Source organism: Syngnathus typhle, linkage group LG1 (assembly GCF_033458585.1).
Source record: "Syngnathus typhle isolate RoL2023-S1 ecotype Sweden linkage group LG1, RoL_Styp_1.0, whole genome shotgun sequence".
In the NCBI taxonomy this organism is placed as follows: domain Eukaryota; kingdom Metazoa; phylum Chordata; class Actinopteri; order Syngnathiformes; family Syngnathidae; genus Syngnathus; species Syngnathus typhle.
The window spans coordinates 13,630,645-13,762,081 of NC_083738.1; the positions used below are offsets into that span (position 1 = coordinate 13,630,645).

A 131,437-nucleotide genomic window follows, 5' to 3' on the forward strand; every position below is an offset into this window, starting at 1 on the left:
CTTCCGGTCTACTAGGGGTCACTTCCGGTTTATTTGGGTCACTTCCGGTTTAATTTGGGTCACTTCCGGTTCGTCTAAGATCACTTCCGGTTTATTTGGGGTCATTTCCGGTCTAAAAAGGTAACTTCTGGTACATTTGGGGTCACTTCCGGTTTGATTTGGGGTCACTTTCGGTTGACCAGAGGTAACTTCCGGTCTATTTGGGGTCACTTCCGGTCTATTTGGGGTCACTTCCGGTTTATTTGGGTCACTTCCGGTTTAATTTGGGTCACTTCCGGTTCGTCTGAGTTCACTTCCGGTTTATTAGGGGTCATTTCCGGTCTAAAAAGGTCACTTCCGGTACATTTGGGGTCACTTCCGGTTTGATTTGGGGTCACTTCCGGTTTACCTGAGGTCACTTCCGGTCTATTTGGGGTCACTTTCGGTTTGATTTGGGGCACTTCCGGTTCATTCTGGGTTCATTGGTGGCACTTCAGGGTCATCCAAGATGGCCGCCACACTGGAATTGGGGGTCAAGGGTTGAATTGTGTAAGCATAGTGGAAGTGGGGGTGAATGGGAGTGAATGTGGGAATCATAGTGGAAGTGGGGGTGAATGGGAGTGAATGTGGTAAGCATAAGGTGAATAAGGGGAATAAATGTGGAATGGGTTGAATCGGTCGAAAAATGTAGAAATTAGAGTAGAAAAAGAAGAATTTTGGTTGAATTTCAAATTTGAGAATTTGGAATTTTTGGTAAGTGGGAAGTTGTGGAATAGGTAAGCAAAAGATGAACAGTTGAAAGTTGGAACGGGTTGAATCGGTTGAAAAATGTAGAAATTAGAGTGGAATAACGGAATTTGAGAGAATTTTGGTTGAATTTCAAATTTGAAAATTTGGAATTTTTGGTAAGTGGGAAGTTGTGGAATAGGTAGGCAAAAGATGAACAGTTGAAAGTTGGAATGGGTTGAATCGGTTGAAAAATGTAGAAGTTAGAGGTGAAAAACGAAATTTTGTGAAATGTCGAATGTGCCATTAAGAATGGATGGGGAAAAATTTGTCGGAATTTTGGGAATTTTGCGGAATCGGAAAATTTTCGGAATGAGAAAAATACAAGCACCCCTTTCCTGAATATTTGGAATACGTGAAAAGTGGAATGGAGTGAATCGGATGAATTATGTGAAAGATGAAACGGGACAAAAAAGTGAGGAGAATAAAATAGAAGAATAATAATAACTAGAATTTTGCAATTTCTGGAGAAATTGCGTGTGAAGGCGAAATGTATGAATAACTTTTTCGGGGAATGCTGCCGAACGATGTTGAAACGTGTTGAATTACTTGAGAAATGTAGAATATTTGGAGAATTTGTGGTGAATTTCAAAATTGAAAGTTTGGAATATTTGGTAAGTGGGAAGTTGTGGAATAGGTAGGCAAAAGATGAACAGTTGAAAGTTGGAATGGGTTGAATCGGTAGAAAAATGTAGAAGTTAGAGTAGAAAAACGAAATTTTGGAGAATTTGGTTGAATTTTAAATTTGGAATTGTTGGTAAGTGGGAAGTTGTGGAATAGGTAGGCAAAAGATGAACAGTTTAAAGTTGGAACGGGTTGAATCAGTTAAAAAATGTAGAAGTTAGAGCAAATGTTGAATCCCCATAGAGAATGAATGGGAAAATAAAAAAAAGCAATTGCGCCAAAATCTTTCTAAATTTGGAACAAAACCAAAAAAAACGGCCTCAGGAGGTTCACTTTTGGGGTAAAAATGTTGAAACGGGTTAAATCGGACAAAAAACGAAGACGTTAGCGCAAATGTAGCCATTTGGGGCACTTAGTGTTGAAATAAGGTCACTTCCGGCTTGATTCGGGTCATTTCCGGTGTAATTTGGGTCACTTCCGGTTTATTTGGGTCACTTCCGGTTTAAAATAGGTCACTTCCGGTTTAGCTGAGGTCACTTCCGGTTTATTTGGGGTCATTTCCGGTCTAAAAAGGTCACTTCCGGTTCATTTTGGGTCACTTCCGGTTTGATTTGGGGTGACTTCCGGTTTACCAGAGGTCACTTCCGGTCTATTTGGGGTCACTTCCGGTCTATTTGGGGTCACTTCCGGTTTATTTGGGTCACTTCCGGTTTAAAACAGGTCACTTCCGGTCTAGCTGAGGTCACTTCCGGTTTATTTGGGGTCATTTCCGGTCTAAAAAGGTAACTTCCGGTTCATTTTGGGTCACTTCCGGTTTGATTTGGGGTCACTTCCGGTTTACCAGAGGTCACTTCCGGTCTATTTGGGGTCACTTCCGGTCTATTTGGGGTCACTTCCGGTTTATTTGGGTCACTTCCGGTTTAATTTGGGTCACTTCCGGTTCGTCTGAGGTCACTTCCGGTTTATTAGGGGTCATTTCCGGTCTAAAAAGGCCACTTCCGGTACATTTGGGGTCACTTCCGGTTTGATTTGGGGTCACTTCCGGTTTACCTGAGGTCACTTCCGGTCTATTTGGGGTCACTTTCGGTTTGATCTGGGGCACTTCCGGTTCATTTTGGGTTCATTGGGGGCACTTGAGGGTCAATCCAAGATGGCCGCCACACTGGAATTGGGGGTCAAGGGTTGAATGTGTAGGCGTAGTGGAAGTGGGGGTGAATGGGAGTGAATGTGGGAAGCATAAGGTGAATGCATTTGGAATGGGTTGAATCGGTTGAAAAATGTAGAAATTAGAGTGGAATAACGGAATTTGAGAGAATTTTGGTTGAATTTCAAATTTGAGAATTTGGAATTTTTGGTAAGTGGGAAGTTGTGGAATAGGTAGGCAAAAGATGAACAGTTGAAAGTTGGAATGGGTTGAATCGGTTGAAAAATGTAGAAGTTAGAGGTGAAACACGAAATTTTGTGAAATGTGGAATGTGCCATTAAGAATGGATGGGGAAAAATTTGTCGGAATTTTGGGAATCTTGCGGAATCGGAAAATTTTCGGAATGAGAAAAATACAAGCGCTCATGTCGTGAATATTTGGAATACGTGAAAAGTGGAATGGAGTGAATCGGATGAATTTTGTGGAAGAAGAAGCGGGACAAAAAAGTGGCGGGAATAAAATAGAATAATAATAATAATAAAGTAAATGGAGTAGAATAACATATGTGTGAAGGCCTTCGCCTTCACACAATAAAGTAAATGGAGTAGAATAACATATGTGTGAAGGCCTTCGCCTTCACACAATAACTAGAATTTTGCAATTTCTGGAGAAATTGCGTGTGAAGGCGAAATGTATGAATAACTTTTTCGGGGAATGCTGCCGAACGATGTTGAAACGTGTTGAATTACTTGAGAAATGTAGAATATTTGGAGAATTTGTGGTGAATTTCAAAATAAAAGATGTGAAGTTTTTGGTAAGTTGTGGAATAGGTAGAAAAATGATGAACAGTTGAAAGTTGGAATGGGTTGAATCGGTTGAAAAATGTAGAAATGAGAAGGGAAAAAGGAATTGGGTGTGAATTTCAAAATAAAAGATGTGAAGGTTTTGGGAAGTTGTGGAATAGGTCGAAAAATGATGAACAGTTGAAAGTTGGAATGGGTTGAATCGGTTGAAAAATGTAGAAATGAGAAGGGAAAAGGGAATTGGGTGTGAATTTCAAAATAAAAGATGTGAAGTTTTTGGTAAGTGGGAAGTTGTGGAATAGGTAGAAAAATGATGAACAGTTGAAAGTTGGAATGGGTTGAATCGGTTGAAAAATGTAGAAATGAGAAGGGAAAAGGGAATTGGGTGTGAATTTCAAAATAAAAGATGTGAAGTTTTTGGTAAGTGGGAAGTTGTGGAATAGGTAGAAAAATGATGAACAGTTGAAAGTTGGAATGGGTTGAATCGGTTGAAAAATGTAGAAATGAGAAGGGAAAAGGGAATTGAGTGTGAATTTCAAAATAAAAGATGTGAAGTTTTTGGTAAGTGGGAAGTTGTGGAATAGGTAGAAAAATGATGAACAGTTGAAAGTTGGAATGGGTTGAATCGGTTGAAAAATGTAGAAATGAGAAGGGAAAAGGGAATTGGGTGTGAATTTCAAAATAAAAGATGTGAAAATTTTTGGTAAGTGGGAAGTTGTGGAATAGGTAGAAAAATGATGAACAGTTGAAAGTTGGAATGGGTTGAATCGGTTGAAAAATGTAGAAATGAGAAGGGAAAAGGGAATTGGGTGTGAATTTCAAAATAAAAGATGTGAAGTTTTTGGTAAGTGGGAAGTTGTGGAATAGGTAGAAAAATGATGAACAGTTGAAAGTTGGAATGGGTTGAATCGGTTGAAAAATGTAGAAATGAGAAGGGAAAAGGGAATTGAGTGTGAATTTCAAAATAAAAGATGTGAAGTTTTTGGTAAGTGGGAAGTTGTGGAATAGGTAGAAAAATGATGAACAGTTGAAAGTTGGAATGGGTTGAATCGGTTGAAAAATGTAGAAATGAGAAGGGAAAAGGGAATTGGGTGTGAATTTCAAAATAAAAGATGTGAAGTTTTTGGTAAGTGGGAAGTTGTGGAATAGGTAGAAAAATGATGAACAGTTGAAAGTTGGAATGGGTTGAATCGGTTGAAAAATGTAGAAATGAGAAGGGAAAAAGGAATTGGGTGTGAATTTCAAAATAAAAGATGTGAAGTATTTGGGAAGTTGTGGAATAGGTAGAAAAATGATGAACAGTAGAAAGTTGGAATGGGTTGAATCGGTTGAAAAATGTAGAAATTAGAGTACAAAAACGGAATTTGAGAGAATTTTGGTTGAATTTCAAAATAAAAGATGTGAAGTTTTTGGTAAGTGGGAAGTTGTGGAATAGGTAGAAAAATGATGAACAGTTGAAAGTTGGAATGGGTTGAATCGGTTGAAAAATGTAGAAATGAGAAGGGAAAAGGAAATTGGGTGTGAATTTCAAAATAAAAGATGTGAAGTTTTTGGTTAGTGGGAAGTTGTGGAATAGGTAGAAAAATGATGAACAGTTGAAAGTTAGAATGGGTTGAATCGGTTGAAAAATGTAGAAATGAGAAGGGAAAAGGAATTGGGTGTGAATTTCAAAATAAAAGATGTGAAGCTTTTGGTAAGTGGGAAGTTGTGGAATCGGTAGAAAAGTAATGAACAGTTGAAAGTTGGAATGGGTTGAATCGGTTGAAAAATGTAGAAATTAGAGTGGAAAAACGAAATTTTAGAGAATTTTGGTTGAATTTCAAAATAAAAGATGTGAAGTTTTTGGGAAGTGGGACGTTGTGGAATAGGTAGGCAAAAGATGAACAGTTGAAAGTTGGAACGAGTTGAATCGGTTGAAAAATGTAGAAGTTAGAGCTGAAAAACGAAATTTTGTGAAAATTTGTCGGAATTTTTAACGTGAAAACGTGAAATTTTTGAATTTGGGAATTTTGGGAATGTCGAGAATCCTTCCGAATGTGATTAGAATGTGCTGAATGATGTGAATTTCAAATTGGAACGACGTAAACGTGAAATGTCGAATGTGCCATTAAGAATGAATGGGGAAAAATTTGTCGGAATTTGGGGAATTTTGCGGAATCGGAAAATGTTCGGAATGAGAAAAATACAAGCCACCCTTTCCTGAATATTTGGAATACGTGAAAAGTGGAATGGAGTGAATCGGGTGAATTTTGTGAAAGAAGAAGCGGGACAAAAAAGTGAGGAGAATAAAATATAATAATAACTAGAATTTTGCAATTTCTGGAGAAATTGCGTGTGAAGGCGAAATGTATGAATAACTTTTTCGGGGAATGCTGCCGAACGATGTTGAAACGTGTTGAATTACTTGAGAAATGTAGAATATTTGGAGAATTTGTGGTGAATTTCAAAATTGAAAGTTTGGAATATTTGGTAAGTGGGAAGTTGTGGAATAGGTAGGCAAAAGATGAACAGTTGAAAGTTGGAATGGGTTGAATCGGTAGAAAAATGTAGAAGTTAGAGTAGAAAAACGAAATTTTGGAGAATTTGGTTGAATTTTAAATTTGGAATTGTTGGTAAGTGGGAAGTTGTGGAATAGGTAGGCAAAAGATGAACAGTTGAAAGTTGGAACGGGTTGAATCAGTTAAAAAATGTAGAAGTTAGAGCAAACGTTGAATCCCCATAGAGAATGAATGGGAAAATAAAAAAAAGCAATTGCGCCAAAATCTTTCTAAATTTGGAACAAAACCAAAAAAAACGGCCTCAGGAGGTTCACTTTTGGGGTACAAATGTTGAAACGGGTTAAATCGGACAAAAAACGAAGACGTTAGCGCAAATGTAGCTATTTGGGGCACTTAGTGTTGAAATAAGGTCACTTCCGGCTTGATTCGGGTCATTTCCGGTCTAATTTGGGTCACTTCCGGTTTATTTGGGTCACTTCCGGTTTAAAACAGGTCACTTCCGGTTTAGCTGAGGTCACTTCCGGTTTATTTGGGGTCATTTCCGGTCTAAAAAGGTCACTTCCGGTTCATTTGGGGTCACTTCCGGTTTGATTTGGGGTCACTTCCGGTTTACCAGAGTACACTTCCGGTCTATTTGGGGCCACTTCCGGTCTATTTGGGGTCACTTCCGGTTTATTTTTGTCACTTCCGGTTTAATTTGGGTCACTTCCGGTTCGTCTGTGGTCACTTCCGGTTTATTAGGGGTCATTTCCGGTCTAAAAAGGTCACTTCCGGTACATTTGGGGTCACTTCCGGTTTGATTATGGGTCACTTCCGGTTTACCAGAGGTAACTTCCGGTCTATTTGGGGTCACTTCCGGTCTATTTGGGGTCACTTCGGGTTTATTTGGGTCACTTCCGGTTTAATTTGGGTCACTTCCGGTTCGTCTGAGGTCACTTCCGGTTTATTAGGGGTCGTTTCCGGTCTAAAAAGGTCACTTCCGGTACATTTGGGGTCACTTCCGGTTTGATTTGGGGTCACTTCCGGTTTACCTGAGGTCACTTCCGGTCTATTTGGGGTCACTTTCGGTTTGATTTGGGGCACTTCCGGTTCATTCTGGGTTCATTGGTGGCACTTCAGGGTCATCCAAGATGGCCGCCACACTGGAATTGGGGGTCAAGGGTTGAATTGTGTAAGCATAGTGGAAGTGGGGGTGAATGGGAGTGAATGTGGGAAGCATAGTGGAAGTGGGGGTGAATGGGAGTGAATGTGGGAAGCATAAGGTGAATAAGGGGAATAAATGTGGAATGGGTTGAATCGGTCGAAAAATGTAGAAATTAGAGTAGAAAAACGAAATTTTAGAGAATTTTGGTTGAATTTCAAATTTGAGAATTTGGAATTTTTGGTAAGTGGGAAGTTGTGGAATAGGTAGGCAAAAGATGAACAGTTGAAAGTTGGAATGGGTTGAATCGGTTGAAAAATGTAGAAAGTAGAGTGGAATAACGGAATTTTAGAGAATTTTGGTTGAATTTCAAATTTGAAAATTTGGAATTTTTGGTAAGTGGGAAGTTGTGGAATAGGTAGGCAAAAAATGAACAGTTGAAAGTTGGAATGGGTTGAATCGGTTGAAAAATGTAGAAGTTAGAGGTGAAAAACGAAATTTTGTGAAATGTCGAATGTGCCATTAAGAATGGATGGGGAAAAATTTGTCGGAATTTTGGGAATTTTGCGGAATCGGAAAATTTTCGGAATGAGAAAAATACAAGCCACCCTTTCCTGAATATTTGGAATACGTGAAAAGTGGAATGGAGTGAATCGGATGAATTTTGTGAAAGAAGAAGCGGGACAGAAAAGTGAGGAGAATAAAATAGAATAATAATAATAATAATAATAATAATAACTAGAATTTTGCAATTTCTGGAGAAATTGCGTGTGAAGGCGAAATGTATGAATAACTTTTTCGGGGAATGCTGCCGAACGATGTTGAAACGTGTTGAATTACTTGAGAAATGTAGAATATTTGGAGAATTTGTGGTGAATTTCAAAATAAAAGATGTGAAGTTTTTGGTAAGTTGTGGAATAGGTAGAAAAATGATGAACAGTTGAAAGTTGGAATGGGTTGAATCGGTTGAAAAATGTAGAAATGAGAAGGGAAAAAGGAATTGGGTGTGAATTTCAAAATAAAAGATGTGAAGGTTTTGGGAAGTTGTGGAATAGGTCGAAAAATGATGAACAGTTGAAAGTTGGAATGGGTTGAATCGGTTGAAAAATGTAGAAATGAGAAGGGAAAAGGGAATTGGGTGTGAATTTCAAAATAAAAGATGTGAAGTTTTTGGTAAGTGGGAAGTTGTGGAATAGGTAGAAAAATGATGAACAGTTGAAAGTTGGAATGGGTTGAATCGGTTGAAAAATGTAGAAATGAGAAGGGAAAAGGGAATTGGGTGTGAATTTCAAAATAAAAGATGTGAAGTTTTTGGTAAGTGGGAAGTTGTGGAATAGGTAGAAAAATGATGAACAGTTGAAAGTTGGAATGGGTTGAATCGGTTGAAAAATGTAGAAATGAGAAGGGAAAAGGGAATTGAGTGTGAATTTCAAAATAAAAGATGTGAAGTTTTTGGTAAGTGGGAAGTTGTGGAATAGGTAGAAAAATGATGAACAGTTGAAAGTTGGAATGGGTTGAATCGGTTGAAAAATGTAGAAATGAGAAGGGAAAAGGGAATTGGGTGTGAATTTCAAAATAAAAGATGTGAAAATTTTTGGTAAGTGGGAAGTTGTGGAATAGGTAGAAAAATGATGAACAGTTGAAAGTTGGAATGGGTTGAATCGGTTGAAAAATGTAGAAATGAGAAGGGAAAAGGGAATTGGGTGTGAATTTCAAAATAAAAGATGTGAAGTTTTTGGTAAGTGGGAAGTTGTGGAATAGGTAGAAAAATGATGAACAGTTGAAAGTTGGAATGGGTTGAATCGGTTGAAAAATGTAGAAATGAGAAGGGAAAAGGGAATTGAGTGTGAATTTCAAAATAAAAGATGTGAAGTTTTTGGTAAGTGGGAAGTTGTGGAATAGGTAGAAAAATGATGAACAGTTGAAAGTTGGAATGGGTTGAATCGGTTGAAAAATGTAGAAATGAGAAGGGAAAAGGGAATTGGGTGTGAATTTCAAAATAAAAGATGTGAAGTTTTTGGTAAGTGGGAAGTTGTGGAATAGGTAGAAAAATGATGAACAGTTGAAAGTTGGAATGGGTTGAATCGGTTGAAAAATGTAGAAATGAGAAGGGAAAAAGGAATTGGGTGTGAATTTCAAAATAAAAGATGTGAAGTATTTGGGAAGTTGTGGAATAGGTAGAAAAATGATGAACAGTAGAAAGTTGGAATGGGTTGAATCGGTTGAAAAATGTAGAAATTAGAGTACAAAAACGGAATTTGAGAGAATTTTGGTTGAATTTCAAAATAAAAGATGTGAAGTTTTTGGTAAGTGGGAAGTTGTGGAATAGGTAGAAAAATGATGAACAGTTGAAAGTTGGAATGGGTTGAATCGGTTGAAAAATGTAGAAATGAGAAGGGAAAAGGAAATTGGGTGTGAATTTCAAAATAAAAGATGTGAAGTTTTTGGTTAGTGGGAAGTTGTGGAATAGGTAGAAAAATGATGAACAGTTGAAAGTTAGAATGGGTTGAATCGGTTGAAAAATGTAGAAATGAGAAGGGAAAAGGAATTGGGTGTGAATTTCAAAATAAAAGATGTGAAGCTTTTGGTAAGTGGGAAGTTGTGGAATCGGTAGAAAAGTAATGAACAGTTGAAAGTTGGAATGGGTTGAATCGGTTGAAAAATGTAGAAATTAGAGTGGAAAAATGAAATTTTAGAGAATTTTGGTTGAATTTCAAAATAAAAGATGTGAAGTTTTTGGGAAGTGGGACGTTGTGGAATAGGTAGGCAAAAGATGAACAGTTGAAAGTTGGAACGAGTTGAATCGGTTGAAAAATGTAGAAGTTAGAGCTGAAAAACGAAATTTTGTGAAAATTTGTCGGAATTTTTAACGTGAAAACGTGAAATTTTTGAATTTGGGAATTTTGGGAATGTCGAGAATCCTTCCGAATGTGATTAGAATGTGCTGAATGATGTGAATTTCAAATTGGAACGACGTAAACGTGAAATGTCGAATGTGCCATTAAGAATGAATGGGGAAAAATTTGTCGGAATTTGGGGAATTTTGCGGAATCGGAAAATGTTCGGAATGAGAAAAATACAAGCCACCCTTTCCTGAATATTTGGAATACGTGAAAAGTGGAATGGAGTGAATCGGGTGAATTTTGTGAAAGAAGAAGCGGGACAAAAAAGTGAGGAGAATAAAATATAATAATAATAATAACTAGAATTTTGCAATTTCTGGAGAAATTGCGTGTGAAGGCGAAATGTATGAATAACTTCTTCAGGGAATGCTGCCGAACGATGTTGAAACGTGTTGAATTACTTGAGAAATGTAGAATATTTGGAGAATTTGTGGCGAATTTCAAAATAAAAGATGTCAAGTTTTTGGTAAGTGGGAAGTTGTGGAATAGGTCGAAAAATGATGAACAGTTGAAAGTTGGAATGGGTTGAATCGGTTGAAAAATGTAGAAATGAGAAGGGAAAAAGGAATTGGGTGTGAATTTCAAAATAAAAGATGTGAAGGTTTTGGGAAGTTGTGGAATAGGTCGAAAAATGATGAACAGTTGAAAGTTGGAATGGGTTGAATCGGTTGAAAAATGTAGAAATGAGAAGGGAAAAGGGAATTGGGTGTGAATTTCAAAATAAAAGATGTGAAGTTTTCTGTAAGTGGGAAGTTGTGGAATAGGTAGAAAAATGATGAACAGTTGAAAGTTGGAATGGGTTGAATCGGTTGAAAAATGTAGAAATGAGAAGGGAAAAGGGAATTGAGTGTGAATTTCAAAATAAAAGATGTGAAGTTTTTGGTAAGTGGGAAGTTGTGGAATAGGTAGAAAAATGATGAACAGTTGAAAGTTGGAATGGATTGAATCGGTTGAAAAATGTAGAAATGAGAAGGGAAAAGGGAATTGGGTGTGAATTTCAAAATAAAAGATGTGAAGTTTTTGGTAAGTGGGAAGTTGTGGAATAGGTAGAAAAATGATGAACAGTTGAAAGTTGGAATGGGTTGAATCGGTTGAAAAATGTAGAAATGAGAAGGGAAAAAGGAATTGGGTGTGAATTTCAAAATAAAAGATGTGATGTTTTTGGGAAGTTGTGGAATAGGTAGAAAAATGATGAACAGTTGAAAGTTGGAATGGGTTGAATCGGTTGAAAAATGTAGAAATTAGAGTACAAAAACGGAATTTGAAAGAATTTTGGTTGAATTTCAAAATAAAAGATGTGAAGTTTTTGGTAAGTGGGAAGTTGTGGAATAGGTAGAAAAATGATGAACAGTTGAAAGTTGGAATGGGTTGAATCGGTTGAAAAATGTAGAAATGAGAAGGGAAAAGGAAATTGGGTGTGAATTTCAAAATAAAAGATGTGAAGTTTTTGGTAAGTGGGAAGTTGTGGAATAGGTAGAAAAATTATGAACAGTTGAAAGTTGGAATGGGTTGAATCGGTTGAAAAATGTAGAAATGAGAAGGGAAAAGGAATTGGGTGTGAATTTCAAAATAAAAGATGTGAAGCTTTTGGTAAGTGGGAAGTTGTGGAATCGGTAGAAAAATAATGAACAGTTGAAAGTTGGAATGGGTTGAATCGGTTGAAAAATGTAGAAATTAGAGTAGAAAAACGAAATTTTAGAGAATTTTGGTTGAATTTCAAAATAAAAGATGTGAAGTTTTTGGTAAGTGGGACGTTGTGGAATAGGTAGGCAAAAGATGAACAGTTGAAAGTTGGAACGAGTTGAATCGGTTGAAAAATGTAGAAGTTAGAGCTGAAAAACGAAATTTTGTGGAAATTTGTCGGAATTTTTAACGTGAAAACGTGAAATTTTCGAATTTGGGAATTTTGGGAATGTCGAGAATCCTTCCGAATGTGATTAGAATGTGCTGAATGATGTGAATTTCAAATTGGAACGACGTAAATGTGAAATGTCGAATGTGCCATTAAGAATGAATGGGGAAAAATTTGTCGGAATTTGGGGAATTTTGCGGAAACGGAAAATTTTCGGAACGAGAAAAATGGAAGCGCTCGTCGCGTGAATATTTGGAATACGTGAAAAGTGGAATGGAGTGAATCGGATGAATTATGTGGAAGCTGAAACGTGTCAAAAAAGTGTGGAGAATAAAATAGAAGAATAATAATAACTAGAATTTTGCAATTTCTGGAGAAATTGCGTGTGAAGGCGAAATGTATGAATAACTTCTTCGGGGAATGCTGCCGAACGATGTTGAAACGTGTTGAATTACTTGAGAAATGTAGAATATTTGGAGAATTTGTGGTGAATTTCAAAATTGAAAGTTTGGAATATTTGGTAAGTGGGAAGTTGCGGAATAGGTAGGCAAAAGATGAACAGTTGAAAGTTGGAATGGGTTGAATCGGTAGAAAAATGTAGAAGTTAGAGTAGAAAAACGAAATTTTGGAGAATTTGGTTGAATTTTAAATTTGGAATTGTTGGTAAGTGGGAAGTTGTGGAATAGGTAGGCAAAAGATGAACAGTTGAAAGTTGGAACGGGTTGAATCAGTTAAAAAATGTAGAAGTTAGAGCAAATGTTGAATCCCCATAGAGAATGAATGGGAAAATAAAAAAAAGCAATTGCGCCAAAATCTTTCTAGATTTGGGACAAAACCAAAAAAAACGGCCTCAGGAGGTTCACTTTTGGGGTAAAAATGTTGAAACGGGTTAAATCGGACAAAAAACGAAGACGTTAGCGCAAATGTAGCTATTTGGGGCACTTAGTGTTGAAATAAGGTCACTTCCGGCTTGATTCGGGTCATTTCCGGTCTAATTTGGGTCACTTCCGGTTTATTTGGGTCACTTCCGGTTTAAAACAGGTCACTTCCGGTTTAGCTGAGGTCACTTCCGGTTTATTTGGGGTCATTTCCGGTCTAAAAAGGTCAATTCCGGTTCATTTGGGGTCACTTCCGGTTTGATTTGGGGTCACTTCCGGTTTACCAGAGGTCACTTCCGGTCTATTTGGGGTCACTTCCGGTCTATCTGGGGTCACTTCCGGTTTATTTGGGTCACTTCCGGTTTAATTTGGGTCACTTCCGGTTCGTCTGAGGTCACTTCCGGTTTATTAGGGGTCATTTCCGGTCTAAAAAGGTCACTTCCGGTACATTTGGGGTCACTTCCGGTTTGATTTGGGGTCACTTCCGGTTTACCTGAGGTCACTTCCGGTCTATTTGGGGTCACTTTCGGTTTGATTTTGGGCACTTCCGGTTCATTCTGGGTTCATTGGTGGCACTTCAGGGTCATCCAAGATGGCCGCCACACTGGAATTGGGGGTCAAGGGTTGAATTGTGTAAGCATAGTGGAAGTGGGGGTGAATGGGAGTGAATGTGGGAAGAATAAGGTGAATTAAGTGAATAAATTTGGAATGGGTTGAATCGGTTGAAAAATGTAGAAATGAGAAGGGAAAAAGGAATTGGGTGTGAATTTCAAAATAAAAGATGTGAAGTTTTTGGTAAGTGGGAAGTTGTGGAATAGGTAGAAAAATGATGAACAGTTGAAAGTTGGAATGGGTTGAATCGGTTGAAAAATGTAGAAATGAGAAGGGAAAAAGGAATTGGGTGGGAATTTCAAAATAAAAGATGTGAAGTTTTTGGGACGTGGGAAGTTGTGGAATAGGTAGAAAAATGATGAACAGTTGAAAGTTGGAATGGGTTGAATCGGTTGAAAAATGTAGAAATGAGAAGGAGAAAAGGAAATATTGGAGAATTGGGTGTGAATTTCAAAATAAAAGATGTGAAGTTTTTGGTAAGTGGGAAGTTGTGGAATAGGTAGAAAAATGATGAACAATTGAAAGTTGGAATGGGTTGAATCGGTTGAAAAATGTAGAAATGAGAAGGGAAAAGGAATTGGGTGTGAATTTCAAAATAAAAGATGTGAAGCTTTTGGTAAGTGGGAAGTTGTGGAATCAGTAGAAAAATAATGAACAGTTGAAAGTTGGAATGGGTTGAATCGGTTGAAAAATGTAGAAATTAGAGTAGAAAAACGAAATTTTAGAGAATTTTGGTTGAATTTCAAAATAAAAGAGGTGAAGTTTTTGGTAAGTGGGACGTTGTGGAATAGGTAGGCAAAAGATGAACAGTTGAAAGTTGGAACGAGTTGAATCGGTTGAAAAATGTAGAAGTTAGAGGTGAAAAACGAAATTTCGTGAAAATTTGTCGGAATTTTTAACGTGAAAACGTGAAATTTTCGAATTTGGGAATTTTGGGAATGTCGAGAATCCTTCCGAATGTGATTAGAATGTGCTGAATGATGTGAATTTCAAATTGGAACGACGTAAATGTGAAATGTCGAATGTGCCATTAAGAATGAATGGGGAAAAATCTGTCGGAATTTTGGGAATTTTGCGGAATCGGAAAATTTTCGGAACGAGAAAAATACAAGCGCTCGTCGCGTGAATATTTGGAATACGTGAAAAGTGGAATGGAGTGAATCGGATGAATTATGTGGAAGATGAAACGTGTCAAAAAAGTGTGGAGAAACGTAGAGAATAATAATAATAATAATAATAGAGAATGGTGTAGAATAACATATGTGTGAAGGCCTTCGCCTTCACACAATAACTAGAATTTTGCAATTTCTGGAGAAATTGCGTGTGAAGGCGAAATGTATGAATAACTTCTTCGGGGAATGCTGCCGAACGATGTTGAAACGTGTTGAATTACTTGAGAAATGTAGAATATTTGGAGAATTTGTGGCGAATTTCAAAATAAAAGATGTGAAGTTTTTGGTAAGTGGGAAGTTGTGGAATAGGTCGAAAAATGATGAACAGTTGAAAGTTGGAATGGGTTGAATTGGTTGAAAAATGTAGAAATGAGAAGGGAAAAAGGAATTGGGTGTGAATTTCAAAATAAAAGATGTGAAGGTTTTGGGAAGTTGTGGAATAGGTCGAAAAATGATGAACAGTTGAAAGTTGGAATGGGTTGAATCGGTTGAAAAATGTAGAAATGAGAAGGGAAAAGGGAATTGGGTGTGAATTTCAAAATAAAAGATGTGAAGTTTTTGGTAAGTGGGAAGTTGTGGAATAGGTCGAAAAATGATGAACAGTTGAAAGTTGGAATGGGTTGAATCGGTTGAAAAATGTAGAAATGAGAAGGGAAAAGGGAATTGGGTGTGAATTTCAAAATAAAAGATGTGAAGTTTTTGGTAAGTGGGAAGTTGTGGAATAGGTAGAAAAATGATGAACAGTTGAAAGTTGGAATGGGTTGAATCGGTTGAAAAATGTAGAAATGAGAAGGGAAAAGGGAATTAGGTGTGAATTTCAAAATAAAAGAATTGAAGTTTTTGGTAAGTGGGAAGTTGTGGAATAGGTAGAAAAATGATGAACAGTTGAAAGTTGGAATGGGTTGAATCGGTTGAAAAATGTAGAAATGAGAAGGGAAAAAGGAATTGGGTGTGAATTTCAAAATAAAAGATGTGAAGTTTTTGGGAAGTTGTGGAATAGGTAGAAACATGATGAACAGTTGAAAGTTGGAATGGGTTGAATCGGTTGAAAAATGTAGAAATTAGAGTACAAAAACGGAATTTGAGAGAATCTTGGTTGAATTTCAAAATAAAAGATGTGAAATTTTTGGTAAGTGGGAAGTTGTGGAATAGGTAGAAAAATGATGAACAGTTGAAAGTTGGAATGGGTTGAATCGGTTGAAAAATGTAGAAATGAGAAGGGAAAAGGGAATTGGGTGTGAATTTCAAAATAAAAGATGTGAAGTTTTTGGTAAATGGGAAGTTGTGGAATAGGTCGAAAAATGATGAACAGTTGAAAGTTGGAATGGGTTGAATCGGTTGAAAAATGTAGAAATGAGAAGGGAAAGGGAATTGGGTGTGAATTTCAAAATAAAAGATGTGAAGCTTTTGGTAAGTGGGAAGTTGTGGAATCGGTAGAAAAATAATGAACAGTTGAAAGTTGGAATGGGTTGAATCGGTTGAAAAATGTAGAAATTAGAGTAGAAAAACGAAATTTTAGAGAATTTTGGTTGAATTTCAAAATAAAAGATGTGAAGTTTTTGGTAAGTGGGACGTTGTGGAATAGGTAGGCAAAGGATGAACAGTTGAAAGTTTGAACGAGTTGAATCGGTTGAAAAATGTAGAAGTTAGAGGTGAAAAACGAAATTTTGTGAAAATTTGTCGGAATTTTTAACGTGAAAACGTGAAATTTTCGAATTTGGGAATTTTGGGAATGTCGAGAATCCTTCCGAATGTGATTAGAATGTGTTGAATGATGTGAATTTGAAATTGGAACGACGTAAATGTGAAATGTAGAATGTGCCATTAAGAATGAATGGGGAAAAATTTGTCGGAATTTTGGGAATTTTGCGGAATCGGTAAATTTTCGGAACGAGAAAAATGGAAGCGCTCGTCGCGTGAATATTTGGAATACGTGAAAAGTGGAATGGAGTGAATCGGATGAATTATGTGGAAGATGAAACGTGTCGAAAAAGTGTGGAGAATAAAATAGAAGAATAATAATAACTAGAATTGCAATTTCGGAAGAAATTGCGTGTGAAGGCGAAGGCAGATGTTAAGTTACAAACGTTAAGCGTTAAAAATGATGAGCGGGAAGAATACAAAGGGAAAATAGATAATTGTGAAATAAATGGGAAAATGTTACAAATACATGTTACAAAAAGGTACAAATGATAAGCGTTAAAAATGAAACGTTACAAATGTTACAAAAAAGGTACAAATGATAAGCGTTGAAAATGATAAGGGGGAAGAATAAAGAGTAAAATAATTTATGACTCCCAATGTGGGAATCGAACCCACTACAGGAAACTGGCTCGGGTTGACATTTCCATTGTGTTTCCGACTGAGCTAACGAGGATCCTTCCTTCTTGCTGGTTGAATTTGGTTAATGTAATGAATGTGTTTGTTGAATGCGAATGCGTAATCAAAGTGGTGGAAATTGCTTAATGTAATGAATGTTGAATGCGAATGACAAAAGTTACAAATGATAACCGTTGAAAATGATAACCGGGAAGGATAAAGAGTAAAATAAATAATGACGCCCAATGTGGGAATCGAACTGACGCGGGTTTTGATACCACTCGGGAATGATGCTCGTGTACTGGAATCACTTGTGTTTCCCACGAGCTAATTGAGTCCCTTACTATGTCGTGGTTGCAATTGGTTAATGTAATGAATGTGTTTGTTGAATGCGAATACGTAATCAAAGTGGTGGAAATTGCTTAATGTAATGAATGTTGAATGCGAATGTTAGTTACAAATGATAAGCGTTGAAAATGATAAGCGGGAAGAATAAAGAGTAAAATAATTAATGACGCCCAATGTGGGAATCGAACCCACTACAGGAAACTGGCTCGGGTTGACATTGCCATTAAGAATGAATGGGGAAATAAAAGGCACAAATTTGCTAATTACTTAAAAACGGTAAATGTTATGAACGCGAAAAATACTGGCAAGCGTGCCATGAATTTTTGGAACGTGTGAAAGGTTGAACGAGGTGAATCGGTTGAAGCATGTGGGAGTAGTTAGATGTCAAAAAAGTGGGAGGAATAAGTTGTTTAATAATAAAGTACAATATCAATGTGTGAAGGCCTTCGCCTTCACACAATAATAATAATAGAGAATGGTGTAGAATAACATATGTGTGAAGGCCTTCGCCTTCACACAATAATAATAGAGAATGGTGTAGAATAACATATGTGTGAAGGCCTTCGCCTTCACACAATAAAGTGAATGGAGTAGAATAACATAAGTGTGAAGGCCTTCGCCTTCACACAATAATAATAAAGTGAATGGAGTAGAATAACATAAGTGTGAAGGCCTTCGCCTTCACACAATAACTAGAATTGCAATTTCGGAAGAAATTGCGTGTGAAGGCGAAGGCAGATGTTAAGTTACAAACGTTAAGCGTTAAAAATGATGAGCGGGAAGAATACAAAGGGAAAATAGATAATTGTGAAATAAATGGGAAAATGTTACAAATACATGTTACAAAAAGGTACAAATGATAAGCGTTAAAAATGAAACGTTACAAATGTTACAAAAAAGGTACAAATGATAAGGGGGAAGAATAAAGAGTAAAATACTTTATGACGCCCAAAGTGGGAATCGAACCCACTACAGGAAACTGGCGCAGGTTGACATTGCCATTGTGTTTCCAACTGAGCTAATCAGGTTCCTACCTCAGTAACTGTTGAATTTGGTTAATGTAATGAATGTGTTTGTTGAATGCGAATGCGTAATCAAAGTGGTGGAAATTGCTTAATGTAATGAATGTTGAATGCGAATGACAAAAGTTACAAATGATAACCGTTGAAAATGATAACCGGGAAGGATAAAGAGTAAAATAAATAATGACGCCCAATGTGGGAATCGAACTGACGCGGGTTTTGATACCACTCGGGAAAGATGCTCGTGTACTGGAATCACTTGTGTTTCCCACGAGCTAATTGAGTCCCTTTCTTTTATTGGTTGAATTTGGTTAATGTAATGAATGTGTTTGTTGAATGCGAATACGTAATCAAAGTGGTGGAAATTGCTTAATGTAATGAATGTTGAATGCGAATGTTAGTTACAAATGATAAGCGTTGAAAATGATAAGCGGGAAGAATAAAGAGTAGAATAATTAATGACGCCCAATGTGGGAATCGAACCCACTACAGGAAACTGGCTCGGGTTGACATTGCCATTAAGAATGAATGGGGAAATAAAAGGCACAAATTTGCTAATTACTTAAAAACGGTAAATGTTATGAACGCGAAAAATACTGGCAAGCGTGCCATGAATTTTTGGAACGTGTGAAAGTTTGAACGAGGTGAATGGGTTGAAGCATGTGGGAGTAGTTAGATGTCAAAAAAGTGGGAGGAATAAGTTGTTTAATAATAAAGTACAATATCAATGTGTGAAGGCCTTCGCCTTCACACAATAATAATAATAAAGTAAATGGAGTAGAATAACATATGTGTGAAGGCCTTCGCCTTCACACAATAAAGTAAATGGAGTAGAATAACATATGTGTGAAGGCCTTCGCCTTCACACAATAATAATAAAGTAAATGGAGTAGAATAACATATGTGTGAAGGCCTTCGCCTTCACACAATAATAAAGTAAATGGAGTAGAATAACATATGTGTGAAGGCCTCCGCCTTCACACAATAATAATAATAATAATAATAATAATAATAATAATAATAATAATAATAATAATAATAATAATAATAATAATAATAATAATAATAATAATTTATTTTAAAAGATACAAATCTTCATTCAATGTACAAACAGAATGCAGTACGCCATAGGCAAACCTAAACAGTCAACAACACATGCAAAAGATGTGTCATATAGTCTGACTGGTGGGGAGTTTGTTTGTTTGTTATTGTTTTCCAATATTTTCTGAGTAGTTAATCAAGGTAACCCAAGTATTACAACAACAACAACAACAACAACAACAACAACAACAACAACAACAACAACAACAACAACAACAACACTCATGGCTTATATATGTTCCGTATACTTATGGATTTTTTTTCTTCTTCTTCTTCTTCTTCTTCTTCTTCTTCTTCTTCTTCTTCTTCTTCTTCTTCTTCTTCTTCTTCTTCTTCTTCTTCTTCTTCACATGGAGCACTAAACGGGCAAATACAAATGGGGCCTACGTTTGTTGCAAATAATTCCCCAGTTCAAGCTCATATAGTCCAGTTCACATGGGGCATAGGTGGTTCAGACACAAAATTGCCCATTTGTAATCCGCTTAAGGTTGGAAACCCATATAAAACTATGTGGGTGGGCCAAAACAGGTGTGCCCCTGGTGGACCCCAGGAGTAAAACCAGATGAAACCCATGCCCATATGCCCATGTGAAAACTCACATGGGGCCCAGATGGAAATGTTGGCTGGGAACTAACTATACATACTATCAATGAAAAGAGCTGATTAGTTCCGCCAGGGGGCGACATTATCGCATCTTGATACATATAAACAAACATCTGATACTGTTCAGCGGCACTAGTGGCATAGCTAGCTATCATTTTCAAGGATCAAATGAGTTTGGTGATGTATGGCTTAGTCGGTTCTTTCTTTTCGACAACATCTATACAAACATGCAGTGTGGATCCAGATGTTCTGAAGCCCAGGTACACTTGGCTGGGCTTTCCCAGACCGGGACGACCTGTCAATTCAAGTGCGACTATCTAGCTTGAGGCCTACTGACTGCCTGACAACTAGTACGGCTTATGAGCTAATGGACACGGGGCCACCAGGCATCATATAGGGTACGAAACTAAACTATACCAACATATAACAAAGCTTTAGTGATTTCTAGAGCAACTGACTGACGCCCTAGCGGAGATAAACAGCAGTGATGTCACCAGTGTGCCCCATTGGATTCATAAGCTAAAATCGTGTAGGCCACCGGGCATAAACTCATGTTTCATAGTTATGAAGATTTTATGACTTCAAGTTCATGGTAGCGACCTTGGATGCCATCTGGATGCCATCTTGATCTTTGAATTTTACATTAATTATACTGAAAAAAACAACAGGTTTTGGAAAATAAATAACATTTTGCTATTAGCAAATTCACAAAATAACATTGATCAATGATACTTGATTTGAGTTTTCAAAACTGTCTATGCTAGTATAGCTCAGGAACTGTAATTATATACAGACATACACTCTGATGAAGGCGGAAGATTCCGCCGAAACATGTCAGGTAAATGAACCTAAAACAAATTTGTTTGATATAGAAGAACCAGAGAAGTAATTGAAAAAGAAAAAACAAGATGAACCTAGTACAACTATATACAGACATACACTGGGTAACAAAATATTCACAATATCAAACTTCACATTCAACTTTTGTACATGTACCTTAAAATCAATGTATTCTGAGTTATAAACAGGGGAATACATTTTGAAATAGACATCTTGGGTTTCAGAGCCACCATCCTAGAATTTTGAGTGGCCAGCGGTATTTTTATCTTTATTACAATATGCAGAATATATTTCATTATTTGAACAAACACTTGAAATATATTTAGAATAATTTGCTCTATTAACTGTATGTACACAAATTCAGGAGTTCTCAACTTTTGGGGGTCCAGGTACCCCTGAAAACAGTCAATTGTAAATTTTAAAACACCTACACCAAAATGAGTCTGTCCTGTGTTTAACATTGACAGCAGGCTTCCACGAGCACATCACTGAATCCTTCGTCTTCTCCTGCTCATCATGCTCACTGCACTCCTCCGCCCCTTTATGTACTTTCTTCTGGTGATAACAGTGGAGATGACCAGTGCAATGAAGATGACAGCTGTGATTATGAAGCAGCAGCCAAAGACCGTCAGCGCCTTGTTCTTGGACAGCCACACGCATAAGTTACACACTGGCTGGACCTTAATAGAGCGGCATTTGTGCAACGTGACGTCTTTGGGGAACCCGCTCCGGGTGATGATTTGTCTGTAGAAGTCAACGGAGGCCTTTTCTTTGGATTGTTGGTGGGGTGAGCTGAAAAGACCATACTGAGGTACATGATCATCCTGCAGTTTCCACACATAGAAGCCCCGCAGGTTGACTCCATCCAACTGGCGTGCTGAAGAAACATGAAGAGAAGCAGAGATATTAATTTATCGCCAATTAACCATCGGTTTGTCTTTTAGATGTAAATCTACTCATGTTTGCTAGTGCAGTGTAGGTGAGCAAATGGCCACAAGGGCAAGGTATAAAACCTAATCTAATTCATCGCTCCATTGTTTCTCTGCCCTCCCACTTTTTTTTTATTATCATCTTTATGGTTCCTTGGGAGTTTATAGGAGGCGGCAATATAGTCATAAAATCTATATTGCTTGTCGAGCTTTGCCTGGGCGTCAACATCATTGTAATCCATGCTGATAGTACCTTACACAGGAGTGAAAATGAACATTACTTCTGGCAGAGGAAAACACACTTCATCGAGAAGTGGTTCTCAAACTACTACACGACACCTAAATATAGAAAATACAACTCTACATATGTAAGTATTTAGTTAAACGGATAGTGCAAATAAAAAAGTAATGAAATAAAAAATGTCTATACCCAAATAATTAAAAACAAAACATTTCTAAAAAGGTTTTGAACTTAAAATTTTAAACACAATGCAGGTATACATGAACAGTGATTTTTTTTGCAGACCACTAGAAGGAGCTCGGTGCCATACTTTAAGAATCAATGGGTGAACATAATACTGTATGGCTCTGAGTGATGTATAGTATGTTGACATTTCCCTTTTTTTATGTGATGGTTTTACAGTAACCTTCAACTGTGAGTAGCAAATAAAATGTTTTCTTTGGAGAGAATCAGCATTAAGAAATGCTTAAAAAGTCAACGCGTATTGTACTCATCCTAATAAAAACAAAAGGCTGACCTTTAAGAGCCTCCTGCAGGTAACTTTTTAGATAGTGCTGCCTCATGGTATCCTGTACAGGAGCCTGGTCATCAATCCCACTTGCTGTGATAATGATAGGCCGAGCCCTTCCGTATCGCTCAGTCACCCAGTTCAGGATCTTTCGCAGTCCCCAAGGGACAAGCGCTTGGCCCAGTCTGGAGGAGGGCCAGGTGGGATCAGACAGGATAAGAAAGTCATGGTTGCCAGGGTGGTTCTTCTGTCCATTATTTGGAAAAGGAGAGACCAAGCGTGTGGTGAAATGATTCAACGCAATGAAACTCAATGCACCTTTGAGTTCTTCCCTTTCAGTTTTGGTAAAAGTAGGAAGAGGAGATGTCTGTTGGCTCCGTGGCCAGGCTCTCTCCTTCAAGTAAGCCTTTATTTCTAGTGGGTAGTCCTCTTTGCCCTGCTTCTCCTCATCTCCAGTCCCCAGCAACGGGTCCAGAAAGTAAGCAAGTTCAAAAAGAAGGAATCTCTTCACTGCCGCTCCATGTGACTGTAGGAGGAAGGGGTTTGCGGGCTCAGCCCAGTCAGCGTGAAGCGCCAGTGACACCATAGCTCCCTGCTGACGAGAGTACTTTAGCTCATGGAGCCGCCAGGCTTTCGCGTGAGCCAGAAGGAGGTTATGGGCAGCCTGGTGTCGCTCATTCGCATTGGAATAAATATCTGTGAGTCTGTTAGGCTCATTCACTGTGATCCAGTAACGGACCCAGGAACCCAGCTCCCGGTAGCACAGTGATGCATATTCTTGAAAGGCCTCCACTGTGCTGTAGTTGAGCCAACCCCCAGAGGCGTGCAGGGCACCGGGCAAGCCCAGATGTGGAGCTTTGTGGGTCGGGTAATAGAGGATAACCAAAGCCTCCAGGTCCAGTTTCTTCAGCTCGGTGAGGACGCAGCGATAGTACCTTTTAAACAGTGTTAAAATAAAGAGCAGGTTAATTTCGATTTGGCTTGAAAGAACAACATAGAACAAGGAACAACAAAGAACTTTCTACTCACAAAAAGCGAGAGATCTTTGTTCAACGTTTGGGTGAAACTTCTGGATGAACTATACACTTTTCAGCTACACCTAATTTGACCTCTAAGATTTAGTACACACATGTCCAATTGTTGAATTGTTTAATACTTTTTAAACAAATTGCTGCTCACTAAGAAGAAGCTGAACAGCAAAATTCATAAAGGTTACAGTGCAAGCTCTAGTCTGAACCAACAGATTCCAGATTTAACAGACAGAAAATAGAGTGCAGTTCTCTAAAAAGCCCCTTCAAACAATGGTTGTCAAAGTCTGCCAGTTCCAGAAGAGGTTGTTTTTTTTACTGGTGCTTGATTATGTTTTTGTTGTCACAGATATAATAGAGAGCACGCTTACGTGGTGCCTATACAGCAGTCAATGGAAATGCATGGACATGCATGGCAACCATGTTAGCAGGTGCAATGGTTTCATTACATGTAATTGAAAGCATTAACATCAACTTGCAGGTATCCAGCGGAAAAGGAGCATGTCATGCCTACCTATTCATATCTTTGGTTATTGTTTAGTAGAGCATGTAAACGCAACAAAAAAAGTCAAAGCACCCATGATTTGCACCACTGGTCTCAGATTGGTGATGTGGGTTATGGTTTTAAAATGAGTATTTTCAAATAGGGAGGTTTTTTTTACCTTAGTGCTTCCACATTAACACTAGAAAGGTCTCCATGTGGTAGAATCAGAGACCAGTTTAGAGCAAAGCGGTAGTGTGTTGCCCCAGTAGATACAAACAGGTAGAGATGACTGCGGATGGCCAGATAGTCTGTGCACTGGGAACGATTAGTATGAAGCTTTACTCCTGGGATTGCACGGAATGATCCATCGCCTGTCCAGTTCCAGCTGTACACATTGGGATCTTTGAATTGGGGGGAGAAGGGGTAAAAGCGGGCCTAACAAAGGAGAGAGAGAGAAAAATGGATGGTTGCATTTGTTTAGATCCATTTTGCCTGAATGCATTTACCTGCAAGGTGGAGTCAGCAATACCCCAGTGAAAATCACAGGGGAAACTGCCTTCAACTTCTCTGGAGGGTTCCACTTGGGGGAATCCATTGTCAGCAATAACCCGCCTGTAGTACTGAGCACTGGTTTTGGGCGTCTTGGTTCGATTAGGATGAGTGAAGTCAACATAGAAAAGGCCCCGGCGGACTGAGTAGTTGTAGTTCCATTCAAAGCTGTCTACCAGTGACCACGCAGTGTAGCCTAGCAACCGAACCCTATCCAACCGGCCAGCTGGAACACAAAACATAGCACTACTACTACTAATAATAATAATAACAATAATAATGATAATATTGATAACATTAATAATGATAATAATAAATAGGTTTATATTGAGCTTTTGTTGATATTCAGATACAATGACATTTTTACAATTAAAACAGTAAAATCTATTTTCATAACACCTTTATGAAATGAGATAATTTTGTTTCAATCATATATAGTATTTCAACACTGTACCTTGTAATACATGGTTGATAAATCTCTTCATCAAGTAAATGGCCACTGTGTCCTCTCTTCCCACACTAGCTTCAGAGAACCATCCACCCTCAGCCACCAGAACTTGCAAGTCCCCGTACTCCAGCTTTATCCAACCCAGAACGCGCCTAAGATCTGGTGACACAACCTGGCCAAAGTGGGGCAGGGTGCGGCCCAGACGGAGGTTGTTTGGCCCGAAGGACAGGGCAAAAAAGTCGGCTGTGTTGTTCACCCACAGCTTCTCCTTGGTAGTGAATGTGGGCAGGAGGCCCCTGTGCTTGTTTTTCAAAGAAGGCGGGTAATCTCCATCACCTAAAATGGGATTGGCGAACCAACCAAGAACAGCATCCATTGACTGTTGACAAAGATCGACACCGGTGGCTACGGGTTGGCCTTTTTGAGGTTCAACCCAGTGGGAGCCCAAAACAATGGACAGTTTACCCTTCTGCTCTGGGCGGTAGTGGGTATCGTAGATGTGCCAGGCTTTGGCGTGTGCCTGGTAATCCCAGAAAAAAACAACATTACTAATTCATCAATCATTTTCAGTAGTAAGAAGTGATGAAGTACAAAAACCGTAGTGCCCCGGGATATGAGATTATTTCGTTCCGTCACAACACTAAAACACTTACACTTCAAATCATCTTTGACCATTGAAATTAAGGGAGTGTGGAAAATAGGTCAGAGTCCCTGTTAGCTAGAAAAAGGAAACTATTTTCCACAGGAGAAAAGTCATTAGTCCATTCCAGCATCTCTTTCACCCCTCCCAAAAAAAAAAGACAAAACGCGCACAATTCATCTCACTAAGGATGTTTACTTTACCATAGAAGGGCAATTAGTTTCTTTTATTAAGTGTGAAATGCTCCAAAACTTTTTGACATTTCTTTTTGCACTCTTTCCTCCTGGCTTTTGTGTGGAAAATGTGTTACTGTAAAATAGTGAACAATTGCTGATGCACTGAATCTGCAAAAAGATAACCGTGAGATATTGAGGGACGGCTGTATGAGCGGAGCAACAGACATGGTAATCATACACTTGACCTAACACTATAATGATCTCGTTCTCATATGAGTGTCAACACACACCATCTGTCCAGCGCTTTAAATGACAAAAACATGAGTGATTATCATCGAGGCATATCTCCATGACTTCCTGTCACACACTGTACGGACATGGCGGACTTTAGACCTCCATATCTCATAAAATGATCTGTTTATTGACCAAAAAAATATATGACAAATAAATAGACGTCAACAAGTTGGTGCTTTTTTTTTTTACTGACTAATTAAGGGAACAAAAGATGAAAATAACTCATTTGCAGCAAAGTACACATGATGAAAGACTTACTTACCCTGATCAAATTGTGGGCCACAATAAAAGAGGCAGCAAGTCCTCCAGTTTCTCCAGGGGCATGCAGCCCCACGCCGTACCCCTGCACAGCTACCAAGTACGGGTTATGCATCGTAAGCCAGTACCTGACACGATCCCCAAATGTCCGGAAGCAAAAGGCAGCATAGTTCCCAAACAATTCAATAAGTGTGTCATTTTTCCATCCTCCATACGCCTCCTGCAGGACCAGCGGCAGATCCCAATGATGGATGGTGACAATGGGCTCAATTTTCTTTTCCACCAGCCTGTTTATGAGACGGTTGTAGTGCTCCACAGCAGGTTGACAGGGAGGACCTGTTGCATTCCCATCAGGGAACAGTCTGGGCCACGAGAGGGAGAAAGAGTACGATGTCACCCCCAGATACTCAAGTGCCTGCACATCATCTTCCCAGTGGACATAGCTGTCACTGGCCACATTGTCCGTCTTGGATTGGGTGAAATGGTCCCAGATGGATTCCCCCTTTCCATCCTTGTCCCATGATCCTTCGGTCTGGAAAGCGGATGTCCCAGACCCCCAGAGGAACCCTGCGGGGAACGTATCATGAAGAAATGATTGTTCTAGACTGATTGCGACCGGCTTGGGCATTTGCCACATCTGTCTGCCATCGCCAATAGAGCCAGTCGCTCGGTGCCAAGTGTTCACCAACCACAAGGACAGTAAGAGGCGCTGAATTATGAGATGGGGTGAAAAGTCCAGCATGCTGAAGGAGTCTATCTTGTTCCAGAAAATCCCATGATGGTCTGCGTAGTCTGAGTAGGAAATATTGTTCTTTTTTAAGACAGCAGATCCATGTTGGAGGAGAAACACCCACAGTCCAGATATTGCAATATGTGAAGCGGTGTGAGCCTTGTAAACCTGGTAAGACTTTCCTACCGTCTCTCTCTGTGCACTTGTCCTACCACTCAGCCCCGCCCTCCCACCTCATGTTAACACATACAAAGGTTGACTGATAATCAGCCACCTTGCTTGCGTCACTCCGAGGTGTGTTTACATCTCACCTATCAATCCCCGCTAAAAAATGTATATAAGGGCAGATCATTACTTTGAGGTACAGTACATCATTTAATAACAGCGATGAGCTTAATTCGTTCGTGACCATGCTCGTAACACTCCCATCATCTTTTCCCATTGAAATGAGTAAAATCCTCCCATTAACTCCCATCCCCCAAAACACACATTTTGTTTGTAATACTGTAGGTTTTAAATGGGAAACAGTAGGCTATGTTCGATAACAATATAGCAATGACCTAATCAAACATAATGTAATCCACATCAATAATTTTTTTGCAACATTTTTGAAGATTTAATCCAATGGATATTGTGCAAAATTGCAGAAATGGCGGAATCTGTAAAAACAAATTATTTAAGTGTGCAATGTGTGAAACTCATTCCAAATATTTTTGAGAGGCTGGAAGATATTTATGGCATTTTCATTCATTTAAATGAGGAAAGATAATTTGAAATAGAATGGATTTGAGTTACAAGCATGTTCACGGAACAAATTAAACTTTCTCAGGGCATCACTGTATGCTGTGAAGGGGGGTTTGTGGCATTGTCTATATCTTTTCTGTACTGTTCGAGGATCTCCAAAATGTCTTGAGTCAAATTGCAAATATGAGCTTCAATCAATTGACATTAGTTGTGATGCCTTCAGGGACATTTATTAAGGAAGGGAAGGAGCATAAATACAATTTACACGTTGACTAGATGAAAAACTATATTTCTTCTGACAATCTTATGACCAAAAGGCACTGAAAACCCCTTGCAGTGTTCTCTCTAAATTCAATAAAAGCATGACGGGTGACAACAAGGTTACCGGCTCATATAACTTTATTTAATTTTGTTCTATTTTTCAGTCAGTAACCCAGGCTCAATTTGCTGGAAAGTGCGTATGTGTTTTAATGCCCATCTGTCTATGTGTCACTGTCTTTAATTAGGCCTTCAGGTCAGGGCAGCGTTGTCATTAAGGCAGTGTGTGTAGGTGTAGAGAGCAAACAGTGGAGTTGCTCGGGAAACACTGTGCCATGAGGCAAGAAGCAGATTCACTGAGTTGGACAGCTGCTATTATTATACATATTTATATCGATAACTATATTTATAACTATATAAACACATACATACTACATATGTACTAAAATACTAAATTCTGATTGAATTTTTTTATATCTAGTATCTACCTATCTACCTACCTATCTATCTATCTTCCATATCTATTAAAATTCAATAAATGAGTATTTTCAGTACTTTGCAACCTTTAAGTAGAAGATATCTGGAAATACTGCTGTGCATAATCTGGAATTTGTACTTTAATTTAAAAAAACAACAACTTTTGATTTTGATGAAACTATATGGTTGATTGATAGTAATACTGTTATCAATATAGTTTGTTTGAAAACATTAAAATTATTCTCTAATAGTTGATATTTTTAAATTTGAAAAAGTTTAGAACTGCAATGCAAGATACTGAGAGGTGTTTCCAACGCTTCCCCTCTTTTCTGGCAGCTACTGCCATCCTGTGCCAATAAGTGGTAGTGCTTATGCATGCACCAAATTAAAGAAGCAATATTTATAGTTAATATTTAGAGCACTGTATATATACTGGCGGCATGGTGAACACTTGTTAACACATCCGCCTCACAGTTCTGAGGATGCGGGTTCGATTCTTTCCTGTGTGGAATTTGCATGTTCTCGCCGTGCTTGCGTGGGTTTCCTCCCACATCCCGTAACCATGGATGGTAGGACAAATCACTCCAAATTGCCCGTCAATGTGAGAGTTTGTCTCTGTGTGCTCTGCGATTAGTTCTGGGTATCCTTCGCCTACTGCCCGAAGTCAGCTGGGATACGCTTCAGCACACCCACCATCCTCGTTGTGAGGACAAGCAGCTCAGAAGATGGATGGATGTAAATAAACTAGCAAATCCGTTTTTCATGAAGTTACCAAAATACAAATTATTTCATTGATATTTGTTTCATATAATTCATGTTTTTAATAGTGTGGGAACTGGAAGTATTGTCTCCGTATCTTAACCCTTATAGTGTTTCGGTCCATATTTTCAACTTTCAAGCCCTAAAATATTCCTTTATTTGTCCTTAATTATTCTTCTCCATTTCATGTATTTTGAGGAGGTTGGATAACAGCTTATCAACTGAGCAGTCTGGCAATCTTTCATTTTCAATCACATGATCTCAGGCCACAAAAGAAAAAAAAAAAACATACAACAGTACTACAAAGCAAGAAACAAAGTTTCATTTATTTAATACGTCCCCCTAGCTCCACCACACACACTTGTTAAGACAAGGTCATAATCATCATCACATAACTTTGTTGTCAAGCAAAGCAACTGAATGGTGGCTAACGGAAAGGCACAAAACTGTGTGGTGGAAGGTTCGTGATCAACTACATTGCAATGCAGTGTCTGTAATTGAAGAATAGATGCATTAAATTAAGAAAATATTTATGTTGAGATTTAAGCACAAAATAAGTATTCATTCTTTGTCACATCTTTTGTTCAAAATGTGATTGCAGGGCTGGTAAAATGTTTAGTCTGCCTTCTCTTTCAAGAGTTCATTTTAATTTGGTGTGCATTTAGAAAAAAATAATTATCTGGCATACAAGTCATGGGGCTATAGTTTGCTTGTACATTCAAGTCATTCGACAGCGAAAATGATTTCATTCTGGACAAGCGATTAATCATTCACGTGTATAATATTGAAAGGGCAGAGAGGGTACTGACCCTCTCAGTTTGGGAGTGGAAGTAGACATGCAGTCTTGAGTCAAACAAAGCATTTTGAAATGGTTTGGCTGTGTCAGTCATTGGCAAAGGAGGAAGAGACAACCAGTGTGGAGGTAGCTGGGATACACAAGGGCTAAAGCTAAATGTTACTTTTGAAGGGGAAGGCTAGAAAAAGAACTTTGGGGATTGATTGAGGGGGTGAGCTTTACACAGACTGGTAGCCAGTACGACTCTTCCTCCGGCCAATCAGGTAAGAGAGAAGGACAAGGACGATTAGGAAGCTGAGGGCCACGCCCACCGCGATAGGCACCAAAAAGCTCAAATCAGAGTCCAGGAAGCACTCCTCGGCTAAGTGGCATACAAGGAAGCACAGACACACACACACACACACAAGAGAGAGTAAGGTTAGCACTGGTGATTAATTGGGGGGGGGAAAGCTTTGTGGGAAAGAAAAAGAGAAAAGTAGGAATGATAAAAAATCCTCAGCATGGTTAGAAGTTTCACACAGTAGAACCTGACCAAATTTCCACAAAGAATCGACAATGTGATAAGTGAAAATCAAGACCATAAAAATGGCATCATTCTGTACACACATGCATGAGTGGACTTATTTGACATGTTTGGGAATGTTTTCCCAATGAAGTGCCTAAATTTTCACGAGCGAAGGCGTATTTATGACAATTGTGACTAAGATATAGTCCTTCGCTAGTTTCTTTTTGTTTTTATAGACAAGATAAATCGGTCAAATTTCAGGAGCAATCAAATTAATTTATGGAATCAAGGGGACGACAAATATTCCCTCAATAACAAAGCCACAAAATGACTGTTCTATGACAAGATTCAACACAAAAATCTGCTAATGTAGTTGGTTTTGTTCGCCACAAGTGGTATAATTCCCCTAATGTCAAATGGTCCTTTAGCAAGAAGGAAAAGTGCGTTTTAAGAAAAGCTTGCACCAAACAGTGGTGCTAATTCAGGCGCGGAGGTACGCGGGTGATTCTCTTGATTACAAAACACCCACCTCCCTCTCAATCATAATTAAAAAAAAGAAAAAGACGATTCTAGAAGGACTCGTAACCACTGGCCATGTTTCTCTTTCTTCCGATGAAGTAGGCCAGCAGAACAATAAGAATGAGAACAAGCAGGGCAACACCAACAGCTATGGGAACAATGAAGCTCTCCGAGTCAGTCTGGCATTCCTCAGCTAGATGAAAGTGAAGAGAGAAGAGGTTAATGTCTTCATAGAATAGTGGGGATTAAGGGAGTGAAGAATGGGTTAGTATAAAAAGGTGGGGTCTCTGGTACCCCCACCCCCCCACCCCCTCCCAAAAAACATTTACTCAGAAGGGCTAGAACAGCAGCACACTTTTATTTCCATAAACCTCCAGAATACTAAAACGATCAAGTTTGACACTGCATAACTCAGGATGTGAGCGCAAAACAAAGACAGTTATACAGACAGATTCCCTTTTGATGAACTTGCGAGATGGTGGGGAGAAAAAATAAACCTGATGTCGGCTTAAGTCATGGAAGCCAATGCTTGCACTGAGCAAGGCACTATTCTCTATGGCATAAAGCTGAGAGTAACAACACTGCAACTGTTTAAACACTCACACACAACCCTGGGAGAAGCAAAGTTACGGTGCAAATTAAACAAAACAAAAAACAAACAAACAATTGCTCCTTTAGTCGGAACATACAAAGCCGTATTTGGGCCATGCTGAAAAGATTTAAATCCAATTAGAATATAGTTAACGAATTACGGCGAAATCTGTAACTATTTATAATATACGTGTGTGTGTGTGGGGGGGGGGGGGTAGTAGTATCACTATGAGGGGGAAACTGCAATTTAACAACAAATGGCAAAAAGACGTAATACTAGGAGACAGCAATGAATGAGTGTTCGTGATACTATGAGGAGAAGTTTTAGCTTTGACCCAAAGTTAACTTAAGATGAAAGTTGGAATAAGAGTGAATAATTTTTGAGAAGTCATAATTCTCTGAGGAGAAACATGTAATTATATGAACATTAAGTTATAATGCAGGGGCAAAAGTAATGTGATACCACAAACTAATGAAAATAATTGCGATCTGACCCCCCCCAAAAAATGATGTTTGTTTTCCATACTATACGGCTTAAGGCTTTATGACTTTTAAAATATGGACTATTAAAACTTTCTCAAAATATTTTAACTTTTTGTTCAACCGGAACCCAACTTTTCAGTTGTAGTCATCACTTTACGACTCTGCTTTAAAAAAAAAAACTGTCACTGTTACAGCTTTTTTGGCGACTTTATTCTTGTATTTTCTTTTCAGCAAGGCCCTAATTCTCCTCCGCATAAATGAGTCACACTACACTGGCTTGTTATCGTCACAATAGAAAAAGAACTAAAACACAGTACTGTTATCCTGAGGCTCTGAGCTGGCTGCGGTGCAAGTTGGGGGAAAAACTAAACATCACACAAAGTCAAGGTGAGGGTGGCGCTGAGCACCTTTCACACCATTATGGCCCAACAAGGCGGCCATGGAAAGCTTCTGTCTATCTGTACCTCCTGCTCAGATTATTCCGAGACCACCAATAACACATGACTGTGTTACACATTCATTTTGGGGCCCCTGCAGCCTTCAGAGCCTGGATCACAATACATAATAATCAGGTAACGATTTCCAAACACAAATAGACGTAAAAGAGCATTTTAGTGCATTCAAACATCCTCAAATGAAACAATACCATCCCTTTTCACCTAATGTCACAAACAATTACGGCAGAAAAGACTCTTTCGATTGATTTCTCTGACTCGTGCCAAGTGTGACAAACCCTTTGAGCAGAAAACGCTTGACACATTCTAACCTCTTTCTTGGTCTGAGAATATAAAGGTCTCTCACAATTGTGTAATCTAATGTTTTTTCCCGCTCTGCGGGGGCAAACATTGGCTAAAGCTTCTTTTCTATGCGATCCAAGTGGAGCGCGCCTTCACTAAACTAACTTCATTTTCTGCACTTAGGTGAAGGGTTTGCATCTGACTCCTGAGAAAATATTCTGCATCAATGAAATAAATCAAAGTAGGGGTGGGGAACCTTTCTGAAATTAATTACTTATGATTTGAAGCTTTTTTTCTCCAACAGTTCCTCTGAGGATTTGTTTGTGGAATTTCATGGCAGGCAATATACAGACCACATGGCATAGGTTCCCCACCCCTGGATGATTGGAATGAAAAATACAAATGAAAATAAATCAAAGTAAAAGTAAGAAATGTGCAAGCGATGAAATCAAGAAAACATGGAGTGTCGGCAGAGCAAATGCAAAATTGTCACGGTGAGCTGAATATAGTCCCGCAGCATTGCTAAATTGCATTACACAGGTGCATCTCAATAAAGTTCAATATTGGGGAAAACCTTTTCAGAATGTCACCCCCAAATTGACCAAAGGAAACAAAATGACTTCTAATATAGAAATTGAAAAGGCAGTGGAAGGCTATTTTTATTGATTTTATATAATATACATAGAGTTGTATGTTTTGTATTGAACGGGGCTAAACAACTTTGCATTTGCTCATTCACAAAAACAAAAAAATGGAAAACAGAAAAACAAAACACAGGGAACAGACAAGTTTGGTCCTTGAAGAAAAACTACCACATTATTGTCTCAGCAAACTCTCAGAAATGCTCAGTGTGCATGTTTAACCCTCAAAACAACTTTGCACATTTCTGATTTCAATGAAAAGGGTTTGAATTGTCAAGAGCCAATCAAGTTTGTTGCACATGAATACAAGGACCAGGCTTGGGGGGACCCTCTGTCATATTTTGTGACTGATTTGCAAAGTGGCTTCTCAAAGCGTCTGATATCCAACATAGGTCTTTCTCCGACCAATCACGTATGCGATCACTACAATGAGAATCAAGCCAGCCAGAGCAGCGCCGACAATGATTGGGATTAAGATGCTGGTGTCGTCCAATGGACACTCATGGGCTGCAGATGAAAAGAAAGGCAGTCAACCACACATTTCTGCCCTGTTTCTACTTAACTCATCATGCTCTCTACAAGCTATAAATGCTTTCCCAAGAAGCAGAAGGTACAATTTTTGTTTTGATCCTCATTTCTGCTTGTATCGTTAATGAAAGTGAACAGACTTCCCCTTGGTCACAGAACACCAAGGCTGGAATTACATTGCAACGATCAAGTAACAATTCCAATTTTTGCCCCCAAGTGACAGCCGCAATGTGTCATGGCACTATAATGGAGGAGGAGGCGGAGGTGTCTTGAGATGGTCTTTTGGGTTATCTTTAGTGTGAATATCTGGATCTATGCTTACTCTAGCTCTTTGTATATGTTCACTTTTTTTTTTCTTTAAGCTTGACTGTTCAATATATGGCGTAAAGTGGATCGGCTACTGCTGCTGTTTTTGTTTTCACTTCACGCAAGCAGCAATGTGTCAAAAAAGGTTGTTCGAAAAAAGAATTTTCTCACTAAAAAACAAAACAAAAAACAAACCCATACATTTAGAAGTGGTTATGTTTTCTAGCAGAATGGGGAGCTTCTCATGTTAAAGATTAACGGCAGACTTGAACAATAATCAACTTGTAAATGCTGCTTTAACGAGTGTTAGGTGAGAGAGAGTACCTGTACTGAAGACACCCTTCTTCACAGCAAAAGGCTGCACTTGTAGGTTGAAGGTGAAGATGGTGAGCTTGGTGGTGATGGTGTAGTTCTGCTCCTTGTTGCACATGTACGAGCTGCCCACCGCTGCTTCCCACAGACTCAAGCTACTGTTTGCCTCAGAGAAAACCACACCTTAAAGCAGACAACACGATATTAACCTCCTCCTGCTTGGAGAATGTGTTCAATGCGTTTGAGGAAAACAAAACGACTTGGCTTACCAGAACTCAGGTTAGCGGTGACATTCACAGCCTGTAGGTGGAATTTTCTGGTGTCCTGTCAGAAAAAAATAGTCGGATCAAAGACAAGAACGCACATATACCCCATAAAAATACATCCTACTGACACAGAGTGCTCAGACACTCCATTAGGTACACCAACACTAATAACTAAAACCAGAGCTGAAGATGCATTTAGAGAATAACATCATCAATAACATGAAAACGAATAAACTACAATTATCAAAAATTAAAAGTCTTTACAAAAATCTTTTTGGACTCAAACATTGAAATACAAACCCAATGGAAATCGCCTTATTACAGCAAGACCACGTTCGCCGAACAATAAAACAGAGTAAAAAAAAACAGAACTACTACACGTGTACATAAGAAACGGTATTTGAAATGAAACTATATTTTTTTTTTATCTCTGTAACGGACACCGTCCATAAACTGTAACTTGTAATGTCGAGTTGTTAAATTACCTGAAAACATTGCACACGTTCATGATTGTAAAGTAATTCCAAAGGTCGTTCTTAATTTCCATGTTAAAAATAGTCCATAAGGCTCTTTTGCTTTACAGCTTTAGTCCGTTGCTTCCTTGTGAATCTAGGATGCCTCAAAGAGGCACAAAACCAGACAATGCCGCAAGAGAACTTACATTGGTGAAAGTGAGCATGATAGTCAAGGTGTTAGATACCAACACCAGCTCACTAGTGTTGACGCCACACGATCCAGACGCGGTGGTCCCGTTGGGATCCAAGTTCATCTCTTGATACTTCTAAAGCAGAAAGGACAAAAAGAAAATCAGAGTGGCTACATTCTATCTCAAAAATTAAGTGTTGGGGGGGGGGGGGGGCTCACACACCTCGCCGAGCTCAACGCCAATCCGCAAGGCGAAGTTTGCCATCAGACACGCTGTGCTGTTCTCATCAGGTTTGATGTTGAACCTCCCAGTGGTGGGTGTGGGGAGGGTTGGGGCAGGGGTTGTTGGCGGAGTGGGCATACTGGTGGTGGTGTTCGTCACTGGAGCCACTGTGGTGGGAGAGGCAGTGGGTGTGGTGGGCAGGTCGGCCGAACAGGTGGTCACTGCGAAGAGAGGGAGGTGCAGTCCGTAAGAGGATGTCTTTTGACATTAGGTTGAGCCCACCCTTACGGTTTTTGCTTTGTGTGCCGTTGCTGATGAACGCCTGGATGAGCACGTTCCACAGGGTCTGGTTGACTGAGTCGGACCTGATGGTCTCTTCACTCATGCAGGAGTAGCAGGTGTCCATGCTTACGTCGGTGATTTGAGGCCTTACATCCACAGAGAGGGTGTCTGAAGGCAGAAGGAGGAGATGTATGATGAAAAATCGACTTTTTAATTGCTTGCATACAAACAAAAGGGGAGCCTCGGTTGACAAAGAGTCTACGGTCACAGAGTATCCCCAATATGTGCAAACAGTAAGCCGGAACGTGTCGCAGTCCATCACTACGAGCCATTTTCTCTGGGAGATTTGGTCTGTCAGGTGGACAGGGCCAAGGGCCACCTGTAGTGGCCAGGTGAAGCCTTATGCAGCCATGAGGCTTTTGTTCCAGTTGTTTTATTTAAATCTCTGAAGTTTCATGTGCACCCAAAAACATTTCTGTCATTTAAACCATTTGTCATAGCCTTTTCGCCATCTTGTTGCAAGTGTCCACAAGGAAATAATAACCATCATTATCTTTCACGTGGTTCATTCATCTAATCTGATTAGGATTACATGACACCCATCCATTTTCTATTTGATATACGTGGGTCTACTGCAGCCCAGTTATGTTTGGGCAAGGGTCGTCAGTAAACCCATCCATCATGCGTGTTTCTAGATGTGTGAAGACACCCAAATAATTGGCGAGAACCCAAGCAACCATGAGGAGACCATGTACAAAAGAAGATCAAAACCCAGATTGAAACTCCAGAACCCTGAGGCAAATGTGCTAACCCTGTTTGAAACTGTCTCCTGCTGATGGGCTCTGACAAAGACCAAGAGGGAATTTGATTTCGGGTGTACAAGAGGAATGGGCATATTGCACATTATTTTATCCTTACTTTTTTAAGTTCTGAAATGCGCCTTTGTCTTTTCACATCAGCTAACCCTGTTATCCGTGTTCACTTTCCAAACGTCACCTGTTTGTTAGATTCTTGTTCCTCCTGTGTGTCAATTGCACTCACCATAGAGCACTTGAGTCATTAACAAGCCAGCACTAAACGCGGCGTGTTGCTAATTTGCTAACACCCAACTGCTCAAGGTGTCCAGCACGCATCTTTGTGTATTGGCGACATTACCGTTCAATGCAGATTTAGGGAAGATGGTGGAGTCGCTGAGGTTGTAGGAAAACGTGATGGAATCCGCCTGGTATGTGTTCCCGTTGAGAGTGAAGTTCACGCTCCAGGAGTGTCCCGCTCCGAAGTTGAGCTTCAGGGTTGAAGTCGTGTTGCTGCATTTGCTTCCGGTAGACGTGACTTCGGAGGGAAGCTCAAACGTGGCTAGCTCACTCTGTGGTGAGAAGTAGCATAAATAGTAAAGCGGGGTACACACTTTCTACAATTTGAGCATTTTTCCTCTTCCTGATCCAAGTCAGCAAAGGCCAGGTCTTTAGACTATTATCCTGAGCAAATGATCCTGGTTTGTGTTAAAATTGCTTTTTGCCCTCCCTGATCTGCTCTGAAAAAATAGTCAGTGCCAATAATCCTAAATGTTAAACATGCATTCATAAATTACAATGACAAATCTTTGCATGTGGTCAACAGAGTTTGGCCGAGCCACTGACTCTGTGACTGCTGTGAAAAGAAACAATAGTGCCAGACATAAAAACGACAATGCGCCAAGTTTGCAACCACTATGTAATTATCAGAAATACAGTTAGTCTATCTTATTTTCTAGCAATTCTTTTGTCTCATTCTCACTGGTATGGGGTGAGGAAACTGGTCATGTACGTTGGTAAATAAGGCCAGGCAGTTTGGCGATTGATTTTTTTTTTTTAACTTGACATTTCACCTTTTCATTTACAAACAGCATTTTGTATTCAGTGTCACAAAACTGATTGAGTTCCAATTTAGAGGTTCAACGGTAACAGCAATCCTACAGTTCTTTCAGCTGCAGCCCAATAATTCACCAGTGCATGTGACAGGATGTGCACCAGGAAAACACAAGTAAACCGCTGACAAGCAAGAATCTTGGGGAGTACACACCTCATCATTTTTGAGAGTTGCTATGCAACAAGAGTAGAAAATGGCATCAAACTTACCTTGTTCTCTGACGTCGCATACAACACAGAGAAGTTGGCCGTGACATTGGCGTAAAGACACAACTTGTCATCCTTGTCCATGACCTTCACCTCAGCCCCAAGTGACAGATGGGACACTGTAAAGAGAAATTGAAACGCATGTCACTAATTTCCCTACATTTACAGTCATGCCTTACCAAACTAACTGCATTTATAATCAATCAGAAAGGTATGCCTTGAGCTCCCTCAGTTGAGTGAATAAAATGCCCCTTGACCATTATTGGACGAAATGTGTGTTGTTTTTTTAAATGTTTTGCTTTGCAGTAACACAACTTTGAACAGAATCCGCCAGTAGCGAGCCCAAGGTTACGCTTAACCCTAAACCTAACTCCAAAGCAAAAATATTAGCGTAGAAATCAATGCTCAGGTAGACATTTATTTTCATAAAAAGTTCATTTTCATCACTTCTGGGTCAGAAACGGGTGTTTGTGGTGAGACCAACCCATGTTCTACTACTGATTACTAAAGGGAAAGAGTAGGAAAAAAAAGGATTCTGGTGAAAGAAGACTCTAATCTTTTGGATCGGTTTTGTTTGTATTAGCACAGAACAGAGGTGGGTTTTGCAAAATCAGTCAAAACAGATAGCAACACGGGGAATTGTGGCAGAAAGTCCAACACACTTATTTATTGACGTGACTATTCTAAGGATTACGTAAAGATCAATAACGCTAAATGGTAAGAGAATAGGCGTCAGTGAGCGAGGAGAGCCCAAAATGAACATGCTGTTCTAAATTAGCTTCACCGCGACAGAAATACGTTTTATACAACGAAAGCAAACATTTGAACCATTTTTCGAAGCGAAATATTATCTTTTTGGAGTCTGTACTGCAAAAATTAACGTAACTTTCTCGCCTGTTAGCGCTTCATGAGGTCGCTGCCCCATTTAAACACCAACATGCTAACAAACGAGCACTGTTATATTTTACTTCACGCACAGTAATAATAATAAAAAATACTGTTGTGCGGTTTGCATTGTTGCATACGCGAAGTTGAGGGTGGTTAGACAAGCTGGGGTTTAATCATTAACGCAAACTTTAGCTTACAAAACTAGCGTTAGCCAGCCATTACGCTACTGTGACGCTACCGAAGTGACACCAGCAAAGCTAGATTTCACCATTGCAGTCACATTATAGTTTGGCTAGAAAATAGTGTTGCCTTGCCCATACAAAATGAATGTGTTTATACACCAGGGCGTGTAAATTTAGCTTCACGCGTCTTCTGCGATACTCGAGTGGCGATGTTGTTGACGTAATTAGCGCTACAGCTAAATACGTCAGCTGAGTTGACGCAATCGCCATTTGATTGTTACTTGTATTTTAGGTTTTGCAGATAAATGTTTTAAAATGTGTGTGGCTAAATAAATGGTTCATCACGGTTTCAATAAAGCACCAGGCCGACGCTCGCACATTCTATTTGCGATCTACCGCCATTTCATTACTAAATGCACATCAAATTAACAAAACTTACCAAATCCAAATACGAAGAAAATCGCAAACGTTCCGTATTGAAACATGATGTCCTGCTGTTTGGCGGTGAATAAAACAAGAGCCGAGCAGTCGGTGCCGAACTTGGGACTTGGCGAACGCACTGCCGTCAGTATGAGGAAATGCACGATTGTACGTCACATATAAAGTCATATGACGAGGTCACAGGTCACAAGGGCAGGAGGTGTGGACTCCCTCCCATAATTGCCTCTGTCAGGGATTTTTCACTGCACTTTTGTCATTTTAAAACAAGGCCGGGGAACTTTCATCAGATTCCAAAAACAAAACCTCCAAAAGACTGTTATGAAAAGCATCCCCCAAAACAAACAAATCCAACTTCTTCCGTCTCTGCACAATCAATTCAAACCATGCAATCGAATGAAGTACTGCAAACCTCTACATGAAAGTAACTTTAATCTTAAGCAAAGAATCTAACATGTTTGTACAAAGATGTTTATTCTTTCATGTTGTACGCCAAAACACTCATCACTTCCCGCAAGCCGAACAGAACTCTTTAGTGCGTAACATGGCGAAGAGGGAAAAATGTGAGAGGCTGAAAATGACGATGAAATGTGCTTTTGGCATTTAAACTGGGGGTAGGGGAGTCTGTGGATTGTAAGCAGGTTAAAATGTCGTGTCGCCTAGCCAAAGCGAAACAAAAATACAAAATATAGCATGAAAATCGAAGTGCTCCTTTTTTTCTGTCTTGTGTCAGTTTTGACAACTTGAATTTGACACAGTCACCGAGTAAAGTAGCCCAATAGTCTCATATTTGATAGGGGCTGATCGGCATTTACAAGGTGCTGAACCCCCAACTGTTCCCCCCAAACTAAAGAAAATAATTGGACAAAGTGACTCTAACAAAGAGCATGTGTGGACAAGGAAACTTAAGTTTGAAAATAAATATTTTCTGTCGCTTGAAAAAAAAAAAAAACGGAAAAGAAAGAAAGAAAAAAAAAAACAGCAACGTGTCTATGTGTGCATCCTTTGTCCAGTGAGCTCAGAGGCACTGAGAAGTATGGACAAAATTCTTGATGCAGGCGCAGTCCACAGAATCTTGGACCCCCTGACGAACATCCTGTGGAGCGGAATCCATTCTGCTCGCCGGTAGCTGGCTTGACAATGACATATTAACATCCACTGGGGCAAAAAGGTTCATAGAGGCGGAGGATCACTCATGACCATCTGTACCTCTTTCTCTCTCACTGTTCAATTTTATTTGTTTGTTCTCTAAGCCACATAGTTGTACTGGTTGGGATTCTCCTTGTCACGCTCCATATAGTCTCTGTCGATGAGAGACTCTATCCTCTTCTTTAGGTCAGCAGGCTGCATGGAGAAGCAAAGAGGAGGAACAGGATTTGAACCACACAGTTAATGTATGCGCAAATATGAAATGTATTACACAACATAAGTACACTGCAGTGGAAGAGCTTGAGGGACTCGTGTAAATGTGTTTACCATTGTCGCTGTAGTGGTGGTCCTAATGTGAAATACCCACTGCCAAATAGACTCTATACTGTTTCATGTGTCAGTCCAAATGAGTTCTGTTAAGTGGGATGGCAAGCGGTGTTTATTTCTGATTGTTGTTTATTGATGGTGTAAGCAAAACATGTCCAGGGCTGGCACATATGTCAAATAAGTTTGATGGAAATCTGGACGAAAACAGGCCAACTTTAACATACGTATTTTACCTGCTTTCTGGAATACCCCCCTGCTCAATGAGTCTGTCATTGATCGAATTGGCGGCCACAGATGACTTGACTATCACTAATATATTTTGGCACAATAGAATGTAACCATTGTATTAACTTGTTTTTGCTGCAAAGTCGCTGCTCTGTTCCTCATGGGGGTCTGCTAATCAAAACCACCGGTTTCTTTTTTGGCCCAATGCTACAAACACAGCGCCCGAAATGACCAAAAGAATCATTATTTAACTTTGAGGATCAATTTCATAGGCATCAACATTTTTGCCAGTACTGATTTCCCCCAGAGGACTAACTGTCCAAAACTATCACAGGAACCGAAAGAATCAAGACCATAGTTAATTTTTTCCCCCTCACACATTGATGTTGCCAAATTTTGGTGTGCTCTAGACATTGCCGGGCATTTTTAACTTAAACTTGTCAGACAATCAGAGAAAGGGGTTCCCCAAGTAGAAGTGAAATTTACTCATAGTCTGAAGTGCATGCCTTGTTGCTTACAAATTTGGATTACGTTGCGTTGTTGTAATGGAACTCAATTATAAAGCAAGATCCCTCTGTGTTGGATCTCAATTGATTGTATCGATGCACCTAAATTAGATGGATTGGCTGTAAATAAAGCACGGTGCAATAGTGGACTGACTGACTGACTGGAGGAATAACAAAAGCTGGAATGTTCAGTATTGACCAACAGCAAGCTACTGATAACTGAACAGTCAGTGAAATCATTTTGTGCATATGAACCACAAAAGCACTACTGTTTGCTTTGCAGCATTCTTCCTCAAATCTAAAAGGCTTCATCACCTTGACGGGGAACTTGAGCTGGTTGTACACCTCTGACATGAGAAGGTTATGGCTCAGAGTTTTTCTCATCTTCATGATGCGCACGATGGCGGCATCAATCTGATACTGTCGATCCTGGAAGACCCTTTCCGTGGTGCTGGCCTGCTCCTCCACCTGAAGCAACACAAACATTTGCAAGTTCACTCTTGACATGCCCGGTGAGGACAGTGAGCGTGAGACCCAAAAGCTGTACCGTCTCTTTCATCTGGATCTGATTGATTTTGATGCGGAAAAGCCTGTGTTTGAATTCGTCATTGCAGGAGAACTTATCCCCATCTTCCACATCTTTGCTTTTTGGGATTTTGGTGAGGACACGCGCTTTGCCACATGCCAGTGACTGCAGAGTGCGACGCAGCTCACCGTCTTCTGTAGACCACATGACACCTGGGATTAGTTGTGCGCAATGACAGCGACGTGGCAATGGGAGGTTGGCTATACCAAGCGTACCTATTCCTGTCGCCAGTTTAATCTCCTCCAGGGTGAATTCCTCCCCTTCATTGAACATCAGCAGCACTAGAGTTTGGAAAAGTGACACCTGCAGCTCTTTTTTGCCCTGGTGTGAGAAACACATTACAGTTGATACAACCATACGAGGAAGTTCATCAGACTAGCGGAGAATTTGGTCTTTTCTATTGCACTAGTTCCACAGCAAAAAGTTCTTGCTCCGCCCTCAGTGGTCACTTTTGACATTTTTTGGGAGCGATGGACTAACAATGGAACGGCTTTGCAGAACCTCCTCTGAGGTGCCTCTAAAACGTAGGCCAAGCAGAGCTATGATGTCACTGTTACCTGAATGACTGACAGATGTTGGTGTTTTTAAAAAGATGTGGCAAGAAACTCTTCTGCATATTCCCATTTCCTTGTTTAAGCACACAAGACAGACATCTGCTCATTTGATGGGATGAAATTCTGACGTTTGTTTTTGGTTTAAAATGAATTACCCTAACTAGAATCATACGTCGCATTGCGGCCAAAGCTAAAATCCTGGTCAGTTATTGTGACTTTTTGTGTTTCAAATAGTAAATCCTTGCTGTGGCGGCTAGCTAAACTCAACTAATGAGCCAACTTGTTACATAGTCGCATCCACTCTATTTCATTATCTCGTAGTAATGCAGCAAAGGTATTTACCCCTTCAAAAAAAAAAATAGAAGATGAATGGACTTTGAATGACAAATTCTTGTATAGGCGGCAGGGGTTGAAGTTGAGGGAAAAAAGGCAGTGGCTCATTGTTGTATTCTAAAAAGTAAGTACCCACCTCTTTAAATTCAGCTTTTAAGACACAGTGGCCAAGCGTCGACTGCCACTGCAGTTTTCTGCCGCTGTGTTTGCCCAGGTAGAAGGTCTTGAAGATTTCTTGCAGGCGCACCATCTGGACGCATTTAATAGCAGCATTTCAGGACAACGCATTTATTACATACGCGCCAAGTTATGTAACAGCTATTATATAAATATTTGCTAACCTCCGCAGGAAGATGCACTTCCATGGGGATGTAAGTGGGCCAGTAGCCCATCGTGAGGATGTTCACAGTCAGTTCGATGTTACCGGGGATGTTTTGGCACTGCATATACTGAAAGACATACGACATGGCAGGAGATGAACATGCTTTGGTCAAGTATTCTTCAAATTCAACCAGGGTCTCTTTTGTACGTCGATATGACGTAGTATTTGTGACACATCTGCAGTGTGCAACACTCATCTGAACCCATCTGACCTATTCGTTTCCTGTCACTTTTCTCTGAAAATGGGAACGGCAGCTAATTAGCTACAGGAAACAACGGATTTTTTGTGCCTTCATACCTGTTTGAACTGCACCATAATGTCTTTCGAAAGCTCCATATCTTTGAACATCCCCTCCAGTTTGCTGGTGAATGCTGCCCCACACTCTAAAATGAAAACATCGAGTCAATCAAACCATACAAACCTCCTCTTTTTTCAATACTTCATTTAACATTTGCTTTATTTGTATTTTTTTTACCATGTTTTAATTTGGACAACATTGACTTCTCAGCATCCACAGAAGCACTTTTTCCGACAAGTAACCTCTTGGCCAGATCCTTCTTGTAAAAGGCCTCAAAAACGTCTTTACCTAAAAGAGAGCAAAAGCAAAATATATACTCAGCCATGACCACAAAGTACAACACCACTGTTATAAACCTCGTTAATTATTACCATAGATAAATCTAAATATAATCATTATCTTATCCAACATCTTTTCCAATTCTTCATCTGTTGCCTCTTTGTTTCCAGCTCGCAGTTTAGAATCCACATGTTTGGCTGGAAATATAAATGACATTTAGACACAAGAAGAAGACATTTAAGACTTCAGCTATGCAGATTATCTCACCTATGAGCTCTGCAGGCTTATTTGGCCGCTTGTTGATGAATGTTTCGAAAGCCTCCTTCATGGCGTTCACAAACTTCTCATTTTTCATAAAGCACACATCGATGATATGGTCCACCTTGTCTTTGAAGTCTAGCAACTCTTGCACCATTGTTTTGTCTTTTTCAGGGTTAATCACGATTGTGCTCCCAAACGCCTGCAGGATGTGTTTGGAGCACATTGTGAGATTCAAACTTTCAAAACAAAGAAGATAGCGTCTCCCACTACATGTACCTTTATGTACTCTATCCAGTGTTGCAGGAGGACTTGAACGCCACTTCGCACTCTGCTGAAGAGCTGATAGAGGAGAGACAGATCCTGAATCCTATTTTCATCCAGCAGGTGTGTCAGCCCTGGAGCAAAAATCCACATTCAGTCAAAATGAAGGTGGGTGGTGTGATGGAAAATGTCACAATAATAGTAGATAGTAAATAGTAGAGCTGGGAGATATGACCTTAAAATAAAATCAATTAATCACCCAACTCAATACAGGGTTTGGTGAGGCATTTATGTTTGGGACCGCCCTCTGTGCCAAACATCATGACCTTGGGTTGTCTAACCTCTTCAATGATAAACTGAATAAGGTCTTATTTTAAATTATTTGTTTCTGGTGTACTCTATTGGGGCATGTAATTGTTTTCCCATTCCAGCGACTGCTTACCTTTCTGCAGAGTTGCTGTGAGATGTTCGCCTAGCAGCTGCTTCTCCACTGTGGCAATAAGAGGTTTTCTACAATGTAAAGAAGCAATATTTAGACATATTTTTTATTTTGATTTATTTAATCAGAATGAACAGACAAAGTGAAGTGGAACGCTCACTGTGTGCTCTGGTCTAAATAGGTAATGACTCGGTCTGCCTCCTCCTCCAAGCGTTTGTTGACATGGTGCAAATACTCGGGTACCTGTAAGCATATGGTGGCAAGGCAGGCAGTGAGATTTACTGAATAGCTGTCAACAAGGCAGGGAACCATCTTTGTTGACTCGAGTCAAAATGACCATCAGTTAGGTTTGCTGCGATGTGATTTTAAGTGATTTTTCTTCAACAAATGAGGAAAGAAAATTAAAAATGACAACGATGTGGTCAAATCTAAAATAACAATTGAACCATTAAAAAAATGATTAGTTTTAACAAAATTGTCTATTGATGTACTACAATAATTTTTTTGAAAACTGTAAATTTAAAAGAGTATTCTATGAATGTTTAACACACCACATAAAGCAGGGGGGGTTATGAAGGAAATGCTTGCAATTTCTTTCAACTAACTAGAAAAGACAATTGATGATGATCATGCCAAGCTATGAGCTACGATGAATCTCATATTACAAAATAATCACTACAACTTTTAATAGAATACTCTTGTGGTCTACTAGAGCGATTTTTTGTGGTAAAAGACTGAATGAAGTATTTTGAAGAGTATTCCTTCATATTTTGATGCATTTTCTCTTGACATAATTTGAAATGTACTGGTAACGTGTATTACTATTCAACAATAATTTTTATATAAGGTAATCCTGCCCCAGTAGAAGCCCCCCCTCAACCCATTTGCGCCACGGTAAATAAACATCCTGGCCACAAATTTAAAAAAGACAGTTTAGTGTCATATTTGAATAGTTCTTCATACTGACAACACTATAATCGCATAGCTAACCTCTCGCTCCTGCATCAGCCTCTGGCCTTCTGCAGCATACAGGCGATTTGTCTCCTCCAGAAAACGCTGCTCAAAGGAGTCTTGATAAATCTGTTGGAATTAGAGCATTTTCAATTAAGTCATTCGTCAACAGGTGGAAAGAGGGGAGCCATCAGTATAATATTGCTATACAGTTGAGTTACCTGCAAGTCCGAGAGCATGCTCAATAGGCTTCTCAGCAGACTGCGGTCTATCGCCTCGCCGTTACGCTCCCTTTCGATGAGGAGCAGAATACCATCGATAGTTTTACTCTGGACCTTCAGGTCGCTGATAATGTAGAACCTAAAGAGCTCCAGACCCATGTCCCTGTGCAAGATGAGCAGGCTTATGAGCAAGAAATTCATTGGAAGTTTATAGAAAAGAATAGGTTGGAGACAACTCACCAAATCGATGGCAGCATAGAGTTTTGTAAAACATAGGTACGGTCCAAAAATAAAAATATACCCCTGATCATTATCTGTGGAGAAAAGAAAATTCAGATTAAAATACATCAAGCAATTTTGCATCCCGCCATTCCACAAAATAAACCAAATTCTTTTATATACACACTCATTAAAAAAACTTCTGGAAATGATGGTGTCACATTATTTTTGTCGCCTAAAATTTACGATAAGGTATTAGTATCAGTACTTGGTGCAACACAACACTAGTGATATTTCTGATCGGAAAACAGTTGTGTTCTACCTACTGCAATTGAATTCAATGTTATGACAATACCCACCTATTGTAAGAAAGCAAGTACAAAACACCCAAAAGCATTAAAACCTACCATTTGTCTGCAGTGATCCTGCCAGCACTTGTCTATTTTCTTCAGGAAGAGGACACTGTCCAGGGCACCCGTGAGAACGATGTTAAGGCAAACGTAATGTTACTGACAGGTTAGTATATTTATGATAGAATTTAACAGACCTGCCTCACGGAAAATATAATAATAAAAAAAGGATATTCTCTGAATTGGTCAATCTGGGCCTTGATGTGATCTTCACACACGGCCCTCAGCTGTTTGTAAAGCTTGGCAGAGATTTTGTGGGAGCACAGATTCTCAACAGCCTGCAGAAGGGTTAAGAGGAGCATGTGAAGTTTAGGCAGAGGGAAAAGACGAGAAAGCGATGCGTGGTAAGGCAGGACACGCTACCTGGTACAGCTCCTCCAGGTTGTACTTGATGGATGTGCTGTTCTGAATGGCCTCCACTGCCTCTTTCAGCTTCTGCCATGTTTCCTGTGTGTAGTTCTCTGGCAACTTGGGCTTTTCTGGGTGCAGAACAACACAGGATTGTAATGCCAACATTTTCTGAACCGCTTATCCTCAAGATGGTCGCAGGTCCAATGAGACATATATTACCAAATTTGACACTAAACTAAAAATAACTACTGTGTACAAACAACCAGTATTGTTTGACCATGTGTGATGTCACACCCGTTTAACTTGGTGCTTGTATGTGATTTAGGCTAATACTGATGTGCCTCAGATGTAGGTGGCTTGTTTGAGCTGAATAATTTAAAGACTGAATAGTCATTTAGACCTGTATGATATAACAGTATATGTTGTAGTGCAAAATAAAAACGTCTTCCGTATGACGTAACCCTCTATTGGCTATATTATTTTGATTTGTGGGGTATTGGGTTAGCTCGCCTGACACATTCATGTAGTGTCCAAAACGTGAACTTGTGTGTCACCTTTCAATTACGTCACCTTTGTGTCTCACTCTCCCGGCATGACTACCGTATTTTCCGCGCTATAGGGAGCACTTAAAAGCTTATAATTTACTTAAAAAAAAAAACACAGTGCGCCTTATAATGCAGAGCGCCTTATGTATGGATCAATTGATGAATTTGTTGATTCCGTACTAGTTGTACACAGCGCTCTGCCAAAATGTTTCAGTACGTTTCAGTACGACTAGTAAATTACAAGGTTTCAGCATTACAGCAACCGTGGTCAGGGGCGTCACCAAAGTAAGCTACTACTAGTCGACCGCATGACATTTATAAAAAAAAAAATAGCCTATAGCCTAGAATCCATCCCATCGCTTCATTGACATCCAGGTAAGGAATTTATATATAAAAAAAAGAAATGTCACTGAGTGGGGAATTTCAAAATTCCCTTGTGACAAGTGAGTAAAAGGCAAATGTCGGCCGACGGTGTGGTGAACATTTGCAACCTTGAAGGAACCTGACAAGAATACAACATTCGCAATTATTCGCTGCTAAATGGGATTGCGGCTTAATTCTTCAATGCGCCTCACCCAGAGGTATCACTGTAACCAATTATGACAACAACATACTCTCCTCGTCCAGAGTGCAAGTTCAAAACATTACAGGTTTTGAAACATTAGTGTCACAAGTTCCAAAGCTGTGCAAGACACTTTTTAAATGGTGTGGGGAATTATGATTGCTGACTTCAAACAATTTGATCCATGCAACGAAAGCTACTGTAAAACAAATGGCTCTCTCCTATTTCCAGTGTCTTATGGAACGTCACACATATATTTGCTTCCATAACACAGCCTTGGGGAATAAGGTGGATGAAGGTTAATGGAATTGCAGAACTGCTCTTACACAGCTGTAGTGTTTCTATTTCATCTGCAAATGCTGGCAATGATAGGGGAGCATCGCTGGGTGGAAGTTCGAGTATTCAGACAGGGACACGGTGTTGATGCTTTATGATCATCTCTTGTTTTGTCGCCATCTTGTGGCATATGTAAGTATTTTTTAAATCCTTTCCAAGAAGGCGTTAGTCTTGTGTTTTATTTTTGCGCAAATGGTGTGCAGTGTGGCATTATAATGTCTATTATTTAGGAGTACCTTTGAAATTCTTGATGACTAGCTTCTTGGCGGCGCCGGGCTTGCTGTTGGAGAAGGTCCCGGAGCTCGCCACGCTCTTGGTCAGTCCGTTGGCATGGTGGCCCCCCACGCCGGCGGCCAGGAGCACAGCTTTGCTTTTGTTGTTGGAGCACGAAGCAGCAGCAGCCTCCTCGGCCATTTTCACATCCAGCCCAATGAAGTCCACGGAGTCCTCGAAGCGCAACTTCTTCTGGATGTGCACCGGCGACGAGGAGGAAGTGAGGGTCTTGGGAGGCGAAGGGGAGATGGTGTCGCTGGTCTCTTCCCTCTCGGAGCCGTTTATTTTCCTCTTCTTCGAAGATATAATGTTGCCACTGTCGTTTTTGACATTAGTAGCCGCTGCTCTTGCCTCTTGGGTTGGCGGTGGTGGGGGGTTAGGGGAAGATAAACCTGTTGGAAACATGAAAGAACGGGGAATACTAAATCTTAGCAGCCAGTCTTCTGATCAGAAACTTCCCAAAGCAAGCGAGAAGGACGAGCTCAACGTTGACGACCGTATCTAGAGCTCCACGCGAATCCGTCCTCAGCTTGCTTTCCTTATCCCGCGGAGGAGAAAGATGGGAGAGTGTAAATTGTCCCGGTACAAGATCCACTAGCAGCTAGCCTGCTCTCTTTCTTGTTATTGCTGCTGGCATCCGAAAGAAAGATGGTGGCCTATTGCTTCCTCTTCTCGTCTTGAAACGCGTTGTCGAGTCCTCCGACGAACAACACCTGACAAAAGGAGCCCGTCAAAAAGAACACCTATGAAAGGACTAAAGTTGGGAGACGAGTGGTTTCACGCAGGAGGAAAGAAGCCACTGGTAACAATGAGAAAAACGGCTCAGAAAAACTACTCAGTGACCCGACCGGAAGTACTTTGTACAAAAGTACTTTTTGCACCAACGTGTTCCACCCCCTTTTGGCTGTTTACCCACAAGGTGGCGCCATTTGACACGTACTGTTTACGATGGAGTGCTCTTAACTCAGGGGTCCCCAAACTTTTTCCTGTGAGGGCCACATAACTTTTCCCTTCTCTGATGGGGGGCCGGCGTCAGTTTGTAACAGAAAAAGTGTGACGATCGTAGGGGAGCTTAATTTTTTTTATTGTTTTCCAGAAAGCCAGACATAACCAAATAACGGTTATTTAATAACCCTTTCCAGGTTCTTTACAGAAAAAAAAGCCAGTAAACAAATAATAACACTATTAATGAAATAAATAATACCTAAATAACCCTCTCTGAGTTCTTCACAGAAAAAACAGGAAATAAATAATAACTAAATAACTCTCTCTGGGTTCTTCATAGAAAAGAAAGCCATGGAGCATTAACTTTCTGTTGTGCCATGCACAATCTTAACAGATAAAAGTTCAGCTCAGTTGTCAGAGCAGAATCTCTCTGACACATATGAGCAGTCTCTTAAAGTTCTTGTGTTCCTTCCTTATAATCCTTTTGTAGGTTCCAGTAGGCTTGTAGACACCGCTGTCTTTTTTGTTAAAGTTTGCTAGTGCGTCATAGTCTGGAGTAAAATTTGTTGTGGCAATTCTTAGGCGAGATCCGAGGTGTTGGTCCGTTTAGCTCGATCTGTATCCGGCCGGCGGGCCGTAGTTTGGTGACCCCTGTTTTAACTAATCCTAACCCCACTACAAGCGCTTATCATCACAAGGGTCGCAACTCAACGTTTTTAAGTTGATTGGATGGATGGATGGATGGATGGATGGATGGATGGATGGATGGATGGATGGATGGATGGATGGATGGATGGATGGATGGATGGATGGATGGATGGACGGATGGATGGATGGACGGATGGATGGACGGACGGATGGATGGATGGTAGAAACCAGGAATAACAGTCCAAAGGTAAAATATTTTTTTATTTTTTTAAATATACTTTTTGCCAAATGTTCTGTACTACAGTTGACACGCAAGTGAAGGTCCTAAAAATTGGTTGAGAAATTTGCAAGTTACGACCTTTTGACAGTGTTCATTCATTTCCTTTCATGGGAAATTCGCCCCTGCTAACATGGCCGTCATAAAGGCATGGTATGGTGGTGACCCGAGCTGCTCCACCGCGTTGGTTTATGTGGGGTAACTGTCGTAAAAATAACGCAAGTCGTTGCACTGCTTTTCGGTCGTCGCAAAAATAAGCGTGCAAGTTGCTTAAACTTGACATTATTTTTTAATTATAGTGTTCCCTACTTGCGTTTCAAATACCATATCTGTTTCAGTGAGTGGAAAATAAGGCTTTGACCCACTCAGGGAACGCAAGGAAAGACGACCACCAACGATGTTCAAAAAGTACGTGCCTATTTTGATAAGAGGGCTAACGCTAGCAGACCTAGCAAACTAGGCTTGGGTGGCAGGTGTTTTCTTGTCGTTTTTCATAGCCGTTCCTTACATATTATATTTATAAATATATGTATATATTTGGACGACGCGACAAAGGTCTTGTAAGCTAACGGATATTGTTTGCCGTTGTCCACGATTGCTGTATTGTCTTGTGCTCGTTTAGAACAAAAACTCTTGTGATCCCCGCTTCAGATTCGACGAGAAGGAGAATGTGTCAAACTGTATACAGTTAAAAACATCCGTCATCAAAGGGATAAAGAACCAGCTAGTGGATCAGTTTCCTGACATCGAGATATGGCTTAATCACATCATGCCAAAGAAGGACCCTGTCAAAATAGTGCGATGGTACGATTTTTCTCATTTACATCCTTTGGATTTCTGAGCACTGAATCTGTCAACTCATCTGTGTTATTCACCTTTCAGTCATGAACACATTGAAATCTTGACCGTGAACGGAGAGTTGCTCTTCTTCAGACAGCGAGAAGGCCCCTTTTATCCCACCCTGAGACTGTTGCATAAATGTAAGACGTTTAGACTCCATAATATTTGTAAAAAGAAAAGAAAAACACCCGTAAGCACAGATGGAAAGTTTTGGTTCTTTTGAAACCGTGCCTTTTTAAAACCATGCTAACAAGATAACCAAAAGTGGTTGACCACATCCTTTATCTACACAAGTAATTGCTTCTGGCCAGGCAACATTTAAGCCTATAGAAAATAATAAATGTTAAAGGGAATGTCTTCCTCACAAATCCTGTAGAAATACATTTGTGGGGGAAAAACACGTTTTCAATAATGTCATTGTTACTTGCATTTTCTGAAAGCACTGGCGAAAAGCATGATTGTTTTGATGGGAAAAAAAAACATTTTATTGTTAAGGACACATTTTCCAGTCCTAGATGATGTATTAAATTCATTTCTGGTAACAAGCCTTCTTATCTCCTCACAGATCCCTTTATTCTTCCTCACCAGCAAGTAGACAAAGGTGCCATCAAATATGTCCTAAGTGGCGCCAACATCATGTGTCCTGGACTGACGTCACCGGGCGCCAAACTCTACCCGGCTGAATCAGACACAGTAGTTGTATCCTTATCTATTTTAGGTTTGCATGGCCTAAAGTAGCTAAACCTTACATAAATACTTTGCCATATCTGCTCATGCAGTGGGTGGGAGCATTTCTTTACTCAACTGTAAGAGGTGTGTATTAGGGGAGGAGGTCTCTATTTGTACATAGTGTTGTCAACTTGTGACAATATCTAAATTAGGACTTTGCCTATATGCCTGCGTTACATACTTTGGTATCAATACTGCAACAAAATTCCAATCCATCAGTAAACAATCATGTTGTATAGCCTATATAGTGGGTAAATGGTGAACTAGACAAATATTTTAGACTGTGCTGTTAGATGGAAATGCCAATCAGAGCGTCACCATCGTTTTGTCAAGTGTTCTGCCAGTAGACATATCATACAATGCTTGCCTTGCTGATCATTTCCGCATTTCATCTGACAAACTTCGCACAAGTACCTGTACTGAGAATATTGTTTCGTTATTGTCAGACTTTAATTTTAACTTAACATAAATTATAATAATGTTTATTCCAAAGAAGTGCAAAAAGGTCTCCTCTCCTAAAATAAGACCAAACATTGAAAACAAAATTTACCCTCAAAGTGACTTTTTTTGCAGCGCATGTTGTCCTTAACAAGAATTTGTAGGCCATTATGGCAGAAGGCAAACAACACGCACTGTGCGTTGGCGTCATGAAGTTGTCTGCAGAGAGCATGTAAGCATCAAAGTGCATTCATCAAAGCTGTAGACAGTCATGACACTGATGACAACTATCATTTGTCTTTTCTAACAGAGAAAAAGTCAACAAGGGCATTGGCATCGAGAATGTTCACTATCTGAACGACGGACTGTGGCACATGAAAACGTATAAATAATTCACCACTCAAGCTTCCTGCCAAAATGAATACATTGTGCACCAATTAAAAGAAATCTCTCCATTTGAACTCGTCTCTTCTCACTGCATCTGTTAGATGTGAAGCAGGATGTTTGCACAATGACTGAGACGTCATCCAAATCATCCAACCCTTATGGTTTGCCAACTCTACTCTAAAATGCACAAACATCTTATTTCAAAGACCCTGTCAAGTGAATTCAAAGCTTTATTTCTAAATGATGTTTGAACTCAAGATTAATTGGTAAAAACAAGCCAAGACGAATGAACTATGTACTGTAGTACTAAATTCTGGAGGTACGGTTTTAGCATTTTCGACCATTACAGTTTTCCTGTGTTATTTTATGTGACTAAAAGGGGGCCCAGTAACAATATACTTTGGCCTTGGCATGAGACAACCTCCCTCACTATATAAGAACTTGATCGCCTTTTGGATCAGCAGTTCAATGATGCAATTGCAACATGCAGTTAGCTATCCCTGCGCCACAAAAAAATTCCCATTGGCTTGTTTGTGAAAATTGCCACTTTAGGGCACACGCATATAGACAGTTGGATGTGCAACTTGACTACCTGAGTGCGGACTGCATGTTCAAGATGATCTTATTGCTGCACGGAGGAGCCCAGTGATATCCCGGTGGGACAATGTCTGGCCACAGGAGGCCGTAGGTGTACGGTAGACATAAGAAAGATGTATGATCCAGATTCGATAATATAGTTGAGTGAAATGGAGATTTAGCTAACACACATAACTCAGGAGAACATTTCTAAGGCCTTCTTTTATCGTTCAAATTTGGCAATGTTAACACTGTTCTGTCAAATTTACCTCATTTATTTGATCATAAAGCTTAATTTGAGCAAGAGCAGTAAAATACAAAACAAGCACTACAGAGATGGGGAATTGGCCACAATGATTACAACGCAGCCACTGAAGATTGGTAATGGTTTTGAATGTAATTTTCTTAATCATTGACAGCACATGGAACCCACTTCCATTTTATTTTATTCACATTTCTTGTCAGTGTCAAGTGCAAGATTATTCATATATTGTATATCATCATTTGACTTCCACACAGCCAAATTCAGTCTGTAATTGGTACAGTGAATCTTCAAGCTTTTAACAATTACATATTTTTTCATAAAACCCCATTAACATAAAAAAAAAGGATTTTTTTTTAACTTTTTTTTTTTCAAAATTGCATGGCAGGTTGGATTAAGTGCAAGTGATTTTTTTTCCCAGCGTACCCTTCCCTTACATTGTAAATCTAGAGCAGACTTTAAAATCGGTTTCGTATCTCAAGTTGGTGTGTCTGTGTAATGCAGCTAAAGGACCTCACAAAGACAATCTGATTTATAAAAAAAAAAAAGAACCGCTATTGACCGACATGATGACATTTCCAGGTCAACCGTGTCACATTAACAGTTCCCAGCTTTGCTTTCAAACGACAGTGACCACTGCCCATTTTTATCTCCGCCACAGGATGCAAAAGGTACAAAACTGGCAAAAACAAGATGTCCACCAGTGAAGATCCAGTTGAAAGCCATCTTCCCACTCAAGCGGCTAGTATAAAAAAAGCCAGGTGCACCCAGTGGATGTTAGTCATTGTCCGAACCTTCTGGCGGGTCAAACATGAGCAAGTCGTGGAAATCATGGCCATATGGACGAAGCCGGTAGACACCATACATCATCACCTGCATCTGGTTTGGGGTCATGCCGTTGAATGTTACAGCCAAGTCGGGGCAGCAGCTTTCCACCACGTTTTGGGGGTTGTTCTTCATGCTGTCCTTTATCAGTGCATCCACACTCTTACCGTTGAACAGGCCCATGCCTTGGGCATCCTCGCCGTGTTCGGCAAACACGCCCATGTATTTGAGGCAGACGGCCAGCTGCTTGTCTTCGCTCAGCTTCCACAGCCGGTTCACCTGGATGGGACACTTGTCGCTGTCATCCAGCACGCGTACAAACCTTTTCAGAGCCTCATAGCTGAGGACGATCCCGCTTTCGTACGCGACGTACTCCAATTCCCCGGACCTCATGGCGTTGCCCATGTAGAAGGGCTCGTTGGGGTCCTTGGTGAGCAGCAGGTACTTGAGGTTCTCGATGATGGCGAAGGTTGTGGGCTGCGCCACAAAGAACCAGCGCAGGTTCCCGGCATTCTCGTAAGCATGCTTCAGAGCTTTACAGAACCTCGCCCAACCATCTGTTTCGTGCAGGTCGACCGCCTCGAGGGCCTTGGATGACTCAGAGGTGTAAAAGACGGCTTCGTCGCAGTGTTTGCTCCAGGTGCCCACGGCAGCAGCCCAATGGACCAGAATCTTCGGCTGGACCATGATGACACAATAGACACGGACTTGATCTTTCAACTCCTGCATCTGGGACTCAGAGAGTTGCTTCAGTTTATCGTTACTCTGCGCCTGGACGTGATGGTGGTGATGGTACTCTGAGACAGGCTCAGAACTTAGGCTGAAGTCACCCAAGAGCGAGAGCAACAGGTAGAAGACGCCTCCTAGAGCCACCCCTTTGACAAATGAGCCTCCTTCGGACCACATCTCGAAAGGACTGCGGAAGAAGAACAAGAAGACTGAGTGGGTACTTTCACAGATGTTTAATTATAAGACATGTATCAAACTCTGGTCTTCGAGGGTTGCGATCCTGCAGATTTCCCTTCTCTATCACCAAATAAAACATGCTACCTTGCTGTAATGGGTGGAGCTCACTGAAAGCTTGGTGTATAGTAATCCTCCTGCATATTTGTGGTTCACGATTAGTGAATTTGCCCATTTATTTTTCTTTCACCAGCTAGTCACTGAAAAAACTGAACTCCCACTATGATTGAACTAGTGATTGAATGTGTCATAAGTTCCTTAGTTCTTATTGACACATTTTAACCAGTTTTAGTTAGTTTATTCCAACTCTCTCCAGTGACACGTGTCATATTGGAAGAGAGAAAAAAAGGTTCATGTCCCTAGTGTAAAAAGGGATCTGTCACGTCGTCCTCTTAGCGTGGACAAATTAGATAAAGCAGCTTTAAATATCTTAAGGTGCTACACAACGACTGTTACAAAACGCATTTAAGTATTGACGTAGATTTGCACAGCTCAGTCAGGGTCGGATATTTACTATAAACGTCTAAATGAGCCATTGTTTGTTTGAAAAAGTAAATGCACAATTTAGAAACGCCAAATCCCCGTAGCCCAGAAGCTAACAGTTAGCAGACTGTCAACGTAAACAACTTACAATGCCTTACTATACGTCCAGCAAAAGCGACAACACGGCTACACCTGACGTTTCTCAGACTAGTCTATCAAGTCTGACCTCTCCAGATTGCCGAGACTGGCAACAATGGCCAGGTATGTTGCAGCCACTTGTAGATTTAATATGTGCACCACCCCATTTTACCCACTTCCGCCTCTCGGGTCACGTGTGATTGCTGAAGGTCTGGCTTGACACGTGATTAATGATGTCATAGCGCACGCACGGCATTCAAATCTATAATTTTATCCAACATATTAAAAAAATTATTGATAGGTGTGTGAAAATAAAATTACGACTTTTTCTAAAATTTCAGCACCCTTCAATACCGAAGTCACTATTTATTCCCAGTGGCACATTCAACATTCACATTTTCCAATTTGAAATTCAAAAAATTTTGATCATCCAATCAACATTCCAAAAAAATCACATTTTTTCCACATTTATCTCAGTATATTCCTGAATTAAGGCATTTTACAAACTCATATTTTATGTATATATATATATATAAATGTATTAGAGGGAATATAGATCCATAAAACAAAAAACAAACAAACGAAAAGAAAACAAAACAAAAAAGGAGCATGTCAATTATAAATAAATCAAGTCTGATGATTATATATATATATACACACACATAAATCCCAAACCGGATTCAAAACCCTAACTTTATTTTCATTTCAAACCTTTTTTCCAACCTTAACCCTGGTTTGAAACCCTGATGTAAAATCCTACTGTAACAACAAATCCTAGCTGGCCTGATTGAAATCCTAGCCGTGCCTTAATTGACTTATTTGCTGAAGTAGACAATTGTTGGTTGGGTCATTTAACAGAAAATGACGTCTGATCTTGCGATGACGTCAGTTTGGAAACATCTGACTTGAGTGAGCGATGATGCTTTTGAGGACACTCGATGTGGACTTGGGGCACATAAAGCATGGCGGGTTTGCCTGACAGCCATGCGTTATTAGTGAGGAAGGGCAAACATTTGTTAGGCTCCCCTGAACAAGCACAGATAGTCCGCAGCTGACTTGACAGGCTTCCCCTAAATGGTGTCTATGACGCCAAAATCCATTAAGGTGCAATGCTGGCTCTGATGATAATGTATTGATCACTTGTGATGGATGTCTGGCGTGCGGATATATAAGTGAAGTCCTTTGCCAAGCTGGTAGCAACTTGGCCAACTGCAGACAAAGTCACCATGCTGCTTCTAGCTGTACTTTACCTCCTTGTTACAAGATGGACACATGCACTACCTCTCTATCCTGACTCCAACCTGGACACACAGTCAGGTAAGATCAATTTCTCATTGTTCATTTTTATTTTTTTTTAACCTGGTAAAATCTCGAAAATAATCTGTCCTTTATTTTCTTGTTGACCTCTCCATGTAAAAGCTACTTTTTGCCTTTTTATGCTATAATAAGTGAATGCATCACTATTAAAAAGGAGAAATAAAAAACGTATTCCCCTTTATTTTATCGAAAAAAATAAAACTATTGTCTTTTTGACACTTTGAAACTTTATTTTGTTTGCTCACTTTTTGTCTTCATTTTTCTATTCGTTTTCAATTGAATGGTATTTAATTTTATTTTAGCTTGAAAAAAATATTGTGCACTTTTTGTTAGAGCTACTTCGGTTTCTTTTTCCGTTTAAGGCTTTGGTATTTTATCTTTTTTACATCTTTTTCCACAAATCAATGCTACAGGTCGATCTAAATGTGGGCTTAAATATTCTTTTCTACAGTATTGGCGGTGGCTTGATCCAATTATAATGGCTGAACAAGCATGCCACATTTTTGATTTCCTGTATAAGATATGTGATATGAATCGTGTTTCTGTCTAATATGAATTGTATTTCTGCTCAGATTTTCTTCAGAAGCTTGTGTCAGACAATGCCTCTTACAATACAGAAGGGGAACAAATGGAATTGAATAATCTGTATCCTTTATTGATGCAGCACAATGAGCAAAGACAATCCTGGAACAAAGGTACTAGTTGAATGTATACTGTATTTGTGTGCACCATTTTAATTGCATTTAATTGCAAACATCAGCAGTTGAGGCAATGAAACATTAATGTGTAATATCCTGTTTTCAGTTGAAGGCCCAGAGGATTCAACACTGCAGGATAACTATGCAGACATGGTAAATCTGTGTATATGTTAAATAAATAAAACTTTCCTTGCATGTGTCCATCATATTTGTATGTGTTCGTTCATGAAGATTGAAGGTCTTAGGGCAGTGGTTTTGAAGCTGGCCGCATCCGACAAGCTTCGCTCTCAAGCTTTTGCGAGGTCAGCGCAAGGCTTGCCCAAAACCAAAAAAAGAGGTGAGCCAAACGATTCCATTTTATTTAGGTGTAGTACTTTACCATATTTGGTTACTTGGATCAAAAGGAAGAATAGTGGTGTAGCGATAAATATATCTGTCTATACAATGTATGGGGTTTGCTGTTCCAACTCTTAACCTATCTCTTAATTCATAAATATTACTACTAAATATAGTATTATATTACATTTTATATATTTGTTCGTATATTATTATTATGTTGTGAAAACCTGCTGTGCTAAAGGAAAAAAAACATCTAGAAGTTTTCTTGCATCTTTGGTTAAAAGAAATGCCTCAAAGAAATGTTGACCGGTGTAAATATAGTTAAATATTATTGTATAAAAATTAATGGGTGACTGGAAATACATGCTGTTGTTAGGTATGCACACTCAGGGTGGAGAAACCTTTTGTTTTCTTTCATAATTTTGATACAAACTGTTTTCCTCTCACCTCTGTTCACCCCTCCTCTTGGATAATTCTGCCATGATTTTTTTTTGGGCCGCCCTCTTCCTTTCTTTCAGCCATCCATCCATTTTCTTCCGCTTATCTGAGGTCAAGTCACGAGGCAGCATCCTAAGATGGATGGAAAGGAAAACAATTTTTCAAATATCTCACAACCATGACTGATGCAATAAATAATAATGAGCTGACTCAGCAATGCAGATGTTCATCTGCATGCAAATTGTCTTTTCTGACACGCTTCATCCTGCAACAGTATTTTTTTTTTAGCAGACAGTACCGCAGAACATCCTTAATTTCAATAAACTGCATACTTTTAGTTCAAAATCGGTCAAATACAACAGTATCATCACGGACAAAATTCTTAAGATAAGGACAATTCTGTAGTGATGATCAGGGCATTAAGTACCATTGTTTGTTCAAATACAAGCAACATTTCCTTGTTCCAATTGCCTTGACTAATTCTGTGTGTCTTTAACAGCATGTTTCTGGAAGTACTGCGTGACCAATTAAATATCAGCGATGACACCACCACAAGACACCTTCCACAAGTGAATGAAGAAAATCTATTTTTTAAAGTTATAACATTTTCTTTTCTGTGACTGAATAAAGTATTAGACAAGTGTTGTCTGTATTATTTGTGATATCTCTACTAAAGCTGCAGCTATCAGTTTATTCATTTATATTTATTTGTTAGAATCGGTCAATCACCCATCGATTATCCTAGGGATTAATTGAGCAATCAGATTACAATTGATTTTTCATTGGTAAACAACAGAAAATAAATGTGAGATGCTATTGATGTTGTCCTACAATATTTGTGACTTTGATCGCATGGGGCTTTCAAATGTGTGGCCAGGCAGAGTCAATGAAGATAAGTGTTCATGGTAAATTGTTGTATACTTAGGTTAGCGATTGGCTGTTCACTGGCTTACCTTTTAAGAAGTGAGGAACACGTCTTTATTCTATGACTCACTGCCAAAAAGTGAAAATAAAGAACCGCTGGTTCAACACATTGGTCAAAGGGTAAGTCTAAGGCAGAAAGCTCTCCACAATGAGGATGTGTCTCTTCTTTCTGGTCGGACTTGGGGAACCGGAGCACCCGGAGGAAACCCACGCAGGCACGGGAGGGCACAAAAGGTGAAAAGTCTTTAGCAAGTGTCAACAGTGTAAAAATTGTCTAATGGAAAAAAAAAGGCAAGGTGTGAGCACTTCACAATAGTCGAACAATATAAGATTTAAGATAACAATCACGCTTTGATTGTTTTATTTTTTTATGAATGTGGTACATTTCCATCATGTCCATTATGTTAGTACAGAATAAAACAGACAGGAGTAGAAGATTTTCTGCATAAAAAAAGAACAGTTTTGAAGGGGGCTGCTGTTACTAATAATCATTGAAAATATACTGTCCGTATGTACACTATAAACACAAACTATAGTAAACAGTCAATTGCACAATTAGTCTCGTAGGTGACTAAAACAGTCAGAAGCAATAAAAGAAGCATGTATGTACTGTGATTTGAGATCTTAAGACAGTGGTGAAAAATTAGCGGCACATGAGCCAAACACGGTGATTCTAGAAACTGTTTTACAAAGCCCCAAAACAAAAAAAACAAAACAAAAGGTTCCCCATCCCTGTCTTAAGATAACTGATGGCTGTAATATCTTTGGCACCACATAGCACCCTCTACAGATGATGCATGACCATTTTATTTCCTCTTACTGGCCACTCCAAAGTAAGCCTTCTCAATTTCGATTTCAGCCGGGCACGTCTGTTTGAACTCCTCCCGCTCGTAGGCGTTGTGCAGGTATCGCCACACACCCGTGAAATGGGCCGGGATGTCAAAGCTGCAGTACTTCTTGGAGGCAACCTGGATTAAAACAAAAGATCATTCAGAAAAATACAACACGCTCAACCCACATACTGAGACGTAATACACATTTTAATTTCCATTTCCCATGCACATCATTTTGACCAAGGCCATGATAATCCCATTGATAATTGTAAATTATACGGTCTTCTCTCGCCATATCACTTGTTCACAATATTGCCGATTTCTAAATCTCCCATTTAATTTTCTATCATGGATTCTTCACTATTTTGCAGGGATTTCATGGCGGTCATCTTTCCCACACAGAGCCGTTATTACAGCATCGTGGAGCAATAGGAGCTGGGGTATAGAAGACAGAACAACTTTAAAAAAGTTGAAGTGCAATGTATAGTATTTTGTATACGTTACACAACTGCATGTCTACAGTAAATTAAACATTGTTAGCCCTTTTAACAAAACTGTTCACATTCAAAGTCACAGATACTACAGTGTAGAACGTGAGGATCCCACTGGACAAAAACATTAACTGCTATTCACATGCATAATTTGTACTGATATTATGAATAGAGTGTGTGTGGTATGGGAGGTTGCTGCTTTGCAGATTTTTGTCTTTGATGGGGAGTTTTGAAACGCAATTCTACTAAACTAGGGACTAATACAATATATATCAGATTATAAACCGCATAGCTTGCCAAAAATATTTTTCATATTTCAGATATAAAGCAACATTTTTCCAACTGACTGTCTCACCCTGATGACGTGCAGTTTGGGGAGGAGGTTGCAGTCGGCTAAAGTGAGGCGATCCCCGTCCAGAAATGTCCTCTTGGATACACTGACGGTCTCTCTTGAGTTGTGGTCGATTTCCTCGGGTAGGGGAGAGTTTAGGTAATCGTCCAGACGCTTAAACTCCCGCAGGAGGTTTTTCTCCTGAACTGTAAGTTCAAACATAGAGTTTTGTTTGGATTTTTTTCATCTCTATCTGATAAAACTTCAACTCAACTTCGACTCACAGGCATTGTTTGGTGTGTTCTTGATGAAGGCGGAAAACTTTGCAAAAATGTCAGCACCCACGTTAAAGGACTCTTTATTTAGAGGGCTGAGGTGAGGATACCTGCAAAGGGAGGACATTTGTCTTTCAACACGTTTCTCATTTATTGTTTCATGCACTCATTCTGGGACACTTCATTAGGAACAATGTAATTGAGAAATATACCATAAGAGATATCTTTCCAACGATAACAATGGTATGAACACTACTTGTTGAATCCAGCGCACTAATCAACTTTCCTATTCAACGTTTTCTCTTCCTGGTGATTTGAGATCGCCTTGTTTTTCAAACCAGAAAATAACAACATAACATAACAAGCTCTCAAAAAAAAACATTTACACCATAGTACCATCCAAAAAAAATACTGAGTGCTCCAAGTTCCACCATAATGAACAACATTAAACTAAAGTAGCGTACTAGGTCGAATGTATATAAAAACACTTTGAACATTAATGCTGTTCTTCAATATAGGCCCCTTCAAAGTTTGTAAACAACTTGACATCGGTGCAGCTTAGCTGGAGGCAAAAAGGTCCACAGCGCTCGCTTGAAAATGCCGTTGAGCACATTTCAGCAAGTTGTTTACGTAGGAATGGACGCCATCCAAAAGCGTCCATTTGAGTGAATATGTGAGTAAACTTATTCTCCACGACTGTCAATGTTACTTTATTGACTCTGATTGATGTGACGTTATATACTGACTCCTACGCCCTCACTCACAGGACTGCCCATCGTGCAATGGCCAGACATTTACACCTACCTCCAAAGATAAACTGAAGGCCTATAAATCATTAGAAGCCTATAAAGTATATAAAACTAGGGTGCACTATCGCAGATACAAATAACCATTCACACTCATATTCCCTCCGACAGCCTTTCTAGAGAAGCCTGAAATGAGTGTACTTGGAATTGCCACAGAAGCAGGCGGAGAATGTACTAACTTAGCACAAGAAGGATGTATCTGACATTTGAACCCTGAATCTCAGAACTGTAAGGCAGACATGCTAACCACTGGTACATTATGCTGCCCAGAACTCATCTATTGGACATCATGAAATGGTCGAGTATATTACCTGGGAGGGGCCAGCGTTTGCTCGAGAAATTCCTCGATTTTGATAAAGTCTGTTTTGAGGGTGCCGTTGAAGAGCAGGAAAGGTGGGTTGGTGCCGGGGGCCAGGTCTTTCAGCTCCTCGGGCTTCCTAAAGTAAAGACACCAACATTTGCCAAAACAACTTATTGGTCTTTGGTGTATTAAAAAATAATAACAAAAAGACAAAATATCCCTGTCTCTGAATTTGGAGTAGCCTCCTTATTACTAGGACCTGTTATGTGTTCTGAAACCCTCAATTATCAGCATCCATTACAGGCTTCCTGATCCTGTTTTTCCACCACCAATAATAAAACTTGCACAATGTTAGTAAGACCTCTTATACGTACATGCTGATGGTGTGAAGTGTTCTGAGGGTGTAAAACAAACAACATCCCATTTCCTCTTTCTTGATACATAGAGGGTCTTTGAGGACATAACGCTGACAGGAAGAGAAGTGCTTACTTTCTCATATCAACAGTGGTCACGGTGAACTTGACTCCTTTCAGCCATAACACCATGAAGAGCCTCTGGCAGAAGGGGCAGTTGCCCACGTTTTCACCGTCATGGCCGGCCTGCCGTACACACAAAGAAAAACGAAACTAATTTCTTTCCTGCTTGTGAACTTTCCAAGGCACATGTAGGGTGGGGTGTTTGCTGGAAGGTGGGACGCAGGCATTGTGTTGCGGCGGAAGATGTGAACATGTGCTCACAATGTGACAACACAGGCTATTTAAAGCAGGGACCAGGCACCAAACCTACTGGGGGGCTCAGTCGGGTTTGCAGAATTAATTAGAAAGTGAGAAAATACTGTTGTAGACCTGATGTGTTCTATGATTTGGGGAGTTGATTAAAGTTTTCAAAGTTATTACGAGTGTGAAAACGCAGTGAAATAATTTCAGAGAGTAGAGCGTGTCATACATTGATTTAATACACATTGTTTTTCAATTTCAAATACCTGGCTGTGTATGTATGTATGTATGTATGTACGTATGTATGTATGTACGTATGTATGTACGTATGTATGTACGTATGTATGTATGTATGTATGTACGTATGTATGTACGTATGTATGTACGTATGTATGTACGTATGTATGTATGTATGTATGTATGTATGTATGTAGTATGTATGGTTGTATGGTTGTATGGTTGTATGGTTGTATGGTTGTATGGTTGTATGGTTGTATGTATGTACGTATGTATGTACGTATGTATGTACGTATGTATGTATTTATAAACCCTTCATAAACCTGGACCCAATTTTACTATCTGGAGGGGTGTGTGCCTGTGTCGTGTTTTAAAAAGCCGAGACTCTCAAGACACGCCATAACTCTGCTATTGGCAAATAAAGCCAGAAAACATCAGTTCCTCCCTTTCCTCTCACATAGCCAAGAAAGCACATTTCACAACTCCTGGGCATTTTTTAGCTGTTTTTTGTGGGGAGGAACAACCTACTGGGGATGTACCCCACCCAAGCCCAGGCATCCCGTGACTGTAGAATGACTAGGTGGTATAGAAAATGGATGTTTGTTAAGAAACAAGGACCCGTTTTCTTGACTACATGTGCATGGTTGGGTGGGTGTGCCTGCATAAGGCTTTGGGGGCCATGCATCACACAGCATGTTCTCTGAACACTTGGGTCATGATAAGACTGTGCCTGTTCTCTGATAAAAAAAAAAAAAAAAAGCCACCGCTCAGCTGATGAATACAAACATGAAAACATCAAGTGTGAATGCAAACAAATCAAAAGGAGTTGTCCTTTGATTGATTATTTTGATTCTGTTCCTGGCCATTTTCGTTTTTAAAGTAATAGTATCTCCTTATTGGCAGACAGCTTTTCTCCCAAACAAAAACAAAACACGTGAAACCTAAAAATATTTTTTTTCAAATGTTGGAATTGTAATCAAAAATGAAAATACTGACCTTAACAAATAACTCAATGCTCGGCTCCTTCTCTGAATGTTGTCGCAATGCCATCCTGTCCCCAGAAGCAAGGTTTTTGATCACGTCAAAGTTGAATCAGCCTTAAAAATGAATCAAAAGAGCAGAGCAAAAAGAGGAGGAAGCAAATATGTCAAAGGAGTGTGAGCCACCTCAGGGCTGCTGGTTGTTTGGAGGATATATCTCCCTTAACACAGTTGACAAGTCAGTGGAGGGGGAGGACCCAGAGAAGGGGCGGGGTACGCGCTCATATAAAATCTTTGAGGACGGCTTAAAATAGCCACTTATGCACATATTGCAATACTGAGGAGTTGATAAAGCCGTGACTCAAAACACACATTTTATTGTGGTCAACTCACATTCCAATACGATGAGACATGTAAGGGCGGGATGGGGTAGAATAATTTCACCATTTAATACAAATCATTGGACATGAGGAGGAGACAAGAAATATTGTGTGTCAAGCAGAGGTTTGCCAATGTTTTCAAATACCACCTAAAAAATATGTGTCATTTTAACCTTCCAAGTGTCACTATATTGACCAATATTAAAATACAGCGTAGTATGCTCAGGCCTTCATCAAAAAGGAGGAGGACGTTTTATTCCCAAAAAGCATGTGTATTATCATTATGCACAGATGGAGTATGTATAGAAAAATAAAGAACTACTGGAATAATATTCCCATTAAAATGTATTGAAACTTCAATAAAAACTTTACTTGAATTATTATTTGAATACAGTTCTAAAAGGTTACAACGGGGTACCTCAAGTCACTTAGTATGTAATTATTTGTGCCAAAGAAGAATAATCTAACTAAAGGCTGTAGTCATTTGACTGCATTGAACACACTTCGTATTTATTCTCATTTATCTCACTGTTATTTATTTATTTATTTATTTATTTATTTATTTATTTATTTATTTATTTATTTATTTATTTATTTATTTATTTATTTATTTATTTATTTATTTATTTATTTATTTATTTATTTATTTATTTATTTATTTATTTATTTATTTATTTATTTATTTATTTATTTATTTCAACATAAAGTAACATAACACATTTCTATTTTGGGAATTTACCAACCTAAAGAGAGTTAGATTGGGCTAAAATAGTAATCTAAATTTAACCACAAAAAAGCATAATGATATAAACTCGTTATTATTTTCTTTTTAAAAATTCTGACAAAATTAGTAAATGTCATTCTGCAATGATTGAATCGCCTGGCAGTGCCTTTACAATAGAACTACGTACATAAATGGAAACCGATACTCATTTTGGGGATTTACTGTAAGTGGGTATCCCTTTGTAGAAATGGAGGAAATGGGATTCAAAACTCCCTTCTTCAACACTTCCTCCCATTACAAGGAAATTGAAGAAAAAAAACACACTAAATAATACCCAGTGCTAACTAAGTTATGCTTATCTGCCTCACTAATGATTTGAGGAGTTTTTATCACGTTGTGGGAGCGTGACAAATATGGATATATCACATTGAAATTCGTAAGAAATCCTTTAAATTAATGAATGATCCACTGCCAGAACTCGAAGGGAGAATTTCCGCTATCTGGATTATGCCGCTCTAGGATAGCTAGACGAATAGAATTTGACCCTTCGTAACAGAGTTATGAGTTACGTAACAGAGAATGGAATTCACTTGTCCAATAATGAGGGCCTGCCGCAAATATTGAATGAAAAGATAAGCCATCAATATGATGCCTACTCTGCTGCCATGCAGGGAGTGTTTATTAGCGACTGTGTGACAAATGATTCCATTCAAATGTATAGCATGCCAAGTGTTTGGTTATGATGGCAACAATGTGCTTGAGGAAGAAAAGCAAAACAAATGGTAAACGAAAAGTGCTGATTTTGGCATTGCTGTAAGGATATTCAGCCAGTCGGAATTTCCAGAGTCTTCCTGGAAACAGTGGAGAAACGGGAAATACGGGAGCTCGCCAAATGACCTTTCACTCCCGCCCCTTTCTCTCTCATAGACCAAATGATAGGAAGGTGCTCTCTGGTTCAGAGGCACACACATATCTCTGCTGCGCACACACAGCAACTGGAAGTAACATCCTGAAAAAAATACCTTATCTCGGCGAACAGAACCTTCTAGGTTGGCAACAAGAGAAACTGGATTTTTACCATGAAGAAAAAAATAAATCCTGCACCCAAGATAAAACTAAATTGTCGGACAAATAACAGAATTAGCACCATGACAACGAAAAACAAAAGTGTACGAAGGCAACAGCAGACGAATATCTATATCTATCCCTCAAAGTTAGCTGAGAAAAACTCCAGTTGCCAACACATCCTAAAGAACAATATAGATAATGCTTGGAATAAATTGTGTCTGCATTAGGCACTGAGCTGTTTAGGTATCTTTATCTCATCTTAATTTATTATCTTAACATATCTAAGGTGATTATAGAAGTATAGTATCTCATTACTTCTGTTAATCCATAAAGCACAATCAGGAGTTGTATCTGTATGTGCTGCAAGTTTTCATTCCTAATGCTAAATTCTCAGTGTGAAATGACCTTACGAAAAAAACAATGGCCTCATTGACCCACTGATCTCTCTGCAGGGCCATTAACAGAAAGGCAAGACGAGATTACGACAAAAGAGAGCACAATGACAGCGCGAAGGAGGTTCGGCTGGTTTCTCTGTTTTTTGGCTTTGAGGATCAACACTGCCCATTCAGCCCCTGATTTCTCTTGTAAGTACTCTTATGGCCGTATATTGTTTGACAAGTTGAAAGCAGAAAATGGATGTAATTTATGCAGGGATAAGCAGAATCAGAGTTAACCTTTTTTTTTTGTTATAACATTGCAAAAATTATTGGGGATGGAATTTGTATGACTGGCCCTATTTTTTCTTATCCTTTGATATAAAATGTTGTTATTGTTCAACAATAACAGTTTGTTATTGCTATTTTTAAATTCCATTTTGCAGAAAACTCCCAATGCACCGTACATTATATGTATATTAACCAAGTAGCCACACAACAACCATATGGGGTCAGAAATTCTTAGTTAATATAATATACATTCATTTGACATAAAATCATCATTCTCATTTCACTTAGTCATATTTTCACACACACACCCGCACACCCCAATTTAACACACAAGCATAAAATGTGGATGAAAGTTTAATCAGTAACTTACACCGTGGGATGGAGAAAAACGTAATTTCGGTCTCTTTGTGTGTTGTGACATGTGGAGAGATTGACAATAAAGCTGACTTTGACTTTGACTTTGACTTTTGACAAAGAAGTAGAGTTTAAACAGGAGAGACGAAGGTGGACTTTGCTCTCCCAAAGTAATACAATTGTAGCCTACCTTTGTTTGGTATGACTTTATGTGATTGTATTGTGAGCATTGGTGTGATATGTCTATTTGTGGAAGAAGTTGCATTGTGTGTTTGTGTGTGTGTGCGTGTGTGTGTTTGCATGCTGTGGGACGCCTAATAATAGTTCATTGTGGGCTTGTGCCTGGTACAACCCAAAATACACACACGCACACACACACACGCACACACACATGCACGCACAACTTGTTGCGCATACTTACATGTGTGTTCCAATAAATCTCAGTGCTCCACCCAACGATTCACCTCCACCCATTTGGCGACTGGGTTTTAAAAATGGTGTTTTTGTTTTTCATAGTAAATAACTGATTCATGCAATAAATTCATGTCATAACTGACACAAACCTAAGTAAAACCCGAATATTATTTTTACTGAAGTGAGCTCTAACATTCTGTACTTATGTCATACAACATTCTGTATATAGTATATCTCCACAATGTTCTGAAGAACCACACGGCCCATGCTTGCGAAGGAGACACACTCACCATTGAGTGTCCTGCCAGGACGTCTGTGGCCGTCTTATCAGCCTTCTTTGGACGCCGCGTTCCTCAACACTATTTGTGTCCCAGCCAGAAGACAAATCTAACCGAGGACGTAGAGTGTTCTTCTCCGGTCGCTATCAAGGTGAATGTTGTGGTAATGAGGCACATTTGCTGTTATGGGAAAATGATTGTATTTTGTGTTGTGGTATTTGATGTAGAAAGTGCTGGCAGAGTGTCAGGATGAGCGGTCCTGTCAAATTTCTGTGCTTGGCCCCGTGTTTGGGCATGACCCCTGCCCATTCACCAGCAAGTACCTTTTAGTGTACTACAAGTGCAGACCAGGTAAGAAGAAAATGGAGAGGATGAGTGGAACGTTGTCTGGCGAGTTGGCAAACTCAAATACTCTTAAAAATATTTTCTGCATTAATTCAATTGATAATATGATGCTCCTCATTGTGTGCACACCTTGGCCACCTGGGGGGGGGGTTATAATACCGATACAAATATACAAGTTTGTGGACAAAATCACAGCTATCCAGTAAGCTGCTGCAATATTAGACAATTTTTCACAGAGGATACAGAATATATGCCTGTGAGTATTGTTATGTCTTACTATATGTGTTGCTCCATCATTTGTGTTTAAATATGTTAAAGAATAATAACACCCTGACACTGATGCCGTTGCTTGGCATTTTGCACGATTGTTAGCATTGAGTTAAGCAAACTTAAAGCAATGCGATTGTTTCAAATACACAAGTAATATTACAAATGATTTTACGTGAAATCTCTGTGTCTTTCTGTAATTTCAGTGCACCACCGAACGAGACTGGTGTGTGAGAATGAACGCTTGAGGCTGGCGTGTAAAAATGACACCGTACTGGCCATCTACTCAGCCACCTTTGGACACCTGCTACATGGAAGCCCACTTTGTCCTCAGGGAGGGGGTTCATTGGTGGACATGGGTCAGCAACACTTGCAGTGCAACAAAGCGAGCGGTGTTAATAGTATCGTCGACGAACCAGAGCTCATTGTTTGACTTCTCTTGCGTTGGAAATCTGTGGTGTGCTAACAGAAATGCTACCAAATGAAGAGAATAGAGTCTGGAATAAACATAATACAACTTTCTTGAAACATTTAAGTCGTGAATGTGGATTCATGCTTCTGATATTCGGTTGACTTGACTTAAAGTACGAACTACTGGTGAAAGCGCTACAATTGTGCATTTCAGAGTGTTTGTCGGCATCCGCTCTGAGGAGGGTTTCTCGTCGATGTCACGGTCGAGCAAACTGTTCAGTGCTGGCTGACACTCAAACCTTTGGGGACCCGTGTTTCCCTGACACCAGGAAACACCTGCGAGTGTCCTACACTTGTGGTGAGAAGCCAACTGTCATTTAATACATGCTTTTTGTCACTTATACTTGCACATGATGCTTTACCTCCACCAAGACAAAAAGTGTTTACGGATCAGTGTTTTCCAACCTTTTTCTCACAGCACATGACTAAACAGATTATTTATCTAGTGCCCAGGTATCTTTTGGAAGACGTTGGAAGAGGCACAACAGATCCTTTCATGATTTCAGACTACACACATGGTGAGTGTAAACTGCTATACCACTACTACACACACATTCAAGTTTTTGGAAGCACACACTTTGATTGGCGTCTGAGCCTAGGCCCCTTTACACCTGCAGGTGGATGGTACACTGGCCCCACCTACAGGCCCCAAAATGTGCTACTAACCAACTTTATGGAGATGGTAGAAAAAATGTTGGGTATGTGTGCACTGATTTATCATATCAGGTGGTGTTCTCGGTATCTGATTTAGTATGCTGTTTATGAAAAACCAGGGACTGATTCAACATCACATTTTACTGCATGTGGCTTGCTCACCAAGTTTCTAACAGAGGTAAACAAATGTTTAATTTTTTAGGACTCAGATTTTTGCCGTGTGTCTGTCGGGGAATGGGGGTTACAGTATTATTAAATTGATGATTCATTATCAAGATGTGACCCTCAGAAGGCGCTACTTAAATCTGATATTAACTTGTTAATATAATTAAATAATCCCTGCACACTCACAGTCATACACCATCCCTTGTGATAATTCAACAGCAAATATAAAAGGATGATGTGTTTTTAGTATATTATGTTAAGAAACACTGACCTTTCAATTGTTTATACAAAAATTATTGGATTTCTGGAAAGCCTTGGGAACTGTCTCCCTGGAAGCGTGTGGGCTGAGCAGTGGTTCATTAAGGCATGTCCACCACCAGAGGTCAGGGAATGTGCTCCTTAGGGTATGTTGCAAAAGCATGTCATATGAATGAGATATTAAGACACTTGGGGAAAAAAAACTAATTCAAAATCCCAGTGGTGCAGCAACATCTGCAGGTACTTACGTTCAGACCAAATTGGGTTCAATTTTGGTGGTTTACTTCCTTATTTATTTCATTTGACAGTTGCATGTAGTCAACAGTAATTTGTGATATACCTGCTTTCCTTTTCAGGTGTGCCTGAGCGAGTGGCTCTGTATTTCGTCTCCGGGATCTGTGCCGGTCTGGTTTTCCTGCTCTGTCTCTTTGGAGTACGCTCCACATTGGTGAAAGACGTGAAGGAGCTTGTGTCAGATCTGCACGATGAGCTGAAAGCATCGAGCAGAGAGCACAAGGACCTCACGGAAGACCTCTACGACAATGACGAACTCTCGCTCTCAGATGCTTCGTCGTTTCGTCGCCTCACTCAGTCGTACCACATGAGGGATATGCTCGCTCCCGCTACGCTGACCCTGGAAATGATGGCACAGGGTGCTGAACACACCACAGAGCTGCCCAATGGAGATATTTGGCCACATCCAAACACCAATCCTTATGCCATTCACCAGATTACTAATTACAATTAATCTCATTTTTAACCCGACAGAAGTACCCTAATTTCATTCGTTCATCTTGAAATTTGATTACTTTTGCATAGGAGCCTGCAAAAGACACGATAATTCGTCCAGGTGCTACATGGTTTGTGTGCCCAGAGTTCCTGTAAAAACATACTGTTGTACCTTACGGGTGGGAATGTGGGGATCTTAAAAATGCAAAAGTCTCCTTGTCGTGTGTAATCTTGGACAGTGGTAACAGTTCCATGTTGGGAACTATAAGCAGTCCTGACAATTGTTTTTGCTTCCACCACAATGGCACAGGTTCCAGCAAAAACATTCTCCTATTGCTATTTGGGGGAATTTTGAAAATTCCTAGTCACATATTGTTAATCATTTTCCATCCATTATTAATGTTTTTTTTTATTATGGGCTGAAATCGAGGACAATTTACGGACTACCCACACCTACTTGGTGAAGGCATAGTATTTTGAATTAGTGTAAACTAAATATATCAACATGGTACCTAAATACACATGTGTTCCATGTCCTCAAGCGATTGTTCTCATTCGGGTTGTGTGTGAAGGGATCTATGCCAATTTGGGGAGAGGCGAGGTACACCACGAACTGCCACCACTTTCCGTCACTCCTGTTTGGCTTGATACAACACTTTCTGCTTTATTATTAAGCACAGGACTACTCCATACAAAAGGAGAAACCAAATCAATCACAAATTCCATTGCTTTCTGCAATGTTCCTTTGATTATGATAATATTACTTTGAAATATATGAGACATTGAGTCATTATATGAGTCATTTTAGGTGTTTCTCACAACCTTAAACTATAAAAGACATGACAGCATTGTTTTTTGTGAACGCCTTAGTGACACACTTTCATGTCATGAACATACCGTACCACCCCCAGACAGGAAGGTCTGATCTGACATTTGAACTGTGAGGCAGAACTACGAATCATTCGGCCCACTGTCCTGCCACGTCCACACAGGGAAATTTGAGTTGGCAATGTTTCTTAAAACAAGTACAGGCTGACAAGAATCAAAGTCAATAATACATTTTGCATTTTAGATCTAGTATAATGCTTTGCTACAAAATAGTTACTACTCTTTGTCTTCAGTCTGATTATTTAAAGGTTTTGTAACAGGTTTTAGTGGACCGAATTTACTTTTCTTTTCGTTCACACGAGGAGTGCAATGCGTGGCTGTCTTTCCCCTCCTAGCTTAGTGTTGCCATGGACACGCAACTCATAAGGGGTGTGTTGTATATACCGAGGGTCATATCTATGACATACAGTGACAGCCTGTAATAGTATTTATGTGGTTGTCGTTTGCAGAGTTATATCGTGTTTCTTACATCAATTGTTTGAATGAGGTACACAATTGCACAAACCATGTTATATTTTAACTCCACAACATTACATGAACAAATCAAAAGCCTGAAATGAATACATTTCTCCACATTTTACTGTACATCGGTCAAGTCACATTCATGCTTTACAAATAAGAAGTGGAACTTGTAACCGATTATTTTTTAATTTTCTCGAGCCTCCTCTCTTGTCTCGTGTCCTTGATTGTGTCAATACTCCCCAATTATAGAGTAAACAAATCGCAGGCGCTAGAACATTTTGTGTAGGCCAGAGAGAACCATTCCCTTTCAAAGACAGATAAATAAACATCATCTATAGTGGATGCAGTCACACATCGTAAGATGGCACCGTACGATCTTTTGCAACTCCTCCCTTATCTTTGTCCTTACCAAAGGAGAAAGAAAAAACTCCAATAGTCGGCTCTTCCCCGACTTCTCCTCCCTTAACAGCTGTGATGAGACAACCTTGCTGGCGATCTGTGTTGCTGCCAGGCAGTATGTTGGGAGAGGGAGTTGGAGTCCAGGTGTACAATGCCTCGCCCTCGGGACACGATGGTAGACCCTTGCTGAGGTAGCTGGGGCTCGGGCTGGCCGAGGACGGCAAAGTACGCTGACTGCCGTTCAAGCAGCCGGGGGGTTGATCATTGGAGCCTTTGCGTGAATGTCCGGAGGAGCTGAATGTTGAGGAACGGTAATTATATGAAGTCCACCTGGGACGTTTGCGCTGATGACACTGGCACCGCAGGATGCGAATGAAGGCCACTTTGAACTCACGGCTATAGCAAGGGTAGATGATGGGATTTAGGCAGCTGTTGAAGTAGCCCAACCAGAAGATCACCTTGAAGAGGACGTCAGGTGGGCGCAGGTTCACATTGAAAGAGCCTGCGCAATAAAACACAGAGCAAAAGATGTCATTTCATACAGATGCCACAGCATGTGCCGTAACTCACGCTATCTTTGTAACGTACATCAATGTGAGCGATGTACAGACAGAACAATGAAAAGTTCTTCCAATGGAAAACAGTGTAAAAAAACTGACCTGTGTATTTTATGTGACCTTTTTGCTTGCTAGTTTGCGACATTTAGTTTAGTATGGAAAAAAAAGGGGATAATACTTTGAACATTATATCCTTTTTCTGGAATGTCTTAAGTTAAAGTCAAATTAAAACTAACTCTGTGGCGTGTCAAGAAAAAAAAAAGAGAAAAATGTTACAAGTCCAAATATTGCTGGACCTGCACACAGTGTATAATCTCATGGGCTGCATCCTATTAGAGTGCATGTGTGGCCCATTGCATTTTAATGCCATGGCCTCGTTGTCCATAATTTAATCTTCCTCAGAAATCTGTCCTTATTTAAAGTGTTCATTTCCATCTGCTGGCAATGCTTTACTGAGAGTATCTCACCTGACGGAGACATTCTAAATGTTTTACAACTAGCTTCCATTGCATAAATTCTGTCTTGAGCAATTGGGGCCTGTGTCCAAGTCAAGCTGATGTAACTTTTTTTCCTACTAGCCCATAGATGGCAGCATTGACACAGAGACAGTACATAGTTAACATTACACAGATTACATCCGGAGTCTTGTTTGGACCAAACACTAGAGCACTGAATCAGAACAACAATGTGACATGAGAAACAGGAAGGCCACAGGAAATGTTTCCTTAATTGGCCTGAAAATTTATTTACCACATGTAAAGCATGCAGAACAATGCTCTTCCACTAGATAGCAGAAGGTGCAAATATACAGTTCAGTGAACCACCGCATAGTCAAGATTTGGCATTCAAGAATTTGGCTATTCTTGGATATTTTTTTGGGGGTAACCTAGCCTCAGTTATTTGCTGAAAAACTCACTCATTTGCTGTATTATGCTCCATCCTGTAGTATTTTAAACAACAACAATTTGATTTGAGCTGAGGAGCTCATCCATTTTGACAAAAGTGGTCTGTTGCTAACTGTAAAGGCAAAGTACAAATAAAACAATCACAGCTTTGTCATCAAAACCTAATTTGGACCACAACATACATCCAGAGGATACTATGATGAGGACATGACTAAGCATTTTGACTCAGTTATCCAAACACAATGACTTCTCACTCTGATAGCACTGACATGTTTATTTATTTTTGAGAAGGATTTGTAAGGATTTTGAGAACAAAAATGGGTTTTGCAGGGTACCCATGATATTTTTTCCATTTGTACAAATTGTTTTGAGAAACACCTGCTGTTCTGCAAATGTCAAATTTTATCTGAGAAATGTACCAAAGCAACTGTGTTCTGGCTTCATAGTGCTCTACATTTACGATGAGTAAATGCAGACCTCTGCCAAAATGTTTGTTGGATTTACTGTGTCGTGAATGAAAATGTCTGGCTCAGGCCCCAAATGTAATGAGTTCTTTCATTTAAGCTGTTACAGTCTTCATAAAATAACTGTCTGGGTAATTGCATTGCAATTTTACTATCAAATTAAATGAATGCTTGACCTCAGTAGAGGAGTTGCTAATGCAGTGATTATTTGAACCTAAGTCAAATTAATTGGGGCCTACACATAAAGTGTTTGTTGTTAATTTTTTTGTATAAAGCTCTTTGGTGCACCTCTCTCGAGTCAAGCATTTACTGTAATGTTATTGTGCAATAGCAAATATTATTACTATGTTTATGGTGGTGCCAGTTATCACTTATGTCAGCTTACGCAACATGAATTCCTTTGTGTAAAGTTGCTCTCGCTTATAGTTCTTCTTGTTGATGCTTGTCCATCTTTTGGAAATCAACAAATGATCGAGCAAACAGACAAATGAACAAAACAGACAAATAAATTCTCCATGTGCAAAGTCTAGGAAAATATATAAAAAAAGCCAAATCCACTCATGCAACACAGTTCGATTAGACTTTGCACCCGACTTGCGCTGTGCATGGAAATAGGGCCGATGGGTTATTCCTTTGACGGATTTAAAGTTTGTGACTTTACAAATTGCTCAACTTTAGGAGTATTGCACTGTGTTGGCTCTTGTGCCCCATCAGATTTCACTGATGTCATTATTGTGATGCCCACTCTTCCAAATGGAGTGAGTCTCAAATTCAGACTCGGGGTATTCGAGATAGCTTGAGGGTCAATGAAATGTCGTTTAAAAAAACAACAAAACAATTATTCTTCAGACCTTCAAATAGCTACCTATCCACTACCATAACGAATACAAACTCAGCCTTCTTACACGGCGATACCCCCTTAAACCTTAGCGAGCCTCCAGACGGCGTTCCAGCAAGCGTAAAGTTTGAACGATTTTCTGGAAAGAACTTTCTTAACAGCTGGAACGAACATTAGGACGCGTCATCTTGAGTCTAGTTAGTCTTCTTGTAGCACAATTGATCTATATTTTTTCTTTTCACAATACATCATGACAGAACTGGTTGACCCAGTGAGAATGGCCATTATACAGTGCACTTTACTTTTCCTATATTTTGATGTGGCAAAGCCATATACCAACATTGATTAAATAATAAATAAGGGCACAAAAAGCATACAGCTGTAAGAGAAGAAATTTGAAAAAGTTTAAAGAAGGATGAATAGTTTTAATGGGCACTGTACATCCAAAGCTGCTTGTACTGAATTTGGAAGCTGTTTCATAAGCATGCCCTAATTACAAATAATCCATCCTAATCTAAAGGGACAGAACTTGATTTGCTCTTCTAGGCTGCTCTCCAAAAACATCAACATGATGACATTTATGGAAAATTGGTTTTAACCTGTTTTATCAAGCGTGCAGCCCCATGACCCGTGGCCAATTTTACTCTCCACTGCTTTGTAACACAGCTTTTCGCTTTGCTCTTATACACACTTCTGATAATCCTTGGTGCACACAGCAACGCACGAACACACATGCAAATAATATTTCTTCTAAAAATGCTTTCGCACAGATAAAATTGATTCACACGTTCAACTGTTTCTGTCACATTCGGAAGCGCGCTGCTTGCACCATTGAATGCAAGCCTTTCACAGGACATTAGTGCCTGTTTGGGGTGTTAAAGAGCTTGCGGGCATAATGTGCCGTGAAGTAACACATGTATCCCCTGAGGACTAATGATTCCTCTACCACTAATGAGTATGACACAGCTCATTGAAAGAAAATAAAGAAATATGCTTCTTGTGTAGCATGTTCAAAACAATTTGTTAGCAGAGTTTTTTTTCCAGTTGGGGCAGACTTAACTGAACTGTTTATGCATTTGTCTTCCAGTGATAACGCGCGGATTATTGCGCCATGCAGTGTTTGATGTAAATTTTATGAATTTTGATGAGAGTCATATGTGGTTGAATTCTTGTGAATTAGAACAAAGTCAGCTTTTCTAGATTTTCACGTGTTCTCATTTTGTAGCATTAATTGCCTTTGTTACAGCAATGATGTCATCGTTTTATTAGTGTGAAAGGCCTTCACACTTATGTTATTATGTGTATATGTTTGCCATGGTTTCTGTTGGCGTCGCCCCTCCCCTCCTGTGTGCCCATGATTGGTGTGATCATTCTCACCTACCTCTCTTTACCTGTCGTGTATTTAAGTCCTGTCTGCCTCTCACGCCCCTTTTGGATTGTTCTTGTCTGTAGTCTCGGCTGTCGTCTTGTTTCTCGTCGTTTTGCCTCGTCTTTCTGTTTGGTTAGTTTCTCTGCAATTTGGTCTGTCGGTTACCCCTGTTTCTCTGCTTCTGTTATGTTAGTTTGCCGGTTCTGTTGGTTTGTTCCCCTGATCCTCCCTTCCAACTACCTTTTCCCTCATTAAACCCTGGTCAAGCTGCATTTGGTCGCCCAGCTCCACTCATTCCGTGACGAATGACTGCTTTGTGAGTATTCATTACAAAATTTGAGGCTAAATGGGTGTATCTAGTTTCAGGAAACCTGCCTTGAATAGCACTCCCTTAAATTTTTTTTTTTTTAGATATTAACATTTGCAGAACAAATTTTGCCACAGCTTATAGTAGGTGTAAAAAAAATTGCACTGATTCAAAATCTGATAATGGGCTACTTTTAACTTCTAGTGTCTAAAAGTTCAAGATTTATATTAACAGGTAAGTCAAATAGAAAAAGGAAACTGAGTTGTCTGCAGTACATTAAATCTATCTACCTACATACCTACCTTGTGGATATAGTACCATAATTTTCGGACTATAAGTCACTATTTTGGGCATTTTATGGCTGGTGCGATTTATAGTCCAAAAATTACGCTATACACATTTGAGCCATTTTTCTTTCTAGTTTTAATTGAAATGGAACATTTCTGTATCACTAACATCACAACAGCTGAATGAGCTGCATTTCTTTTTTTTTTTTTTTGTAAAGCTCAATTTCATGCAAGTTAAAAGTGGTCAGGAAGTCAGGTCGTGTGATGTCCCATCACACTGAATCAGTATGCTCCCCCAGAGATGGTGGCCAGAAATGCCCTCAGACGTTATTTGGCAGTTGGTCTGTCAGCTTGTTACACAAAGAGCACCCACTACTGTGTGCTCCGCGAAGTCTCTTCCCTCTTTAAATAACAACTCGAGTAATTGTTTCTTGCTTTTTACTTCTGACAGTGAATAACGGCGAAGCAATCCCTGCTGTGGGATACTGTTTTCTCAAACTTGAGGAAGACACACTGTCCACAGACACTGATGTGGTTTGCACATTTACCAATATAATACACTGCGACATTAGGTCATGACCTGATCTTACATAAGCTTCAGCCTTGGAATGCTTTTTACTCTGATTTTGTGGAGTGCACGATTCATCTCCTGGCAAACATTTACATCGACTTGTACTTGTTGAATGGGTGAATATAGCTAGAACTGACACAAGTGGCAATAAGCTATAAGATGACGCGTTAAGAAATTTTGTAAATGTCTTACTTGTGCACGTACTTACTCTCAAAGCAGGCATATGTCAATCTCAGAACGAAGGGCGTTTGGTGTTCTCGTTACAAGTAACCAAACATTTGCTCAAGCCAGTGCATTAAAACTCTCATAGTTTACGTTATATTAGGAGGTTGTCGATCTTAACATGTCCACTTGGTCGAAGTGAAATATCAATTGAAATAATTGAATTGAAATAAACTGTGAAGGTGCATATGAGCTGACATTGGCTTTAAATGTCCTATGTCCACCATATCAGTGCTCTCATAATTTACTGTTTGCCTGGTTGCAGTGTGGGAACTTGTCTAATGTATATTTCTAGCCAAATAAAGTCGGTTAAGCTTAATAATAGTAAATATAAAGTTTATTGGGAAATCTCAGGTTTTGGGATGTGAAATTAGAAAGTTTCAAAATAACATGATATTTATTTTGGAGGCGGGGCTCGAAGGCGAGCGTCTGGTGGCCGGGCCTCCGCCCATGGGGCCCGGTCGGGCAAAGCCCGAAAAGGAGATGTGGGTCCCCCTTCCCATGGGCTCACCACCTGTGGGAGGGGCCAAAGGGGTCGGGTGCAGTGTGAGCTGGGCGGCGGCCAAAGGCAGGGACCTTGGCGGTCTGATCCCCGGCTGCAGAAGCTGGCTCTTGGGACATGGAATGTCACCTCTCTGGCTGGAAAGGAGCCCGAGCTGGTGTGCGAGGCAGAAAAGTTCCGACTAGATATAGTCGGACTTGCCTCCACGCACAGTTTGGGTTCCGGTTCAAGCCCTCTCGAGAGGGGCTGGACTCTCTTCCACTCTGGAGTTGCCCACGGTGAGAGGCGTCGAGCAGGTGTGGGTATACTTATTGCCCCCCGGCTGGGCGCCTGCACATTGGGGTTCACCCCGGTGAACGAGAGGGTAGCCTCCCTCCGCCTTCGGGTGGGGGGACGGGTCCTGACTGTTGTTTGTGTCTATGCACCAAACGGCAGTTCAGAGTACCCACCCTTTTTGGAGTCCCTGGAGGAGGTGCTGGAGAGCGCTCCTTCTGGGGACTCCATCGTTCTACTGGGTGACTTCAATGCTCACGTGGGCAATGACAGTGAGACCTGGAAGGGCGTGATTGGGAGGAACGGCCCCCCCGATCTGAACCCGAGCGGTGTTCTATTGTTGGACTTCTGTGCTCGACACGGATTTTCTATAATGAACACCATGTTCAAACATAAGGGTGTCCATGTGTGCACTTGGCACCAGGACACCCTAGGCCGCAGTTCGATGATCGACTTTGTAGTCGTGTCATCGGATTTGCGGCCGCATGTTTTGGACACTCGGGCGAAGAGAGGGGCGGAGCTGTCAACTGATCACCACCTGGTGGTGGGTTGGCTCCGATGGTGGGGGAAGATGCCGGTCCGACCTGGCAGACCCAAACGTTCTGTGAGGGTCTGCTGGGAACGTCTGGCGGAATCCCCTGTCAGGAAGAGCTTCAACTCCCACCTCCGGCAGAACTTTTCCCAGGTCCCGGGGGAGGCGGGGGACATTGAGTCCGAGTGGACCTTGTTCCGCGCCTCCATTGTTGAGGCGGCCGACCGGAGCTGCGGCCGTAAGGTCATTGGTGCCTGTCGTGGCGGCAATCCCCGAACCCGCTGGTGGACACCGGCGGTAAGGGATGCCGTCAAGCTGAAGAAGGAGTCCTATCGGGCCGTTTTGGCCTGCGGGACTCCCGAGGCAGCTGACAGGTACCGGATGGCCAAGCGGAACGCGGCTTCGGCGGTTGCTGAGGCAAAAACCCGGGCGTGGGAGGTGTTTGGCGAGGCCATGGAGAATGACTTCCGGACGGCTTCGAGGAAATTCTGGTCCACCATCCGGCGTCTCAGGAGGGGGAAGCAGTGCAACGTCAACACTGTTTACAGTGGAGATGGCGTGCTGCTGACCTCGACTAGGGACGTCGTGTGTCGGTGGGGAGAATACTTCGAAAACCTCCTCAATTCCACCGACACGCCTTCCATTGTGGAGGCAGGGCCTGGGGACTCTGAGGCGGACTCTCCAATCTCTGGGGTTGAAGTCACTGAGGTAGTTAAAAAACTCCTCGGTGGCAAGGCCCCGGGGGTGGATGAGATCCGCCCGGATTTCTTAAGGGCTCTGGATGTTGTGGGGCTGTCATGGCTGACACGTCTCTACAGCATCGCGTGGACATCGGGGACAGTGCCTCTGGATTGGCAGACTGGGGTGGTGGTTCCCCTCTTTAAGAAGGGGGACCGGAGGGTGTGTTCCAATTACAGGGGAATTACACTCCTCAGCCTCCCTGGGAAGGTCTATTCAGGGGTGCTGGAGAGGAGGGTCCGTCGGGAGGTCGAACCTCGGATTCAGGAGGAACAGTGTGGCTTTCGTCCTGGCCGTGGAACAGTGGACCAGCTCTTCACCCTCAGCAGGATCCTCGAGGGTGCATGGGAGTTCGCCCAACCAGTCCACATGTGTTTTGTGGACTTGGAGAAGGCGTTCGACCGTGTCCCTCGGGAGGTTCTCTGGGGGGTGCTTCGGGAGTACGGGGTACCGAGCCAACTGATAAGGGCGGTTCGGTCCCTGTATCACCGATGCCAGAGTTTGGTCCGCATTTCCGGCAGTAAGTCGGATTCGTTCTCAGTGAGGGTTGGACTCCGCCAAGGCTGCCCTTTGTCACCGATTCTGTTCATAGTTTTTATGGACAGAATTTCTAGGCGCAGCCGAGGCGTTGAGGGTGTCCGGTTTGGGGACCTCAGCATCGCGTCTCTGCTTTTTGCAGACGACGTGGTGCTGTTGGCTTCTTCAGGCCGTGATCTCCAGCTCTCACTGGAGCGGTTCGCAGCCGAGTGTGAAGCGGTCGGGATGAGGGTCAGCACCTCCAAATCCGAGTCCATGGTCCTCGATCGGAAAAGGGTGGAATGCCCTCTCCAGGTCGGGGATGAGATCCTGCCCCAAGTGGAGGAGTTTAAGTATCTTGGGGTCTTGTTCACGAGTGAGGGGAGGATGGAGCGCGAGATCGACAGGCGGATCGGTGCAGCGTCGGCAGTAATGCGGACTTTGTACCGGTCCGTCGTGGTAAAGAGAGAGCTGAGCCAAAAGGCAAAGCTCTCAATTTACCGGTCGATTTACGCTCCTACCCTCACCTATGGTCACGAGCTATGGGTCGTGACCGAAAGAACGAGATCCCGGATACAAGCGGCCGAAATGAGTTTTCTCCGCAGGATGTCCGGGCTCTCCCTTAGAGATAGGGTGAGAAGTTCGGTCATCCGGGAGAGACTCGGAGTAGAGTCGCTGCTCCTCCACGTTGAGAGGAGCCAGATGAGGTGGCTCGGGCATCTCATCAGGATGCCTCCTGGACGCCTCCCTGGGGAGGTGTTCCGGGCATGTCCCACCGGTAGGAGACCCCGGGGACGACCCAGGACGCGCTGGAGAGACTATGTCTCTCAGCTGGCCTGGGAACGCCTTGGGATCCCCCGGGATGAGCTAGACGAAGTGGCTGGGGAGAGGGAAGTCTGGGAGTCCCTCCTGAAGCTGCTGCCCCCGCGACCCGACCCCGGATAAGCGGAAGAAGATGGATGGATGGATGGATGATATTTATTTATATATAAAATGTTCTAAATTGCTAACTTATAATTCTAGTTGCATTTCTGAGTTGTTTGATTCCCGAGCCACTAAAGTTCCAAGTGTTGTCAGTATACAGTATTTTTTTTTTTTCAGAATCATTTACCATTTCATAGTCTTACATATTCTTGCTCAAATGATCTCAAACAATGAAATGTGTTAAAACCAAGTTTATTATGGGACAATGCGTAAGTTTGATGTTAGTTGAATTTTAATTTAGTGAAGAACAATATTCACTAGTAATGGAAATACATTTGTGTGTTCCAAACAGTCAAACAAAAGTGTGTAAAATGCATTTCTTCAAAAATTACACCAACTGGAAAGCCCATTTGGACATTTAAAAAAAGAAATTGTGTTATAGTCAGTGGGCATGTTGATCAGTTGGGAAGCTTTGTGAAATTTGTTCTATAAGCTCTACGAAGTTTCATAAATTTGTTGTATTTTTTAACATGGAGCTTACATTACTTTTATTTGACTGAGAAGGATGAATGGACAGATAGTCAGATATTCATACTTAAAATGATGTGCAATATTTTACAAGACCTTTTAGAGATCATAGATTTCTGGACACTCCATTTGTCAGCAGCATCTGAGAGCTTTGTTCAAAAGTGTATCTGTTTGATTTAACCAGAGGGTGTCCACATGGCTGACTGCGGAGTTATTTCCTCGCATTTTCTGAATTCCCGCTACTAAAAGGCTCAGGGAGTACTGGAAGTGTTGACTTAAGTAAACCGTGAAAATTTGTCAAACTCCCGTGAACGAAGAATGTTGCTAAGTGGGAACGTAATAAGACAAGGGACTCTCTTAGCTGTATTCATTATATTGTTCATTGCAACAATTTCAAATTACTGCAGTGCATTGACTAAACAGTGGTGATATACCAAAGCAAACCTCACACACCAAAAAAAAAAAAAACATCCCCACACATAAAACTTTCATTCACAGCAAAATAAACCATTGCGCTCAGCAAGAAACTCACACTTGCACCAAAAACCCTCACACCCTCACAAATCTTTGTAACAAACTCTCACGCCCAGAAGTAAAGCTCACACTGATCAAAGAACATATCACTCTGACAAAAAACATTCACACAGAAACCTCAAAAACACCATGACTGCATGCTCGTCCTAACCCACTCACCCCCACGAATAGTATATTACTAAAACCCTCTCACATTCACTCCAACTCACACTCAACAATAAATCCCATGCTCACCAAAACGTTTTTTTGTGCCAACCTCTCACACATCACCCAAACCCCTCATCAATCTCCCAAAAAACTTTCTCATCCCATCAAATCCACGCACACGCGCACGCATTATGAAACGAAAACACGCTCACGCACGCACACATCCGCGCGCACACGTCAAAGAATTTAGACACGCACGTAAAAAAAGTTTCAAGTTATGAGGCACACATAAAGACATGAAAATGGATGCTGCAAGACAAAGAAAAAAAGGCTATAGTATGTTTTTTGCAGTCTCGGCATAAACGGCAGAGAAAAAGAAAGCAAGCAAGTTTGACGGCAATAACTTACCTATAGGGAGGGCGAGGAAAAAGGGCAGCCAACAAAGTGTAAACATGCCCACCACAACTCCCAGAGTTTTGGCCGCCTTCTTCTCCCGAGAGAACTTGAGCAGTTTGACCGCGAGGGAGCTTCTGGCTTGATGTCCGCGGCCCTTGCCGACGCAAGCTGCCGGCTCGTCGTGCACCTGAGAGCCCTTGTGGACCCTCAAGGTGAGCTCGCCGGAGTTCATCCTTTCGCGCATGACCCCGGCCTCCAAGTTCTTGGTGGTGCGTTTGGCCACGATATACACCCGGCAGTACATGGCCAGAATGACCACCAGAGGAATGTAGAAGGAGCCGAGGGAGGAGAACAGCGCGTAAAAGGGCTCTTCGGTGATGAGGCACACGGTGTCGTCCGGCGAAGGCGGCTGCTTCCAGCCGAGCAGGGGTCCGATGGAGATGACCAGGGACAACACCCACACCCCGAGCATGGCCAGCAGTGCCCGCTTTTCCGTCACGATGCCCGGGTACTGTAGCGGGTGACTCACGCCGATGTAGCGGTCGATGGAGATGACGCACAGGCTCATGATGGACGCGGTGCAACACAGCACGTCCACCGCCGCCCAAATGTCACAAAAGATCCTCCCGAACACCCAGCAGTCGAGGATCTCCAGGGTGGCCGACACCGGCAGCACCGTGGTGCCCAGCAGCAGGTCGGCAATCGCCAAGTTGATGATGAAGTAGTTGGTCGGGGTGCGCAGGTGCCTGTTGCACACCACCGAGAGGATGACGAGGATGTTGCCCGCGATGGCGAACACGATGAAAGCCCCAAGCACCAAGCCGAGCGGGATGGCCCGGCTGAGCTCCACTTCGGCGGGCTCTGTGTGGTTGCCCCCGGAGCTCTCATTTCGCCATAAAGTCGTGACATTGTCAGTGCTCACGCTCATTTTGACCGAACGGCTCCTCCATAGCAGGCTTCACATGTCCGGCGCGGCTCACTGCAACTCACCCAACTTGCATAGTTGAAATGCTCGCGTGAAGCGTCGTTCCTCTTCTGCTGCAGTCCTGCTGCTCGGTGGACAAGTGCGGCGGGGGCCGGGGGGGAGCATGTCACCCACTCACCCAACATAGCACCACAGGATGCTGCAGAACACCGTGCGTTCGAGGAGACTTTGAAGCCTATTTAGTGAAGTCCCCCCCCATGCCCGATTTGCGCACCCCCATTGTGGGAGGGCGCGTCCTCCAACAGGATTGTAATTTGTGTCCATGTGTGTATACCCGTTTCGGGCCGTTGCATAAACACTATCACGGAAATAAAGACTTAATATTCATCAACTTTGTTGACCCTTTATTAAGTGCAGTATGAAAAAAGTCTCACTGCACACCACCAACAAAAATTATATACACAGTTTTCTTGTGCTGTGAAGGAATACCATTTAGTAAAACATATCCGACTGCCACTACACGCCCTGTAGCTGAACAAAGTAAATAAATCTAAATTATTTGTCGAACCTGGCTGGGGAGGGACGCTCGGTGACACCCAAACTGAAAATGGCTGTCTGTATTCCACACCACTTAAACTGGACGAGATCTGAGGTGGACCACCTCCTCGCAGGCGCTGTCATGATGACTGAGAGCACCATTCTGCAGCTCTTCATTCATTTGACCATGGACATCCGCGTTACTTTTCTTTGGATTGATTTTATATTGTGTGTTCAATATTGCCCACTCTGCATCTGATGCAACCTGGTCATCCTTCTCAAGGTTTCTCATTTTTCCCCAGTTGGGGTTTTGTAAGTTTTTCCTTGCTGTCCTTGGAGTTAAGATGAGGGGATGTTGAGAATAATTGTCAACTGTGGCCACGTGAAGCCCTTTGAGATGTGTTTGTGATTACTAAGGGCTAGATAAATTGAATTGACTGGACCAATAAAATGGGAATGGATCATTTCCATTGGCACACCTGATGATCTGCCTCACAATCTACGATATTTTGTAGTCAAGAAAGTTGAGCCAAAGTCTAATGATGACTAAAGATACTACTCACCATTATGATGAATGTAGTTGTAATTAGTGGAAGCCCTATCATATTTTCCATTTTTTTCATCTTGTTTTCAATCACTCAGTGTGTTGTAAGATGTGAAACTAAAGTTAAATTTGAAAAACTGTATTATATAACTTTAATTACAGAACATAAGTCATACACAAGGCAATTCAAGGTGTTACATTATAAGAAGGCAAATAAAATCATTGCATAGCCTAAAGCATAGAAATAATCATTAATTAAATTAAGACTTCAGGCACTAGGATGTTTTCAATAAAATATTCAGTTGTGATTTTTCAAAAGGCAGAAGCTTGAAAATGGTTGGAGATAAAGGAAAAGAAAAAAGGAAAAGAAAGGAAAAGGCTGCTCAAAAATCAATTGTAACGCCATGGGCAAGGACGCCTATAACAACGGCAAAGCTTCAGCTACCTGTCACTGCTAATGGCCATTAGTTTTCCAAATCATAGCTGAAAGCAAATACAAAATAGGAAGAGTGTGGGACACCCGTCATCTTTTTAAACGAGAACAACTTGAAAACAGACACATTTACAGTCTGTATAAATGCTAATAAATATTTTACTGCAAGTTTGTTCCAGAGCTCAGACTCTTACTGTCATATTTTATTTCTTTTAAATTAAATGTAAAGACAATGTTGTGTTAAAATGTAAAGTAAATGTAATGATAAACGGATTGGATTAAACAACAGCATTTAAATATTAGGGCTTTAAGTGATCACATTGTTGAAGCTTGATTATCCATGAATGTATCTGTGTCGTAAAGATGGGTGGAGGTTCTCTTACAATTGGCAGAAGGTTGTAGCTTATGCAATTAAACTTCTGTGCAATATTGGATTCCTTAAATCCTTTCTGACAGAATCCCTCAGAAACTGACCCTAATTTTGTCAGCTTTGGTTCATTTTTAGTGATTGCATACAGTGTATTTACATGAAAATAAAACAAATGGCAAAATAATGCAAAAATATTCTTTAAAAGTCAGACAAGACGTGGTGCTCAAGTGTTGTAAAAAGTAGCTTCAAGCTTGTCTTTTTTTTTTCTTGGAATATGAGAATATATTTTTTGAACCACTGACTGTCTCTCTAACTTGAGTAAGTGAAGTTTTATTTTAGCGCTAAGTGGCTCCCCATGATATAAAGCAAACATTTGTTTGAGTCTTTTCCAGATGCTGTTCATTGACCCTTTTTGGTTTCATCCTCCATGGATACATGACTTTTTTTTCTTTTTTTTTGCTGTGAAAGGTTAAAGGAGAGCAGTTAGAGCATCTCTTAGACCTTTAAACCATATGTTCAGCACAACTAATAAAGCTAATTTAGTGAGTGTGTGTGCGATTTAGCTATAAATAGCAGATGGGTTCCTTCTCACACATTTGCAGTCGGTGAACCTTACAGGACAAAGTGATCAGATCGCTGCCATTTATCGTGTACACGCTATCGTTCTGCTGTGAGGATGCGACAGGAAACTGAATAATTATGGCCAGCGGTGGGTGTAAGTCATATAATTTGCAAGTCACTCTTGCAAGTGTCCACTCTTAGCCTTCAAGGAAGTCTCTATTATTTGTGGCAAAAGCAAGTCGAGTCGAGTACCTACTAAATTTCAAGCAAGTTGACTCCGTTCATTTGGGATAAGCAATTACATCAAATGTCAAGCTGCCCAGTTTTGCTCAGTCACATCATACATTATATTCGCACAGGAGCCACTTTGCACTCAGAATCTGTACTCAGTATCTAACTCTTGAATAACTTAAATACTCTTACATATTTCATAAGTTGAAGCCAAACTGTACTGTATTTGTAATTAATCATAACTTTTGGACAAACTATGTGAGATTTCCTGTGGCGCCCTGGATGATCCCTCACAGTACAATCATGTGCCACGGCAGCCAGGCTGGCAATGACTATTTGAGTATAGTAACATGTCATGTGGGGGTTACATTACATGACCAAGTAGAAATGGTCAGCTGGTGACATCTCCCTTAACAGAAATGCAAGTCTAGCTCTTTCATTATCAATATTTATGTTGGCGTTGGACCCAATTATGGTTGTGATTCATCACTTACATTTGATAAATCAAACTCTTTGGCTGTCCTTGCCTAGGAGGATCACTCCTGCACAATCAATATGTCGGGGCAGCTTGTTTAGACAAGGTAGCAGTGTGAGAGTGTAGTTGGGTGATGAGCTAGGCGGTTTTGAGTCCTTTGACAGAGCTAAATTTTGTGGCTGTGGGCGACCTGGCTTGAGCCCAGTGAGCTCAACACAATGCTGCTAAGTGGACTTCTCTGCAGTGGAGAGAGACCCAGTCATTAGTTGATTGTTTCTGAGGACGTTTGAGGACAGTGACAATCGTGACTTAAACATCCGGGTTGTGTTTCTGTCATGAAATGTGTTTTCTGTTTAGTCCAAATACTTTCCAGCCTGAAAAAATAGATATATTCGTAAAAGGAAAATTTCTTTTTCAATGCAGCGGCAATCATAAGTCTGTAGCTTCGCGTCTGTGTTCATTGTGTGCATGATTCAGGACAGATGTGGAACAAATGGGGCTGGCATTGCTAGCATTAGAAGTAATGAGATAAATTAGTGTTTCAGTTTTTTTTGTTCCTCTAAAAGTTGAGTTGATGGCACCCAAAAAAGCTTCCTGCATGCTACATGAGAATACTTTCATATGCTTCCTTTTTTGTCATGGACCATTGAGAAGATTAACAGGAGAAATGTTGAATGAAATGCACCGTACTTGTGTCGTAGGTGAATTTAAGCATGGGCCTGTGCGTTCAGAAATGCATATTATTTTATTTCATGCACATTCTGGTGTGATTGCATGGTAGCACTGGTTGTTCAGTCGAAGCAGCCAGGAGTGTCCCAAGTTAGAAAAGCTCGGTGAAACAAATGCGGTCATCCCCATACGTTTGACGGTGAGTCAAATCTTGTTTTATACTACTTTTTCTGATTCGATTTTCATATTTAGGATTTGTATTGGTTGATGTAGTAGTTTGCTGTAATGAGCAGATTCATCTGATTTCATTTTCTAAACCTCCCAAACTTTGGTATACAGCACCTGGCCATGGGCCAGTTTACTAATTTTATTTTTACATGTTGATTTATTTTCCCATAAGAGAAAAGAGCTTTTAGTATGTAATGCAAGTATGTAAAATATTATTTTAATATGCAGGCAGACACATTTAATGACCAAGACCAAGAAGTAAAAATTTGGACTGGCTAATAAGCATGCTGGATCATGGCCAAATATTACATTTGATATTCCTGCAAAACGTTGCACGTCCTGATTAAAGGAACATTTAGTAGAATTTGTGAGGACATAACTTGGAAAAACGTTTGAAATTCCATTACTAAAACTTACAGAAATAAGATGACTCGAACTGTTTTGAAATGATCTCAAAATAAAATAAAATATCATTCAACCAAGAGAGACATTGAAGTTGTTGTAAAATTGTACAATATTAGCAACACATCAAACAAAGCTGTCAAATTTTCCGTTAAGATATTTTGGAGGATTCCAATCAGCTGTTGTATCCAAACTGTTGAACAACTTTGAGGGCAAAGCGTTCAGTATAAACTGTATGTTTCTATTTATTTTCATTTAAAAATATCAGTTGATTTGACCCCACCCTCTGTTTAAAATACAAAACAGCTGTGGTTTTGATGGTGTTTGTTCAAGTGAGAGGTCATTGCCTCTACAGCAGTTTTCCGTCGAATCCCAAGAAGCTGGAACATCCTGTGTCTGGAGATCATGAAGCTAACTTTGTTCACCATAACTTGCTGGTGATTGTTGTACTCAGAAATGTGACTACAAAGGACCACTGTTATTTGCAGGGGCCAGGAATCCACATACAATGGATTTATTTGCATTAAGAAGGAGGGGGGGGGGGTAAAATAAAATATTATTAATAGTATAGAAATGTTTCTATGCATGCTCAAATCTTGTACGAGAGGCCTGAGAACTTCACTCTTCTGCACTGGATCTTAGCAGTTCCCAATATTGTGCCTGCATGGTGATGTCAGGTGTTGTTCCTCGTATCTGTTGCAGCCACGTGGTGTACTACCACTGTGCTCCGATCACTACTGGCACCACCTTTACCTTCCACATTTTTTTATCACTCGGGATTGTTACATCTATCACGAATGCTGTCTTCTGATATTTATCCGTCGCCACTAGTATGTTAGGCTGGTTGTCTGTCGCAAGTTTGTTCTGGTTGTTCTCAACCATCTTCAGTGGTGTCTGCCAATCAGTTCGTTCATCCATCCATCAGTTATTCTGTCAAATGTCCTGAAGAATTGACTGCTGAGACCATTTGAAGTTTCTGAGCCACAACGCCAAACCCCATTGAGTTCTATAGTGTTCACCGCCTCTTGCCTTGGGATAGGTTCCAGCTCACAAACCACCCTGAAGAACACCAGCCTGAAAAAAATATTAAATTAATGGATCAAAATAAATACCTAAAGGCCTACCCCCAATAAAAACCTTAAAACTAATACTGGTGTGAGCATCGATACTGAAATATCTCCAATGGCAGATCTTTACGCTCAAAAATTGATTCTCAAATGAAAATGTTGATACTTAAATCTATCAAACCCTAATGTGGAATATATATCATCGAGAGGAACACTCTGCAAAATAAGCTCTTGTGCAAATGATGCCCAGAGGGTGTGAACTACTTTTTCTTCCGCTATGTTAGGCGTAAAAACCCACGCTGCACAGTCAATGTGACTTTGTCTGATAGCGGAGGCATTATGGCAGAGCGTAAAGAGGAGTCATGACTGGCTCTATTTCAGCTCAAAAATGCCGCGACGCTGCTTGTGATGTTTATGCAAAAACGATACGGAGTTGTGGCAACACAACAAACCTTGTGAAACACCTCAGGTTAAACCGCAAAACGTTAAATGAGGCATTCATGAGGCAGACAGAAAAGGAAAATACAATGTTGCTACTTGTACAGGAGGACAAACTGTGTAGCTTTGAATAGTGTTAAGCACTGTTGCTTCAACAAACAACTACATCAATTAATCTTGCCGTTATTATGTCAGCATAGATTTATTTGGGTAAGGCTTTCTGAAAAAAAATCATCATTTAAAGTGGATTACATAGATTAGGTGGCACTTAAACGCAATCAAACAGTTAAAGTGAACCTTGAAAAACATACACTAGAAAAGAAGGTACATCAAATCAAACACTGGCTCTAATTCTTAGACAAAATAAATAAAATGCAGTTGTAGACTAATAAACCCTCGTGATTTTTTCTCATGTTTATGTGTTCCAAATGTTTTTTCCAAACCACCAAATGTTAGATATTTTTGTCTGAAAAGGTAGATTGCTGTGATCGGATGTCTCCCATCTAAAAGGTCTTTGTCACATGACCTGATAAGAGCTGTGCTACCTTTCCAAAGATAGATGTTTCATTTATAGGCTCATATGTTTCTGCCCCCGTGATAAATCTCCTCGCCTTGGTCTTCAGTGAGCATGGATATGAAGTGGGTTCTCATACTGGGAGGTCGATAACTGGCAACGGAACATGCAGATTGTACAAATGTGCTCGAAGGATCAAATTGTAAGTGAATATGTGGTGCAGAAGCGCACGGCTTTGAATTTCACTTGGGTATGAACAGTATAAAATAATCATCGGAATCTTTGGAGGACATTCCAAATGGGAGAAAGTACATGAGTCAAAATAAACTTTGCATGGAAGTTTGTAAATAAGTCCCAAATAAGGCCAAACACATGATTCTCTTGCCAAGTTTCTTAGAGAAGGGAGATATTTTCATCATGAGAATTGTTGTGGACCATGAGATAGTCCAGCAAGAAAGATCGAGGACGTGAAGTATTTTTGTAGAGGACCACAAAACAAGTTAGGGCCCTTTAAAGCCAGTAAAGCTTTATAAACAAATATAAACCGAAGAGAGTTTTCATTTATTTACAATACATTCATGAGTTTAGTTCAAATTCAAGTAAACTTAATAAATACTGAATACACACACTTGGTAGGTGGGCAGTCACTCCAGAAACAACATTTTTATTTGTCAACAACCAATTACATATAAGTATTTTCGATCATGAATAATTCTTAGATCCTTCATAATGTCATCACCGTAAAACAATTCTGAACTCCTGTTTGAATCTCTAAAAGTTTCGCCTTGGTTGACTTGGCTGCTCTGCTTGACTTAACTAAGTAGAGCATCAAATTAACTGCAGCTCGTTGTTAGGCTTTTCCTGCTTGGCTTCTATTAGTGAAGCCTGATAACTTTTTGCCCCCTTGATCATAATCTGAGACATGGCTTGCCGAGCTCACTGGCCCTTTTTGATACTCATTGCTTTGCAAGTTATCTGCTTTTTACGTAGCAGAAGGTGCTTTTAAATAGTAAGCAGTTCACATTTCAAGTTTTTTAAACTCCTTATGCGTTTCTCCGAGGATTAAAACACCTCCCGAAGAATATAGTGGCCTTACCTCCCTTAGGGGCAAGAAATACTGAAATAGCGTGCGGCCACAAACTGCGGAAATTCTTCAGCGTGTTAAGCATCTTTGCTCAGACTATCAAACGGACTTGTGGATATCTTGACAAGGCTGCAACGGTCCATGTTCTGGTTCATTCAGAAACATTTCCCCCGGCAATATTGCGGCGAGCAAGCATTGCAGGCACAAACGATCAAATCACCATGGAATACCATTCCAAGCTTGACTTAGAAGATTACACTCTTACCAGTCTGACATTGGATGCTCTCTGCTTCACGGTAATTTATGAAAGAATCACTTGAGAGCGCAGATGGATTGAACGGCATTACAACCTGTCGAGAATCTGAATATGCACTCAGACACCAGAGTTTTTTTTTTGTATGCTTTAAAAAGTGGCCCTCGGGCTTTTGACCACTTCATGTACATTCTGATATATGCAAGAGGTCATTAAAAAAGTTTGCTCTTTCCTCATAATGCATGCAGAGCAAAAAAAATACTTCCCATGTGAAAAGAGACGGAACTGTACCTCCTTTTAGATATATGCATCGATAGCTGGTGACGTTTTAAACTGGGGAAGCTTGTCCAAAATTTACTATATTCAGTAAGTGGAAACTTGAAGGTCGAATGCAATTTATTTCGAAATGCTGGTCTATGGATATAAAGGGAAATTACAAATTGTATAGTGCTCTGTTCTTATGCTGATGCTTCTTTTAGGAAGTGATGGGGAAAAACAAAACACAAAGTAAAAAAAAACAACAATGTTTTTGACTTCATATGTGTACTTTTCTCACAATTTTTGGTTTAATTCTGAATCCCATGTAGGTAAGCTTTCTCTGTAAAGAACGGCATTTGAACATAAATACTAATCAAAAGCTCGCTCACAAAGGAAATTGCATTTTCATCGACATTTCAACTAGCAAGAAACTAACACGTGTGCACAAATGAGTTATCATTCACATGACTCACTACAGCTCCACCTCTTATTTAGTTATGGCAATTAGTGAGTGAAATTTTAATTGCCTATTTAGTTTTCCTTTTTGTCTTAGAAAGTAATGTGCCAGAAGATAGCAATCAGACTTAAAACTGCCAGTGTTTTTTTTTTTTAAACAATGCAGTAAAACACTTAAAACACATCTGAGTCTTACTAGGTTCATCTGTAAATGTGTTGCACAAGTGTCAAAACCTCCTGTACCCACAAACAACAACTTATCCTCCATCTTATTAGTAGCCCTATCCAAAATGTATTTGTGTTCTCCATCCCATAGAGTCTCTGCCAGTACACCACTTATTGATTCCCAAATCGCCATCTAAATGATTGGTCCTGCTGCACCAACAGATCCAGTCTATTGTAACACCGTACATGACATTTTCTGGTTTATTGACTTTCAAAAAACAAATTAAATAGAATTATTTTTTGGTATGTATTGTTTTAATACTTAGGTGGGGCATTTAGAGTTGTCTCTCAAGCCTTCAAGCAGCAGTGATAGAAGGGGAACACCGGGACACCAGCAGGCTGTATTTTTTATTTATTTTTTGGTCTTTCTACATCTCTCATTTAGCTGAGCAACACAAGGTCACAGAAGGTTCTGCAAGTATTGTAGCTACATAAGGCAAGAGAAATCTTGCTCATGAACCTGGTACCATTCAGAAACAGCTTGCTGCATGCTAGCTTAATCCATTACCCTGCGTGTACAGAATGTGAGTTCCAAGCCCCCAAGAGATAATCATATCATAAAACGATCATTGGTTGTAAATGTGCCTATCCTCCTGCATATATACTGATATACAGCATATTAGAAATACATGTTATTTCATCAATTATGATTCAAGGTAGACACCAAGGTGGGCTCATCAAAAACAAAATATTGAAAGGATCGCTTGCGATATTCATCAAATTGATTTCATAACATGGGAAGTGAATGGAGGACATTGGCGTACATATGTTAGGCATCAAAGAAATAAAATAGCATGAGGTCGCAAGCTTTATAGATTTCTTATTTGACTAAGAGCACGGGCGGGGGGGTGGTGGGGTGGTTCATACAAGACGGTCAGAGGTTAAGTTTAACTTGGCTGCGAGTAGTACAACCCTTCAATGCTTGTCACCAGTGTGCCACCTAAACTTCAGAAGGGGAAAAGCAAACATTGTTAAAAGGTGATTCAAGGAAAATTCATTACACGAGCAATCAATCACTGTTCGTCTTCTCGGATTGCCATTCCCACATGGATATAACATTCCAAGCACATATAGTATATCTTAACCAACACCACTGCATGATCGTAAAACATTTTTACACATTAGATAGCATTAAGTGGACAAAAGTGGAACGTGTGAGCTACTGGAATCAACAATTTTAGTCTTGAAATGCTGAGTTTTTATTTGTCTTCAAAGCATTAAAATCAATTTCACTGTCAGTAATTTTAAAAGGCAATTTGTATTTCTTTCCTTGTTTTTTTAAATCCCTTGAAATATTTTGCATGCAAATGTGTTTAATTGTTGTCGATGTACATTCTTTTGATCATTTTTACGAAGCTAATTTTGTTTGTTTTGTAACTCTGCTTTGCCTTTGGATGTCTTTCGTTGTTTGCAAAAGCTTGGAGGTACTTTTGGTTCTGTGACACTCATTAGTAAGTTACCTCGTGTATGAAACGTGCTATATAAATAAAACTGCCCTGCCTTGCCTTGCCTTAACTTTTCAGTTGTCTATATCCATTGTCAATGAGGTTTTCAAAGGATTTGATGCACTGCATCTCTCCCCAGTAGTGATGCTGCAATTGTTTCCAAACTAAGTGAACCGTTCAGTGATTACGGAGCCTAATGAGGCCATCGTAGGTGAAATGAATACCCAGTTTGTAATGAAATGTCAATACAATACCAATCGAGGAGGTGATGTGCAGCAAACTTGCTGTCAGTGAATCTGCAGCTGCGCTCGCTTGTCTTCTTCATGTTGGCAGCTGTCTCATTCTCATCCCACACTATTTCACACCCACCTTGTTTTGTTTCTGGTGACTCCAGCAGCACTTGCTTTGTTTTGTCAGGTGTTAAGACAGCATGGGTGCCTTTTGGGGAGAGGGGTTCCTCATCTCTCCCTTTATTTTTTTTTAGATATATTGCTGAAGTTTTAACGATTAGGTCAACCCAGAAAGGTTTTTTAAACTGAATTGTAAGCGTATAGATTTTTGGGTGCCGTAGAAATTGGAAATTTGGTCTGTGGCTGGTTTCAGACTTAATGACACATCTTTCTCTGATGCCATCCTTTGTGGAAAACACACACACATGCACCGCCAGAAGACATGCTCACACTCATAATGGATATTAGCAGGCCATGTGGGAGCAGAACTGCTATCTTCGCTCTGTTTTAATTAATGTCATCACAATGAATATGTGGAGAAGCGATAGTCAGTGTAGCGGAGCTCTTCTCAGACTTTATCATTCTTTTCCATTGATACAGTACTTTATTATTCATATTCACATTTTCACAACTACATCATTAAGACACTGAATCCCTGTTGTGGTGAAATGTTGCGGTAACAGGATACACCGATGGTATCGCCTCATTTTTCCCCATCTCTTAATCTAAAAAATATTTTGTTTTTACAATGGAACTTGGTGGAGCAGTCAGATCTCTGCTAAGGTTGAACAATACAGTACAATACAATACAATACAATACAATACAGTAATAAGTGCTTCGCATATCACATTCTATGCGTCAAAATAACTGAAATGCCTGGCAGTGAATGAGTTAAGGTTGTAAAAAGTTCAAAGATTCACAGCATCTGCGTGTCCTTTATTTCAACCGAAGACATTTTTAGTGACTGCCTGGAGCAAAGGAGCATACCACTTTTCCCCTTTTGAAAACACCGAACAACATATGTCAAGGTCAGACCACAAATGGTCAACAAACAGTATCAAGTTGAAAAAAAGAAGGCCCCCCCATCACCACTTCTGTGCTGAGAGAAAAGGAGAGCATCACAAATCCTGCTATAGCTACATGGACTGCCATTTTAGGATTTCAGTTTATTAAAATTACATTTCCATTTCCATGCTTCACACGTCTGTCATTCAAATATTCCTTCCTTCATCAATGACAAATTACAATGTTGCATCTGCTCTGTTTTAATAGCCTCATTCAAAAATGGCAGTGATAATGATGATTCTTTTAGTAGGCCTTAAGGCTCTTTAGCGCAGCTCAACAAGCTACTGAAATGCATAAAGTACATTATGGGTGTGGCGGCTATCATTTCAAAGGACATCTAGTGACCTTCCAGTTCAAAGACGTTAGTGTTTAAACCCCTCTGAGCAGAAACTTATGTCAATGATGATAAGCAAAGAGTTACTGCAGCCCCGCAGCACAAACACTGTTCACATCCACGTAGCTCAGCCAAAGCAAACATCCCTACAATAGAAGCTAAAGATCATCCGTCACTGTCTCCACCTCTCTGCCGCGTGCAATTATTGTTCCTCACGATGAGCAACATCTGCAAGGTGTTGCTTCCTGAAACTTTGGCTTGATTTCTCAAACGGCACATAACTGTTGTTGCTTTTGTTCGTTTGCCTCATTGTAATGCAAAATGCGTCCGTGAGAACTTGGAGCCGTGGAATCAAGCGAGCTGCTCAGTTGATGCCAGCGTATCTCCAAGGAGACGGCAGTGAGTTTTCTACAAGTATTTCCATGTTCCGTCCACAGCAGGGAGCACAATTGCATTAAGAGAGGTCAGCGTTACATAACGGGAGTCATTTCACTGATTGGCCATCCATTTCTGTGCCAGAAAATCTTCATGTTTACTTGAAAGCCATGTGCCTAAGGGGGAAGAGTCTGAACAAAGGTCTAATCAACATACCCTTTGCTCATGGGCTAAGAGACAACTTCTAAATCACTTTGTAAGACTAAAAATATTCTTTACGATCTTTTCCATTGAAATACCAATTAAGATATGTTCATTTTTAAATAGCTAAAGCAGGGTATTCATACTGTAAACAACACAAAGATTACCATTTAAAGTCCCATTCTGTTAACATGGGATTTATGCTTGCTCATGATATTTGGGTTCTCACAAACAAGGTAACGAGTTTAAGAATAAAATATTCTAACCTCTAAGATTGCCCACAAATCATTCCTGCTTGATATTTTTTATATACAGAATTTCCTCTGGTAGCATCTTTATATTATTAACGGTTGTATCTTTAAATGTGGAAAGGAAACTGCTGTAAAACTATAAAAATATGTACCCAATCTTTAATGATTAACATGAAACAATGGGGGCGGGGTCCTTGAGCGCAATCGGTTCAACCTGTGGTCTCATTTGTTTGTTGTTATCTTTTAAACAATATTGAGCAGCCTGGACAAAGACTGTCTAGATAACTTGCATAAGAGACCAAACTGACTTGAGGCTGCCATCATTATTTACAGGGTCAGCCGAAAAAAAATCCTGCGAACCACTATGGTTGAGATAATTGTTTATAAGTCGCACAAGATTTTCCGAGGTCTTGCGAGTAACGCGGAGGTCATGTTTGTGTAACTCTTAGGTCTATTATTCCATAGATTTTTCATTGAGCTGCATGTGGTATGCATCTTTAGAGGTTGCTCAGTACACTGTCCACTGACTGCAACACTGATGTTATGATGATAAACTGCATTAACTATAACATTAATAATACATATACGTTTGTCTTTGGGAGACTCCTTTATAAAAGTAGAGTGGGTTGAGCCGGGGAGGTTATTTCCCAACCCATGGTAGCAACACACAAAACAGACTTGGATATTAATCTTTTTGTAAGTCTTTATTATTATTAAGATACAGGGTTGGGATTGATCGTCGTCCATAGAAGTTGTTTTCACACAGCAGAGCACAAACATTCTTACCAGCCAAATACCACCAACTTGTTGTCTCAACGATGATCGATGATCAAATGATGTTAACAAAACTAAACATCGATCAAACGTAGTGTATTTCTCATTTTGTCTTGCTAGAGAGGGGATGCATTTGAGACTTCAGTTATTCATTTTAGAGCATATATTCTCTCTATATACGTACATTCCTATATATTCCTATATATAGTATATTCAGTGGTCACCATTGTAACTGGCAGTCATGATTTGTTCAGCTTACTTGTTAGCATGCCTTTCCTTTTAGCTGCAACAGACCCATTGCAATCTACCCATTTACCAGACATGGAACCAATACCATCGAGGCTATTAAACAGGAAATGTTGCCCAATGAAATGCAGGAGCATGAATAACTTGCGTATCATTCAAATATCATGTAAAAAAAAAAAAAGTAATCCATCAATTTTTTCTACCGTGTGTGTATCCTGCTCAGAGCCACTGGTATCTGAAACGGATACCAGCTGACTATGGCCAAGTTGCTTGTTGGAATATAATTGATTGTTCCTTCAAGCACCATTGTTTTTGTCTATAGTTAACAATTTAGTAGTAGTGGTAGAAGTAGAAGTGAAATTGTCTACTTTCTAAAAGGCTCATTAAAAAACAAGTTTGGCCTCAGACTGTGTAAAATACTTTTGTTTCTTACAAGTGTGACCTTTTGAAGGTTCAATATTGAGATTCCACTGTTGTTCAGAAAGCAAAACATCATTAGAAATGTTTAACATCCTTTTTCTGCTTCAGACTAGACTACATTTGACACACAAACAGTGTACACTGAGAGATACACCTAATAAGCACAAACTTCCCAGAGGAATGCAACAATTGACCTTCCAGGTGAGTTTTTTTTCCACCAACTTGGCTTCCTCTCAACTGCTCGCCACTGGGTCTCCTGTGCACACAGCAAGTTTCCTTCCGTTCCTTTTGATAAAGATGGAGTAGCTCAGTGGTCAATGTGTTCGTGTGTATATAGAAATTCCTGCCATTCCTCAAGTAAATGGGTCTGACTACAGACTCCAGCTCTGACCCTGACCGTGATGCTGCTGACACTTACTAAAACATGAGAAAGTTACAAAAATTCCAGTAGTGGAAAAGAAAATCACTGTGCTCAATCAAACACGGACAACATTGAATTACCAAAACAAGCTTTTCTTAGGATGAGACTGTAGCAGGTGCTCGACTCTTTTTTGCCAATTTATGTCTTGGATTGGATGCAACATCAATCTTTTTATAAGAGGCCTGATTGCGTTGGTAGAATATTCAAGTCCATGTATTTTTTTTTTTCAGTGTTACCATGCGATTCATAACCTAATTGTGCTATTTCACAGAGGTGGGCATCCCGTCTCAGGGTTTTGTCTGTTCATACCAGATGCAAACCCATTTTGCTGCCAACGAGTGAGGGACTAGAAAGTTACAAAAATCGACGGACTATGGATAGCTGGAAGTGGTTTTACATCCGTCCGTGTATTCGTCCCCAGCCGGGGTCAAATACGACTAACTGCTCAGTTCGTCTGACGGCACAATAATATGGAAGTCTCCCAAAGATAGGCGTTTCCAACACACTCCTTTGTCTCGCATGTGTAATACACCAGTCCACTTCTTGCAGACCTGGAGGAGTGTGCCTGTAAGTTAAGTGGATGTGAATAGTAAATCAGACCGCATATAAGCTGTTCCTTTATACACAACCTAATTGACCTGCATATGAGCTGAAATGCAGAAAAACATCCATTTTCTCATGAACCTTGACTCGTGCTCTTTCTGGTGCCACAGATTCCAGACTTGTTGAGATTCGCTGTATTGAGGCTGGGCTTCGTCGACAGGAAAAAACAGTCTGACAGAAGCTCCGGGAGGATAAAATAATAGCCTGGAGGAATTAAACCTCTAACCTGCACTTGATTAACTTCTTTGACCCCGATTATGTCGCTGTTTATCTCTCATCCTTCCCTCCTCAGTTTCATGAAGCTTGGAGCCGTAAAGCTCAGCTATCAGTGACGATATTTTCCTCCCAGTGGTATTCTCCTCATGTTGTGTTTTCTTAGCATCCCTCTGTCCTTATAATGCAGGGGTGGTTGCACAAGTAAGACATAAGTGAACTTTTCCCAGCAGAATGAGAGCAGGATTCGGATCAGTGTCAGGTCAGAATGAATATATTCCTCGACTTCTCAGATCAGGAAATGTTTATCTTTGCGAATGTTGTCCGTACAAGAGAGTGACTGCGTGAAATTGTACTCACGTGAATACATTGACTATTAAAATTAAGATTAAAAGATTAAAAATCACATTACAGAGGAACTTCGAAGATCAAACACAATTATTCCTGAAAAGTAATCAAAGCTGTTATTTCCATTATAAGCAATAGATACATAAATAAATCACCATAACTTTTGCCACTAAAGCAGTTTTTAACTAGATTTTTGATAATCTTTAAATTTTGCAAGGGAAAAAAATATATACCCCCTGGCCCCCCAAAAAATCCACTCCGACAGAAAAAGCCAGAGGTGGCCAATTATTAAATCAACACACCACACTGGGCAGAAAGTGACACACATGGTTCAATATATCAAAGTTAAACCACACACCAGCAGAAAATGCCGGCGGTTATAATTATTGAACAAAAAAGACACAGTGAGTCCAGTACACCAAAGCCAAACACCATGCCGGCAAAAATGCCTGAGGTGGATATAATTATTAAGCAAAAGCACACGCCAGGCGGAAAACGCCACAGGTGTTACAATTACAACATGGCACAACAGCACGCCAGCGGAAATGGCCAGAGGGGGAGAAAAATATCAAATCAAGCTATGTGATTCACCTTGCTAAAACCAACCCAAACCAGCATGAAGCTGAAAATGGCAACATCATAAACCCAACAAAAATGGCGTACCAACCTAAAAACAGTTGTGTCTCGATCCAAGCCAAAAGCTTTTGTAGCCCCTGAGGGGTGGACACAAGCACCCAACCTTGACCATGATATATAAAGCACCTGTTACCAGGCAAGAGCAGCAATAGTCAAATCCTAACCAATTATTATTAAAACAAAGTCAACAAAAACACAAGAGCCTGCTGCATCATCATAGTACTTGGTGATTTTTTTTTATGAATAAATGTTACAATAATTGCACGACGTTGTTTGTTACCAACATTTTAAAACATTAATTCAACTGTGAAAGCAAATCTGATGATTGTGAATGACAATTGACTATATTTGGAGGATAAAACAGTCCTCTAATAAGTTGATCAATGGATTGACAAGTAATCGTCAAATTAATGGGCAATTATTTGGACACATTAATGAACAAAAATACCAATACATGTAAATCCAGCCCTCCCATCTCCAAACACACACAACGTAGTCACAGTGTAAGTCGCAGTGTAGACTAGAGACAATGGAAAGGCAGAGATGATCCAGGTGCGTAAATCTATCGAGGGGAAGCAATCCACATTAAGAGGTGGCGCAGTCTGCAACCACAAGAGATGTTGCCACAGAGACCACCCAGCCTGGGTAGACATGGGTAAACTCCACACAATGTGCGGTCCAGGGAATCCGCAGGCTGGCATCCCCAGAGGCGAACCAAACACTCGTGTCAATGTGGAGGCTTCAATGAGGTGACACTCGAGTAATTATCCATTTATCCGAGGATGATAGGAGAGACGGTAAAGGAACTGCAGATATAAATGAATAAACCTGATGTATGAATAAATTGGTGAGTAGATAAAAGGAATAAAAAAATGCAGTTAAATGAATAAATATGTGAATACAGTATCAAAATGAAAAAATAAAAACCAAAAGAATCAGTTAAACACTAAGCTACCATCTTAGTCTTGAGCCTCCTTTTAGTAATATCAACAATTTCAGCAGTTTTGATGCCAACTTTTCCAGAGGTGCGGGCTATGATGGCTGAATACGACATCTCCAGAGGTTTTTGTAAGAAATAAAAGGCCTGTGCCTGATTTTTTTTTTTTTTCGGCAATTGATTTGGTGGAATTCTGGTATTGAACAACCAATTAACGTAAGACGTCACAAAAGGTCCTCTTTGCTTAACACTGGTACCATGACTAAGTGTTTTACCCCCCTGAACCAGCTCTGGCCATCTTTCAGACTAAAAGAGCTAAGTATAAATAACAAGAAATCTCACATGACACTGACGATATTCAGCTTGGACACTGAAATCCACATAAAGAGTGAACAAGTCTTCCCAACGTATGATTTTCCTTGCATTCAGTCTCAGTCCAGTTTTTTTCCCAGCCTTATCCAGCTCTCTTTTCCAGGAGTGAGGTGTTTCCGCTCCCAAACTCCCCAAGCGTTCTGGTATTCCCCAGAGGGATATTAATAGGAGCAAAGAGGGAGATATTCTAACACAATCCCTGGAGGGATGACTGGGAAGTAAGAAGTCTGGAAAGGGCTTGTGCTGTATACATGTGTGCACACACACGCATACATACACACACAAACACACACACATGCAATGTGGCTTTTGGAATTGTTTTCAATAGCATGTACTGCAATGCGATTAACCTGCCGTCACATCAGGCAAAATAACAAAGAACGAATGATTCAGAAGTCAGAGTAAGTCGCTTCTGGTGGTTTCTTTAGAAAGCTACTAATCTAACTGACTATTGTGCCATCCTTCACAGAAGGATAGCGGGCAGGCAGATCAACATGAGCAAACCATAATATTTGTTAAGTCCTTGAAATTTTCAATAATAAATTATGGGTTTTTTTCCGTTGTGCTTTAAAGGGTTCTCCGGTGACGTCTCTTTTGTTAGTAGGTCTAAATATTTAATTTGGGGAAGTGTCTGCTGTTACCCATTTGGGGTGCTCAGAACAATGAACTTTTTCCTGTGTTGACATCACAATACATAGAAATGTTGGGTCAAGCACATCTTAAGTGTCCCATTAAACAATGTTATCCTATTCAAGGTTGTCCTGATGTGTGGTATGATAAGTGCGTGTGGTTCAAGTGAAGGCAAGTGACAATCCTTTTGGCAGGATGTTTGGGCATTTTCCAGCCGACAAACGTGGGGAACTGCTTATTGAAGAAAGTCGTTGGCAGCTCAGCATGTTCACAATATCTTTTTTTTTTCCCTTTCCTCACCTTTGCAGACTTTATAAACTAAATTCAGCAAGCTTTACGTATTCGCCTGAATGCGGAATCGCACGACTCCACCTTCTCCAATGCAAAAATAAACTCAGACTCTGACCTTTGGAGTCTCACTTCTTCTTCTATGTTTGCTCCCTGTTTTGTCAGAAATCAGCAGAAGTTGCTCAGGCATTGATTGGTGAGACACTTTGGCTTGGGAGCACTTTTATACCACTGAATCCAACTTTAAAGATTTATCTTTATAGTGGCCTAACAGCAGCTCAAATTTTGCACTGGACAGGAAATAAACGTAAACAAAACTCCCCTCCAATTAGAGCAACGTTCACAGCAGAGGTTGGAGGTTAAATGGAGACACCAGTGGTAGTTTGCTTCTGCAAAGAAACAAGCAATTGTTAATCCAGTGACAGGGTGACATTGGGATCTGGCCCTGCTTTTTTTTTTTTTTTTTTGAACTTCTATGGAGTTAAACAATGTCAAAAGTCAAAGTCAAAGTCAAAGTCAGCTTTATTGTCAATCTCTCCACGTCACAACACGCAAAGAGACCGAAATTACGTTATTCTCTATCCCACGGTGACGAGACACATAACACGATAGACATACAAGTACGCGACACAATATAAAAACAAGAAGGCAAAAAAATTCAAACAATCAATAGTAAGAGTGATCACGAAGCACAAGTCGTTTATCAAAAGCATGAGGCCAAAAGCTCCCTGAGGTAAAAGTTGACTTCTGTACACATTTTCTTGTCCACATTCAGAAGTCCCTAGACACATTTCAATAAGGACCAAGACCTAATTTTAAATTGCTTTCACATGAATATCTGATTGCTTTATTTCCCTTCATTTACTGTTGGGTCATTTTAAACTCAGAGTTTTCTGGTCTGCAGCTTGGAGGCAAGGAGATAAATCCAAGGAAGGAAGTTCAGAGTAAACTTCATGCTAACCCTGAAATATCAGCAAAGAAAACACAGATTAAAGCAATGGGGTTGTTAATATTACTAAAGAAAAACAAGTAAATAAACACTTTAGTGAAAATGTAAACATTTTTGTTCTTGTTAAGACAAAATATTTTAACTGAATCCAATACATTCTCATATGATTTGTAAATTACCACTATTATAATTTATTTCTTGCGAAGAGAAAACATTTGAAATTGAATTTAATCTATACTATGTATCGTTGCCAACTTTTCTGTCTTTAAATCAATATGTAGCTTTATTTGTACTTTTTACATGGGAAATCAACAGTAGTGATCAAGGCTCCCCCTCCCCAAAACACCCCAATAAAAATATCTGCCAGGTTCTTTGCTTGATTTGAATTGAACGATACTACCTTTCTTTATCGTTGATCCAAAGAGAAGTCAAAGACTTATCTAAGTCTACAGGTTTTCCTTCCTTAATGTCACGAAAGGGAAGTTAAAAATGCACGAGACATTATGATGCCGTTGTGTGGGGGAAGATAGGTCTTCTCATTTCAGTGTACAGTTGAGATAGAAAAGCCTACACATGCGTGGTATCTGTTATTTATTCCTGTCCGTCCTGAGCCAAGGTAAGTCAATATTTGGTTCTTTTTGTAGCTCCGAGTGGGTGCATTGTGAGGGGTTCACATTTCAGATCTGTGCTCATCCTTTGCCGTTTGCTCCAACGCCCTCAAACTACATCTATATATATATATATATATATATATATATATATATATATATAATTATTAGTACTAATTTTTACAGTACTTTTCAATAATCTTTCTTTTAAATTTTGATCCTTATAATTTTTAGTTTTACTTTTTTGGATTAGCCTATCTTTCTGAACATTTCTTCTTCTACATCTGCCATATTATGTACTATTTTTTTACATACAGGGCCAATTAAGTGATTATTAAATATGCTTTTACACATTTCCATTGTTTTCTTGTTTTTTTGCTGTGTTCCTTTGATTTTAGGGCCTATAAATCCATATCCTGCAGCTGAGTCATCTTTTCTTGTTGTATTCTATTTCTACAGCATCTTTGGAACAACCAACTGCTCAGCTCAGTCTGCTAGCGACAGCTGGAAGGCAACAAGGTGAGTTTAGTAAATCAAAATAATTTCATTAAAAGCAACCCTGATCTTTAATAGTCTCCTATCATATTCACATCAAGCCAATACAGAAGTGGCTGTTTGAACATGCAGAAGGTGATGATTCAAGATCAAACAAGGAAAGCAAAGCTCAGGTATGATTCTTCTGTTTTGAGCCTTTTAGGTAAAACGACTGGGCAGCATCAAGGAGGCTAAATATTGTAGCGCACATCATACCCTCCCTTACAACTGAAGATTTTTAATCTTTACAAGGACACAAAACAGCCATTGCGCAAATGGTGAGCATAGATGGTACAAGTGTACAGGTTTACTGCAATGAATTGCTTTTCACTGTTTCCTCCAATGATGAGGTTTACTTTCAATTGCAGGATACACTCGTAGCGTTCCAAGGAGCGGGTAACATTTGCAGAATAGAAGCAATTGTTTCCTTTACTGTGCATATAATCGCAATCTTTATTGCCTGTAAGTATCTTGTGAATGGTATGCTGTCTTTCAGATGAAGTTCATCTCATTAAACTGACCTGACAAACTCCCATGTTTATTTTCTCACAGCAGAGAAACAACCTCGGCCACTTAAACCCCTAATAACCTCAACGATGGAGAATGTGTATGAAATTATCTGAATTCACTTGCTTTTGCTCTTCAGTGCTCTTGCTATAATTACTGTTTACATAGACAACATTTCAATCTAAGGTATGTAAGGTAAGATGTAATGTGTGACAGAAAAGTGCCAGGACTGGCATACGCTACATTTAACCAACTACAAAACTATGAGTTTCCTCCTTGATTGTGGGCCAGACTTTTAACCAGACAGCAAAAAGAGCCCGTGGCATTCTCTTCAGCTGAAGAGACAAGAGGGGCCTAACAATTCATGGCTGCTTGACCATGACATCACATCTGCTCAAATTGCCCTGAGCGTCCGACACTGGCCAAGCAAAACGTCGCCATGTTGTAAAACTTCCCACTCACCTGACCTGGATCAGTATAATTTTTTTTTTTTATATTTACCACATTCACGTGGACGACGTTAGATGGCCGTGACAACAGGAATCAGAAATCTCCTGGAAGAATGGAGGACTGCATGAAGATGAGGCATTGGGAGAAAGCTGGGAAAGTCCATTAAGACTCCTTGGGGATTACTTAACCGGGGAAAACCCGTAGTGTGGATTTGAAATAAATCTTTTGTAACACAAGTCCTTGCATGAACTCCTGTGGAACTTCCTACTGTACTTACGCCGCTTTATTGATGACATATACAGTAAATATGTACTGTATTAAGTTACCTTAATATTGTTTTTATTCCTTTCAGTTAAATTCAGTAATCACTGAGTCATTCCAGTGTCATTTGCACAATAAAGTTATATGATTTCTCATGATTTTCCCATAAACCGTGAATTATTCGCTATTAATGACGGATGCAGATCACGTCCCTTTTATAGCAAACATGAGAGGTTTGCTGTGGGGGCTGAAATGTCTTCATTAAACAGACAATAAACCACACCTCTTCTCTCGATTGTTTTCCCACTCAATCCCACTCAATGACTTCTTGTTACCCTGCAACGACTGGTGGCGAGAAGTCTTACTAATGCATTTGTGCTTGTTTTGTCTGCTATAGCGAGGTTACTAAAGTTCCAGCTGACCAAAATTCACACTCAGTTGATTGCCCGTGAACAACACTCTCTATTTGGATCAGATTGATTAGCGTTGCTGATACTGTAATAGTTATAATTTGCCTGACTCGCATGCAGGCAGCAAGTTCAGTTTCCACTTTGTGAATTTGAAATGGGAATGTTGTCTGTCTCTTAACGTGCCCTGTGGTTGACAGGAAACCAGTCTGGAGTAAAGTCTGCCTCATGCCTGATGTCAGAAGTCGCCAGCTCCTTGTGTGTTCGAAAAGTAATATATCATTGCACGCACAAAATCTATTTAGTTTGATATATAACCACAAGTACTCCTGTTTGAGTGGGAAAAAGTTGACTCCGTTTCTCTCCCCTCTTCTATTGTATTATTACTTTGCTAGCGACAAAGCAAGATGTCGATGTTTGGCGGGCATCTCTTGCCTGAGGCAGCTCCATGATGACTATCTGTTCATGTGCGTTTACTGACTTGGCTGAAGGTAGAATAGGCAGACATTACTTAGAGCCAACAGGCTGTATTGGAAGTGTCTGCTTGCATGCACGTTCCTATTTCGATTTATTTCTCATTTTTCTATCCCGTCTCATGTCTACTTAAGGTTAAACATTATTCTGTCACATAACACTGTGACCCCAAAGAGAAGGGTAGGCAGTGAACAAAAATGAATGGAAGTTTTTTTTTTTCTTTTTTTTAAAGCAACAATCTCACCCTTTTTCTTCCAATACTATAAAAGGGGTGTTTTTGAAAGGGTCATCTGGAACATTATGTTTCCTGTGTTTGTGCAAAATTGAAGTCAAACATTCTTATTCCAAAATAGACTTTCATTTATAATTTCCAGAAGGTGTCAACTGGCCTTTTCGAGATGGATTGCTGCCCATGGAGCAGTAATGCATTGCTGAAATTTGTAACTCATATTTCAAGATTGACTGATTTCTGAGTTGAGAATGCTTCATTTGTTACCACTGATGACAGTCAAACACATTAACGCTGTTCTAAAGTTTGTTGATGAACTCAGTTCTGTCTATTCATCACAGTGAAACTGCTTGTCACTTGAAAAGGAAGGAACCAAAACTGCAAAGAAGGAAGCAGACATCTTGCACATCTGTTTGGCCTGCAGAACTGTATGTGTGAGCACATCATGGACCCCATCATGTGACGTGGAAACTTGTCAAATCTGCAACCTCTCTGTGATCCAGTTTGATGCCCAGCAGCAGGTGAATGAAGTTCCTCAGCTGACGTTACCATGACTTATTTTGTTCGTAGATACTTCCATTTGTTTTGCATCCTCTGCCTTCTTCTAGGTAAGAGAGTTGAAAGGTTCGTCAGTATTGGTGTGTATTGGTGTTTCAATGTCTTTTTTTTTGCCTTTGCAGAGTGCAGAGTATACTGCTTGGAGGTTCAAGTCGGGGCAGAGGTTACCTTGACGTGCAAGTACGATGCTCGCTATTATGGCAAACTGTCAGTGTGCTGGGGTCGAGGGCCAATCCCTAACAGGGGCTGTGCCAACGAAGTCATCAAGACGGACGGAACATTGGTAACCAGCAGACTATCCGAGCGCTACTTACTCATGGGTAACATTGTGGAGGGCGACGTGTCGCTGACAATCAGACAGCTTGTGGAGAGCGACTCGGGTGTGTACGGCTGCCGTGTGGAAATCCCAGGCTGGTTCAATGACCGCAAACATCAGATGACCTTGACGGTGGTACCAGGTGAGACCCAGGACTGTATTTTGTATTGTGAGGTGAGGTGGCAAAAGTACTCACGCGCTATATAAATAATATACAGTTACTTGTGTATAAAAAGATTCTGATACAAGCACAAAGGTACTGTTCTAGTCAAAGTCGTTGTTCAAGTTACATTTATTTATATAAACCTTGATCAAAAAAAAAATCTCAAAGGGCTTCGCATGTTACAAACATCAATGACATCATCTGGTTTTAACATCACGGACGGGCAAGAAAAAACTCAAAGAAAACCTATAGCCACATATGAAATACACAATGTTTTAACTCCTTTACTCAAGTAAAAAAAATATTAAAAAGTACTGACAGATTTAAGTACAGAAAATAAACATATTATAAATATTTTGTATGATATGATGTGTAGGCCACAGATAAGTGTTTTCAATTTTAGGGAGTAAAAATAAAACATAGAAAATTCATTATTACAGTAAAGATGAAGGAACATGTACAATGATTAAGTATTTGTCCTCAGTTTTTTCCCAACGTTGACTTCCCAACCATGCTTGAGGAGCACTTTGGTCAAAGAAACTCTCAGGAAACGTGTGCACTGTGTCGCTCATCACAAGCTGAAATAACACCACCTTCATTGTGACTGCATACCTAATAGCAATTCTACCTTTTTAGCACGGCCTGATTCTCTGATGGTGGAGATGCGGGAGGTCAGGGACAGAACTGTCACCGTCCGCTGGTCTCATGTGTTTGACGGTGGAAGACCCATCACGTCCTATAGGATTGACGTCAAGAGCAAAGAGGGTACTACAAATCTCCGGAGCATATATCGAAATATTGTTAGGACAGTGTCTAGTTTCACATTCCCCCCTACCCTGTCAAACAGATCAATGGGATGCTGCAGTGACAACGCACATGTCAAATCCAAACCTGACCGAGGTCACTCTGGTGGACTTGCAGCCGGCTAAGAATTACAACCTTCGCATGTTTGCGATCAACAGTCAGGGCACGAGTGATACCAGCAATGTTCTCACAGTCATCACAGAGGAAGCAGGTAAAGTAAAAAATGATAAAGTAGTAATATTTTGGGTTTATTCAACGGAGATTTTCTTCAATTTTATGACCGTTATGCTTTCGTTTCTTTGCTGCTCAGCACCAGATGGCCCACCCTTAGACATGCGTCTACAAGCGTTCTCGTCTACAAGCATCAGAGTGTCTTGGAAGGTAAAGTTACTTTTGACAGTTTATCCAAGACCATATTAAAATCCCTCAAGAAAAAATGGTGGTTTTATGTCAAGAAAAAAAAAATCAACCAGGTTATTTAGAGTGGTACAATCACTCATCACTATTTTTAAATGACAAACCAGTCTCTGTTCTTTATGTTTTAGTACTTTTAAAAAAATATTTATTTGCTTATTTTATTCTTTGAGAATGTTCACATTGTTAGTTGATAATGTGATTGATTTATCGTCAACAAAATGAAACTACCTGTTTTGAAAGTATATACATACATTTTGGGGGTTACAAAATCACGTGTTGGTTTAACTTTCTTACTTTTTGTTCTAGTTGTCATCATTTATAAATAAAATATTTAATCAAAAATAAACTCCTAAACATATCGTGGGATATTTTTCCATCGCTGTAACGTGCAACATGAAAGCACGATGAAAATGATAAGCCCGAGTAGCATAGATTTTTCAGGAAGGCAGTTTCACATCTTTAGCGGACATGCATTTGAGAGCAGAGACAACAGCGTAATTTTTCCCAATTTTAAAGCCTCATTTGCTAACTCATATTTGAATTGTTTTTATCAATACACTATTCCGTGTCAAATTTAGATGACATTTATTTTCACTCTGGAAGGACTTTTAACATAGAAACTTGTTAATAACAATTATGGTTGTGTTAACAATATAGCCCCCTAGAGCCGACCTGAGAAATGGAGTTATTCGAAGTTACCGCATCAGCTACAGAGAGTACGACCCTGTTGGTAGACATTTCAAATGGTGGCAGCGCCAAAGTGTCACGGCTACACGACCACAAGAGAGCCTCATACTGAGTGGATTGAGGCCTTCCACCAAGTATGGCGTCCTCATACAGGCCGAGACCAACGCAGGAATAGGACCGGCCTCCAGTGCGCCCCTATGCTCCACTTTGGCTGAGAGTGAGTTATTATAGAATTAATTCAAAGAATATAAATGTACAGCACTGTACACAAGAACGTGTGTGTGCATGTGTGTGTGTGTATTTGTTTATTTCAGCTCTCCAAACTTCCACCCAGGCAACAATCAACACACTCTTCACCAGTACATGGCCAAGGGTAGACACCACAAGATTCATCTCAGGTACAAATAACACATACTCAGATAAGAAAACAAACAAACAAACAAACATCAATTAAAAAAGAAAAAGAAAATGGCAGCACAATTTTTTCTTTGTCAACCAAAAAGGAAAATTGTAATGGTAAAGTGAATTAATCTATTCTTTTTAAAACACTATTATTAATGTAACAATTATGTCCATAGTAAATCATCTTGTATTTATGTATTGTGATGCAAAAATATCAGATGGTTAAACTTTTCAAGTAATTCCAAGCATGGCATAATTATCTTTCTTTTTTTGTGGCTCCTGCTTATTTTGTGTTCACAGATGTCACAACTCCAGATGTGTTTATTGCCAGTACAGCATGGGAACAAAGTCCTACAGGTTTTTCCTCAAGTACAGCATTTGCCGCTATGGCAGGAAATAGAATTCATGATGATCCAGAGTAATGTAACCCAAGTTAAAATATGGTTTTGGGCACCTGTGTCTTTCTCAGTACCTCCAGATCCCCCTGTTGTTGAGTTGAAGGAGGTGAGAGACAACACAGTTTCTCTCTCTTGGACTCCTGGGTATGAGGGAGACGCCCCAATTACCGGGTATTTCCTTGAGTATAAAGCATTGAATGGTAAGAAATAGTATAATCAGTAAAATGACGCAAACAATCTCAATAAAATAAATATTGACTGTTTTTGTCCATTGATTTCAAAATTGACTTCTGTTCCAACAACCACAGGCTCGTGGGATTTTAAAAAGACAGTAGTGGACTTCAGCCCAAATCAGACAGAGGCCACCATTATCGAGATGAATCCCTCCACGTACAACATCCGTATGTTTGCCAAGAGCAGTCTGGGAACGAGTAAAGCCAGCAACATCCTCACCTTCACTACTGGAGACACAGGTGACAGTGTGACATTTTCCTACAATGTTATCTAATACCCATGTGGAATAAGAGTTTCTCTTTCATAATAATAAAAAACTACCACTCCCTTTTTAGTTCGACTGAATCATGCAAAAACTGACCTCTTCCGTAGAAAGTCAATTTCGGGCCACACTGGAGCGTAACAAAAGATAGTACAATTGTGAGGGGAAATGTTAAAACCATTTACTGTATCAAAATCCTCACATGAATGTAAATGTCAAATGCAAATAGTTCCCATGACAAGTAATGTTTTTTTTAACTTTTCCGTTAATTCATAGCAACTTCAATTCCGTAATATGCTCTGTAATTTCCTTTGCGGCCTGCAGATCATCAGCAGGATGTTTTCTCCACAACCGCAACCATTAATACTCATGCCGCAGTAAGTATGACTAAGCATGTTTAATTTTTACACTGGGTGGCCATCTGGAGCATTGGGAGGTTTCCTGGTGGGCCAGACCAATGTATGGCTGTATACCAGTCCAAGTCAAATTTTTAATCATTTGTTTCTTGTCCAACTAAAACCAAGTTTAACAGCACGGCATTGCAGTGCCCTCTAGAGGACACAAATAAGTGAAGAACCGATATTTTACTTGAAACATTTGTCTTCTAGACGAGCTCTGAGGAAGGTGGAAGTGGTCACCTTGCTGCCATCGTTGTTCCACTTGTGCTGGTGTTATTGTTGATTGTTGCCTTAGTGACAACATGGTACCTGAGACGTAAGTGAGAGAGTGATGCTTCAGATCACTCAAGCTCCTTTTGCTTAACTGTCCACCATGTGTGCCCTCACAGGGATAAAAGTGAAAAAAGGCAACCTTAGCCTGTGAGTGTCTGCATCCTTGTCACTACATGCACTCCCAAAGGCAAGTTTGACTTATGCGTTCTCCTCCACAGATGGTTGAGCCGCGGAGCAATACTTTATAGAGGCTCTGAGTCCATGCAGGAGCTGTGAGACATGCTCCTTTAAACCATGTCAACATGAAATACAGTAATAGACCAAAATAGACTTTTGTCAGTGTCCGAAAAAAAATACAGGTAACACATAGTTTGTTTTTTGTTGAAATGATTTTGTCTGTTGTATAGGCTAAATAAAGTGTTAATTGTAGACTTTCAACTGCAGTGACAAAGGTATCACTGAAATATGGCATTTTATATGAAACACACAAAGAATTTTCTTGATATGCACAAAGAATTTTCTTGATATGCTTACATTTTGAAACTGCTGACTGTGAAACGTATGAGAAGGTGTCATTAAAAACTAACGCATTTGGACAGATTTTGTATGTGATCATTAGGGTCAAAGAATTACAATCATGTGCACAAATGCTTCTCGATTTAAAATGATCATTTGTAAGGTTGCGTGTCTGCCTGTTACTGACATAAACTGCTCTCTTGCTGTATCCAAGTGCCAGAAGAGGGCGTTAGGGCTCCACAATAAAGTGCGCTGCATCTCAGCCATCATCAGTGTACCATCCTCTTGAGGAGCTACTGTAGCCAAACTCGATTTCCATCCATCTGTCTAATAAATCTCTAAATTGGAGGAGAGAATTTGATACGTGGGAGATTTGGGGTAGTAGTCTGCCAGGATCACCCAATAATGAGGGAACATGGGAGTGATTGCAAGTACCGTTTTTCTGCTCTTACCACATGGCACAATATTTGTACATGACTATATTTGGAAGAAGATCGAGATTCATGGGTCAAAAAGCATCTTATATTATCCCTCCAGGACAGATACAGTTGACGATGTAAATCTGGCTTGTATAACAAAGTAAAGTAAATGTAGATTGTAGAGTGTGATTGAAATCTGTAAGATGCTGCTTCTTTTCTTTCAACCACCACAGTGCTTTTTTGCATCAACAACGGACTTTTTTGTCAACAACTCTGCTTTCATTTGTCTCTTCAAACATTGTTAATTGCTTTCCGTGGCTCTTGAATAAGAACAAAAAATAGTCAGTGGTAGATGTGGGTGGGAATGGTTATATGACTGATGAGCTTTCTTTGATTGTTCACGCATATAAAAAAATATCTATGATGTACATTTTTTGTGTACCTAGAATCTCCGCGTGCTTCCCCTAGTATACGACACAAGAAACCAACACTGTGGTCATGTCAACAACTAACAACATGAAAATGATTTTTATCACCACGTTATGATCCAAAAAGTTAATCATTTTTTAAATTTGCTCAGGTGTCAAAAGCAAATACCAGAAATATGCACAAGTTTTAGGTCATCATGAGATGTGGTCTTTATCGATTCGATCAAAACTGTCCAATTCCTTTATTTTTTATTTAGATGAAAAACATTCGGCATAAAATTACTAATATAGGACAAATGAGCTTTCCAATCTTTATTTCCACGTATTGTCATCTGGAATGGAAGCACACCTTTAGTTTTCAATGATATTTAGAGAGACCTTCCCAGAAACTCTTATTTCGCGCACAGAGGCTTCTTTCTGATTTTAGTGCTATGGCTCTGATTGATTTTCCATCTTCTCTCAGCTAGCTAATTATTCTTACTTTTTTTTTTGTATCAGTAGAAAACTTTCAATCTTCCATATTGGTTACGCTTTTAACCAGTAAAAATGTCCTTACGGGAAATCTGAAACTAAGTATATGCACTCAGATTTATTTATGATCAAATTAATAGGACAACAACAAACCTGCCAGTCATAGGATCCAAGACTTTTTCTCAGATGAAATAGTGCTGGGTTCAAATAAAAATAGGTATTTCCTTAAAAATGCTGAATTCTTGTCTCATATTCATCTTTAAATGTCAAACCTAAATGTTGTCAATCAATACAAATGAATATAATAAACAAGTACTTGTAACACTCAAGTATAATTCAATAAATATGTGAAAATGTCATAAACATATCAAACTGCCATGACATTTTCACAGCAAGAATTTACATTATTACAGCGTATAACATTTGGCAAGGCGAGTTAAATAAATCCCCTCATGCCGTGTATGAGGATGGTACCAACCTTTGATATAAAATTATTATTTTAGTTCCATTACTAGTTTGCTAATTGGAACGATGAGAACACACAATGGATGTAAATTTACATCTGAGACGACGGAAACCCCATTGAATTGTAAATCCATCTCAATATCAATACATTTGTGTCGTTAGCTTAGGACATGGTTCAACTTTGCTCAAGAAGCACGTGGCAACCCCATAACAGTGGTCTTTTTGCGGAGTTACCATATACCTAATCAGGTAATGCAGCGTCAACGATGCTTGCTAAGGGCTGCAGCATAACACCACAGGTGGGAGATTGACGGAGGGGGTATAGTGTGAACGGCCAGAACAATGGCAGCATTAGCGACCAACGTAATGTTAGTACTGCAATAAATCATCCACCAACTTTCTGGCCACATCAAGGCACCAGCACTCAGGAAGTGGAGACTGAACGGTACCACACACACCAAAGACTGAGCTCCACAGGAGGGGCTGGTCTGCAGACCACGATGAATGCATGGAGCTGCCAGATGTTGGCCCTTCATAGAACTGATGACAGCATCAGCGCTGAAAATAAATAGGAGGTGAGGTGGAACCAAAATGTGACGAGATACGGATGCAGTTTGTCAAACCATGAGCACCCATTGGATCCTTTGGTGATGAAAGAAGCACTAATTGATTCAAGTCTTGCCAAGCCCCCCCCCCCCCCCCCCCCCACTGACTGAGACAGCTCAAAGGGAACATTTCATCCTATTAGAGCCATAGCTTGTCAATGTGCAAGTGAGAGTAAGTCACAGTAAGAGCAGAGTAACAGAGTTTAAAAAATAAATAAAAATGGAGACGAGTGCCATGGAAAAGCAGTCTAAAAATCACCTCACCAAGGACGTCATTTGTGACAAGATCTGACATTGCATTTGCGTGTGTGTTGTGATCCGATTGCCCCACCTGGGTGAGATGGAAGGCAGCGCTCATGTTTGAAGGTCAGACATACAGTAACAGTTACCATGGAGATGACAAGTAGACCAAAAGAACCAAGAGCAGTGTTGTCACTTTATCAAGGCATCTGTGGGGTGCATAGGTTTGAAATTTGTCTGGTTGTGAAATACCTACACCGTATTCTTGTTTTCTGTATGATTATTTTCCTCTGTGGAACAAATTCCGGATTAGAATACACTCTGTTCATTTGGAACACAATATCGTGAAAGCGAACGTGGGAAGATTATTCTTTCCAAAGCTAAAAATACAATATGATCATTTTAGTTGATGGTAAATGACCAGTATCTCTGGTGACATAATGCACGCTTGGTGAGAAGTGACCCATTAAATGCCTACTGACTGAGCTGAAACGTGAAGACATATTCCCAGATCCCATGTAACAATGGCAAACTAACCCAAAACGTTTATTTGGGTATATTTTGGTCGAATTGTCATTGCCGATTTAAGCACTTGTGTTTAAACTTGTTTTTGTGTTGTGAATCTTTCCTCTTGTTCGAGCAAACCCATCTCACAAAGTGCCGTTGAATGCAGAATGCAATATTTAGATTGACAGCCTTAATCACATTTATCGCATGGTTATTATTGAGCACATCTTGAGTCAGGCGGCAAATTTTAACCTTCCTGAGAAGTTTCCATAGAAACCCGCCAGAGTTCACGTTGATCTAGTGAGTTTATCAAATAGAGGAGAAAAATCATTTGGCAACATGTCATTGGGGACAGAAATAACTATAATGGCTCGGTTGCTGCATCGCTTTGCATTCTCATAATCCTGTGTGCTCGCAGACATTTCAATAAACGTTTGAACCTCCTGAACCACACAGCTTGTACGATTCATATCACATGTCACCTCTCATTCAGAGAGCATTAAGTGTCAGCGCTTTGAACATGGTTCCTAATCTCTTTAAATTTGTTTGCATCCTCTCAGCTAACGCCATTGCTTTTTATACACCTGCCCAGAGGCGAGTTCCGCAATGGAAAATCGTCAAACTGGAAGATCTCCATCAGCTTGGCAGCAGAACACAGTGGAAGTCTTGGATCAGTTTAGGGGATTGGAGCAGCTGAGCTCTGCCATGGAAGGCACGTGAATAAGAGGAGTGTTTAAGGATGGAAGAAGCATGGGGATAAAGAGTGAGAGAGGGCTAATCACATCAAGGGATTAGTGGCTGTCATTAATAGAGGACAAGGAATCTGCTTGGTGACATTCTCAAGCATACTATCTATCTATCTGTCTGTCTGTCTGTCTGTCTGTCTGTCTGTCTGTCTGTCTGTCTGTCTGTCTGTCTGTCTGTCTGTCTGTCTGTCTGTCTGTCTGTCTGTCTGTCTGTCTGTCTGTCTGTCTGTCTGTCTGTCTGTCTGTCTGTCTGTCTGTCTGTCTGTCTGTCTGTCTGTCTGTCTGTCTGTCTGTCTGTCTGTCTGTCTGTCTGTCTGTCTGTGACAATGATTCACAATCACACAGCTGTCTTTCCTTTCCTTGACCAACCCTGGGCAACAGTTATGACTTTGGTTTGTCATATTCTTGCTACCTACTTCATACAGGAAAATAATATTCTTCTCCCCTGAGCGTTTGTGTCTGAGTGTTTGTTTTGGCATGGACCCTCCCTTGAATGATGGCCATTCAGTGGTGAACAAACAAGACATTTGTCTGCATCACCTAAGGGAAGACACAGTGGAAATATGCGTCTGGAGCTTATCCTTTGCTTTAATTTTCATTTTACAAGTGACTCATACAATCCAAACTTTGTAGCAAGTCTTTGAGCATGCTACATACATAAGAGAAATATTGGGATACCTAAATACATCTACAGGAATAAAACAGTGAACACTTCACAATATTTGTAAGATTGAGTTTGTCATTTTCTGTGTAAGATGTGCGTCACCCAAAATGTATTTTAATCCTAAACTAAAATCTGAGTTTTCACCTTCAATGTAGGCCAACAATCAACAAGCATGTCTGCAAAGGGAGGCAGAAGTTGTCGCGCAACAGCTCATGGCTGCTTTACCAAGACAACCTGCCCGCTAAAAATGCCCTGAGCATCCGACAGTTCCTGGCCAAGAAGAGCATCACTTCACGGGAGCAAGCTCCCGGGGTTCTGTATGATATTTTTATGCCTCTTTCCCATGATCAAGAAAGTCATCAAGCGGACCGGTTTTGAAGACGTGGATGGCATCAAGATGGCCATGGATCCAGGAAATATCCTCCCTGGCGTGCAGGACATTGTGGCATGGGTAGGCTGGATAAGTGTGTTAGATTTAAGGAGGATTATTTCAAAGGGGGAAATTTGTAGTTTGCCTTTTGTGACACCAGGCTTGGACTGACAACTGAACAATGTCGTATTCACTGCAGTCTATTTTAAGTTTTGATCAAATTTAAAGTTGGACAATTCAACAAAATATTTGAAATTTTGCTAATGTGAAAATCTGTTTCAACAAAGAAGTGTGGTCCCCCTAACGTAACGATATAAGGAAAAACAACTCAGCAAAACGTTTAGGAGTAAGCAACATGCCTGCATTATTGTACTAACAAACATTGTTCCCATAAATGCCAATAGTTTACATTTTAAAGTCATTCTAATGGAAATGACTATTTTAACACCCCTCCCACCCCCCAAAAAATAAAAGGTTTGCTTTTTATTTACTATATCTCGTGAGATTATTTAAGTCATCATGATGATCTCTGCAGACATGCAGGAATGTCATATTAAGTGATCGTGGCAAAAGGCACAATTAACTTTACTTCATCAGTAAAAAATGGTCCTGGTTTTAGCACAAAGGTACTGACATCCCAATTTGAGCAGCAGACACAGCTGCATTTCCATTGTATCGGTTTACAGTCATGGAGTTTCACAGCAGTGGCAAGTAAAGCAAAGACACATTGTACCAACAGATGTTCCAGACACTCAACGGAGGTGCAGCGACCGTGCCACGAAAGCATGGAGCACATACAGATACAGGCGCTAGAGTCGGAATCTACATGCAAAGTAAAGTGTCGACAGTGCTGGAGAGTTCCCAATAAGGTTGTGTAATTGATGTTTTCTCTTGTGCTTTGGAATGCCTACTGGCAAACCTGGGGCAACTCCCACAGAGCTGCACTAAAACATTAAAAATCATATCTGTATTTATTGGATACACTAAAATGAGTGATTCTCAAAGTGTGGTATGCATACCATTGGTATTATGTGGGCTCCTTCTACTGTGGTGATATGCGAAATAATTGCGGGATTAAATGTTCAAACTAAAAAAGTCAAATTAAAAAGCCGACAAGCGCCATATAAAAGACAAATACAGAGCCATGCCTGTAGCAGAATCCCAATCATGACATTTATTGTCGCTAGAGCTCCTAACCCCGCAAATTCAAACAACCATGAAGGAAAACTCAACATAAACATTTATTTGCAGGGATTGACAAATGCCATATGTTTCAGAATAAGGTCTGCAGATTCTCTGCAGCAATGACTGATGACGGACTCGTTGCAATCAATGTGACTTGTTTGTCACCCTTTGTTTTTTGTTTTTTTTTATTTTTGTTTTTTGTTTTTACAATACCTATCATATTATTATATATTCTATTATGTAGTATTGTTTGGCACTGTTTGGTTTCACAATCAAAGGATCTCTATGACCTCTTTGAAAGACCTCTTAGATTGACCTTAATATATATTATCATAGAATGCTCCAAATCAACAATTATGAACTTTGCACCATATATAATATTAACAACAAAAACAACAAAAAGAAAAATACATAATTTTAGTTAATTCAGAAAAAAAAAAATCACCATAACAAAATCTGCATTTGAACTGTTGGATTTCTCAGGTACTTTTCAGCTACAAAACATTTGAACTTAATATTTTATAGTTTGTTTTCAAACATTTATTTAAGTCAGATTTTTTTGGAAGTGTCTTGTTTGCGGAATTCATTAAAATTGAATAGTTATTTAATTATTTTTTTATATTACGCACGCACACAGACACACACGCACACACACACAGAGTGACAGGGTGTCTGTCAACTGTGTGCTCATGATGACATCCTATCCCCTCGTGTTCTCTGGCATCACTGTTGAGGGAGCAAAAAGAGCGATCCCTCCAAACGCTCTCTAAGATTAAGGCTTTGTGTTTTACATGTGTTATCGTGGCTTCCCTTCGTTATCCCCCTCACTTTTGTCTCAGCCTCCCCCCTCTAATTAGGATCGTGTCCCTTTCATTCCTTCGTCTCTGCCTTTCTTCCACCTGTGAGAGCGACAAGAAGAGGAGCGCGTGGAGAGAAGAAATGGGTGAGGAAGAAGAAGAAGGAAGTAACGGGTAGAGGAAAGATGAAAAGCCCGCCACACCGAGCTGGTGGCGGAGCGTTGGGGAATGCGGCGTCTGAGGAGAGGATGAAGGCGCTTGTCACATCGCATCACAGGCGCACACACACACACACACACTGAAGCGCACACAACCTGTGGTGCAGCAGAGCCACGGAGGCCCGCTGAGACCAGCTTTGAAACGAAGAAAGCACAAAGGGAATGAAAAAGAAGAAAGAAGAACAAGCAAGAAGCATCCACTGTGTTGGATGCTTCATTTTGACCCATATTTGTCCTGACACATTAATCAAACAGTTGTGAGGAGCCCAACAAATCTGTGACGGCAGGGCGTCGGAGAAAATATCCAAACAGATCCCACCCAACAGCACAAGTGGTTGCGTGTGCTTCAATTCGTAATTGCACATTTAAATTTAAATAATCATTTGGACTTTTTTTTTTTTACTAGAAATGTGAATTGCTCCAACAACTCTCACCTCATGCTCTCTTGGCCTCTTTCTTTCCTGGCTCCCAGCTTCACCCCCCTCCTGCCTCCCATGATGCCCGATGCCTGCAGCCAGGTTCAGAACTGGCTGTCCCCTGGCCCACACTGTGGCTTCCTTAGATGTGTATCTGGAAGGTGGGGGCAGGCTCGCGCTGCTTCTCTGAGTGCGGTCAAGTTGTGTTTACATCTGTCTGGCCCTGGAGCCTGGAACCTGGAGCTTTGCGCCAGTGCATCCTGGATAACACCCAGTAGACTGCAGAAGAACCTAGGGATCGACTCTTACTCATGGCACAAACTTACCTACGCATGAATAGCCTACAGTTTGACGCAGCCGTGTGTCACTTTGCATAACCCTCTCCAGTATTGTGGCTGTCTTAAGTTAAACACAATGATAAATTCCCATAGCAAGTAACAGATGAAAAGAATCTATTCGAGGGCCAAAAAATTGCCATTATAAAACCTCTATTGTACATAAAGGCAAGATTAAATTATTATTTCAACATTCTTCTTGACTGGCAGCGCTTGTTTTTTCTCAAAACTATTCATAGGTGTGGATGTGAGATTGAATGCTTATTAGTCTTTCATGTCCGTCGGTTGACTGGCGACAAGTCGAGCGTGTAGACATGTACGCTCAAAGTCATCTGAGATGGGCTCCAGCTCACCCGCAACTTTAATGAGGATAAGCGGTATAGAAAATCGACGGATGGATGGATGGGCTTACCCGATCCTATTGTCAGTTTTTGACCTCCGGATTTTCTTGGCAAATCTCACACCACTTTGAAAAGCCACTTTTTTTTTTTTGTATTGGCCGATACATCGCGCTCTTTCCCAGTCTTGCCAGTATTGCCAGTCTTCTCATGTGAGGGCAACTAAGGAGATTTTCCTGCATGTTAGCAAAACTGCAGATTGTTTTTTTTTCTGATTGAATGTCTACAGTTGGGATTTATTTGTCTGAGATGTGTCAAGCATTCACTAATCCACCAGAAGCAGCAAAGAGGAAAGAGAATTGAATAGCAGCGCTGCTGTATGTGACAAACAGTGTGATCTGCCTTTTGTTTTTAGGAACTGATGAATATGCATGTGGTCCCACGAGTGACAGAGTTTGGGGTGGGGGAGCTCAGAGGAGCATGTTAAACAATGGAGTTACATCTCTGACACGCATCCACCGCAAGGCTGGGATTAAAGTCAGCACAGTGAGCCATGCGGAGAGGAAGAGGGGAAATGGATAGAGATGGAGAGCGGAGCGATAAGGAACGCATTGGCTGCTTATCTAATGAAGAACGGAAGCCTCGGGGAGGCGGGAGATGAGCAGGCAGGCAAGGGTGGCAAAAAGATGGGGAGGAGGGGGATGTTCGTCAATCTGATGTATTTAATTTCTTTTGCTGTTAGCGAATCATCAAGGGGATGATCCAAGAGCAGATCAAAAGATGGAGTTGGGGAAGGAGCGAAAAGCAGATTAATGTATCGGAACAAAGGAGGAGTCCCTCCAAGATGATCGCGACGCTTCTTTCTGCACCCCCACCTTCTCACTCTATGCCTAGTGTATTTTTTTCCTCACTCTTTATATATCTTTAAGATGTACAGAAAGACATAAACAGCGGGCAAAATGTCCACACTCCTGCGTCTTGTTAACAAATTCAGTTACTAACACGCTTGACTTGAGGGGACTGATTCTTTAGACAAATCCAAAATGTACCCGCATTTTATGTGCTCCATCGCTGTTCTGTCATGCGGATCCCCACGGGACTGCAGGCAGACCACTTGTTTAGTCTGAACTAGCCTTTTTCACTGAATCCTCTGGAATTTTATATGAAAAGATCCCACAGATCACAGCAGCGGATGTGCAATGGACAGTTTCAGCTGGAACTGACCAGGCAAGTGGAACCCAACTCTGGACTGTTTAGTGTATAGCCATAGCCTAGTTCCCGTTGAGTAGCACTGACATGCACTGCTGTCTGGTTTGTTTGGATTGACTATTGCTGTTGGCACACAGCTGTTCCTCGCAGAAGTTTTAGTGGCTACAAGTTGACCTCAGGTTCACTGTAAGGTCACCTCATCCTCACTGATTCCCTCCAGACGGAATCCGCTCCATATGTGCTTCACGTGTGTGTATGGGCAAATGTGTGATGATAGTGAGATTTTAATTTGTCCATAGCTTCCCTCCCCCGAGTTACACCAGAACCCACAGAAGTCTGTAATGTCGTCCAAGCTCACGGGTGGTTGACAGTCAATATTGACATTGGTCTGAGTGTCTCTGTAGAATTGGGCAATAAACCTACCTACCCTCGCTCTGTCTCTTTCTTCATTTCACACACACACACACACACATACACACACACACGCACACACACACGCACACACGCACACACGCGCACACACACACACACACAACAACACACACACACTCTCACCAGCAGAGGCTTGACCGAAGTGACCCCTCTTTGGGTATTTTCTCATCCTCCTGCTGGTTAAGGAATCTGTTCCCAGTTTTGCAAGACAACATGCAGTGATAGATAGATGTGAGATATTGTCACTGATACTTGAGTTTGAGGGTGCATCGTTAATCGCTCTTCGCCAAATGACTAGTGCGCATATATCAAAAGTTCAATTCTGACAGTTTGCACGTCTGGAAAGAGACAAAGAGCATCACACGTTTGTGCATGCACCGGTCGATGCGTGCACCTCCGTGTAGTTGCCTTTGTGCGTTTGTCAGCACAAACACCTAGCATTGAAGGAGACAGGCTGCCTCCTGACAGTTATTCGCTAGTTTTAGTCCCTCTGCGCTCTGTCTATCTTTCTGCCCCTTTTCCTCTCCCCAAATTATCTCAAAATTTCACAACCATTGAGGAGGGCTTCCAAGCTTTTTCCTTGATTCTCTGCTCCGTTGATGAATTTCGGATGGGTTCCTATTTCTAAGATGTTAAAGTCTTGTGTTGTACGCTATTTTCTGTGCATCGGCGAGGAAAGTGAGGTGATATTCAAGCAGCATCATTCAATTCAAATACTACACCATACTGTATGGATGAAGAGAGGTTTCTGTGACTATAATGTTTGTAGACTTGATGCAGGGGTACATGAAAGGGAATTAATTGATTCTTATATTTTTGAAAATGTTCTCATGCAAAAAGAAGAATTAAATCTAGACGAGACTTTATAAAAGTGGCAGCAATTCACTATCAATTTGTCAATTCAGTGCTACTTTTTACACCAGCACATGGTATGGTCACAGGTTGATATGTTGTTGTTTTCCAGCACGTACGGACGTGTTAATATAGTTTGAGTTAAAATTAAGACATAAAAATATTTTTTTAAATATATTTTAAAAATATATTTTTATATCTTATATTTAATATATTAAAATATCTTTTTCTATCTTTTAAATATATTCAAAATATATATATTTTACTGTGATTGTAACATGCAAAGACTAGTAGCAAACAAAAGACAATTTTAAAAGACAACAAAAACAACAGACATCCATGTGTTTCCATGCTTTACTTACATATATAGTAGAGTGGGTCAGCCTTATCATATTGGTCTGTGAGATCCTAGCATCCTGTTGGGCATCATAATCCCAAAATCTAAATCTACCCCTTGATCTCAAACGCTATTGTGGAGACAGCGGTGTCTCCAATGATCATGTTATGTAGGGGGCAGCGGCGATTTTAATCACCGCTCTACAGTCTTCATTCAGTAAATATGCCAATTCCGCATGCAGCAGCTGCAAACAACAACCACAGCATTCGATGCCTATTTCAAGGAGCGCCAGTATTCCTTTCCATCGCTTTGCTTCTCTTTGGTTTCAAGAGGTCCCTATGTAGATTTCGTTTTGTTTATTTCAAACGTGGAAAAAAAATCAAAGATTAAAAAGACAGTTTCTTGACAGGGATGCATGGACCAAATGCTGCATGTGACACATATTAATTTCAATTCTAAGATAAATTGCAGTATAGATGGAACTGTGTGTTGTCTTTGTACGTGTGTACAAATGCAGAAACTATGGAAGGATGAAAAAGAGGGTGACTTCCAACCAAAATATTCATACATATACAGAGTATATGAACATGCACTAATACAAAAAAAAAAAAAGACTAGTTAAAATTCTTACAAAGGATGCAAAACAGTCGCATATGTTTCTATTTGGGTCACAGTCTCGAGCCCTGCATTTACACTTCTAACAAGACAGTTATTCTTAAACAAAAAAAAAAATCAAAAAGCAAGAAGTTAGTATATGTTGATACAGTACAGCTAAAATATGAATTACAAATATAAATTTGACAGAGATTTTTTTTAGTTTCTTTTTTTTCCAAGAACAGGATTGATCTCTTATTCATGTATTTCAACAAAAGATAAAAATGATGATGTCATACTTGAACATTATGAGCTCCAGGACAGTAACATTGACAGTAAGATGAAACATTTTACTTTTATTTGTTGTAAGATGAAACATTTTACTTGTATTTGTTTACAAACAAACATCTTTGTTGTAAACATATTATTCTGCATTTGAGTCAGACAAACTAAATGCAGATGGAAATGATGGTTGCATAAAACAAAGCTTGACTTTGGTCTGGAAAAAAAACTTGCCCACGCAGACTTTTGACGTCACATATGTTGAATGACTCGAAACGGAATCCCAGTTCCCGTGGGTGTAATGGGGTCAGTGTTTTTGTATTTAGTCAATTGTGAGATGGATTAGAAATGCATGTGTTGTGTACAGGACGAATACATACACTAGCTTTTGCTGTTCACATTTTATAACTCCATCCCCATCTTACGCCTGACGCACCTGCACTCAATATGAGTCCTCTGCCCTCTCCACCACATCACTCACATGCAGGCAAACACACACACACACACGACCTACTCTTGTGTTCTTGAGCAGCCCTTTGCCAGAGCACCACCGTGTGTCATGCTTCCACCGGCGGGCATTACACATGAGCACCCCCTCCTACACTGAGTTTTTTCTCTTTCATTCAAGCAGGAGTTTCTATTACGACAGGATATCCTGGCCATTTATGTTTCCCTCACTTGTGAAGCAGATGTGCTCAATTGGCTCAAAAAGTAAAGCTGAGGGCTGGAAATGCTGTCAGAGTAACACTGGAAAAGGGTACCAGATCTCATTACTGCACCTCACATCAGTTGTCAGTATCTTTGGTGAAAAGTCATACAAAAATATTCCAGGTAATTATATCAGCTTCACCATCACAATTATTTTACCAGTCATATCAAATCTGGTCCACATGTAGTATATAAGTATCTATAAATATTATCAGAGGTGGGCACCAAATTCTGCCGGTCTGTCCCTGTCCTCCGTTCTTCATTCACAACATAGGCATCCTTGTCCATCTGTCCTCTCATGTTAAAATCACAGAAATCCATCGTCCATCATCAGTCCGTGTAATTAAGGGGAAAAGAAATGGACTTTAACGTTTTGATCCTGTCCCTTGAGTTAAAGATAGTGGGTAATCAAGCCTCTTCAATTTAAAGACTCTTATGTGTGTCGTGTCAACTCAGAGGCGAATGCCACATTCACTCAAACAGGCACTCAAACAGGCAACTTGCAATCAGCTCCAAACCTCCCAACCTGCAAGGGGCAGCGAAAGATTAAACTGTCAGACAAAACAGTCCAACTGGATCCTTGAGCCCTGGAACTACCTATATACTTCCTCTCCTGTACCCTGCATGGCATGGAGAGCAGTGAACAAAGGAGAAATGTTTGGTAGCATTGGAACAGACAAGAAAAACATCACTCAGCTCACGGTCAAGACGCAACTGGTATAAAATGGACATTTGTATTGATTGTTGAGGAACTTTATTGATTGATGTACCGCATGATGTACAGATACAATATAGTAAACAGGATTTTGGTGTGCTTTTACAAAATGCTGCTGAATTTTTTTTTTTTGTTCCTGCAACAATAAGAGAAGTCCTTTGTTTTTGCATTCAACCTTCATGGGACCAAAAGCACTCACTGTATAGAAAAAGAATGCGACTAATGATACAGCCTTTTGCCATTATGTACCTTTCATCAATTAATCGGCCTTCCTAATTTTGTTGATTTGTCTCCTGTTGACTTTGTAAATTAGCCATTTGCCAACAGTTTCCAATTCTCTCATCTGATACAAAGGTGTTGAATTTTTATTATTATTATGAATTCAGCAAATAATATCTGATTTAGTGGCTGTTTACACCTGACTCCACTGTCCTTACCAAATAACCCTGTTCGATGAGCTGGCTTTTGTTCGTCTGTCTGTCTGTCGACACTGATCCAAGTCTTTATATTTCCTCTTTTCACTTCATGTTAACTCCCATGTCTCTTCGCTTCCGCTCTGCTGCATCTCCAAGGTGACGGCTGGCTTGGCCTACTGTGAGTGATGCCTGAAGGCTACCGGACTTATGGGTCCGCTGTCCTCAGAGGTTTGTGGCCAGAGGTTGTCCTTCCATATTGATTCTGTCCAAACCAAGACTTTGTGTTTTTTTCATGAGTTCTGTCTGGATAAGTTAGCCTGTGGTGAGTTGCTCTCCATTCCGATCAGAAATCCCCAAAGCCAAGAAAGGAGGACACAAGCACAGCTGTTCATAGAAAGAGAACTTCTAAGGCATTTCTGGGGAATAAAATCAAAACCTGTCTCACACACTGTAACCCCAAATATCACAAACAGTATGCGAACAGACACCCCACCTACTGAACAGTTCAAATATGCTGGAATGTGCTGGAAAAGCACCCAGTAAGCCCCAGTGTGTTTGTAACCCTATAAATAAAGGTGGTGGTGGGACATGTGGCTGGCCATAATTATACAGGGCCTGTTCAAGCCTGGGGGCGCTGTCTGTGCTGTGTGCGTTGTCCAATGCAATTCCAAAATCATACTTAGCTGGGACGGGGTCAGGAACATTTGACGTTACAAGCTGTTACGTAACTAAATAGTACGTGTGTTTGATGCAGATCTGAACTTCTACTAGATCCAGTGAAAAACTGCAATTATCATAAGATTATATTGAGCTGTTACTCAAGCAGACGTGGAAATGTAGAAGATGCTCGCCTTCAGACCTGATCAGTGTACTGACTCTGTTTTTAGTCCCTTTCGCTATGTGTATTTTCATCGCTGTGGAGTGCGTGTTCACATGCTAAATCTCCATCTGGCTACTGCGAAATGAAGTTCACAGCATTGGAGTTGAGATGTAAACACACATTCACACAGTGTTCTCTTTCTCGCTAAGCTGCAGAGACAGACATTTACCAAACTGTGCTGTATGTCGCATGTCTGTACCAGCCAAGAATGGTTCAATGGTGTGTGTACGTGCCGGTGTGTGTATGTTTGCGGGCATGTGTGTTCATGCGAGAGGATAGCCAAGATTTTCTTTCTTACACATGAGGCATAACTGCTCAAAGCAGCCAAAATAACGCTGCAAATTCTATACTCGGCCGCATGGCACAATTTGTTCCGAAAGCTGCTGCCTTGCTGCACATATACCAGCCAGACAGAGAACTCAAAGCAGCTCATCCTATTAGCGTCAGTAGGCCAACTGCCATAAGAAGAAACACATCGGAGTTTTAATACCTTGTTTTCACACAAGCAAGTATTTTGTTCCAGTTTATGAAAGCCAAATGGCAAAAGCATGTTTGAGACAGCCAACCTTTTTGGTGTAAACACAAGTCTTCAAGTCGGTGTTATTGCAACTATCATCGCTGGTCCCCCACCCTTCTCGTTCGTCCTCCTCGTGTGGTTTGGCATAGGCGGCCAGGACTCAGTGCAGTGTAACCCGTAACATACTACACAGACTTTTTCGAACTGCTTTCTGGATACTTCACAGTGTTCAAACACAACTTTTTTTTTCATCATGCCAAAAACTACTTGTACAGTAAAACCTCTGAGGACAATGGTAGATTGCTAAAATTCAGACAACATTCACAATAGAGAATAATGAATATGGAAATCATCTGTTGCAGGGTCAAACGGTTGCTCAGTAGAGGTTGCATAAGTTTCGTTATTCACCTGCTGGCCAGTCCGTGATTCCGTCACTCCATTGAGACTTTTTCCTCTTTCACGAAGGTCAGCGGCATGCTGGAGTCTCTCCCAGATGACTTTGGGCACCCTGAACTGGTTGGCAGCCAAAACCCACAACCTCTGCACTGTGAGGCGGACGTGCTAACTAGTCGATCACCGTGCCGCACTATGTTCACGTTTTAAACCTACAGTAGACCTGCATATTGACTCCAGCAATTAAATCATTATTTAGATGTATTCAATGTGCACAACTTGAACCGCTACACTCCAGTTCCAAAGCCCAAGTCGTTACAGATGAGCAAATGGCACCTTCTTGTAACACACCTCACTCCTGTTGCACTCTTGTGTTAGAATTTCGACTGGGCACAGGACATTTTATCTTAGAGTTACTCACAGCTTAACTGTGATCATGTATTTCAAGCCAGCACGATAAAAGCTTGCCCGCTGCTGCTACATGTGCCACACTTACATCTCCGTATTTTAAAATCTTTCTATGCACCACTGGGCCTCATTAAAAATTCAGAAGAAACAAATGAAACACTCTCTTACAAGCTTCAACCAATAGGCTTTTACAAGCTTCCCAGGCTGCATTCGATTAACAAGCTAGACTAAAATGTTCCAGACAGGAGGTACTACAACTTTGAAAGAATGCTCAAGTTAAACATGTTCCCTATGCTGGCGTAGAATGCAAGATACTGTATATACTAATTTAGTTTATTGCTTGTAGAAATTGAATTGGTGTCACAGATGTAATCATATTCAGAATTTAAGAAGGCTGTACGGCCTTGGAGACAGATGAGTGACGGATGAGGATTGTGTGGCGCTTTTGATGAACAGTGGGTCTTCATCACATGATGGAGGTGTCTCCAACAGTTAGCATCATCTCCACTTACTCCAACCAAGGGACACTGGCTCTTGTCATCTGGGAAATGTGGAAAGTTATGAGCTTCATTCCTGGTATCGCTTTGTGAATTACATAACAGTATGATATCAAGAGTTGTGACTTGTTTATCCATGTCGGTCCTTATGATTCAGGCTGACAACCTCTAGGTGTCACTAGAGATGTTCATAGACCAGCTGGGTTCTTCAGGAAGTGCAATGTTTTTGCTCAAGTGACAAGTGGTCTCCTGAGCTGCACGGTTGCCGTGGAGATATTTCCCAGGTGCACCGGTCACATTCACACACTTGTGTCTCTCGGGCGTCAACTCCGTTTGCTCACATGCCTAGATACTGGCATGTGCTCACCGCTCCCCACTACCTAGCTCAACCCCCAAAATATAGCTTAGACAACCATCATTAGCACCAGGTCTCCATGCAGCGCAGGTGTCAGTCCCCACGCTGCACAAAGCGCACCCAGCACTTCCACAGGTGTTCCGCCGCTGCATCCTCCTCCCACCCACAGTGCGTCCGCTAATGAGAGTGAAAATGAGAACAATGGGGAGAGGAGCTCATGTGGGCTTCGTTGAGCTTGTTAATTGCGTCCATGCATGCACTCGGCTCCCTTTGAAGTGTGTCTGAAGAGGCTGACAATTACAGCACATCATGTACGTCCTGCAAGGCAAGCAGCCATTGGAGAGAAGTCAAGCTACTGTAGCCTATGTTTATATGTGCGTGTGTACAATGATGATGCCAAGGTCTTGTAAGATGGTTAAAAGCATGACAAGAGTTGTCCTGCCGATGACACAAAAAATGCCTGAACAGCTGTGCAGAGGTTGTGAAGGTACTCACACTCTGCACTCAAGAAGAAATACAGATACTTGTGTTGAAAAAGAATCTATCTATCTATCTGTCTATCTGTCTATCCGTTTGTCACGCCCATGCCAGAGCACGCTCGGCCGTCAACTTCCCTCAGCCACACCCCTTCGTTACGGCATGTCTGTCACCTGCTCCCTCTTGTTACCTGAGGTATTTAAACCCTGCCCGTGTGTTCCTCCTTGTCGGTGTCTACTGTTCTGTGCCGTCCTTATGCAGTTCACTCTTTGTTCGAGCTTCTGCCCTCTGGGAAGAGGTACAGAAGCCTGCGCTCCCGCACCACCAGACTCTCAAACAGCTTCATACTCCAGGCTGTTAGGATCCTGAACTCGCTTCCCCGTTCTGCGTAGCGTCCTGTACTTTTACTGTCTGTATGCACGCTGGCTCTTATTTGTTGTGTTATCTGTTTATT

The 131,437-nt window shown here is 40.4% G+C and overlaps 10 protein-coding genes and 1 long non-coding RNA gene across 17 annotated transcripts; 4 read left to right on the top strand and 7 right to left on the bottom strand.

Moving 5' to 3' along the window:
- Window positions 1–20,437: 20,437 nt before the first annotated feature.
- On the top strand, window positions 20,438–60,005 carry urp1 (urotensin-related peptide 1). Its single transcript, XM_061283845.1, has 6 exons — window positions 20,438–20,623; window positions 57,757–57,900; window positions 58,473–58,595; window positions 58,705–58,751; window positions 58,830–58,935; window positions 59,875–60,005. Exons 1-6 carry the CDS (start codon window positions 20,617–20,619, stop codon window positions 59,904–59,906), a joined length of 459 nt encoding a protein of 152 aa, XP_061139829.1. The 5' UTR covers window positions 20,438–20,616; the 3' UTR covers window positions 59,907–60,005.
- On the bottom strand, window positions 20,880–27,022 carry klb (klotho beta). Its single transcript, XM_061283835.1, has 6 exons — window positions 26,185–27,022; window positions 24,819–25,332; window positions 24,322–24,590; window positions 23,994–24,250; window positions 22,313–23,238; window positions 20,880–21,502 (listed from the first exon to the last, which is right to left on the bottom strand). Exons 1-6 carry the CDS (start codon window positions 26,920–26,922, stop codon window positions 21,111–21,113), a joined length of 3,096 nt encoding a protein of 1,031 aa, XP_061139819.1. The 5' UTR covers window positions 26,923–27,022; the 3' UTR covers window positions 20,880–21,110.
- On the bottom strand, window positions 29,456–39,766 carry lamp2 (lysosomal-associated membrane protein 2). 3 transcript variants are annotated; one of them, XM_061291139.1, is made up of 9 exons: window positions 39,606–39,766; window positions 38,100–38,215; window positions 37,138–37,348; window positions 35,989–36,150; window positions 35,701–35,921; window positions 35,494–35,613; window positions 34,836–34,890; window positions 34,579–34,749; window positions 29,456–30,305 (listed from the first exon to the last, which is right to left on the bottom strand). In XM_061291139.1, the coding sequence occupies exons 1-9, from the start codon at window positions 39,649–39,651 to the stop codon at window positions 30,163–30,165; spliced, it is 1,245 nt and encodes a 414-aa protein (XP_061147123.1). In that variant the 5' UTR covers window positions 39,652–39,766; the 3' UTR covers window positions 29,456–30,162. The 3 variants fall into 3 exon arrangements, with proteins under 3 accessions (XP_061147123.1, XP_061147114.1, XP_061147132.1); XM_061291130.1 differs by lacking the exon at window positions 29,456–30,305 and adding an exon at window positions 30,312–31,161; XM_061291148.1 differs by lacking the exon at window positions 29,456–30,305 and adding an exon at window positions 31,308–33,927.
- On the bottom strand, window positions 40,018–49,943 carry cul4b (cullin 4B). Of its 2 annotated transcripts, XM_061291118.1 has the most exons (21): window positions 49,569–49,943; window positions 49,036–49,464; window positions 47,369–47,484; window positions 47,180–47,283; window positions 47,003–47,072; window positions 46,617–46,690; window positions 46,377–46,539; window positions 46,195–46,284; window positions 45,365–45,447; window positions 45,208–45,275; window positions 44,781–44,899; window positions 44,511–44,703; window positions 44,336–44,440; window positions 44,142–44,252; window positions 43,964–44,049; window positions 43,626–43,733; window positions 43,421–43,534; window positions 42,613–42,718; window positions 42,359–42,531; window positions 42,127–42,279; window positions 40,018–40,948 (listed from the first exon to the last, which is right to left on the bottom strand). In XM_061291118.1, exons 2-21 carry the CDS (start codon window positions 49,211–49,213, stop codon window positions 40,853–40,855), a joined length of 2,310 nt encoding a protein of 769 aa, XP_061147102.1. In that variant the 5' UTR covers window positions 49,214–49,464; window positions 49,569–49,943; the 3' UTR covers window positions 40,018–40,852. The 2 variants fall into 2 exon arrangements, with proteins under 2 accessions (XP_061147102.1, XP_061147093.1); XM_061291109.1 differs by having other exon boundaries at window positions 49,036–49,943.
- Window positions 51,156–53,410, top strand: mcts1 (MCTS1 re-initiation and release factor). The gene is made up of 6 exons (XM_061291180.1): window positions 51,156–51,350; window positions 51,594–51,746; window positions 51,825–51,922; window positions 52,348–52,481; window positions 53,114–53,181; window positions 53,260–53,410. The coding sequence occupies exons 1-6, from the start codon at window positions 51,340–51,342 to the stop codon at window positions 53,339–53,341; spliced, it is 546 nt and encodes a 181-aa protein (XP_061147164.1). The 5' UTR covers window positions 51,156–51,339; the 3' UTR covers window positions 53,342–53,410.
- Window positions 54,336–56,808, bottom strand: c1galt1c1 (C1GALT1-specific chaperone 1). 2 transcript variants are annotated; one of them, XM_061291169.1, is made up of 2 exons: window positions 56,672–56,808; window positions 54,336–55,915 (listed from the first exon to the last, which is right to left on the bottom strand). In XM_061291169.1, exon 2 carries the CDS (start codon window positions 55,903–55,905, stop codon window positions 54,952–54,954), a length of 954 nt encoding a protein of 317 aa, XP_061147153.1. In that variant the 5' UTR covers window positions 55,906–55,915; window positions 56,672–56,808; the 3' UTR covers window positions 54,336–54,951. The 2 variants fall into 2 exon arrangements, with proteins under 2 accessions (XP_061147153.1, XP_061147144.1); XM_061291160.1 differs by having other exon boundaries at window positions 56,594–56,786.
- Window positions 60,006–60,643: 638 nt separating the features above from the next.
- Window positions 60,644–65,491, bottom strand: clic2 (chloride intracellular channel 2). The gene is made up of 6 exons (XM_061283863.1): window positions 65,286–65,491; window positions 63,826–63,935; window positions 63,347–63,472; window positions 62,239–62,339; window positions 61,979–62,160; window positions 60,644–61,267 (listed from the first exon to the last, which is right to left on the bottom strand). The coding sequence occupies exons 1-6, from the start codon at window positions 65,337–65,339 to the stop codon at window positions 61,106–61,108; spliced, it is 735 nt and encodes a 244-aa protein (XP_061139847.1). The 5' UTR covers window positions 65,340–65,491; the 3' UTR covers window positions 60,644–61,105.
- Window positions 65,434–72,256, top strand: si:ch73-335m24.2 (protein eva-1 homolog C). Its single transcript, XM_061266979.1, has 8 exons — window positions 65,434–65,542; window positions 67,894–68,025; window positions 69,104–69,303; window positions 69,380–69,503; window positions 69,971–70,123; window positions 70,390–70,533; window positions 70,682–70,753; window positions 71,669–72,256. The coding sequence occupies exons 1-8, from the start codon at window positions 65,434–65,436 to the stop codon at window positions 72,058–72,060; spliced, it is 1,326 nt and encodes a 441-aa protein (XP_061122963.1). The 3' UTR covers window positions 72,061–72,256.
- A 1,168-nt stretch (window positions 72,257–73,424) lies between these two features.
- Window positions 73,425–85,610, bottom strand: LOC133157363 (alpha-1A adrenergic receptor-like). Its single transcript, XM_061283851.1, has 2 exons — window positions 84,413–85,610; window positions 73,425–74,292 (listed from the first exon to the last, which is right to left on the bottom strand). The coding sequence occupies exons 1-2, from the start codon at window positions 85,326–85,328 to the stop codon at window positions 73,739–73,741; spliced, it is 1,470 nt and encodes a 489-aa protein (XP_061139835.1). The 5' UTR covers window positions 85,329–85,610; the 3' UTR covers window positions 73,425–73,738.
- An 18,754-nt stretch (window positions 85,611–104,364) lies between these two features.
- On the bottom strand, window positions 104,365–105,444 carry LOC133157881 (uncharacterized). The gene is made up of 2 exons (XR_009715100.1): window positions 105,210–105,444; window positions 104,365–104,822 (listed from the first exon to the last, which is right to left on the bottom strand). It is a non-coding gene; the product is annotated as an uncharacterized LOC133157881 (long non-coding RNA).
- A 3,200-nt stretch (window positions 105,445–108,644) lies between these two features.
- On the top strand, window positions 108,645–113,791 carry LOC133157867 (protein sidekick-2-like). 3 transcript variants are annotated; one of them, XM_061284498.1, is made up of 14 exons: window positions 108,645–108,800; window positions 108,960–109,295; window positions 109,953–110,081; window positions 110,164–110,331; window positions 110,431–110,501; window positions 111,195–111,441; window positions 111,539–111,622; window positions 111,927–111,995; window positions 112,096–112,224; window positions 112,333–112,497; window positions 112,845–112,897; window positions 113,129–113,234; window positions 113,308–113,338; window positions 113,410–113,791. In XM_061284498.1, exons 2-14 carry the CDS (start codon window positions 109,154–109,156, stop codon window positions 113,465–113,467), a joined length of 1,452 nt encoding a protein of 483 aa, XP_061140482.1. In that variant the 5' UTR covers window positions 108,645–108,800; window positions 108,960–109,153; the 3' UTR covers window positions 113,468–113,791. The 3 variants fall into 3 exon arrangements, with proteins under 3 accessions (XP_061140482.1, XP_061140466.1, XP_061140473.1); XM_061284482.1 differs by having other exon boundaries at window positions 108,667–108,887; XM_061284489.1 differs by having other exon boundaries at window positions 108,667–108,887; window positions 111,927–111,983.
- The last annotated feature ends 17,646 nt before the right edge of the window (window positions 113,792–131,437 follow it).

Bases quoted from the DNA above. Each gene is read 5' to 3' on its own strand.
- urp1 (XM_061283845.1), top strand. The intron at 57,901-58,472 runs GTAAGATCAATT...ATTTCTGCTCAG, and splicing joins CAACCTGGACACACAGTCAG to ATTTTCTTCAGAAGCTTGTG. The intron at 58,936-59,874 runs GTGAGCCAAACG...TGTCTTTAACAG, and splicing joins GCCCAAAACCAAAAAAAGAG to CATGTTTCTGGAAGTACTGC.
- klb (XM_061283835.1), bottom strand. From the start codon at position 26,922: ATGCTGGACTTTTCACCCCATCTCATAATTCAGCGCCTCTTACTGTCC. The intron at 25,333-26,184 runs GTAAGTAAGTCT...TGGGATTACCAG, and splicing joins TGGCCCACAATTTGATCAGG to GCACACGCCAAAGCCTGGCA. The intron at 24,591-24,818 runs GTACAGTGTTGA...TTTGTGTTCCAG, and splicing joins TATCAACCATGTATTACAAG to CTGGCCGGTTGGATAGGGTT.
- lamp2 (XM_061291139.1), bottom strand. From the start codon at position 39,651: ATGTTTCAATACGGAACGTTTGCGATTTTCTTCGTATTTGGATTTG. The intron at 34,891-35,493 runs GTAAGTTCTCTT...TTTTTCTGACAG, and splicing joins TCATGCTCACTTTCACCAAT to GACACCAGAAAATTCCACCT. The intron at 34,750-34,835 runs GTAAGCCAAGTC...GTCTGCTTTAAG, and splicing joins CACCGCTAACCTGAGTTCTG to GTGTGGTTTTCTCTGAGGCA.
- cul4b (XM_061291109.1), bottom strand. From the start codon at position 49,477: ATGTTTCCAACAGGTTTATCTTCCCCTAACCCCCCACCACCGCCAACC. The intron at 47,073-47,179 runs ATATCCTTTTTT...CATCGTTCTCAC, and splicing joins CAGATTGACCAATTCAGAGA to GGGTGCCCTGGACAGTGTCC. The intron at 46,540-46,616 runs GTGAGTTGTCTC...CATCTTGCACAG, and splicing joins TCTATGCTGCCATCGATTTG to GGACATGGGTCTGGAGCTCT.
- mcts1 (XM_061291180.1), top strand. The intron at 51,747-51,824 runs GTACGATTTTTC...TTCACCTTTCAG, and splicing joins CCTGTCAAAATAGTGCGATG to TCATGAACACATTGAAATCT. The intron at 53,182-53,259 runs GTAAGCATCAAA...CTTTTCTAACAG, and splicing joins AAGTTGTCTGCAGAGAGCAT to AGAAAAAGTCAACAAGGGCA.
- c1galt1c1 (XM_061291169.1), bottom strand. From the start codon at position 55,905: ATGTGGTCCGAAGGAGGCTCATTTGTCAAAGGGGTGGCTCTAGGAGGC.
- clic2 (XM_061283863.1), bottom strand. From the start codon at position 65,339: ATGGCATTGCGACAACATTCAGAGAAGGAGCCGAGCATTGAGTTATTT. The intron at 63,473-63,825 runs GTAAGCACTTCT...TCTTTACTTTAG, and splicing joins ACCACTGTTGATATGAGAAA to GAAGCCCGAGGAGCTGAAAG. The intron at 62,161-62,238 runs GTGAGTCGAAGT...TTGAACTTACAG, and splicing joins GAACACACCAAACAATGCCT to TTCAGGAGAAAAACCTCCTG.
- si:ch73-335m24.2 (XM_061266979.1), top strand. From the start codon at position 65,434: ATGTCAAAGGAGTGTGAGCCACCTCAGGGCTGCTGGTTGTTTGGAGGA. The intron at 68,026-69,103 runs GTAAGTACTCTT...TTCTGTATATAG, and splicing joins TTCAGCCCCTGATTTCTCTT to TATATCTCCACAATGTTCTG. The intron at 69,504-69,970 runs GTAAGAAGAAAA...CTGTAATTTCAG, and splicing joins GTACTACAAGTGCAGACCAG to TGCACCACCGAACGAGACTG.
- LOC133157363 (XM_061283851.1), bottom strand. From the start codon at position 85,328: ATGAGCGTGAGCACTGACAATGTCACGACTTTATGGCGAAATGAGAGC. The intron at 74,293-84,412 runs GTAAGTTATTGC...TTTATTGCGCAG, and splicing joins TTTCCTCGCCCTCCCTATAG to GCTCTTTCAATGTGAACCTG.
- LOC133157867 (XM_061284482.1), top strand. From the start codon at position 108,830: ATGACTTATTTTGTTCGTAGATACTTCCATTTGTTTTGCATCCTCTGC. The intron at 111,623-111,926 runs GTACAAATAACA...TTGTGTTCACAG, and splicing joins CACCACAAGATTCATCTCAG to ATGTCACAACTCCAGATGTG. The intron at 112,225-112,332 runs GTAAGAAATAGT...CAACAACCACAG, and splicing joins TGAGTATAAAGCATTGAATG to GCTCGTGGGATTTTAAAAAG.